The sequence below is a fragment of the Misgurnus anguillicaudatus genome, chromosome 6 (genome assembly GCF_027580225.2).
Source record: "Misgurnus anguillicaudatus chromosome 6, ASM2758022v2, whole genome shotgun sequence".
Classification (NCBI taxonomy): Eukaryota; Metazoa; Chordata; class Actinopteri; order Cypriniformes; family Cobitidae; genus Misgurnus; species Misgurnus anguillicaudatus.
In genome coordinates this window covers 1629942-1774120 of record NC_073342.2, presented here as the reverse complement: position 1 = coordinate 1774120, position 144179 = coordinate 1629942, and the positions used below count along the sequence as shown (strand labels likewise).

General features: G+C 36.3%; 23 non-coding genes and 6 pseudogenes across 23 annotated transcripts; all 29 read right to left on the bottom strand.

Moving 5' to 3' along the window:
• Positions 1–5066: 5066 nt before the first annotated feature.
• Positions 5067–5231, bottom strand: LOC129435118 (U1 spliceosomal RNA). Its single transcript, XR_012370299.1, has one exon. It is a non-coding gene; the product is annotated as a U1 spliceosomal RNA (small nuclear RNA).
• A 1074-nt stretch (positions 5232–6305) lies between these two features.
• Positions 6306–6486, bottom strand: LOC141364457 (U2 spliceosomal RNA; annotated as a pseudogene).
• An 11661-nt stretch (positions 6487–18147) lies between these two features.
• LOC129434637 (U1 spliceosomal RNA) lies at positions 18148–18312 on the bottom strand. The gene has a single exon (XR_008640908.1). It is a non-coding gene; the product is annotated as a U1 spliceosomal RNA (small nuclear RNA).
• Positions 18313–19385: 1073 nt separating this feature from the next.
• LOC141364456 (U2 spliceosomal RNA) lies at positions 19386–19566 on the bottom strand (annotated as a pseudogene).
• Positions 19567–30669: 11103 nt separating this feature from the next.
• LOC129435509 (U1 spliceosomal RNA) lies at positions 30670–30834 on the bottom strand. The gene has a single exon (XR_008641319.1). It is a non-coding gene; the product is annotated as a U1 spliceosomal RNA (small nuclear RNA).
• Positions 30835–31908: 1074 nt separating this feature from the next.
• Positions 31909–32085, bottom strand: LOC129435529 (U2 spliceosomal RNA; annotated as a pseudogene).
• A 9812-nt stretch (positions 32086–41897) lies between these two features.
• LOC129435366 (U1 spliceosomal RNA) lies at positions 41898–42062 on the bottom strand. The gene has a single exon (XR_008641264.1). It is a non-coding gene; the product is annotated as a U1 spliceosomal RNA (small nuclear RNA).
• Positions 42063–43135: 1073 nt separating this feature from the next.
• Positions 43136–43326, bottom strand: LOC141364444 (U2 spliceosomal RNA). The gene has a single exon (XR_012370164.1). It is a non-coding gene; the product is annotated as a U2 spliceosomal RNA (small nuclear RNA).
• Positions 43327–52081: 8755 nt separating this feature from the next.
• LOC141364486 (U1 spliceosomal RNA) lies at positions 52082–52246 on the bottom strand. The gene has a single exon (XR_012370196.1). It is a non-coding gene; the product is annotated as a U1 spliceosomal RNA (small nuclear RNA).
• A 1074-nt stretch (positions 52247–53320) lies between these two features.
• Positions 53321–53511, bottom strand: LOC129434848 (U2 spliceosomal RNA). The gene has a single exon (XR_008640999.1). It is a non-coding gene; the product is annotated as a U2 spliceosomal RNA (small nuclear RNA).
• Positions 53512–60735: 7224 nt separating this feature from the next.
• On the bottom strand, positions 60736–60900 carry LOC129435536 (U1 spliceosomal RNA). The gene has a single exon (XR_008641335.2). It is a non-coding gene; the product is annotated as a U1 spliceosomal RNA (small nuclear RNA).
• Positions 60901–63037: 2137 nt separating this feature from the next.
• Positions 63038–63228, bottom strand: LOC141364443 (U2 spliceosomal RNA). The gene has a single exon (XR_012370163.1). It is a non-coding gene; the product is annotated as a U2 spliceosomal RNA (small nuclear RNA).
• A 5016-nt stretch (positions 63229–68244) lies between these two features.
• Positions 68245–68409, bottom strand: LOC141364587 (U1 spliceosomal RNA). The gene has a single exon (XR_012370298.1). It is a non-coding gene; the product is annotated as a U1 spliceosomal RNA (small nuclear RNA).
• A 1068-nt stretch (positions 68410–69477) lies between these two features.
• Positions 69478–69668, bottom strand: LOC141364442 (U2 spliceosomal RNA). The gene has a single exon (XR_012370162.1). It is a non-coding gene; the product is annotated as a U2 spliceosomal RNA (small nuclear RNA).
• A 7984-nt stretch (positions 69669–77652) lies between these two features.
• LOC141364591 (U1 spliceosomal RNA) lies at positions 77653–77817 on the bottom strand. Its single transcript, XR_012370303.1, has one exon. It is a non-coding gene; the product is annotated as a U1 spliceosomal RNA (small nuclear RNA).
• A 1073-nt stretch (positions 77818–78890) lies between these two features.
• On the bottom strand, positions 78891–79081 carry LOC141364441 (U2 spliceosomal RNA). Its single transcript, XR_012370161.1, has one exon. It is a non-coding gene; the product is annotated as a U2 spliceosomal RNA (small nuclear RNA).
• A 4049-nt stretch (positions 79082–83130) lies between these two features.
• On the bottom strand, positions 83131–83283 carry LOC141364459 (U2 spliceosomal RNA; annotated as a pseudogene).
• A 3783-nt stretch (positions 83284–87066) lies between these two features.
• On the bottom strand, positions 87067–87231 carry LOC141364586 (U1 spliceosomal RNA). The gene has a single exon (XR_012370297.1). It is a non-coding gene; the product is annotated as a U1 spliceosomal RNA (small nuclear RNA).
• A 1073-nt stretch (positions 87232–88304) lies between these two features.
• Positions 88305–88495, bottom strand: LOC141364440 (U2 spliceosomal RNA). The gene has a single exon (XR_012370160.1). It is a non-coding gene; the product is annotated as a U2 spliceosomal RNA (small nuclear RNA).
• Positions 88496–96470: 7975 nt separating this feature from the next.
• LOC141364585 (U1 spliceosomal RNA) lies at positions 96471–96635 on the bottom strand. Its single transcript, XR_012370296.1, has one exon. It is a non-coding gene; the product is annotated as a U1 spliceosomal RNA (small nuclear RNA).
• Positions 96636–97708: 1073 nt separating this feature from the next.
• On the bottom strand, positions 97709–97899 carry LOC141364439 (U2 spliceosomal RNA). Its single transcript, XR_012370159.1, has one exon. It is a non-coding gene; the product is annotated as a U2 spliceosomal RNA (small nuclear RNA).
• Positions 97900–106266: 8367 nt separating this feature from the next.
• LOC141364584 (U1 spliceosomal RNA) lies at positions 106267–106431 on the bottom strand. Its single transcript, XR_012370295.1, has one exon. It is a non-coding gene; the product is annotated as a U1 spliceosomal RNA (small nuclear RNA).
• Positions 106432–107504: 1073 nt separating this feature from the next.
• LOC141364438 (U2 spliceosomal RNA) lies at positions 107505–107695 on the bottom strand. Its single transcript, XR_012370158.1, has one exon. It is a non-coding gene; the product is annotated as a U2 spliceosomal RNA (small nuclear RNA).
• Positions 107696–114501: 6806 nt separating this feature from the next.
• On the bottom strand, positions 114502–114666 carry LOC129435341 (U1 spliceosomal RNA). The gene has a single exon (XR_008641240.1). It is a non-coding gene; the product is annotated as a U1 spliceosomal RNA (small nuclear RNA).
• A 1071-nt stretch (positions 114667–115737) lies between these two features.
• LOC129435344 (U2 spliceosomal RNA) lies at positions 115738–115928 on the bottom strand. The gene has a single exon (XR_008641243.1). It is a non-coding gene; the product is annotated as a U2 spliceosomal RNA (small nuclear RNA).
• Positions 115929–123146: 7218 nt separating this feature from the next.
• Positions 123147–123311, bottom strand: LOC141364583 (U1 spliceosomal RNA). The gene has a single exon (XR_012370294.1). It is a non-coding gene; the product is annotated as a U1 spliceosomal RNA (small nuclear RNA).
• Positions 123312–124385: 1074 nt separating this feature from the next.
• Positions 124386–124590, bottom strand: LOC129434914 (U2 spliceosomal RNA; annotated as a pseudogene).
• Positions 124591–138401: 13811 nt separating this feature from the next.
• Positions 138402–138566, bottom strand: LOC129435535 (U1 spliceosomal RNA). Its single transcript, XR_008641334.1, has one exon. It is a non-coding gene; the product is annotated as a U1 spliceosomal RNA (small nuclear RNA).
• A 1073-nt stretch (positions 138567–139639) lies between these two features.
• Positions 139640–139803, bottom strand: LOC141364458 (U2 spliceosomal RNA; annotated as a pseudogene).
• Between the last annotated feature and the right edge of the window lie 4376 nt (positions 139804–144179).

The window sequence follows — 144179 nt, the reverse complement described above, 5'->3', positions numbered from 1 at the left end:
ATCTATTTTCCTGTGTGAATAAATAACCCAGGTGACCTAGTCGGTTCCTTTTCATACCTTTAACCAAAGGTTACACATGCAAGCAAACGAGGAATAACACATACGATTAGATCATCACGTCACATACTTTGGAATTAATAAGAAACAATTATTCAGTCTAAAGAAATGAGAAGTAAAACGTGTATGTACTTCTTCAAATGGGCACACTTTGGACAACGACCCCCGTCATTACAGTAAAATGTTTTCCCTACTTCCGGTCAAAGCCGCCATTTTGTGAAATGGGCATATAGGCGACGCTGGAGCATGCCGCCATTGTCTCTGTTCAACAAAACAATTGTGTTTATATATAGATCTATTCGATTTTTTTTCGATTTCAATCACCGAATACAAGGTACAACACGATGCCATCTGGCCCTTCTCTCTGGTTTATGTTTGTAAGGAAAATAGAGGGCGAAATTCCATTTCAGTCAAACATTCCTTCGTGCCACGCTGCTTTTTTTCTTTGAACGAAAAAAAAAACCCGTGTGCTCCGCCTATACAATTCGTTTTCCTGTTTATGATTATTTTATGCTTAAAACAAGCAAATAAATCTGCCTAAAGGGTAAGAAAAAAAGTCGTGAACTTTTCCCATAAATACTATTTCAAGAAAAACTGTCCTACCCCACTGGCCGATTTTTTGCTTGTTTAAATTCACTTCGATTGCATATATAAAAATATTGTCTACAAACTAGATCACCGGGCAGATGTTTATCTTTTTAGTATCCACCGAAGACACATGCGAACCTGCATATGGGCCAAACTTTTCCACAATACACATTCGTTGTGTGCACGCGCCATTGTCTTTGTTCAACGCGACAGCGTGCTCCGCCTAAATAATTTGACCCATTTTAACATGGGTTTGTTTCTCGTTGTTGTTTTTTCTTTGAAAACAATCTATATAGCGCTCTCCACAATCGTTTTGGTGTTAGCTTTACGTGGAATAGAAACACACAAAAGTACTGAGCGAACGAGAAACATATTATAGAACGCGCAACATCATATAGATCACGGATTGGAAACCAAACTGGCAACCACGCACAAAAGAAGCAAACTCTGGTTTTAAACTCACCTTATTTGTGCCCGGAAAGCGCCCGAGTCGATGAACGGAGTGGACGGAGCAAGCCTCGCTTCCATTTCCGAAGGTCAAAAATCCATTTAAACTTGTAGTCCCCGGTGTCCACTTGTTCTTGTCCAAAAAGCCGAGAAGCGATACCGCAATGGGAGCCGGAGAAGGCGCTGGCTGTCGGGATGGAGGTTAACGGGTCAGAGGTCTGGCACTGAAGGTCTGGGTCCATTCCTCACCGTGTGCATTTCACTCTATACGTGTAAAAAACATACAAATACATAAAATACATACAGAAACAGTTATCACTTACACAAAAAGAACATGAAGGTAAAGCTTCAGTTAATTTGCTTGCTGATTGCTTTTTGCATGCACATAAAAAACTGAACAAAACTGATATACTAAACAAAATAGGCCCTAAAATTGAGGAACACCAGTTGTATAGCTATTTTTTAAATATGAAATAAGACAATAAATTACAAATAACATTTGAATGCCTGCAGCTTGTTCATGTCCACTCCACAAAAAAAAAACAGTGTGACCCTTCTATTTGGTTTCAAGTTTGAAAGTTTCGAACCTATGCAACACTCTTAAGACAAATGCTCCTAAAAAGTACCAAATAAGGGTTCCTCAGCATGTAACCACAGCAGAACCCGTTTTTTGGTACTATATGGAAACTTTTTATAAGGTTCTATAAAGAATCTTGCCTTGAAAAGTGCTCGCCTCAATGGTGCTATAAAAAAACATTAATTTATCAGCTGTCAGGAGTGACATTTTTGTTACTTATCCACTTTTTAATGTATAACACTTGATAAAGATTATTTATTGTCAATTCTTCACATGTTTCAAGCATACAAAGCAATCGAAATACAAGGTGCATCAGCATTCAGTTAATATGCCACCTGGAGCTGGAATCAGCTTTCAGAAGAGATCAGATGTGTTTCAACAGTAGACACTTTTAAATCTAGATGAAAAACACGACGGTTTAACTTTGCATTTACTGAATGATTTAAAACAGTACGAATGAAACAGTATAAAAGAATACAACAGTATGAACCTGTAGCTGGAATCAGCTTTCGGATGAGATCAGATGTGTTTCAACAGTAGGCACTTTTAAACCTAGATTAAAAACACATCAGTTTAACTTTGCATTTACTGAATGATTTAAAACAGTACGAATGAAACAGTATAAAAGAATACAACAGTATGAACCTGTAGCTGGAATCAGCTTTCAAATGAGATCAGATGTGTTTCAACAGTGGGCACTTTTAAACCTAGATTAAAGACACATCGATTTAACTTTGCATTTACTGAAGAATATAAAACAGTACGAATAAAACAGTATAAAAGAATACAACAGTATGATCGGTTTAACTTTGCATTTACTGAATGATTTAAAACAGTACGAATAAAACAGTATAAAAGAATACAACAGTATGAACCTGTAGCTGGAATCAGCTTTCAGATGAGATCAGATGTGTTTCAACAGTAGGCACTTTTAAATCTAGATTTAAAGACACATCGGTTTAACTTTGCATTTACTGAAGAATTTGAAACAGTACGAATGAAACAGTATAAAAGAATACAACAGTATAAACCTGTAGCTGGAATCAGCTTTCAGATGAGATCAGATGTGTTTCAACAGTAGGCACTTTTAAATCTAGATTAAAGACACAACGGTTTAACTTTGCATTTACTGAATAAACAGTACGAATAAAACATTATAAAAGAATACAACAGTATGATCGGTTTAACTTTGCATTTACTGAATGATTTAAAACAGTACGAATGAAACAGTATAAAAGAATACAACAAACGAATAAAACAGTATAAAAGAATACAACAGTATGAACCTGTAGCTGGAATCAGCTTTCAAATGAGATCAGATGTGTTTCAACAGAAGACACTTTTAAATCTAGATTAAAAACACATCGGTTTAACTTTGCATTTACTGAATGATTTAAAACAGTACGAATAAAACAGTATAAAAGAATACAACAGTATGATCGGTTTAACTTTGCATTTACTGAATGATTTAAAACAGTACGAATAAAACAGTTTAAAAGAATACAACAGTATGATCGGTTTAACTTTAGATTTACTGAATGATTTAAAACAGTACGAATAAAACAGTATAAAAGAATACAACAGTATGAACCTGTATAGCTGGAATCAGCTTCAGATGAGATCAGATGTGTTTCAACAGTAGGCACTTTTAAATCTAGATTAAAAACACCATCGGTTTAACTTTGCATTTACTGAATGATTTAAAATAAAACAGTATAAAAGAATAAAACAGTATGAACCTTACCTGTTATAAAGGGAATGAAGCTTACGGTATGGTGCTTACCTGCAGAAATAAAGTACAAAAAGAACACACAGAACTTCAATTTTCAACCTGTTTGTGATTACCACACAATCCCGTCACCTGGCTGTGGTCTTCATTTGGTGAACGGTTCTTCACTCATAATTGACCTATACAAGAAATAGAGAAGAATATTAAGCAATTCTGCTCTTACATTTAGATGTGCCCCAAGAACACAGACACACCGGCTCCAAAATGTTGAAACAGTACATTTCTGTTATTTTAATGTGGCAAATGTGTCAGCTTTAAAAGAATCATACCTTACCTTTTAAACAGGATGCGCACTGCATTAAATACCTTTACTCCCAGCATAAGCAAGCAATTTTCAAAATGCTTTAAAAGTAAATGGTGATTATTTTACTTGTTTGCCTGTTTTTGACTACCATAGAATCCTGTCGCCTGGATTCCAACCTATCATTTTCAGGCTTGTAAAGCAAATAATGAAATACATTATCATTGACTTCCATAGTAGGAAAAAAAATATTTTGGAAGTATCGTGATAAATGATGAAGAAAATATTTTGAAAAATGATGGTTAGCACACAGTCGATGGTACCTATTAAATTTCATCATATTTTTTTATTCCTACTATGGAAGTCAATGGTCACTATCTGCTGTGGGTTTACCATCATTCCTCAAAATATCTTCTTTTGTGTTAATCAGAAAAAACGAACGCATACTGGTTTAAAACAACACGAGGATGAGTAAATGATGACAGAATTATCATTATTATAAATTGAAATATTTTCTTACTGCAAGTCATTTAGGTAATCAAGAAAATACTTTACCCGTTGTCTTTGCAAGTTAAACAAATACAGCTTTGCTTCCAGGTCTGTCGACGTTGCTGTGGTTTTTCGACAGCTGTAGTATGAAGGGTAGCGAATGAATGAATACATTGCACAAAAAATCCTTTTTAACTATGCAAATATCTAAAAAGTCTTAAAATAAGATGCATTATTTTGATGAGCAAAAGGACATAAGAAAATAAGCCTAGCCTTTCGGGAGAAAAAACATAAAATTTAAGTGAATTTGGGCTTAAAACAAGCAAATAAATCTGCCAAAGGGGTTAGAAACAAATCTAGATTTAAACACCTAATTCAAGAAAAATTGTCTTAGCCCATTGGCAGATTTGTTGGCTTGTTTTAATGTACATTCATGTACAATATTTCGTTTTGTCTTGTATTTCTAAGCATTTTGTACTGCCCAACGTTGTCTAGGTTGTTTAACGGTTGTCATTTTCTTTTAAAAGCTTTATAATTTATTAGTTTGGATGATTGCCATTCCTGAGAACCGCTTACATTGTAAGTAAAAGAATCATCTAAGCATTATTTTGTTGAATGTCTCTTAGACATGTAGCTGTTTGATTGTGGTTCTATTTAATGGCCAGTCTATACTTGGGGAACGGTCAAACGTCTATTAGATTTTCACTGACAGCCCAAATTAAGCCTTGTTTTAGCCTAGACACATATTCGCGGTCTATTAGAAGTTATGTAGTCGTTTAATAGCCGCTTTTTGATGACCAATGCGTTCTTGTGCCGTGGTTAGGCGTCTCTTGGATTTTCCGTAAAAAGACAAACGAATCTATTTTTAACACAAAGGCCAGGGGAGAGCGCGAACGCAGTCCCCCACTATCAGAAATTTTGCAGTCGAGATTCCCACATTTGGGGAATTCGCAAAGGGTCAGCACAACCGGAGTGCAATGGCTGAGCCTCGCCCTGGGTGAACCACCTTCATGATCATGGTATCTCCCCTGCCAGGTAAGTATGAGCAACAGCCTTTGAGGCCAGACGGCCGCATCTTCCTGTGACCGATCACATCGACGGCGCCCCCGAAGGCCGTCCGACTACCATTTCATTACTGTGTGTGACCAGGTGGAAAGGCGCACGAAGCCAGGTCTGAAACCAAATATTCTTCGAGATCTACCCATTTTCCGTTTCCAGCCCGGTTAAACCGTGCAGAGAGAAAAACGTGAAACAATTTAAATCAAATGGATTTAAATAGCGCATTTCAATATATCGTTTCGTTATTACAAAGTAACTTTACGTGGAATAGAAACAAAGAAATGTACAGAGCAATCGAGAAACAACGAAAGCATAGCAATTTTAGAACGTGGATAAATAAAAACACAAGGGCTCAATGACTTACCCGTTGTCGTTGTGAGTTAAACAAATACAGCTATGCTTCCAGATCTGCCGACGTTGCTGTGGTTCTTCGACAGCTGTAGTACAGTGAAAAAAAAGTTTTCAGGTGTTTTGAACATCCCAATCTGTCTCGTTCGCTTTTTCAGCTGTGTCGATGATGTTTAAGTCGTCATCGTGTCACCTCCAAAATACGAATGCATACAGGTTGAAAACAACACGAGGATGAATAAATGATGACAGAGTTATCATTATAAATTAAAATATTTTCTTACTGCAAGTCATTTAGGTAATCAAGAAAATACTTTACCCGTTGTCTTAAACAAATACAGCTATGCTTCCAGGCGTGTCGACGTTGCTGTGGTTTTTCGACCGCTGTAGTATGAAGGGTAGTGGAAAAAAAAGTTTTCAGGTGTTTTTAACATCCCAAACTGTCTCGTACGATTTTCTTGCGCCTTCAGCTGTGTCGAGGCTGTTTAATTCGTCCTGGTATCACCTCCGCAAACTGTAAGGAAAATAATTAAATACATTACAAAAACATTTCGTTATCAGCGTGTTCATTTCCATGCAAGCTTTTCGTTAAACCAATAATGCCAACGAATACACAGCACTTTTAAAACACACGAATTAAAAAACACTCTGTCATTCACGCACAAAAGAAACAAATTCTGTTTTTTACCTAACTTATTTGTCCCCGAGAAGGGGAGCGCACCGTTCATGGAAACACTGCAATACCACGTCGATGCATGGAGTGGAAGGAGCAAGCTCCGCTTCCATTTCCGAAGGTCAAAAATCCATTTAACGTATAGTCCCCGGGTAGGAGACGTATCAGACATTAAACTGATAAGAACAGATACTTTTATTGTCCAGGGCCGGGGTGAGCCCTTACCAACGTGGCCATCACCCCACTCTACAGAACAAACTTTTTTTATTTTTATTTTTTCCCTGGTGCCCAGCGGAGATCCCCACCCTCCGGCCCGCTGGCCCGCTGTTCCCGTAGCCGGTGGTGGTCTGGGTGCATCTACGGGCAGCCCGGCACGGTGGCAAGCGGGGACCTCCCTGTGTGACCCCGGCCCCTTCGTCCGAATGATTATGTCCGGTGCCCCTGCAACACCGTTCTGACCATCCGCTCGCGTGCGTGGAGGGGCACCGTAACACGTTTCCCCACCAGCAGGTTCCTGGTGGTCCAGATGGTGTCCTTAATGGCATTTAGGGTGAGCCAGAGCGAGGTGAACTCTTGTGCTGACAACACCCTCAGGCCCCGACCCACCCCCAGGACTGCGAGCTTGTAGTCCATCTGGACCCCACCTGCTGGCAGGCACGGGAAAAACAGGGGACCGGTTCTGGCCCACAGGTCCCTCGCATTACCGCACTCCCAGAGCAGATGTCGAACAGTCTCTGGTAGATTACACCCAGTCTGTGGACAGACTGGGTTCTTGGCCATACCCCGGGAGTGCATTACCGCCCTGACTGGGAGGATCTCATGGGCCACCAACCACGCCAAATCTTTGTGTCTGTTCTGAAGAGCGGGGTGGGCAGCGTTCCTCCATACTTGTTTGGCCTCCTCTAAAGTGAGGCCTGGAACTGGGCTCACTGACTCCCGGTCCTGTACAAGAGAGACAAGAGATTTGTGATTTGTTAAAATATTTACATCTTGAGTCTCTAAAATATATTTCTTTAAAAATGTCTTGATAAAACTGTACTGTTGGGGCAAATTAAAAGATACTGGAGTTTTTAAATCAACTGGTAAAACTTTTAAAAATCTCAGGTAGGACCCCATCCAATATCTGACCATAGCTGTCGTCTTGTTCTCGTTGGATGGGGTCACTGCATAACTAATGTGCAGTGCAGTAAATCGGCTTGTTAAAAACAGTTGTGGGTCTGGGAGGCCTATCCCACCATTTTCTGGTCTTTTCTTTACGACCTCTCTCTTTAGACGTTCCCATTTGGACCCCCACAGGAAATAAAACACGGCCCTCTCCACGTCTGTAAAAAATTGTTTAGGAGGACTAAAAACAGAACATACAAGTAAAAGCAATGGTAAAATTACAGCTTTAAAAATCAACACTTTTCCATGTAATGTCAACTGTCTTTGTCCCCAAAACCCCAGTCTTTTCCTAACTTTCCCTAACAAGTCAGTCCAGTTTCCCCGTCCACCACCCTCCTTGTCAAATTTAACTCCTAAAATTTTTAGGTCTGTTTCTTTAAAATCCACATCCAGTCCTCCTGTGTCAATGTTTCCCCACGGCCCAAAGAGCAGGGCCTCGGACTTACTCCTGTTAAGTTTAGCGCCCGAGGCCCGACCGTACCAGTCAGTCAAGTCCATTGCTCTTTGTAAAGATGTAATGTCAGTGGCTAAAATGGTCACGTCGTCCATATATAAAACGCAGGTCGCTGTCAGTCCACCAGTCCCAGGCACGTCTAGTCCTTTAATCCATTTATCCCTTCTCAAGATCTGTGCCAGTGGCTCAATGCATGCCACATACAGGAGGGGAGATAAAGGGCACCCCTGACGGACACCACTGCGTATATTTACCGCTTTGGAAAGATGCCCGTTAACTAGAATTCTGCTGACTAAGCCGTTGTACAGCAATCCCACCCAAGCTATGAATCTCCCTGGGAAACCCATTTTTTCCAGTACCTGAAACAGGTACTTGTGCGAGACCCGGTCGAATGCTTTTTCAAAATCTAAATTTAGGACTGCTAGCCGAATGTTTCTGTCTCTCGCAAAACAGATGGCATCTCTAATCAGCACCAGACTGTCCGTGATCTTCCTCCCGGGCACAGCACATGCTTGATCCGGGTGGATTACGTCCTCTAAAACAGTAGACATTCGTGTTGCTAAAATTTTACTAAAAAGTTTAATGTCAAAATTTAAAAGTGTGATTGGTCGCCACGTCTTAAGGTCAGTCTTGTCTCCTTTCTTATGTAAAAGTGAAACTATCCCTATTCTGAAGCTGTCAGGAAGTTTGTCTAGAGTCTCAAATTCCTTAAAAACCGTCAATAAATCATGTGCTAAAATATCCCAAAACGTCACATAAAACTCCAGGGGGAGTCCATCCATTCCTGGGGACTTCCCTCGTTTAAAACCTTTAAGAGCAGTATGTAATTCTAAAATGGTTAAATCTTGAGATAAAAACACATTTTCACAACTTACCTTTTTTTCTACAAACTCTAAAACTTCCTTTATTGTCTCGTTTTCTACTTCTTTATTGCAATATAAACTTTCATAGAATTCCGTCACTCCATTTAAAATTTCTTTTGTTGTATGCACTTCCCTCCCACCTGTTTTTAGTGATGTTATTGCTTTAGCCTTTGTAACAATCTTCTTAAAAAAATATCTGGTGCATTTTTCCCCTTCCTCAATATCTCTTTCTCTACTTCTTAAAATTACTCCTTTGCTTTGAGTTTCACTTAAAGCTGACATTTCCTCTTTAACTTCTTTGATTTCTTGACTAAAATCCAATCCTTCATTTAAAAGATTAAAATACCTCTGCAGTCTTTTTTGCAGCCCCATCATGCGTCTTTTCTCCCTGTCTTTTTTCATCTTTCCTATTTTTCTAAAAAATTGCCTTGTCCTGTCTTTTACCATCTCCCACCATTGTGTACGTGAATCATAAAAGTCTTGGAGGGTCTGCCATTGGCTAAACTGCTCCCTATATTCTCTAACTACCTCCTCATCCTCGAGAAGGGAACAGTTCAGCTTCCACAGCCCTCCCCCTACCGTCACACCAGTGGGCAGTGAAAGGGTGCAAGACAGCATCATGTGATCAGAAAAGAACAGGGGGGTCAATGTAGCATCGGTTGGCGGGCAGTCTCTTGTAAAAACATAGTCGATTCGAGAGGCTTTAGTGCCATCACCACTGAACCAGGTGAAGCCCTCCTCTCTCTGATGCATTAGTTTAAAACAGTCGACTAACTTAAAATCTCTCACTAAACCCTGCAATAAAACCGATGTTTTATCTACCTTAAAATCTTCCCCTACCCTCTTCCTATCCTTTTGGCTTAAAACACAATTAAAATCCCCTGCCACCACCAGGGGAGCCCTACCTAGCATGTGAGGCTGCAAAACCTCTAAAAGTTCATGCCTTTCATTTTTATCTGTAAAACCATACACGTTGAGAATCTTAAAATCCCTGTCGAAAAAAGTCAGATTTGCTAAAATGGCCCGTCCGTCCCTCACCACCGTGCTGCCCTTCACCAAGATGTTAGGATTATTTATTAAAATTGCAACACCATCTGATTTATTAAAATTTGATCCACTCCACAGTGAGGGTCCTGGGGTCCATAGTTCCTCCCACCTTCTATAATTAGTTAAAAAGGGCAGAGAACACTCTTGCAATAAAAACACATCTGACTTAAAAGACTTTAAAAGGGATAAAACACTCTGTGCTCGGATGTTAGTCCTCACACTTCTCACATTGATTGTAGAGACAGTGAGGGCCATGACACTTGATCTTAGCCAAAAGGCCGAGAAGCGATACCGCAATAGACGCAGCCAAAGGGGAGCCGGCGAAGGCGCTGGCTTTCGGGGTGGAGGCTAGCGGGCATTTAACTCTAATATGAAGTAGTATGTAATATGAAGGGTAGAGTGAAAAAAAAGTGTTAAAGTGTTTTAAACATCCAAATCTGTTCGTTTACTTTGTATTTTTTTCCTGTTTTCGAGTAAAAAAGAATTCTTAAATCGAGATGCATTTTCTTAAGCAAAGTGGCTTAGATTTTAAGTCTTGTTTACTGAAATAAATTCTAAAATGTAATAGGTTAAGGCCTAAATCAAGTAAAAATATATGCCAGTGGTTTAAGGGAAATAAACCTAAATTGAGTTTATTATTGCATTAAGTTGGAACAGAAATTAAGTTTATTTTTCTTACCCCACCGGCAGATATTTTTACTTGTTTTAAATATAAACCTGTTGCTTTTTAGAATTTATTTCAATTATTACAACACATAATATCTTAAGCCACTTTGCTTAACAAGTAAATGCATCTCGATTTAAGAATGGTCAGATATTTACTAGAAAACAAGACAAAAACTTCCAAACATGAATTTACAGACGGCTGGAAATTTTAAACAAAATAACTAGACATACCTATTCGGGTCTGCTCCCGTTTGCTGTGATGAAGGGGGTCTTAGTCCAAAGCACATTTTGAGGAATACTTACACATTTTACTTCTTATTTCTTTAGAATGAATTATTATTTATTTTCAATTACAAAGTATGCGATCTGATTTTCTATTTATTTATTTATTTAGCTTGTTGCACATTTGATTTGTTGCCGCATCATTCCGTGTTAATGTATTTCAATGTATTTGTTTATAAGCAAAAAGTGCGTTATTATAATTCATTATATAGCTGCGAAATATATAAAAGTATTCCCAGCAAACACAAAACGTTTTTATAACGTTTTTGTATTTGCTGGGTTGGCATCACTTTCTTTAGCTCACACAAAATTCTACCAAAAAACAGCATATCATTTTCTACTAAATAACTGCATACACTGTGGATTAAAAATGTCCGGAATGCGAACCTGGTAAAACCCAGGTAAAAAAAGCAAATAAAAAATAAACCATTTTGATTTAGCAAAAGTTTACAAATAAATGCACTCCCTGTACACAACAAGCACGTCTCGTTACCATTCATATTTTGCGTGATTTAAGTTTCGTCGCATACATTTTGGAATAAAATAAGGCTTTTAATGTATGCAGACTTCATTCTCCATTAAGGGCTTATCAATCATAATGAACGCTGTTAACTATTCTCATTGAATGGTCTAAATCCAATGCTGGTAAAGAAATCAAATGTCCATTTAAACGCAACAAGCAAACAGCTATGCTTCCAGGTCTGTCGACGTTGCTGTGGTTTTTCGACAGCTGTAATATGAAGGGTAGAGTGAAAAAAGTGTTTAAGTGTTTTAAACATCCAAATCTGTTCGTTTACTTGCTACTTTTTTCCTGTTTTCGAGTAAAAAAATAATTCTTAAATCGAGATGCATTTTCTTGTTAAGCAAAGTGGCTTAGATTTTAAGTCTTGTTTACTGAAATAAATTCTAAAATGTAATAGGTTAAGGCCTAAATCAAGTAAAAATATATGCCAGTGGGTTAAGGGAAATAAACCTAAATTGAGTTTATTATTGAATTAAGTTGAAACTGAAATTAAGTTTATTTTTCTTACCCCGCCGGCAGATATTTTTACTTGTTTTAAATATAAACCTGTTGATTTTTGTAATTTATTTCAATTATTACAATACATAACATCTTAAGCCACTTTGCGTAACAAGTAAATGCATCTCGATTTAAGAATTGTCAGATATTTACTAGAAAACAAGACAATAACAGCAAGACAGACCTTAATTTACTTTTTTCTTCCAAACATGAATTTACAGACGGCTGGAAATTTTAAATAAAACAACTAGACATACCTATTCGGGTCTGCTCCCGTTTGCTGTGATGAACGGGGTCTTGGTCCAAAGCACATTTTGAGGAATACTTACACATTTTACTTCTTATTTCTTTAGAATTAATTATTATTTATTTTCAATTACAAAGTATGCGATCTGATTTTCTAATCGCGGTGTGTTTTATTCCTCGTTTGCTTGCATGGATTTGCTTTATTTATTTTGCTTGTTGCATTTAAATGCACATTTGATTTGTTGCCGCATTATCCTGTGTTAATGTATTTCAACGTGCTTATAAACAAAAAGTGCGTTATTATAACCAATTATATAGCTGTGAAATATATAAAAGTATTCCCAAAAACCCAGGTAAAAAAGTAAAATAAAAAATAAACCATTTTGATTTAGCAAAAGTTTACAAATAAATGCACTCCCTGTACACAACAAGCACGTCTGGTTACCATTCATGTTTTGCATGATTTAAGTCTCGTCGCATACATGTTTGCGTAAGGATTTGATATTTATTTTTTGTGGAAGTTTATTAAACTAAAAGGCTTTGTATTTTTGCTCCGTGAGCCGCTTGGACGCTGTTTAAATAGTCATCGGGAGTTAACTGTATTTTGCTGTCCTGCAGTTTTTTTCTTTCTTTACGTGTGTATATAAGTGTATGTACCATTTATATAACTATTTCCACATGTAATATCTGAGCGGTGGTTTTTGAGACTTAAACAGAAGGCGAGAGTATGTTTGTGTGTTTTGGTTTATTTTTGGTTCGTCACTGCTTTTAAGAACTATGCACTGATTTGCTGTGTGGTTTGTCCCTTCTGTTAAAAAGTGGATTTAATCTAGTCTCTCCAATTGTGGGTAAATAACCGGTGGGCCGTAAATTTTATCTTTTAAATATTTTTAAGCACTTTCTGTAAAAAATAAATTTGTACTATTTTTGGAGAGTCACGTCTCTGTCTTTAATCCCATCCGAACCAGCAGGGTCCTTTTCATATTTTTGTAACTTTTTTGTTTGTTTATTTTTTCTCTTGGGTTCAATCTATTTTCCTGTGTGAATAAATAACCCAGGTGACCTAGTCGGTTCCTTTTCATACCTTTAACCAAAGGTTACACATGCAAGCAAACGAGGAATAACACATACGATTAGATCATCACGTCACATACTTTGGAATTAATAAGAAACAATTATTCAGTCTAAAGAAATGAGAAGTAAAACGTGTATGTACTTCTTCAAATGGGCACACTTTGGACAACGACCCCCGTCATTACAGTAAAATGTTTTCCCTACTTCCGGTCAAAGCCGCCATTTTGTGAAATGGGCATATAGGCGACGCTGGAGCATGCCGCCATTGTCTCTGTTCAACAAAACAATTGTGTTTATATATAGATCTATTCGATTTTTTTTCGATTTCAATCACCGAATACAAGGTACAACACGATGCCATCTGGCCCTTCTCTCTGGTTTATGTTTGTAAGGAAAATAGAGGGCGAAATTCCATTTCAGTCAAACATTCCTTCGTGCCACGCTGCTTTTTTTCTTTGAACGAAAAAAAAACCCCGTGTGCTCCGCCTATACAATTCGTTTTCCTGTTTATGATTATTTTATGCTTAAAACAAGCAAATAAATCTGCCTAAAGGGTAAGAAAAAAAGTCGTGAACTTTTCCCATAAATACTATTTCAAGAAAAACTGTCCTACCCCACTGGCCGATTTTTTGCTTGTTTAAATTCACTTCGATTGCATATATAAAAATATTGTCTACAAACTAGATCACCGGGCAGATGTTTATCTTTTTAGTATCCACCGAAGACACATGCGAACCTGCATATGGGCCAAACTTTTCCACAATACACATTCGTTGTGTGCACGCGCCATTGTCTTTGTTCAACGCGACAGCGTGCTCCGCCTAAATAATTTGACCCATTTTAACATGGGTTTGTTTCTCGTTGTTGTTTTTTCTTTGAAAACAATCTATATAGCGCTCTCCACAATCGTTTTGGTGTTAGCTTTACGTGGAATAGAAACACACAAAAGTACTGAGCGAACGAGAAACATATTATAGAACGCGCAACATCATATAGATCACGGATTGGAAACCAAACTGGCAACCACGCACAAAAGAAGCAAACTCTGGTTTTAAACTCACCTTATTTGTGCCCGGAAAGCGCCCGAGTCGATGAACGGAGTGGACGGAGCAAGCCTCGCTTCCATTTCCGAAGGTCAAAAATCCATTTAAACTTGTAGTCCCCGGTGTCCACTTGTTCTTGTCCAAAAAGCCGAGAAGCGATACCGCAATGGGAGCCGGAGAAGGCGCTGGCTGTCGGGATGGAGGTTAACGGGTCAGAGGTCTGGCACTGAAGGTCTGGGTCCATTCCTCACCGTGTGCATTTCACTCTATACGTGTAAAAAACATACAAATACATAAAATACATACAGAAACAGTTATCACTTACACAAAAAGAACATGAAGGTAAAGCTTCAGTTAATTTGCCTGCTGATTGCTTTTTGCATGCACATAAAAAACTGAACAAAACTGATATACTAAACAAAATAGGCCCTAAAATTGAGGAACACCAGTTGTATAGCTATTTTTTAAATATGAAATAAGACAATAAATTACAAATAACATTTGAATGCCTGCAGCTTGTTCATGTCCACTCCACAAAAAAAAACAGTGTGACCCTTCTATTTGGTTTCAAGTTTGAAAGTTTCGAACCTATGCAACACTCTTAAGACAAATGCTCCTAAAAAGTACCAAATAAGGGTTCCTCAGCATGTAACCACAGCAGAACCCGTTTTTTGGTACTATATGGAAACTTTTTATAAGGTTCTATAAAGAATCTTGCCTTGAAAAGTGCTCGCCTCAATGGTGCTATAAAAAAACATTAATTTATCAGCTGTCAGGAGTGACATTTTTGTTACTTATCCACTTTTTAATGTATAACACTTGATAAAGATTATTTATTGTCAATTCTTCACATGTTTCAAGCATACAAAGCAATCGAAATACAAGGTGCATCAGCATTCAGTTAATATGCCACCTGGAGCTGGAATCAGCTTTCAGAAGAGATCAGATGTGTTTCAACGGTAGACACTTTTAAATCTAGATGAAAAACACGACGGTTTAACTTTGCATTTACTGAATGATTTAAAACAGTACGAATGAAACAGTATAAAAGAATACAACAGTATGAACCTGTAGCTGGAATCAGCTTTCGGATGAGATCAGATGTGTTTCAACAGTAGGCACTTTTAAACCTAGATTAAAAACACATCAGTTTAACTTTGCATTTACTGAATGATTTAAAACAGTACGAATGAAACAGTATAAAAGAATACAACAGTATGAACCTGTAGCTGGAATCAGCTTTCAAATGAGATCAGATGTGTTTCAACAGTGGGCACTTTTAAACCTAGATTAAAGACACATCGATTTAACTTTGCATTTACTGAAGAATATAAAACAGTACGAATAAAACAGTATAAAAGAATACAACAGTATGATCGTTTTAACTTTGCATTTACTGAATGATTTAAAACAGTACGAATAAAACAGTATAAAAGAATACAACAGTATGAACCTGTAGCTGGAATCAGCTTTCAAATGAGATCAGATGTGTTTCAACAGTAGGCACTTTTAAATCTAGATTTAAAGACACATCGGTTTAACTTTGCATTTACTGAAGAATTTGAAACAGTACGAATGAAACAGTATAAAAGAATACAACAGTATAAACCTGTAGCTGGAATCAGCTTTCAGATGAGATCAGATGTGTTTCAACAGTAGGCACTTTTAAATCTAGATTAAAGACACAACGGTTTAACTTTGCATTTACTGAATAAACAGTACGAATAAAACATTATAAAAGAATACAACAGTATGATCGGTTTAACTTTGCATTTACTGAATGATTTAAAACAGTACGAATGAAACAGTATAAAAGAATACAACAGTATGATCGGTTTAACTTTGCATTTACTGAATGATTTAAAACAGAACGAATAAAACAGTATAAAAGAATACAACAGTATGAACCTGTAGCTGGAATCAGCTTTCAAATGAGATCAGATGTGTTTCAACAGAAGACACTTTTAAATCTAGATTAAAAACACATCGGTTTAACTTTGCATTTACTGAATGATTTAAAACAGTACGAATAAAACAGTATAAAAGAATACAACAGTATGATCGGTTTAACTTTGCATTTACTGAATGATTTAAAACAGTACGAATAAAACAGTTTAAAAGAATACAACAGTATGATCGGTTTAACTTTAGATTTACTGAATGATTTAAAACAGTACGAATAAAACAGTATAAAAGAATACAACAGTATGAACCTGTATAGCTGGAATCAGCTTCAGATGAGATCAGATGTGTTTCAACAGTAGGCACTTTTAAATCTAGATTAAAAACACCATCGGTTTAACTTTGCATTTACTGAATGATTTAAAATAAAACAGTATAAAAGAATAAAACAGTATGAACCTTACCTGTTATAAAGGGAATGAAGCTTACGGTATGGTGCTTACCTGCAGAAATAAAGTACAAAAAGAACACACAGAACTTCAATTTTCAACCTGTTTGTGATTACCACACAATCCCGTCACCTGGCTGTGGTCTTCATTTGGTGAACGGTTCTTCACTCATAATTGACCTATACAAGAAATAGAGAAGAATATTAAGCAATTCTGCTCTTACATTTAGATGTGCCCCAAGAACACAGACACACCGGCTCCAAAATGTTGAAACAGTACATTTCTGTTATTTTAATGTGGCAAATGTGTCAGCTTTAAAAGAATCATACCTTACCTTTTAAACAGGATGCGCACTGCATTAAATACCTTTACTCCCAGCATAAGCAAGCAATTTTCAAAATGCTTTAAAAGTAAATGGTGATTATTTTACTTGTTTGCCTGTTTTTGACTACCATAGAATCCTGTCGCCTGGATTCCAACCTATCATTTTCAGGCTTGTAAAGCAAATAATGAAATACATTATCATTGACTTCCATAGTAGGAAAAAAAATATTTTGGAAGTATCGTGATAAATGATGAAGAAAATATTTTGAAAAATGATGGTTAGCACACAGTCGATGGTACCTATTAAATTTCATCATATTTTTTTATTCCTACTATGGAAGTCAATGGTCACTATCTGCTGTGGGTTTACCATCATTCCTCAAAATATCTTCTTTTGTGTTAATCAGAAAAAACGAACGCATACAGGTTTAAAACAACACGAGGATGAGTAAATGATGACAGAATTATCATTATTATAAATTGAAATATTTTCTTACTGCAAGTCATTTAGGTAATCAAGAAAATACTTTACCCGTTGTCTTTGCAAGTTAAACAAATACAGCTTTGCTTCCAGGTCTGTCGACGTTGCTGTGGTTTTTCGACAGCTGTAGTATGAAGGGTAGCGAATGAATGAATACATTGCACAAAAAATCCTTTTTAACTATGCAAATATCTAAAAAGTCTTAAAATAAGATGCATTATTTTGATGAGCAAAAGGACATAAGAAAATAAGCCTAGCCTTTCGGGAGAAAAAACATAAAATTTAAGTGAATTTGGGCTTAAAACAAGCAAATAAATCTGCCAAAGGGGTTAGAAACAAATCTAGATTTAAACACCTAATTCAAGAAAAATTGTCTTAGCCCATTGGCAGATTTGTTGGCTTGTTTTAATGTACATTCATGTACAATATTTCGTTTTGTCTTGTATTTCTAAGCATTTTGTACTGCCCAACGTTGTCTAGGTTGTTTAACGGTTGTCATTTTCTTTTAAAAGCTTTATAATTTATTAGTTTGGATGATTGCCATTCCTGAGAACCGCTTACATTGTAAGTAAAAGAATCATCTAAGCATTATTTTGTTGAATGTCTCTTAGACATGTAGCTGTTTGATTGTGGTTCTATTTAATGGCCAGTCTATACTTGGGGAACGGTCAAACGTCTATTAGATTTTCACTGACAGCCCAAATTAAGCCTTGTTTTAGCCTAGACACATATTCGCGGTCTATTAGAAGTTATGTAGTCGTTTAATAGCCGCTTTTTGATGACCAATGCGTTCTTGTGCCGTGGTTAGGCGTCTCTTGGATTTTCCGTAAAAAGACAAACGAATCTATTTTTAACACAAAGGCCAGGGGAGAGCGCGAACGCAGTCCCCCACTATCAGAAATTTTGCAGTCGAGATTCCCACATTTGGGGAATTCGCAAAGGGTCAGCACAACCGGAGTGCAATGGCTGAGCCTCGCCCTGGGTGAACCACCTTCATGATCATGGTATCTCCCCTGCCAGGTAAGTATGAGCAACAGCCTTTGAGGCCAGACGGCCGCATCTTCCTGTGACCGATCACATCGACGGCGCCCCCGAAGGCCGTCCGACTACCATTTCATTACTGTGTGTGACCAGGTGGAAAGGCGCACGAAGCCAGGTCTGAAACCAAATATTCTTCGAGATCTACCCATTTTCCGTTTCCAGCCCGGTTAAACCGTGCAGAGAGAAAAACGTGAAACAATTTAAATCAAATGGATTTAAATAGCGCATTTCAATATATCGTTTCGTTATTACAAAGTAACTTTACGTGGAATAGAAACAAAGAAATGTACAGAGCAATCGAGAAACAACGAAAGCATAGCAATTTTAGAACGTGGATAAATAAAAACACAAGGGCTCAATGACTTACCCGTTGTCGTTGTGAGTTAAACAAATACAGCTATGCTTCCAGATCTGCCGACGTTGCTGTGGTTCTTCGACAGCTGTAGTACAGTGAAAAAAAAGTTTTCAGGTGTTTTGAACATCCCAATCTGTCTCGTTCGCTTTTTCAGCTGTGTCGATGATGTTTAAGTCGTCATCGTGTCACCTCCAAAATACGAATGCATACAGGTTGAAAACAACACGAGGATGAATAAATGATGACAGAGTTATCATTATAAATTAAAATATTTTCTTACTGCAAGTCATTTAGGTAATCAAGAAAATACTTTACCCGTTGTCTTAAACAAATACAGCTATGCTTCCAGGCGTGTCGACGTTGCTGTGGTTTTTCGACCGCTGTAGTATGAAGGGTAGTGGAAAAAAAGTTTTCAGGTGTTTTTAACATCCCAAACTGTCTCGTACGATTTTCTTGCGCCTTCAGCTGTGTCGAGGCTGTTTAATTCGTCCTGGTATCACCTCCGCAAACTGTAAGGAAAATAATTAAATACATTACAAAAACATTTCGTTATCAGCGTGTTCATTTCCATGCAAGCTTTTCGTTAAACCAATAATGCCAACGAATACACAGCACTTTTAAAACACACGAATTAAAAAACACTCTGTCATTCACGCACAAAAGAAACAAATTCTGTTTTTTACCTAACTTATTTGTCCCCGAGAAGGGGAGCGCACCGTTCATGGAAACACTGCAATACCACGTCGATGCATGGAGTGGAAGGAGCAAGCTCCGCTTCCATTTCCGAAGGTCAAAAATCCATTTAACGTATAGTCCCCGGGTAGGAGACGTATCAGACATTAAACTGATAAGAACAGATACTTTTATTGTCCAGGGCCGGGGTGAGCCCTTACCAACGTGGCCATCACCCCACTCTACAGAACAAACTTTTTTTATTTTTATTTTTTCCCTGGTGCCCAGCGGAGATCCCCACCCTCCGGCCCGCTGGCCCGCTGTTCCCGTAGCCGGTGGTGGTCTGGGTGCATCTACGGGCAGCCCGGCACGGTGGCAAGCGGGGACCTCCCTGTGTGACCCCGGCCCCTTCGTCCGAATGATTATGTCCGGTGCCCCTGCAACACCGTTCTGACCATCCGCTCGCGTGCGTGGAGGGGCACCGTAACACGTTTCCCCACCAGCAGGTTCCTGGTGGTCCAGATGGTGTCCTTAATGGCATTTAGGGTGAGCCAGAGCGAGGTGAACTCTTGTGCTGACAACACCCTCAGGCCCCGACCCACCCCCAGGACTGCGAGCTTGTAGTCCATCTGGACCCCACCTGCTGGCAGGCACGGGAAAAACAGGGGACCGGTTCTGGCCCACAGGTCCCTCGCATTACCGCACTCCCAGAGCAGATGTCGAACAGTCTCTGGTAGATTACACCCAGTCTGTGGACAGACTGGGTTCTTGGCCATACCCCGGGAGTGCATTACCGCCCTGACTGGGAGGATCTCATGGGCCACCAACCACGCCAAATCTTTGTGTCTGTTCTGAAGAGCGGGGTGGGCAGCGTTCCTCCATACTTGTTTGGCCTCCTCTAAAGTGAGGCCTGGAACTGGGCTCACTGACTCCCGGTCCTGTACAAGAGAGACAAGAGATTTGTGATTTGTTAAAATATTTACATCTTGAGTCTCTAAAATATATTTCTTTAAAAATGTCTTGATAAAACTGTACTGTTGGGGCAAATTAAAAGATACTGGAGTTTTTAAATCAACTGGTAAAACTTTTAAAAATCTCAGGTAGGACCCCATCCAATATCTGACCATAGCTGTCGTCTTGTTCTCGTTGGATGGGGTCACTGCATAACTAATGTGCAGTGCAGTAAATCGGCTTGTTAAAAACAGTTGTGGGTCTGGGAGGCCTATCCCACCATTTTCTGGTCTTTTCTTTACGACCTCTCTCTTTAGACGTTCCCATTTGGACCCCCACAGGAAATAAAACACGGCCCTCTCCACGTCTGTAAAAAATTGTTTAGGAGGACTAAAAACAGAACATACAAGTAAAAGCAATGGTAAAATTACAGCTTTAAAAATCAACACTTTTCCATGTAATGTCAACTGTCTTTGTCCCCAAAACCCCAGTCTTTTCCTAACTTTCCCTAACAGGTCAGTCCAGTTTCCCCGGCCACCACCCTCTTTGTCAAATTTTACTCCTAAAATTTTTAAGTCAGTCGTTTTAAAATCCACATCCAATTGTCCTGTGTCTATGTTTCCCCACGGCCCGAAGAGCAGGGCCTCGGACTTACTTCTGTTGAGTTTAGCGCCCGAGGCCCGACCGTACCAGTCAGTCAAGTCCATTGCTCTTCGTAAAGATGTAATGTCAGTGTCTAAAATGGTCACGTCGTCCATATATAAAACGCAGGTCGCTGTCAGTCCACCAGTCCCAGGAACGTCCAGTCCTTTAATCCATTTATCCCTTCTCAAGATCTGTGCCAGTGGTTCCATACATGCCACATACAGGAGGGGAGATAAAGGACACCCCTGACGGACGCCGCTGCAAATATTTACAGCTTTGGAAAGATGCCCGTTAACTAGAATTCTGCTGACTAAGCCGTTGTACAGCAATCCCACCCAAGCTATGAATCTCCCTGGGAAACCCATTTTTTCCAGTACCTGAAACAGGTACTTGTGCGAGACCCGGTCGAATGCTTTTTCAAAATCTAAATTTAGGACTGCTAGCCGAATGTTTCTGTCTCTCGCAAAACAGATGGCATCTCTAATCAGCACCAGACTGTCCGTGATCTTCCTCCCGGGCACAGCACATGCTTGATCCGGGTGGATTACGTCCTCTAAAACAGTAGACATTCGTGTTGCTAAAATTTTACTAAAAAGTTTAATGTCAAAATTTAAAAGTGTGATTGGTCGCCACGTCTTAAGGTCAGTCTTGTCTCCTTTCTTATGTAAAAGTGAAACTATCCCTATTCTGAAGCTGTCAGGAAGTTTGTCTAGAGTCTCAAATTCCTTAAAAACCGTCAATAAATCATGTGCTAAAATATCCCAAAACGTCACATAAAACTCCAGGGGGAGTCCATCCATTCCTGGGGACTTCCCTCGTTTAAAACCTTTAAGAGCAGTATGTAATTCTAAAATGGTTAAATCTTGAGATAAAAACACATTTTCACAACTTACCTTTTTTTCTACAAACTCTAAAACTTCCTTTATTGTCTCGTTTTCTACTTCTTTATTGCAATATAAACTTTCATAGAATTCCGTCACTCCATTTAAAATTTCTTTTGTTGTATGCACTTCCCTCCCACCTGTTTTTAGTGATGTTATTGCTTTAGCCTTTGTAACAATCTTCTTAAAAAAATATCTGGTGCATTTTTCCCCTTCCTCAATATCTCTTTCTCTACTTCTTAAAATTACTCCTTTGCTTTGAGTTTCACTTAAAGCTGACATTTCCTCTTTAACTTCTTTGATTTCTTGACTAAAATCCAATCCTTCATTTAAAAGATTAAAATACCTCTGCAGTCTTTTTTGCAGCCCCATCATGCGTCTTTTCTCCCTGTCTTTTTTCATCTTTCCTATTTTTCTAAAAAATTGCCTTGTCCTGTCTTTTACCATCTCCCACCATTGTGTACGTGACACTTGATCTTAGCCAAAAGGCCGAGAAGCGATACCGCAATAGACGCAGCCAAAGGGGAGCCGGCGAAGGCGCTGGCTTTCGGGGTGGAGGCTAGCGGGCATTTAACTCTAATATGAAGTAGTATGTAATATGAAGGGTAGAGTGAAAAAAAAGTGTTAAAGTGTTTTAAACATCCAAATCTGTTCGTTTACTTTGTATTTTTTTCCTGTTTTCGAGTAAAAAAGAATTCTTAAATCGAGATGCATTTTCTTAAGCAAAGTGGCTTAGATTTTAAGTCTTGTTTACTGAAATAAATTCTAAAATGTAATAGGTTAAGGCCTAAATCAAGTAAAAATATATGCCAGTGGTTTAAGGGAAATAAACCTAAATTGAGTTTATTATTGCATTAAGTTGGAACAGAAATTAAGTTTATTTTTCTTACCCCACCGGCAGATATTTTTACTTGTTTTAAATATAAACCTGTTGCTTTTTAGAATTTATTTCAATTATTACAACACATAATATCTTAAGCCACTTTGCTTAACAAGTAAATGCATCTCGATTTAAGAATGGTCAGATATTTACTAGAAAACAAGACAAAAACTTCCAAACATGAATTTACAGACGGCTGGAAATTTTAAACAAAATAACTAGACATACCTATTCGGGTCTGCTCCCGTTTGCTGTGATGAAGGGGGTCTTAGTCCAAAGCACATTTTGAGGAATACTTACACATTTTACTTCTTATTTCTTTAGAATGAATTATTATTTATTTTCAATTACAAAGTATGCGATCTGATTTTCTATTTATTTATTTATTTAGCTTGTTGCACATTTGATTTGTTGCCGCATCATTCCGTGTTAATGTATTTCAATGTATTTGTTTATAAGCAAAAAGTGCGTTATTATAATTCATTATATAGCTGCGAAATATATAAAAGTATTCCCAGCAAACACAAAACGTTTTTATAACGTTTTTGTATTTGCTGGGTTGGCATCACTTTCTTTAGCTCACACAAAATTCTACCAAAAAACAGCATATCATTTTCTACTAAATAACTGCATACACTGTGGATTAAAAATGTCCGGAATGCGAACCTGGTAAAACCCAGGTAAAAAAAGCAAATAAAAAATAAACCATTTTGATTTAGCAAAAGTTTACAAATAAATGCACTCCCTGTACACAACAAGCACGTCTCGTTACCATTCATATTTTGCGTGATTTAAGTTTCGTCGCATACATTTTGGAATAAAATAAGGCTTTTAATGTATGCAGACTTCATTCTCCATTAAGGGCTTATCAATCATAATGAACGCTGTTAACTATTCTCATTGAATGGTCTAAATCCAATGCTGGTAAAGAAATCAAATGTCCATTTAAACGCAACAAGCAAACAGCTATGCTTCCAGGTCTGTCGACGTTGCTGTGGTTTTTCGACAGCTGTAATATGAAGGGTAGAGTGAAAAAAGTGTTTAAGTGTTTTAAACATCCAAATCTGTTCGTTTACTTGCTACTTTTTTCCTGTTTTCGAGTAAAAAAATAATTCTTAAATCGAGATGCATTTTCTTGTTAAGCAAAGTGGCTTAGATTTTAAGTCTTGTTTACTGAAATAAATTCTAAAATGTAATAGGTTAAGGCCTAAATCAAGTAAAAATATATGCCAGTGGGTTAAGGGAAATAAACCTAAATTGAGTTTATTATTGAATTAAGTTGAAACTGAAATTAAGTTTATTTTTCTTACCCCGCCGGCAGATATTTTTACTTGTTTTAAATATAAACCTGTTGATTTTTGTAATTTATTTCAATTATTACAATACATAACATCTTAAGCCACTTTGCGTAACAAGTAAATGCATCTCGATTTAAGAATTGTCAGATATTTACTAGAAAACAAGACAATAACAGCAAGACAGACCTTAATTTACTTTTTTCTTCCAAACATGAATTTACAGACGGCTGGAAATTTTAAATAAAACAACTAGACATACCTATTCGGGTCTGCTCCCGTTTGCTGTGATGAACGGGGTCTTGGTCCAAAGCACATTTTGAGGAATACTTACACATTTTACTTCTTATTTCTTTAGAATTAATTATTATTTATTTTCAATTACAAAGTATGCGATCTGATTTTCTAATCGCGGTGTGTTTTATTCCTCGTTTGCTTGCATGGATTTGCTTTATTTATTTTGCTTGTTGCATTTAAATGCACATTTGATTTGTTGCCGCATTATCCTGTGTTAATGTATTTCAACGTGCTTATAAACAAAAAGTGCGTTATTATAACCAATTATATAGCTGTGAAATATATAAAAGTATTCCCAAAAACCCAGGTAAAAAAGTAAAATAAAAAATAAACCATTTTGATTTAGCAAAAGTTTACAAATAAATGCACTCCCTGTACACAACAAGCACGTCTGGTTACCATTCATGTTTTGCATGATTTAAGTCTCGTCGCATACATGTTTGCGTAAGGATTTGATATTTATTTTTTGTGGAAGTTTATTAAACTAAAAGGCTTTGTATTTTTGCTCCGTGAGCCGCTTGGACGCTGTTTAAATAGTCATCGGGAGTTAACTGTATTTTGCTGTCCTGCAGTTTTTTTCTTTCTTTACGTGTGTATATAAGTGTATGTACCATTTATATAACTATTTCCACATGTAATATCTGAGCGGTGGTTTTTGAGACTTAAACAGAAGGCGAGAGTATGTTTGTGTGTTTTGGTTTATTTTTGGTTCGTCACTGCTTTTAAGAACTATGCACTGATTTGCTGTGTGGTTTGTCCCTTCTGTTAAAAAGTGGATTTAATCTAGTCTCTCCAATTGTGGGTAAATAACCGGTGGGCCGTAAATTTTATCTTTTAAATATTTTTAAGCACTTTCTGTAAAAAATAAATTTGTACTATTTTTGGAGAGTCACGTCTCTGTCTTTAATCCCATCCGAACCAGCAGGGTCCTTTTCATATTTTTGTAACTTTTTTGTTTGTTTATTTTTTCTCTTGGGTTCAATCTATTTTCCTGTGTGAATAAATAACCCAGGTGACCTAGTCGGTTCCTTTTCATACCTTTAACCAAAGGTTACACATGCAAGCAAACGAGGAATAACACATACGATTAGATCATCACGTCACATACTTTGGAATTAATAAGAAACAATTATTCAGTCTAAAGAAATGAGAAGTAAAACGTGTATGTACTTCTTCAAATGGGCACACTTTGGACAACGACCCCCGTCATTACAGTAAAATGTTTTCCCTACTTCCGGTCAAAGCCGCCATTTTGTGAAATGGGCATATAGGCGACGCTGGAGCATGCCGCCATTGTCTCTGTTCAACAAAACAATTGTGTTTATATATAGATCTATTCGATTTTTTTTCGATTTCAATCACCGAATACAAGGTACAACACGATGCCATCTGGCCCTTCTCTCTGGTTTATGTTTGTAAGGAAAATAGAGGGCGAAATTCCATTTCAGTCAAACATTCCTTCGTGCCACGCTGCTTTTTTTCTTTGAACGAAAAAAAACCCCGTGTGCTCCGCCTATACAATTCGTTTTCCTGTTTATGATTATTTTATGCTTAAAACAAGCAAATAAATCTGCCTAAAGGGTAAGAAAAAAAGTCGTGAACTTTTCCCATAAATACTATTTCAAGAAAAACTGTCCTACCCCACTGGCCGATTTTTTGCTTGTTTAAATTCACTTCGATTGCATATATAAAAATATTGTCTACAAACTAGATCACCGGGCAGATGTTTATCTTTTTAGTATCCACCGAAGACACATGCGAACCTGCATATGGGCCAAACTTTTCCACAATACACATTCGTTGTGTGCACGCGCCATTGTCTTTGTTCAACGCGACAGCGTGCTCCGCCTAAATAATTTGACCCATTTTAACATGGGTTTGTTTCTCGTTGTTGTTTTTTCTTTGAAAACAATCTATATAGCGCTCTCCACAATCGTTTTGGTGTTAGCTTTACGTGGAATAGAAACACACAAAAGTACTGAGCGAACGAGAAACATATTATAGAACGCGCAACATCATATAGATCACGGATTGGAAACCAAACTGGCAACCACGCACAAAAGAAGCAAACTCTGGTTTTAAACTCACCTTATTTGTGCCCGGAAAGCGCCCGAGTCGATGAACGGAGTGGACGGAGCAAGCCTCGCTTCCATTTCCGAAGGTCAAAAATCCATTTAAACTTGTAGTCCCCGGTGTCCACTTGTTCTTGTCCAAAAAGCCGAGAAGCGATACCGCAATGGGAGGCGGAGAAGGCGCTGGCTGTCGGGATGGAGGTTAACGGGTCAGAGGTCTGGCACTGAAGGTCTGGGTCCATTCCTCACCGTGTGCATTTCACTCTATACGTGTAAAAAACATACAAATACATAAAATACATACAGAAACAGTTATCACTTACACAAAAAGAACATGAAGGTAAAGCTTCAGTTAATTTGCTTGCTGATTGCTTTTTGCATGCACATAAAAAACTGAACAAAACTGATATACTAAACAAAATAGGCCCTAAAATTGAGGAACACCAGTTGTATAGCTATTTTTTAAATATGAAATAAGACAATAAATTACAAATAACATTTGAATGCCTGCAGCTTGTTCATGTCCACTCCACAAAAAAAAACAGTGTGACCCTTCTATTTGGTTTCAAGTTTGAAAGTTTCGAACCTATGCAACACTCTTAAGACAAATGCTCCTAAAAAGTACCAAATAAGGGTTCCTCAGCATGTAACCACAGCAGAACCCGTTTTTTGGTACTATATGGAAACTTTTTATAAGGTTCTATAAAGAATCTTGCCTTGAAAAGTGCTCGCCTCAATGGTGCTATAAAAAAACATTAATTTATCAGCTGTCAGGAGTGACATTTTTGTTACTTATCCACTTTTTAATGTATAACACTTGATAAAGATTATTTATTGTCAATTCTTCACATGTTTCAAGCATACAAAGCAATCGAAATACAAGGTGCATCAGCATTCAGTTAATATGCCACCTGGAGCTGGAATCAGCTTTCAGAAGAGATCAGATGTGTTTCAACGGTAGACACTTTTAAATCTAGATGAAAAACACGACGGTTTAACTTTGCATTTACTGAATGATTTAAAACAGTACGAATGAAACAGTATAAAAGAATACAACAGTATGAACCTGTAGCTGGAATCAGCTTTCGGATGAGATCAGATGTGTTTCAACAGTAGGCACTTTTAAACCTAGATTAAAAACACATCAGTTTAACTTTGCATTTACTGAATGATTTAAAACAGTACGAATGAAACAGTATAAAAGAATACAACAGTATGAACCTGTAGCTGGAATCAGCTTTCAAATGAGATCAGATGTGTTTCAACAGTGGGCACTTTTAAACCTAGATTAAAGACACATCGATTTAACTTTGCATTTACTGAAGAATATAAAACAGTACGAATAAAACAGTATAAAAGAATACAACAGTATGATCGGTTTAACTTTGCATTTACTGAATGATTTAAAACAGTACGATAAAAGAATACAAACAGTATAAAAGAAGATGAGATCAGATGTGTTTCAACAGTATGACACCTGTATTATAAAACTGATCGGTTTAACTTTGCATTTACTGAATGATTTAAAACAGTACGAATGAAATCAGTATGAAATGATCAGATGTGTTTCAACAGTAGGCACATCGGTTTAACTTTGCATTTACTGAGATTAAAACAGTACGAATAAAACAGTATAAAAGAATACAACAGTATGATCGGTTTAACTTTGCATTTACTGAATGATTTAAAACAGTACGAATGAAACAGTATAAAAGAATACAACAGTATGAACCTGTAGCTGGAATCAGCTTTCAAATGAGATCAGATGTGTTTCAACAGTAGGCACTTTTAAATCTAGTATTAAAGAAACAACGGTTTTAACTTTGCATTTACTGAATAAACAGTACGAATAAAACATTATAAAAGAATACAACAGTATGATCGGTTTAACTTTGATTTACTGAATGATTTAAAACAGTACGAATGAAACAGTATAAAAGAATACAACAGTATGAACCTGTAGCTGGAATCAGCTTTCAAATGAGATCAGATGTGTTTCAACAGTGGGCACTTTTAAACCTAGATTAAAGACACATCGGTTTAACTTTGCATTTACTGAAGAATATAAAACAGTACGAATAAAAGAGTATAAAAGAATACAACAGTATGATCGGTTTAACTTTGCATTTACTGAATGATTTAAAACAGAACGAATAAAACAGTATAAAAGAATACAACAGTATGAACCTGTAGCTGGAATCAGCTTTCAAATGAGATCAGATGTGTTTCAACAGAAGACACTTTTAAATCTAGATTAAAAACACATCGGTTTAACTTTGCATTTACTGAATGATTTAAAACAGTACGAATAAAACAGTATAAAAGAATACAACAGTATGATCGGTTTAACTTTGCATTTACTGAATGATTTAAAACAGTACGAATAAAACAGTTTAAAAGAATACAACAGTATGATCGGTTTAACTTTAGATTTACTGAATGATTTAAAACAGTACGAATAAAACAGTATAAAAGAATACAACAGTATGAACCTGTATAGCTGGAATCAGCTTCAGATGAGATCAGATGTGTTTCAACAGTAGGCACTTTTAAATCTAGATTAAAAACACCATCGGTTTAACTTTGCATTTACTGAATGATTTAAAATAAAACAGTATAAAAGAATAAAACAGTATGAACCTTACCTGTTATAAAGGGAATGAAGCTTACGGTATGGTGCTTACCTGCAGAAATAAAGTACAAAAAGAACACACAGAACTTCAATTTTCAACCTGTTTGTGATTACCACACAATCCCGTCACCTGGCTGTGGTCTTCATTTGGTGAACGGTTCTTCACTCATAATTGACCTATACAAGAAATAGAGAAGAATATTAAGCAATTCTGCTCTTACATTTAGATGTGCCCCAAGAACACAGACACACCGGCTCCAAAATGTTGAAACAGTACATTTCTGTTATTTTAATGTGGCAAATGTGTCAGCTTTAAAAGAATCATACCTTACCTTTTAAACAGGATGCGCACTGCATTAAATACCTTTACTCCCAGCATAAGCAAGCAATTTTCAAAATGCTTTAAAAGTAAATGGTGATTATTACTTGTTTGCCTGTTTTTGACTACCATAGAATCCTGTCGCCTGGATTCCAACCTATCATTTTCAGGCTTGTAAAGCAAATAATGAAATACATTATCATTGACTTCCATAGTAGGAAAAAAAATATTTTGGAAGTATCGTGATAAATGATGAAGAAAATATTTTGAAAAATGATGGTTAGCACACAGTCGATGGTACCTATTAAATTTCATCATATTTTTTTATTCCTACTATGGAAGTCAATGGTCACTATCTGCTGTGGGTTTACCATCATTCCTCAAAATATCTTCTTTTGTGTTAATCAGAAAAAACGAACGCATACAGGTTTAAAACAACACGAGGATGAGTAAATGATGACAGAATTATCATTATTATAAATTGAAATATTTTCTTACTGCAAGTCATTTAGGTAATCAAGAAAATACTTTACCCGTTGTCTTTGCATGTTAAACAAATACAGCTTTGCTTCCAGGTCTGTCGACGTTGCTGTGGTTTTTCGACAGCTGTAGTATGAAGGGTAGCGAATGAATGAATACATTGCACAAAAAATCCTTTTTAACTATGCAAATATCTAAAAAGTCTTAAAATAAGATGCATTATTTTGATGAGCAAAAGGACATAAGAAAATAAGCCTAGCCTTTCGGGAGAAAAAACATAAAATTTAAGTGAATTTGGGCTTAAAACAAGCAAATAAATCTGCCAAAGGGGTTAGAAACAAATCTAGATTTAAACACCTAATTCAAGAAAAATTGTCTTAGCCCATTGGCAGATTTGTTGGCTTGTTTTAATGTACATTCATGTACAATATTTCGTTTTGTCTTGTATTTCTAAGCATTTTGTACTGCCCAACGTTGTCTAGGTTGTTTAACGGTTGTCATTTTCTTTTAAAAGCTTTATAATTTATTAGTTTGGATGATTGCCATTCCTGAGAACCGCTTACATTGTAAGTAAAAGAATCATCTAAGCATTATTTTGTTGAATGTCTCTTAGACATGTAGCTGTTTGATTGTGGTTCTATTTAATGGCCAGTCTATACTTGGGGAACGGTCAAACGTCTATTAGATTTTCACTGACAGCCCAAATTAAGCCTTGTTTTAGCCTAGACACATATTCGCGGTCTATTAGAAGTTATGTAGTCGTTTAATAGCCGCTTTTTGATGACCAATGCGTTCTTGTGCCGTGGTTAGGCGTCTCTTGGATTTTCCGTAAAAAGACAAACGAATCTATTTTTAACACAAAGGCCAGGGGAGAGCGCGAACGCAGTCCCCCACTATCAGAAATTTTGCAGTCGAGATTCCCACATTTGGGGAATTCGCAAAGGGTCAGCACAACCGGAGTGCAATGGCTGAGCCTCGCCCTGGGTGAACCACCTTCATGATCATGGTATCTCCCCTGCCAGGTAAGTATGAGCAACAGCCTTTGAGGCCAGACGGCCGCATCTTCCTGTGACCGATCACATCGACGGCGCCCCCGAAGGCCGTCCGACTACCATTTCATTACTGTGTGTGACCAGGTGGAAAGGCGCACGAAGCCAGGTCTGAAACCAAATATTCTTCGAGATCTACCCATTTTCCGTTTCCAGCCCGGTTAAACCGTGCAGAGAGAAAAACGTGAAACAATTTAAATCAAATGGATTTAAATAGCGCATTTCAATATATCGTTTCGTTATTACAAAGTAACTTTACGTGGAATAGAAACAAAGAAATGTACAGAGCAATCGAGAAACAACGAAAGCATAGCAATTTTAGAACGTGGATAAATAAAAACACAAGGGCTCAATGACTTACCCGTTGTCGTTGTGAGTTAAACAAATACAGCTATGCTTCCAGATCTGCCGACGTTGCTGTGGTTCTTCGACAGCTGTAGTACAGTGAAAAAAAAGTTTTCAGGTGTTTTGAACATCCCAATCTGTCTCGTTCGCTTTTTCAGCTGTGTCGATGATGTTTAAGTCGTCATCGTGTCACCTCCAAAATACGAATGCATACAGGTTGAAAACAACACGAGGATGAATAAATGATGACAGAGTTATCATTATAAATTAAAATATTTTCTTACTGCAAGTCATTTAGGTAATCAAGAAAATACTTTACCCGTTGTCTTAAACAAATACAGCTATGCTTCCAGGCGTGTCGACGTTGCTGTGGTTTTTCGACCGCTGTAGTATGAAGGGTAGTGGAAAAAAAAGTTTTCAGGTGTTTTTAACATCCCAAACTGTCTCGTACGATTTTCTTGCGCCTTCAGCTGTGTCGAGGCTGTTTAATTCGTCCTGGTATCACCTCCGCAAACTGTAAGGAAAATAATTAAATACATTACAAAAACATTTCGTTATCAGCGTGTTCATTTCCATGCAAGCTTTTCGTTAAACCAATAATGCCAACGAATACACAGCACTTTTAAAACACACGAATTAAAAAACACTCTGTCATTCACGCACAAAAGAAACAAATTCTGTTTTTTACCTAACTTATTTGTCCCCGAGAAGGGGAGCGCACCGTTCATGGAAACACTGCAATACCACGTCGATGCATGGAGTGGAAGGAGCAAGCTCCGCTTCCATTTCCGAAGGTCAAAAATCCATTTAACGTATAGTCCCCGGGTAGGAGACGTATCAGACATTAAACTGATAAGAACAGATTTTTTTTTCTTTCGAAAATTTTTTTATTGTCATCACATCTTTTTTTCAAAAACAAACATGGCTTTAAAGAAACACTCACATTCACAGTCACAGTCATTAATTTCAATAAAATATCTTTAAAACGTCAGACAATAAATAACATTTAAGACTTTTTTAAAGAGATAGGACTATTAAAATCTTTTCTGGGTGTTAAAAGGGTAAAAAGCCAATGAGTTTAAGAATAAAACAATGCATGAAGTTTTTAACAATTGTAAAACAACAACCTAAATCAATTTAAAAAGTCCTTTATTTGTACAGGGCCGGGGTGAGCCCTTACCAACGTGGCCATCACCCCACTCTACAGAACAAACTTTTTTTATTTTTATTTTTTCCCTGGTGCCCAGCGGAGATCCCCACCCTCCGGCCCGCTGGCCCGCTGTTCCCGTAGCCGGTGGTGGTCTGGGTGCATCTACGGGCAGCCCGGCACGGTGGCAAGCTGGGACCTCCCTGTGGTACCCCGACCCCTTCATCCGAATGATTATGTCCGGTGCCCCTGCAGCATAGATTTCACCCTCTGCTCGCGTGCGTGGAGGGGCACCGTAACACGTTTCCCCACCAGCAGGTTCCTGGTGGTCCAGATGGTGTCCTTAATGGCATTTAGGGTGAGCCAGAGCGAGGTGAACTCTTGTGCTGACAACACCCTCAGGCCCCGACCCACCCCCAGGACTGCGAGCTTGTAGTCCATCTGGACCCCACCTGCTGGCAGGCACGGGCAATACAGAGGGCCGGTTCTGGCCCACAGGTCCCTCGCATTACCGCACTCCCAGAGCAGATGTCGTACGGTCTCCGGAAGGTTGCACCCAGTCTGTGGACAGACTGGGTTCTTGGCCATACCCCGGGAGTGCATTACCGCCCTGACTGGGAGGATCTCATGGGCCACCAACCATGCCAAATCTTTAAGTCTGTTCTGAAGAGCGGGGTGGGCAGCGTTCCTCCATACTTGTTTGGCCTCCTCTAAAGTGAGGCCTGGGATTGGACTCACTGACTCCCGGTCCTGTACAAGAGAGACACTTGATCTTAGCCAAAAGGCCGAGAAGCGATACCGCAATAGACGCAGCCAAAGGGGAGCCGGCGAAGGCGCTGGCTTTCGGGGTGGAGGCTAGCGGGCATTTAACTCTAATATGAAGTAGTATGTAATATGAAGGGTAGAGTGAAAAAAAAGTGTTAAAGTGTTTTAAACATCCAAATCTGTTCGTTTACTTTGTATTTTTTTCCTGTTTTCGAGTAAAAAAGAATTCTTAAATCGAGATGCATTTTCTTAAGCAAAGTGGCTTAGATTTTAAGTCTTGTTTACTGAAATAAATTCTAAAATGTAATAGGTTAAGGCCTAAATCAAGTAAAAATATATGCCAGTGGTTTAAGGGAAATAAACCTAAATTGAGTTTATTATTGCATTAAGTTGGAACAGAAATTAAGTTTATTTTTCTTACCCCACCGGCAGATATTTTTACTTGTTTTAAATATAAACCTGTTGCTTTTTAGAATTTATTTCAATTATTACAACACATAATATCTTAAGCCACTTTGCTTAACAAGTAAATGCATCTCGATTTAAGAATGGTCAGATATTTACTAGAAAACAAGACAAAAACTTCCAAACATGAATTTACAGACGGCTGGAAATTTTAAACAAAATAACTAGACATACCTATTCGGGTCTGCTCCCGTTTGCTGTGATGAAGGGGGTCTTAGTCCAAAGCACATTTTGAGGAATACTTACACATTTTACTTCTTATTTCTTTAGAATGAATTATTATTTATTTTCAATTACAAAGTATGCGATCTGATTTTCTATTTATTTATTTATTTAGCTTGTTGCACATTTGATTTGTTGCCGCATCATTCCGTGTTAATGTATTTCAATGTATTTGTTTATAAGCAAAAAGTGCGTTATTATAATTCATTATATAGCTGCGAAATATATAAAAGTATTCCCAGCAAACACAAAACGTTTTTATAACGTTTTTGTATTTGCTGGGTTGGCATCACTTTCTTTAGCTCACACAAAATTCTACCAAAAAACAGCATATCATTTTCTACTAAATAACTGCATACACTGTGGATTAAAAATGTCCGGAATGCGAACCTGGTAAAACCCAGGTAAAAAAAGCAAATAAAAAATAAACCATTTTGATTTAGCAAAAGTTTACAAATAAATGCACTCCCTGTACACAACAAGCACGTCTCGTTACCATTCATATTTTGCGTGATTTAAGTTTCGTCGCATACATTTTGGAATAAAATAAGGCTTTTAATGTATGCAGACTTCATTCTCCATTAAGGGCTTATCAATCATAATGAACGCTGTTAACTATTCTCATTGAATGGTCTAAATCCAATGCTGGTAAAGAAATCAAATGTCCATTTAAACGCAACAAGCAAACAGCTATGCTTCCAGGTCTGTCGACGTTGCTGTGGTTTTTCGACAGCTGTAATATGAAGGGTAGAGTGAAAAAAAGTGTTTAAGTGTTTTAAACATCCAAATCTGTTCGTTTACTTGCTACTTTTTTCCTGTTTTCGAGTAAAAAAATAATTCTTAAATCGAGATGCATTTTCTTGTTAAGCAAAGTGGCTTAGATTTTAAGTCTTGTTTACTGAAATAAATTCTAAAATGTAATAGGTTAAGGCCTAAATCAAGTAAAAATATATGCCAGTGGGTTAAGGGAAATAAACCTAAATTGAGTTTATTATTGAATTAAGTTGAAACTGAAATTAAGTTTATTTTTCTTACCCCGCCGGCAGATATTTTTACTTGTTTTAAATATAAACCTGTTGATTTTTGTAATTTATTTCAATTATTACAATACATAACATCTTAAGCCACTTTGCGTAACAAGTAAATGCATGTCGATTTAAGAATTGTCAGATATTTACTAGAAAACAAGACAATAACAGCAAGACAGACCTTAATTTACTTTTTTCTTCCAAACATGAATTTACAGACGGCTGGAAATTTTAAATAAAACAACTAGACATACCTATTCGGGTCTGCTCCCGTTTGCTGTGATGAACGGGGTCTTGGTCCAAAGCACATTTTGAGGAATACTTACACATTTTACTTCTTATTTCTTTAGAATTAATTATTATTTATTTTCAATTACAAAGTATGCGATCTGATTTTCTAATCGCGGTGTGTTTTATTCCTCGTTTGCTTGCATGGATTTGCTTTATTTATTTTGCTTGTTGCATTTAAATGCACATTTGATTTGTTGCCGCATTATCCTGTGTTAATGTATTTCAACGTGCTTATAAACAAAAAGTGCGTTATTATAACCAATTATATAGCTGTGAAATATATAAAAGTATTCCCAAAAACCCAGGTAAAAAAGTAAAATAAAAAATAAACCATTTTGATTTAGCAAAAGTTTACAAATAAATGCACTCCCTGTACACAACAAGCACGTCTGGTTACCATTCATGTTTTGCATGATTTAAGTCTCGTCGCATACATGTTTGCGTAAGGATTTGATATTTATTTTTTGTGGAAGTTTATTAAACTAAAAGGCTTTGTATTTTTGCTCCGTGAGCCGCTTGGACGCTGTTTAAATAGTCATCGGGAGTTAACTGTATTTTGCTGTCCTGCAGTTTTTTTCTTTCTTTACGTGTGTATATAAGTGTATGTACCATTTATATAACTATTTCCACATGTAATATCTGAGCGGTGGTTTTTGAGACTTAAACAGAAGGCGAGAGTATGTTTGTGTGTTTTGGTTTATTTTTGGTTCGTCACTGCTTTTAAGAACTATGCACTGATTTGCTGTGTGGTTTGTCCCTTCTGTTAAAAAGTGGATTTAATCTAGTCTCTCCAATTGTGGGTAAATAACCGGTGGGCCGTAAATTTTATCTTTTAAATATTTTTAAGCACTTTCTGTAAAAAATAAATTTGTACTATTTTTGGAGAGTCACGTCTCTGTCTTTAATCCCATCCGAACCAGCAGGGTCCTTTTCATATTTTTGTAACTTTTTTGTTTGTTTATTTTTTCTCTTGGGTTCAATCTATTTTCCTGTGTGAATAAATAACCCAGGTGACCTAGTCGGTTCCTTTTCATACCTTTAACCAAAGGTTACACATGCAAGCAAACGAGGAATAACACATACGATTAGATCATCACGTCACATACTTTGGAATTAATAAGAAACAATTATTCAGTCTAAAGAAATGAGAAGTAAAACGTGTATGTACTTCTTCAAATGGGCACACTTTGGACAACGACCCCCGTCATTACAGTAAAATGTTTTCCCTACTTCCGGTCAAAGCCGCCATTTTGTGAAATGGGCATATAGGCGACGCTGGAGCATGCCGCCATTGTCTCTGTTCGACAAAACAATTGTGTTTATATATAGATCTATTCGATTTTTTTTCGATTTCAATCACCGAATACAAGGTACAACACGATGCCATCAGGCCCTTCTCTCTGGTTTATGTTTGTAAGGAAAATAGAGGGCGAAATTCCATTTCAGTCAAACATTCCTTCCGTGCCACGCTGCTTTTTTTCTTTGAACGAAAAAAAAAACCCGTGTGCTCCGCCTATACAATTCGTTTTCCTGTTTATGATTATTTTATGCTTAAAACAAGCAAATAAATCTGCCTAAAGGGTAAGAAAAAAAGTCGTGAACTTTTCCCATAAATACTATTTCAAGAAAAACTGTCCTACCCCACTGGCCGATTTTTTGCTTGTTTAAATTCACTTCGATTGCATATATAAAAATATTGTCTACAAACTAGATCACCGGGCAGATGTTTATCTTTTTAGTATCCACCGAAGACACATGCGAACCTGCATATGGGCCAAACTTTTCCACAATACACATTCGTTGTGTGCACGCGCCATTGTCTTTGTTCAACGCGACAGCGTGCTCCGCCTAAATAATTTGACCCATTTTAACATGGGTTTGTTTCTCGTTGTTGTTTTTTCTTTGAAAACAATCTATATAGCGCTCTCCACAATCGTTTTGGTGTTAGCTTTACGTGGAATAGAAACACACAAAAGTACTGAGCGAACGAGAAACATATTATAGAACGCGCAACATCATATAGATCACGGATTGGAAACCAAACTGGCAACCACGCACAAAAGAAGCAAACTCTGGTTTTAAACTCACCTTATTTGTGCCCGGAAAGCGCCCGAGTCGATGAACGGAGTGGACGGAGCAAGCCTCGCTTCCATTTCCGAAGGTCAAAAATCCATTTAAACTTGTAGTCCCCGGTGTCCACTTGTTCTTGTCCAAAAAGCCGAGAAGCGATACCGCAATGGGAGCCGGAGAAGGCGCTGGCTGTCGGGATGGAGGTTAACGGGTCAGAGGTCTGGCACTGAAGGTCTGGGTCCATTCCTCACCGTGTGCATTTCACTCTATACGTGTAAAAAACATACAAATACATAAAATACATACAGAAACAGTTATCACTTACACAAAAAGAACATGAAGGTAAAGCTTCAGTTAATTTGCTTGCTGATTGCTTTTTGCATGCACATAAAAAACTGAACAAAACTGATATACTAAACAAAATAGGCCCTAAAATTGAGGAACACCAGTTGTATAGCTATTTTTTAAATATGAAATAAGACAATAAATTACAAATAACATTTGAATGCCTGCAGCTTGTTCATGTCCACTCCACAAAAAAAAAAAACAGTGTGACCCTTCTATTTGGTTTCAAGTTTGAAAGTTTCGAACCTATGCAACACTCTTAAGACAAATGCTCCTAAAAAGTACCAAATAAGGGTTCCTCAGCATGTAACCACAGCAGAACCCGTTTTTTGGTACTATATGGAAACTTTTTATAAGGTTCTATAAAGAATCTTGCCTTGAAAAGTGCTCGCCTCAATGGTGCTATAAAAAAACATTAATTTATCAGCTGTCAGGAGTGACATTTTTGTTACTTATCCACTTTTTAATGTATAACACTTGATAAAGATTATTTATTGTCAATTCTTCACATGTTTCAAGCATACAAAGCAATCGAAATACAAGGTGCATCAGCATTCAGTTAATATGCCACCTGGAGCTGGAATCAGCTTTCAGAAGAGATCAGATGTGTTTCAACGGTAGACACTTTTAAATCTAGATGAAAAACACGACGGTTTAACTTTGCATTTACTGAATGATTTAAAACAGTACGAATGAAACAGTATAAAAGAATACAACAGTATGAACCTGTAGCTGGAATCAGCTTTCGGATGAGATCAGATGTGTTTCAACAGTAGGCACTTTTAAACCTAGATTAAAAACACATCAGTTTAACTTTGCATTTACTGAATGATTTAAAACAGTACGAATGAAACAGTATAAAAGAATACAACAGTATGAACCTGTAGCTGGAAAAAGCTTTCAAATGAGATCAGATGTGTTTCAACAGTGGGCACTTTTAAACCTAGATTAAAGACACATCGATTTAACTTTGCATTTACGGAAGAATATAAAACAGTACGAATAAAACAGTATAAAAGAATACAACAGTATGATCGGTTTAACTTTGCATTTACTGAATGATTTAAAACAGTATGAATAAAACAGTATAAAAGAATACAACAGTATGAACCTGTAGCTGGAATCAGCTTTCAGATGAGATCAGATGTGTTTCAACAGTAGGCACTTTTAAATCTAGATTTAAAGACACATCGGTTTAACTTTGCATTTACTGAAGAATTTGAAACAGTACGAATGAAACAGTATAAAAGAATACAACAGTATAAACCTGTAGCTGGAATCAGCTTTCAGATGAGATCAGATGTGTTTCAACAGTAGGCACTTTTAAATCTAGATTAAAGACACAACGGTTTAACTTTGCATTTACTGAATAAACAGTACGAATAAAACATTATAAAAGAATACAACAGTATGATCGGTTTAACTTTGCATTTACTGAATGATTTAAAACAGTACGAATGAAACAGTATAAAAGAATACAACAGTATGAACCTGTAGCTGGAATCAGCTTTCAAATGAGATCAGATGTGTTTCAACAGTGGGCACTTTTAAACCTAGATTAAAGACACATCGGTTTAACTTTGCATTTACTGAAGAATATAAAACAGTACGAATAAAAGAGTATAAAAGAATACAACAGTATGATCGGTTTAACTTTGCATTTACTGAATGATTTAAAACAGAACGAATAAAACAGTATAAAAGAATACAACAGTATGAACCTGTAGCTGGAATCAGCTTTCAAATGAGATCAGATGTGTTTCAACAGAAGACACTTTTAAATCTAGATTAAAAACACATCGGTTTAACTTTGCATTTACTGAATGATTTAAAACAGTACGAATAAAACAGTATAAAAGAATACAACAGTATGATCGGTTTAACTTTGCATTTACTGAATGATTTAAAACAGTACGAATAAAACAGTTTAAAAGAATACAACAGTATGATCGGTTTAACTTTAGATTTATGAATGATTTAAAACGTACGAATAAAACAGTATAAAAGAATACAACAGTATGAACCTGTAGCTGGAATCAGCTTTCAAATGAGATCAGATGGGTTTCAACAGTGGGCACTTTTAAACCTAGATTAAAGACACATCGGTTTAACTTTGCATTTACTGAAGAATATAAAACAGTACGAATAAAAGAGTATAAAAGAATACAACAGTATGATCGGTTTAACTTTGCATTTACTGAATGATTTAAAACAGAACGAATAAAACAGTATAAAAGAATACAACAGTATGAACCTGTAGCTGGAATCAGCTTTCAAATGAGATCAGATGTGTTTCAACAGAAGACACTTTTAAATCTAGATTAAAAACACATCGGTTTAACTTTGCATTTACTGAATGATTTAAAACAGTACGAATAAAACAGTATAAAAGAATACAACAGTATGATCGGTTTAACTTTGCATTTACTGAATGATTTAAAACAGTACGAATAAAACAGTTTAAAAGAATACAACAGTATGATCGGTTTAACTTTAGATTTACTGAATGATTTAAAACAGTACGAATAAAACAGTATAAAAGAATACAACAGTATGAACCTGTATAGCTGGAATCAGCTTCAGATGAGATCAGATGTGTTTCAACAGTAGGCACTTTTAAATCTAGATTAAAAACACCATCGGTTTAACTTTGCATTTACTGAATGATTTAAAATAAAACAGTATAAAAGAATAAAACAGTATGAACCTTACCCGCCATAAAGGGAATGAAGCTTACGGTATGGTGCTTACCTGCAGAAATAAAGTACAAAAAGAACACACAGAACTTCAATTTTCAACCTGTTTGTGATTACCACACAATCCCGTCACCTGGCTGTGGTCTTCATTTGGTGAACGGTTCTTCACTCATAATTGACCTATACAAGAAATAGAAAAGAATATTAAGCAATTCTGCTATTACATTTAGATGTGCCCCAAGAACACAGACACACCGGCTCCAAAATGTTGAAACAGTACATTTCTGTTATTTTAATGTGGCAAATGTGTCAGCTTTAAAAGAACCATACCTTACCTTTTAAACAGGATGCGCACTGCATTAAATACCTTTACTCCCAGCATAAGCAAGCAATTTTCAAAATGCTTTAAAAGTAAATGGTGATTATTTTACTTGTTTGCCTGTTTTTGACTACCATAGAATCCTGTCGCCTGGATTCCAACCTATCATTTTCAGGCTTGTAAAGCAAATAATGAAATACATTATCATTGACTTCCATAGTAGGAAAAAAAAATATTTTGGAAGTATCGTGATAAATGATGAAGAAAATATTTTGAAAAATGATGGCTAGCACACAGTCGATGGTACCTATTAAATTTCATCATATTTTTTTATTCCTACTATGGAAGTCAATGGTCACTATCTGCTGTGGGTTTACCATCATTCCTCAAAATATCTTCTTTTGTGTTAATCAGAAAAAACGAACGCATACAGGTTTAAAACAACACGAGGATGAGTAAATGATGACAGAATTATCATTATTATAAATTGAAATATTTTCTTACTGCAAGTCATTTAGGTAATCAAGAAAATACTTTACCCGTTGTCTTTGCAAGTTAAACAAATACAGCTTTGCTTCCAGGTCTGTCGACGTTGCTGCGGTTTTTCGACAGCTGTAGTATGAAGGGTAGCGAATGAATGAATACATTGCACAAAAAATCCTTTTTAACTATGCAAATATCTAAAAAGTCTTAAAATAAGATGCATTATTTTGATGAGCAAAAGGACATAAGAAAATAAGCCTAGCCTTTCGGGAGAAAAAACATAAAATTTAAGTGAATTTGGGCTTAAAACAAGCAAATAAATCTGCCAAAGGGGTTAGAAACAAATCTAGATTTAAACACCTAATTCAAGAAAAATTGTCTTAGCCCATTGGCAGATTTGTTGGCTTGTTTTAATGTACATTCATGTACAATATTTCGTTTTGTCTTGTATTTCTAAGCATTTTGTACTGCCCAACGTTGTCTAGGTTGTTTAACGGTTGTCATTTTCTTTTAAAAGCTTTATAATTTATTAGTTTGGATGATTGCCATTCCTGAGAACCGCTTACATTGTAAGTAAAAGAATCATCTAAGCATTATTTCGTTGAATGTCTCTTAGACATGTAGCTGTTTGATTGTGGTTCTATTTAATGGCCAGTCTATACTTGGGGAACGGTCAAACGTCTATTAGATTTTCACTGACAGCCCAAATTAAGCCTTGTTTTAGCCTAGACACATATTCGCGGTCTATTAGAAGTTATGTAGTCGTTTAATAGCCGCTTTTTGATGACCAATGCGTTCTTGTGCCGTGGTTAGGCGTCTCTTGGATTTTCCGTAAAAAGACAAACGAATCTATTTTTAACACAAAGGCCAGGGGAGAGCGCGAACGCAGTCCCCCACTATCAGAAATTTTGCAGTCGAGATTCCCACATTTGGGGAATTCGCAAAGGGTCAGCACAACCGGAGTGCAATGGCTGAGCCTCGCCCTGGGTGAACCACCTTCATGATCATGGTATCTCCCCTGCCAGGTAAGTATGAGCAACAGCCTTTGAGGCCAGACGGCCGCATCTTCCTGTGACCGATCACATCGACGGCGCCCCCGAAGGCCGTCCGACTACCATTTCATTACTGTGTGTGACCAGGTGGAAAGGCGCACGAAGCCAGGTCTGAAACCAAATATTCTTCGAGATCTACCCATTTTCCGTTTCCAGCCCGGTTAAACCGTGCAGAGAGAAAAACGTGAAACAATTTAAATCAAATGGATTTAAATAGCGCATTTCAATATATCGTTTCGTTATTACAAAGTAACTTTACGTGGAATAGAAACAAAGAAATGTACAGAGCAATCGAGAAACAACGAAAGCATAGCAATTTTAGAACGTGGATAAATAAAAACACAAGGGCTCAATGACTTACCCGTTGTCGTTGTGAGTTAAACAAATACAGCTATGCTTCCAGATCTGCCGACGTTGCTGTGGTTCTTCGACAGCTGTAGTACAGTGAAAAAAAAGTTTTCAGGTGTTTTGAACATCCCAATCTGTCTCGTTCGCTTTTTCAGCTGTGTCGATGATGTTTAAGTCGTCATCGTGTCACCTCCAAAATACGAATGCATACAGGTTGAAAACAACACGAGGATGAATAAATGATGACAGAGTTATCATTATAAATTAAAATATTTTCTTACTGCAAGTCATTTAGGTAATCAAGAAAATACTTTACCCGTTGTCTTAAACAAATACAGCTATGCTTCCAGGCGTGTCGACGTTGCTGTGGTTTTTCGACCGCTGTAGTATGAAGGGTAGTGGAAAAAAAGTTTTCTGGTGTTTTTAACATCCCAAACTGTCTCGTACGATTTTCTTGCGCCTTCAGCTGTGTCGAGGCTGTTTAATTCGTCCTGGTATCACCTCCGCAAACTGTAAGGAAAATAATTAAATACATTACAAAAACATTTCGTTATCAGCGTGTTCATTTCCATGCAAGCTTTTCGTTAAACCAATAATGCCAACGAATACACAGCACTTTTAAAACACACGAATTAAAAAACACTCTGTCATTCACGCACAAAAGAAACAAATTCTGTTTTTTACCTAACTTATTTGTCCCCGAGAAGGGGAGCGCACCGTTCATGGAAACACTGCAATACCACGTCGATGCATGGAGTGGAAGGAGCAAGCTCCGCTTCCATTTCCGAAGGTCAAAAATCCATTTAACGTATAGTCCCCGGGTAGGAGACGTATCAGACATTAAACTGATAAGAACAGATACTACACTTGATCTTAGCCAAAAGGCCGAGAAGCGATACCGCAATAGACGCAGCCAAAGGGGAGCCGGCGAAGGCGCTGGCTTTCGGGGTGGAGGCTAGCGGGCATTTAACTCTAATATGAAGTAGTATGTAATATGAATATGTAGAGTGAAAAAAAAGTGTTAAAGTGTTTTAAACATCCAAATCTGTTCGTTTACTTTGTATTTTTTTCCTGTTTTCGAGTAAAAAAGAATTCTTAAATCGAGATGCATTTTCTTAAGCAAAGTGGCTTAGATTTTAAGTCTTGTTTACTGAAATAAATTCTAAAATGTAATAGGTTAAGGCCTAAATCAAGTAAAAATATATGCCAGTGGTTTAAGGGAAATAAACCTAAATTGAGTTTATTATTGCATTAAGTTGGAACAGAAATTAAGTTTATTTTTCTTACCCCACCGGCAGATATTTTTACTTGTTTTAAATATAAACCTGTTGCTTTTTAGAATTTATTTCAATTATTACAACACATAATATCTTAAGCCACTTTGCTTAACAAGTAAATGCATCTCGATTTAAGAATGGTCAGATATTTACTAGAAAACAAGACAAAAACTTCCAAACATGAATTTACAGACGGCTGGAAATTTTAAACAAAATAACTAGACATACCTATTCGGGTCTGCTCCCGTTTGCTGTGATGAAGGGGGTCTTAGTCCAAAGCACATTTTGAGGAATACTTACACATTTTACTTCTTATTTCTTTAGAATGAATTATTATTTATTTTCAATTACAAAGTATGCGATCTGATTTTCTATTTATTTATTTATTTAGCTTGTTGCACATTTGATTTGTTGCCGCATCATTCCGTGTTAATGTATTTCAATGTATTTGTTTATAAGCAAAAAGTGCGTTATTATAATTCATTATATAGCTGCGAAATATATAAAAGTATTCCCAGCAAACACAAAACGTTTTTATAACGTTTTTGTATTTGCTGGGTTGGCATCACTTTCTTTAGCTCACACAAAATTCTACCAAAAAACAGCATATCATTTTCTACTAAATAACTGCATACACTGTGGATTAAAAATGTCCGGAATGCGAACCTGGTAAAACCCAGGTAAAAAAAGCAAATAAAAAATAAACCATTTTGATTTAGCAAAAGTTTACAAATAAATGCACTCCCTGTACACAACAAGCACGTCTCGTTACCATTCATATTTTGCGTGATTTAAGTTTCGTCGCATACATTTTGGAATAAAATAAGGCTTTTAATGTATGCAGACTTCATTCTCCATTAAGGGCTTATCAATCATAATGAACGCTGTTAACTATTCTCATTGAATGGTCTAAATCCAATGCTGGTAAAGAAATCAAATGTCCATTTAAACGCAACAAGCAAACAGCTATGCTTCCAGGTCTGTCGACGTTGCTGTGGTTTTTCGACAGCTGTAATATGAAGGGTAGAGTGAAAAAAGTGTTTAAGTGTTTTAAACATCCAAATCTGTTCGTTTACTTGCTACTTTTTTCCTGTTTTCGAGTAAAAAAATAATTCTTAAATCGAGATGCATTTTCTTGTTAAGCAAAGTGGCTTAGATTTTAAGTCTTGTTTACTGAAATAAATTCTAAAATGTAATAGGTTAAGGCCTAAATCAAGTAAAAATATATGCCAGTGGGTTAAGGGAAATAAACCTAAATTGAGTTTATTATTGAATTAAGTTGAAACTGAAATTAAGTTTATTTTTCTTACCCCGCCGGCAGATATTTTTACTTGTTTTAAATATAAACCTGTTGATTTTTGTAATTTATTTCAATTATTACAATACATAACATCTTAAGCCACTTTGCGTAACAAGTAAATGCATCTCGATTTAAGAATTGTCAGATATTTACTAGAAAACAAGACAATAACAGCAAGACAGACCTTAATTTACTTTTTTCTTCCAAACATGAATTTACAGACGGCTGGAAATTTTAAATAAAACAACTAGACATACCTATTCGGGTCTGCTCCCGTTTGCTGTGATGAACGGGGTCTTGGTCCAAAGCACATTTTGAGGAATACTTACACATTTTACTTCTTATTTCTTTAGAATTAATTATTATTTATTTTCAATTACAAAGTATGCGATCTGATTTTCTAATCGCGGTGTGTTTTATTCCTCGTTTGCTTGCATGGATTTGCTTTATTTATTTTGCTTGTTGCATTTAAATGCACATTTGATTTGTTGCCGCATTATCCTGTGTTAATGTATTTCAACGTGCTTATAAACAAAAAGTGCGTTATTATAACCAATTATATAGCTGTGAAATATATAAAAGTATTCCCAAAAACCCAGGTAAAAAAGTAAAATAAAAAATAAACCATTTTGATTTAGCAAAAGTTTACAAATAAATGCACTCCCTGTACACAACAAGCACGTCTGGTTACCATTCATGTTTTGCATGATTTAAGTCTCGTCGCATACATGTTTGCGTAAGGATTTGATATTTATTTTTTGTGGAAGTTTATTAAACTAAAAGGCTTTGTATTTTTGCTCCGTGAGCCGCTTGGACGCTGTTTAAATAGTCATCGGGAGTTAACTGTATTTTGCTGTCCTGCAGTTTTTTTCTTTCTTTACGTGTGTATATAAGTGTATGTACCATTTATATAACTATTTCCACATGTAATATCTGAGCGGTGGTTTTTGAGACTTAAACAGAAGGCGAGAGTATGTTTGTGTGTTTTGGTTTATTTTTGGTTCGTCACTGCTTTTAAGAACTATGCACTGATTTGCTGTGTGGTTTGTCCCTTCTGTTAAAAAGTGGATTTAATCTAGTCTCTCCAATTGTGGGTAAATAACCGGTGGGCCGTAAATTTTATCTTTTAAATATTTTTAAGCACTTTCTGTAAAAAATAAATTTGTACTATTTTTGGAGAGTCACGTCTCTGTCTTTAATCCCATCCGAACCAGCAGGGTCCTTTTCATATTTTTGTAACTTTTTTGTTTGTTTATTTTTTCTCTTGGGTTCAATCTATTTTCCTGTGTGAATAAATAACCCAGGTGACCTAGTCGGTTCCTTTTCATACCTTTAACCAAAGGTTACACATGCAAGCAAACGAGGAATAACACATACGATTAGATCATCACGTCACATACTTTGGAATTAATAAGAAACAATTATTCAGTCTAAAGAAATGAGAAGTAAAACGTGTATGTACTTCTTCAAATGGGCACACTTTGGACAACGACCCCCGTCATTACAGTAAAATGTTTTCCCTACTTCCGGTCAAAGCCGCCATTTTGTGAAATGGGCATATAGGCGACGCTGGAGCATGCCGCCATTGTCTCTGTTCAACAAAACAATTGTGTTTATATATAGATCTATTCGATTTTTTTTCGATTTCAATCACCGAATACAAGGTACAACACGATGCCATCTGGCCCTTCTCTCTGGTTTATGTTTGTAAGGAAAATAGAGGGCGAAATTCCATTTCAGTCAAACATTCCTTCGTGCCACGCTGCTTTTTTTCTTTGAACGAAAAAAAAAACCCGTGTGCTCCGCCTATACAATTCGTTTTCCTGTTTATGATTATTTTATGCTTAAAACAAGCAAATAAATCTGCCTAAAGGGTAAGAAAAAAAGTCGTGAACTTTTCCCATAAATACTATTTCAAGAAAAACTGTCCTACCCCACTGGCCGATTTTTTGCTTGTTTAAATTCACTTCGATTGCATATATAAAAATATTGTCTACAAACTAGATCACCGGGCAGATGTTTATCTTTTTAGTATCCACCGAAGACACATGCGAACCTGCATATGGGCCAAACTTTTCCACAATACACATTCGTTGTGTGCACGCGCCATTGTCTTTGTTCAACGCGACAGCGTGCTCCGCCTAAATAATTTGACCCATTTTAACATGGGTTTGTTTCTCGTTGTTGTTTTTTCTTTGAAAACAATCTATATAGCGCTCTCCACAATCGTTTTGGTGTTAGCTTTACGTGGAATAGAAACACACAAAAGTACTGAGCGAACGAGAAACATATTATAGAACGCGCAACATCATATAGATCACGGATTGGAAACCAAACTGGCAACCACGCACAAAAGAAGCAAACTCTGGTTTTAAACTCACCTTATTTGTGCCCGGAAAGCGCCCGAGTCGATGAACGGAGTGGACGGAGCAAGCCTCGCTTCCATTTCCGAAGGTCAAAAATCCATTTAAACTTGTAGTCCCCGGTGTCCACTTGTTCTTGTCCAAAAAGCCGAGAAGCGATACCGCAATGGGAGCCGGAGAAGGCGCTGGCTGTCGGGATGGAGGTTAACGGGTCAGAGGTCTGGCACTGAAGGTCTGGGTCCATTCCTCACCGTGTGCATTTCACTCTATACGTGTAAAAAACATACAAATACATAAAATACATACAGAAACAGTTATCACTTACACAAAAAGAACATGAAGGTAAAGCTTCAGTTAATTTGCTTGCTGATTGCTTTTTGCATGCACATAAAAAACTGAACAAAACTGATATACTAAACAAAATAGGCCCTAAAATTGAGGAACACCAGTTGTATAGCTATTTTTTAAATATGAAATAAGACAATAAATTACAAATAACATTTGAATGCCTGCAGCTTGTTCATGTCCACTCCACAAAAAAAAAAAACAGTGTGACCCTTCTATTTGGTTTCAAGTTTGAAAGTTTCGAACCTATGCAACACTCTTAAGACAAATGCTCCTAAAAAGTACCAAATAAGGGTTCCTCAGCATGTAACCACAGCAGAACCCGTTTTTTGGTACTATATGGAAACTTTTTATAAGGTTCTATAAAGAATCTTGCCTTGAAAAGTGCTCGCCTCAATGGTGCTATAAAAAAACATTAATTTATCAGCTGTCAGGAGTGACATTTTTGTTACTTATCCACTTTTTAATGTATAACACTTGATAAAGATTATTTATTGTCAATTCTTCACATGTTTCAAGCATACAAAGCAATCGAAATACAAGGTGCATCAGCATTCAGTTAATATGCCACCTGGAGCTGGAATCAGCTTTCAGAAGAGATCAGATGTGTTTCAACGGTAGACACTTTTAAATCTAGATGAAAAACACGACGGTTTAACTTTGCATTTACTGAATGATTTAAAACAGTACGAATGAAACAGTATAAAAGAATACAACAGTATGAACCTGTAGCTGGAATCAGCTTTCGGATGAGATCAGATGTGTTTCAACAGTAGGCACTTTTAAACCTAGATTAAAAACACATCAGTTTAACTTTGCATTTACTGAATGATTTAAAACAGTACGAATGAAACAGTATAAAAGAATACAACAGTATGAACCTGTAGCTGGAAAAAGCTTTCAAATGAGATCAGATGTGTTTCAACAGTGGGCACTTTTAAACCTAGATTAAAGACACATCGATTTAACTTTGCATTTACGGAAGAATATAAAACAGTACGAATAAAACAGTATAAAAGAATACAACAGTATGATCGGTTTAACTTTGCATTTACTGAATGATTTAAAACAGTATGAATAAAACAGTATAAAAGAATACAACAGTATGAACCTGTAGCTGGAATCAGCTTTCAGATGAGATCAGATGTGTTTCAACAGTAGGCACTTTTAAATCTAGATTTAAAGACACATCGGTTTAACTTTGCATTTACTGAAGAATTTGAAACAGTACGAATGAAACAGTATAAAAGAATACAACAGTATAAACCTGTAGCTGGAATCAGCTTTCAGATGAGATCAGATGTGTTTCAACAGTAGGCACTTTTAAATCTAGATTAAAGACACAACGGTTTAACTTTGCATTTACTGAATAAACAGTACGAATAAAACATTATAAAAGAATACAACAGTATGATCGGTTTAACTTTGCATTTACTGAATGATTTAAAACAGTACGAATGAAACAGTATAAAAGAATACAACAGTATGAACCTGTAGCTGGAATCAGCTTTCAAATGAGATCAGATGTGTTTCAACAGTGGGCACTTTTAAACCTAGATTAAAGACACATCGGTTTAACTTTGCATTTACTGAAGAATATAAAACAGTACGAATAAAAGAGTATAAAAGAATACAACAGTATGATCGGTTTAACTTTGCATTTACTGAATGATTTAAAACAGAACGAATAAAACAGTATAAAAGAATACAACAGTATGAACCTGTAGCTGGAATCAGCTTTCAAATGAGATCAGATGTGTTTCAACAGAAGACACTTTTAAATCTAGATTAAAAACACATCGGTTTAACTTTGCATTTACTGAATGATTTAAAACAGTACGAATAAAACAGTATAAAAGAATACAACAGTATGATCGGTTTAACTTTGCATTTACTGAATGATTTAAAACAGTACGAATAAAACAGTTTAAAAGAATACAACAGTATGATCGGTTTAACTTTAGATTTACTGAATGATTTAAAACAGTACGAATAAAACAGTATAAAAGAATACAACAGTATGAACCTGTAGCTGGAATCAGCTTTCAAATGAGATCAGATGGGTTTCAACAGTGGGCACTTTTAAACCTAGATTAAAGACACATCGGTTTAACTTTGCATTTACTGAAGAATATAAAACAGTACGAATAAAAGAGTATAAAAGAATACAACAGTATGATCGGTTTAACTTTGCATTTACTGAATGATTTAAAACAGAACGAATAAAACAGTATAAAAGAATACAACAGTATGAACCTGTAGCTGGAATCAGCTTTCAAATGAGATCAGATGTGTTTCAACAGAAGACACTTTTAAATCTAGATTAAAAACACATCGGTTTAACTTTGCATTTACTGAATGATTTAAAACAGTACGAATAAAACAGTATAAAAGAATACAACAGTATGATCGGTTTAACTTTGCATTTACTGAATGATTTAAAACAGTACGAATAAAACAGTTTAAAAGAATACAACAGTATGATCGGTTTAACTTTAGATTTACTGAATGATTTAAAACAGTACGAATAAAACAGTATAAAAGAATACAACAGTATGAACCTGTATAGCTGGAATCAGCTTCAGATGAGATCAGATGTGTTTCAACAGTAGGCACTTTTAAATCTAGATTAAAAACACCATCGGTTTAACTTTGCATTTACTGAATGATTTAAAATAAAACAGTATAAAAGAATAAAACAGTATGAACCTTACCCGCCATAAAGGGAATGAAGCTTACGGTATGGTGCTTACCTGCAGAAATAAAGTACAAAAAGAACACACAGAACTTCAATTTTCAACCTGTTTGTGATTACCACACAATCCCGTCACCTGGCTGTGGTCTTCATTTGGTGAACGGTTCTTCACTCATAATTGACCTATACAAGAAATAGAAAAGAATATTAAGCAATTCTGCTATTACATTTAGATGTGCCCCAAGAACACAGACACACCGGCTCCAAAATGTTGAAACAGTACATTTCTGTTATTTTAATGTGGCAAATGTGTCAGCTTTAAAAGAACCATACCTTACCTTTTAAACAGGATGCGCACTGCATTAAATACCTTTACTCCCAGCATAAGCAAGCAATTTTCAAAATGCTTTAAAAGTAAATGGTGATTATTTTACTTGTTTGCCTGTTTTTGACTACCATAGAATCCTGTCGCCTGGATTCCAACCTATCATTTTCAGGCTTGTAAAGCAAATAATGAAATACATTATCATTGACTTCCATAGTAGGAAAAAAAATATTTTGGAAGTATCGTGATAAATGATGAAGAAAATATTTTGAAAAATGATGGTTAGCACACAGTCGATGGTACCTATTAAATTTCATCATATTTTTTTATTCCTACTATGGAAGTCAATGGTCACTATCTGCTGTGGGTTTACCATCATTCCTCAAAATATCTTCTTTTGTGTTAATCAGAAAAAACGAACGCATACAGGTTTAAAACAACACGAGGATGAGTAAATGATGACAGAATTATCATTATTATAAATTGAAATATTTTCTTACTGCAAGTCATTTAGGTAATCAAGAAAATACTTTACCCGTTGTCTTTGCAAGTTAAACAAATACAGCTTTGCTTCCAGGTCTGTCGACGTTGCTGCGGTTTTTCGACAGCTGTAGTATGAAGGGTAGCGAATGAATGAATACATTGCACAAAAAATCCTTTTTAACTATGCAAATATCTAAAAAGTCTTAAAATAAGATGCATTATTTTGATGAGCAAAAGGACATAAGAAAATAAGCCTAGCCTTTCGGGAGAAAAAACATAAAATTTAAGTGAATTTGGGCTTAAAACAAGCAAATAAATCTGCCAAAGGGGTTAGAAACAAATCTAGATTTAAACACCTAATTCAAGAAAAATTGTCTTAGCCCATTGGCAGATTTGTTGGCTTGTTTTAATGTACATTCATGTACAATATTTCGTTTTGTCTTGTATTTCTAAGCATTTTGTACTGCCCAACGTTGTCTAGGTTGTTTAACGGTTGTCATTTTCTTTTAAAAGCTTTATAATTTATTAGTTTGGATGATTGCCATTCCTGAGAACCGCTTACATTGTAAGTAAAAGAATCATCTAAGCATTATTTTGTTGAATGTCTCTTAGACATGTAGCTGTTTGATTGTGGTTCTATTTAATGGCCAGTCTATACTTGGGGAACGGTCAAACGTCTATTAGATTTTCACTGACAGCCCAAATTAAGCCTTGTTTTAGCCTAGACACATATTCGCGGTCTATTAGAAGTTATGTAGTCGTTTAATAGCCGCTTTTTGATGACCAATGCGTTCTTGTGCCGTGGTTAGGCGTCTCTTGGATTTTCCGTAAAAAGACAAACGAATCTATTTTTAACACAAAGGCCGGGGGAGAGCGCGAACGCAGTCCCCCACTATCAGAAATTTTGCAGTCGAGATTCCCACATTTGGGGAATTCGCAAAGGGTCAGCACAACCGGAGTGCAATGGCTGAGCCTCGCCCTGGGTGAACCACCTTCATGATCATGGTATCTCCCCTGCCAGGTAAGTATGAGCAACAGCCTTTGAGGCCAGACGGCCGCATCTTCCTGTGACCGATCACATCGACGGCGCCCCCGAAGGCCGTCCGACTACCATTTCATTACTGTGTGTGACCAGGTGGAAAGGCGCACGAAGCCAGGTCTGAAACCAAATATTCTTCGAGATCTACCCATTTTCCGTTTCCAGCCCGGTTAAACCGTGCAGAGAGAAAAACGTGAAACAATTTAAATCAAATGGATTTAAATAGCGCATTTCAATATATCGTTTCGTTATTACAAAGTAACTTTACGTGGAATAGAAACAAAGAAATGTACAGAGCAATCGAGAAACAACGAAAGCATAGCAATTTTAGAACGTGGATAAATAAAAACACAAGGGCTCAATGACTTACCCGTTGTCGTTGTGAGTTAAACAAATACAGCTATGCTTCCAGATCTGCCGACGTTGCTGTGGTTCTTCGACAGCTGTAGTACAGTGAAAAAAAAGTTTTCAGGTGTTTTGAACATCCCAATCTGTCTCGTTCGCTTTTTCAGCTGTGTCGATGATGTTTAAGTCGTCATCGTGTCACCTCCAAAATACGAATGCATACAGGTTGAAAACAACACGAGGATGAATAAATGATGACAGAGTTATCATTATAAATTAAAATATGTTCTTACTGCAAGTCATTTAGGTAATCAAGAAAATACTTTACCCGTTGTCTTAAACAAATACAGCTATGCTTCCAGGCGTGTCGACGTTGCTGTGGTTTTTCGACCGCTGTAGTATGAAGGGTAGTGGAAAAAAAAGTTTTCAGGTGTTTTTAACATCCCAAACTGTCTCGTACGATTTTCTTGCGCCTTCAGCTGTGTCGAGGCTGTTTAATTCGTCCTGGTATCACCTCCGCAAACTGTAAGGAAAATAATTAAATACATTACAAAAACATTTCGTTATCAGCGTGTTCATTTCCATGCAAGCTTTTCGTTAAACCAATAATGCCAACGAATACACAGCACTTTTAAAACACACGAATTAAAAAACACTCTGTCATTCACGCACAAAAGAAACAAATTCTGATTTTTACCTAACTTATTTGTCCCCGAGAAGGGGAGCGCACCGTTCATGGAAACACTGCAATACCACGTCGATGCATGGAGTGGAAGGAGCAAGCTCCGCTTCCATTTCCGAAGGTCAAAAATCCATTTAACGTATAGTCCCCGGGTAGGAGACGTATCAGACATTAAACTGATAAGAACAGATACTACACTTGATCTTAGCCAAAAGGCCGAGAAGCGATACCGCAATAGACGCAGCCAAAGGGCAGCCGGCGAAGGCGCTGGCTTTCGGGGTGGAGGCTAGCGGGCATTTAACTCTAATATGAAGTAGTATGTAATATGAATATGTAGAGTGAAAAAAAAGTGTTAAAGTGTTTTAAACATCCAAATCTGTTCGTTTACTTTGTATTTTTTTCCTGTTTTCGAGTAAAAAAGAATTCTTAAATCGAGATGCATTTTCTTAAGCAAAGTGGCTTAGATTTTAAGTCTTGTTTACTGAAATAAATTCTAAAATGTAATAGGTTAAGGCCTAAATCAAGTAAAAATATATGCCAGTGGTTTAAGGGAAATAAACCTAAATTGAGTTTATTATTGCATTAAGTTGGAACAGAAATTAAGTTTATTTTTCTTACCCCACCGGCAGATATTTTTACTTGTTTTAAATATAAACCTGTTGCTTTTTAGAATTTATTTCAATTATTACAACACATAATATCTTAAGCCACTTTGCTTAACAAGTAAATGCATCTCGATTTAAGAATGGTCAGATATTTACTAGAAAACAAGACAAAAACTTCCAAACATGAATTTACAGACGGCTGGAAATTTTAAACAAAATAACTAGACATACCTATTCGGGTCTGCTCCCGTTTGCTGTGATGAAGGGGGTCTTAGTCCAAAGCACATTTTGAGGAATACTTACACATTTTACTTCTTATTTCTTTAGAATGAATTATTATTTATTTTCAATTACAAAGTATGCGATCTGATTTTCTATTTATTTATTTATTTAGCTTGTTGCACATTTGATTTGTTGCCGCATCATTCCGTGTTAATGTATTTCAATGTATTTGTTTATAAGCAAAAAGTGCGTTATTATAATTCATTATATAGCTGCGAAATATATAAAAGTATTCCCAGCAAACACAAAACGTTTTTATAACGTTTTTGTATTTGCTGGGTTGGCATCACTTTCTTTAGCTCACACAAAATTCTACCAAAAAACAGCATATCATTTTCTACTAAATAACTGCATACACTGTGGATTAAAAATGTCCGGAATGCGAACCTGGTAAAACCCAGGTAAAAAAAGCAAATAAAAAATAAACCATTTTGATTTAGCAAAAGTTTACAAATAAATGCACTCCCTGTACACAACAAGCACGTCTCGTTACCATTCATATTTTGCGTGATTTAAGTTTCGTCGCATACATTTTGGAATAAAATAAGGCTTTTAATGTATGCAGACTTCATTCTCCATTAAGGGCTTATCAATCATAATGAACGCTGTTAACTATTCTCATTGAATGGTCTAAATCCAATGCTGGTAAAGAAATCAAATGTCCATTTAAACGCAACAAGCAAACAGCTATGCTTCCAGGTCTGTCGACGTTGCTGTGGTTTTTCGACAGCTGTAATATGAAGGGTAGAGTGAAAAAAGTGTTTAAGTGTTTTAAACATCCAAATCTGTTCGTTTACTTGCTACTTTTTTCCTGTTTTCGAGTAAAAAAATAATTCTTAAATCGAGATGCATTTTCTTGTTAAGCAAAGTGGCTTAGATTTTAAGTCTTGTTTACTGAAATAAATTCTAAAATGTAATAGGTTAAGGCCTAAATCAAGTAAAAATATATGCCAGTGGGTTAAGGGAAATAAACCTAAATTGAGTTTATTATTGAATTAAGTTGAAACTGAAATTAAGTTTATTTTTCTTACCCCGCCGGCAGATATTTTTACTTGTTTTAAATATAAACCTGTTGATTTTTGTAATTTATTTCAATTATTACAATACATAACATCTTAAGCCACTTTGCGTAACAAGTAAATGCATGTCGATTTAAGAATTGTCAGATATTTACTAGAAAACAAGACAATAACAGCAAGACAGACCATAATTTACTTTTTTCTTCCAAACATGAATTTACAGACGGCTGGAAATTTTAAATAAAACAACTAGACATACCTATTCGGGTCTGCTCCCGTTTGCTGTGATGAACGGGGTCTTGGTCCAAAGCACATTTTGAGGAATACTTACACATTTTACTTCTTATTTCTTTAGAATTAATTATTATTTATTTTCAATTACAAAGTATGCGATCTGATTTTCTAATCGCGGTGTGTTTTATTCCTCGTTTGCTTGCATGGATTTGCTTTATTTATTTTGCTTGTTGCATTTAAATGCACATTTGATTTGTTGCCGCATTATCCTGTGTTAATGTATTTCAACGTGCTTATAAACAAAAAGTGCGTTATTATAACCAATTATATAGCTGTGAAATATATAAAAGTATTCCCAAAAACCCAGGTAAAAAAGTAAAATAAAAAATAAACCATTTTGATTTAGCAAAAGTTTACAAATAAATGCACTCCCTGTACACAACAAGCACGTCTGGTTACCATTCATGTTTTGCATGATTTAAGTCTCGTCGCATACATGTTTGCGTAAGGATTTGATATTTATTTTTTGTGGAAGTTTATTAAACTAAAAGGCTTTGTATTTTTGCTCCGTGAGCCGCTTGGACGCTGTTTAAATAGTCATCGGGAGTTAACTGTATTTTGCTGTCCTGCAGTTTTTTTCTTTCTTTACGTGTGTATATAAGTGTATGTACCATTTATATAACTATTTCCACATGTAATATCTGAGCGGTGTTTTTTGAGACTTAAACAGAAGGCGAGAGTATGTTTGTGTGTTTTGGTTTATTTTTGGTTCGTCACTGCTTTTAAGAACTATGCACTGATTTGCTGTGTGGTTTGTCCCTTCTGTTAAAAAGTGGATTTAATCTAGTCTCTCCAATTGTGGGTAAATAACCGGTGGGCCGTAAATTTTATCTTTTAAATATTTTTAAGCACTTTCTGTAAAAAATAAATTTGTACTATTTTTGGAGAGTCACGTCTCTGTCTTTAATCCCATCCGAACCAGCAGGGTCCTTTTCATATTTTTGTAACTTTTTTGTTTGTTTATTTTTTCTCTTGGGTTCAATCTATTTTCCTGTGTGAATAAATAACCCAGGTGACCTAGTCGGTTCCTTTTCATACCTTTAACCAAAGGTTACACATGCAAGCAAACGAGGAATAACACATACGATTAGATCATCACGTCACATACTTTGGAATTAATAAGAAACAATTATTCAGTCTAAAGAAATGAGAAGTAAAACGTGTATGTACTTCTTCAAATGGGCACACTTTGGACAACGACCCCCGTCATTACAGTAAAATGTTTTCCCTACTTCCGGTCAAAGCCGCCATTTTGTGAAATGGGCATATAGGCGACGCTGGAGCATGCCGCCATTGTCTCTGTTCGACAAAACAATTGTGTTTATATATAGATCTATTCGATTTTTTTTCGATTTCAATCACCGAATACAAGGTACAACACGATGCCATCAGGCCCTTCTCTCTGGTTTATGTTTGTAAGGAAAATAGAGGGCGAAATTCCATTTCAGTCAAACATTCCTTCCGTGCCACGCTGCTTTTTTTCTTTGAACAAAAAAAACCCGTGTGCTCCGCCTATACAATTCGTTTTCCTGTTTATGATTATTTTATGCTTAAAACAAGCAAATAAATCTGCCTAAAGGGTAAGAAAAAAAGTTGTGAACTTTTCCCATAAATACTATTTCAAGAAAAACTGTCCTACCCCACTGGCCGATTTTTTGCTTGTTTAAATTCACTTCGATTGCATATATAAAAATATTGTCTACAAACTAGATCACCGGGCAGATGTTTATCTTTTTAGTATCCACCGAAGACACATGCGAGCCTGCATATGGGCCAAACTTTTCCACAATACACATTCGTTGTGTGCACGCGCCATTGTCTTTGTTCAACGCGACAGCGTGCTCCGCCTAAATAATTTGACCCATTTTAACATGGGTTTGTTTCTCGTTGTTGTTTTTTCTTTGAAAACAATCTATATAGCGCTCTCCACAATCGTTTTGGTGTTAGCTTTACGTGGAATAGAAACACACAAAAGTACTGAGCGAACGAGAAACATATTATAGAACGCGCAACATCATATAGATCACGGATTGGAAACCAAACTGGCAACCACGCACAAAAGAAGCAAACTCTGGTTTTAAACTCACCTTATTTGTGCCCGGAAAGCGCCCGAGTCGATGAACGGAGTGGACGGAGCAAGCCTCGCTTCCATTTCCGAAGGTCAAAAATCCATTTAAACTTGTAGTCCCCGGTGTCCACTTGTTCTTGTCCAAAAAGCCGAGAAGCGATACCGCAATGGGAGCCGGAGAAGGCGCTGGCTGTCGGGATGGAGGTTAACGGGTCAGAGGTCTGGCACTGAAGGTCTGGGTCCATTCCTCACCGTGTGCATTTCACTCTATACGTGTAAAAAACATACAAATACATAAAATACATACAGAAACAGTTATCACTTACACAAAAAGAACATGAAGGTAAAGCTTCAGTTAATTTGCTTGCTGATTGCTTTTTGCATGCACATAAAAAACTGAACAAAACTGATATACTAAACAAAATAGGCCCTAAAATTGAGGAACACCAGTTGTATAGCTATTTTTTAAATATGAAATAAGACAATAAATTACAAATAACATTTGAATGCCTGCAGCTTGTTCATGTCCACTCCACAAAAAAAAAAAAACAGTGTGACCCTTCTATTTGGTTTCAAGTTTGAAAGTTTCGAACCTATGCAACACTCTTAAGACAAATGCTCCTAAAAAGTACCAAATAAGGGTTCCTCAGCATGTAACCACAGCAGAACCCGTTTTTTGGTACTATATGGAAACTTTTTATAAGGTTCTATAAAGAATCTTGCCTTGAAAAGTGCTCGCCTCAATGGTGCTATAAAAAAACATTAATTTATCAGCTGTCAGGAGTGACATTTTTGTTACTTATCCACTTTTTAATGTATAACACTTGATAAAGATTATTTATTGTCAATTCTTCACATGTTTCAAGCATACAAAGCAATCGAAATACAAGGTGCATCAGCATTCAGTTAATATGCCACCTGGAGCTGGAATCAGCTTTCAGAAGAGATCAGATGTGTTTCAACGGTAGACACTTTTAAATCTAGATGAAAAACACGACGGTTTAACTTTGCATTTACTGAATGATTTAAAACAGTACGAATGAAACAGTATAAAAGAATACAACAGTATGAACCTGTAGCTGGAATCAGCTTTCGGATGAGATCAGATGTGTTTCAACAGTAGGCACTTTTAAACCTAGATTAAAAACACATCAGTTTAACTTTGCATTTACTGAATGATTTAAAACAGTACGAATAAAACAGTATAAAAGAATACAACAGTATGATCGGTTTAACTTTGCATTTACTGAATGATTTAAAACAGTACGAATAAAACAGTTTAAAAGAATACAACAGTATGATCGGTTTAACTTTAGATTTACTGAATGATTTAAAACAGTACGAATAAAACAGTATAAAAGAATACAACAGTATGAACCTGTATAGCTGGAATCAGCTTCAGATGAGATCAGATGTGTTTCAACAGTAGGCACTTTTAAATCTAGATTAAAAACACCATCGGTTTAACTTTGCATTTACTGAATGATTTAAAATAAAACAGTATAAAAGAATAAAACAGTATGAACCTTACCCGCCATAAAGGGAATGAAGCTTACGGTATGGTGCTTACCTGCAGAAATAAAGTACAAAAAGAACACACAGAACTTCAATTTTCAACCTGTTTGTGATTACCACACAATCCCGTCACCTGGCTGTGGTCTTCATTTGGTGAACGGTTCTTCACTCATAATTGACCTATACAAGAAATAGAAAAGAATATTAAGCAATTCTGCTATTACATTTAGATGTGCCCCAAGAACACAGACACACCGGCTCCAAAATGTTGAAACAGTACATTTCTGTTATTTTAATGTGGCAAATGTGTCAGCTTTAAAAGAACCATACCTTACCTTTTAAACAGGATGCGCACTGCATTAAATACCTTTACTCCCAGCATAAGCAAGCAATTTTCAAAATGCTTTAAAAGTAAATGGTGATTATTTTACTTGTTTGCCTGTTTTTGACTACCATAGAATCCTGTCGCCTGGATTCCAACCTATCATTTTCAGGCTTGTAAAGCAAATAATGAAATACATTATCATTGACTTCCATAGTAGGAAAAAAAATATTTTGGAAGTATCGTGATAAATGATGAAGAAAATATTTTGAAAAATGATGGTTAGCACACAGTCGATGGTACCTATTAAATTTCATCATATTTTTTTATTCCTACTATGGAAGTCAATGGTCACTATCTGCTGTGGGTTTACCATCATTCCTCAAAATATCTTCTTTTGTGTTAATCAGAAAAAACGAACGCATACAGGTTTAAAACAACACGAGGATGAGTAAATGATGACAGAATTATCATTATTATAAATTGAAATATTTTCTTACTGCAAGTCATTTAGGTAATCAAGAAAATACTTTACCCGTTGTCTTTGCAAGTTAAACAAATACAGCTTTGCTTCCAGGTCTGTCGACGTTGCTGTGGTTTTTCGACAGCTGTAGTATGAAGGGTAGCGAATGAATGAATACATTGCACAAAAAATCCTTTTTAACTATGCAAATATCTAAAAAGTCTTAAAATAAGATGCATTATTTTGATGAGCAAAAGGACATAAGAAAATAAGCCTAGCCTTTCGGGAGAAAAAACATAAAATTTAAGTGAATTTGGGCTTAAAACAAGCAAATAAATCTGCCAAAGGGGTTAGAAACAAATCTAGATTTAAACACCTAATTCAAGAAAAATTGTCTTAGCCCATTGGCAGATTTGTTGGCTTGTTTTAATGTACATTCATGTACAATATTTCGTTTTGTCTTGTATTTCTAAGCATTTTGTACTGCCCAACGTTGTCTAGGTTGTTTAACGGTTGTCATTTTCTTTTAAAAGCTTTATAATTTATTAGTTTGGATGATTGCCATTCCTGAGAACCGCTTACATTGTAAGTAAAAGAATCATCTAAGCATTATTTTGTTGAATGTCTCTTAGACATGTAGCTGTTTGATTGTGGTTCTATTTAATGGCCAGTCTATACTTGGGGAACGGTCAAACGTCTATTAGATTTTCACTGACAGCCCAAATTAAGCCTTGTTTTAGCCTAGACACATATTCGCGGTCTATTAGAAGTTATGTAGTCGTTTAATAGCCGCTTTTTGATGACCAATGCGTTCTTGTGCCGTGGTTAGGCGTCTCTTGGATTTTCCGTAAAAAGACAAACGAATCTATTTTTAACACAAAGGCCGGGGGAGAGCGCGAACGCAGTCCCCCACTATCAGAAATTTTGCAGTCGAGATTCCCACATTTGGGGAATTCGCAAAGGGTCAGCACAACCGGAGTGCAATGGCTGAGCCTCGCCCTGGGTGAACCACCTTCATGATCATGGTATCTCCCCTGCCAGGTAAGTATGAGCAACAGCCTTTGAGGCCAGACGGCCGCATCTTCCTGTGACCGATCACATCGACGGCGCCCCCGAAGGCCGTCCGACTACCATTTCATTACTGTGTGTGACCAGGTGGAAAGGCGCACGAAGCCAGGTCTGAAACCAAATATTCTTCGAGATCTACCCATTTTCCGTTTCCAGCCCGGTTAAACCGTGCAGAGAGAAAAACGTGAAACAATTTAAATCAAATGGATTTAAATAGCGCATTTCAATATATCGTTTCGTTATTACAAAGTAACTTTACGTGGAATAGAAACAAAGAAATGTACAGAGCAATCGAGAAACAACGAAAGCATAGCAATTTTAGAACGTGGATAAATAAAAACACAAGGGCTCAATGACTTACCCGTTGTCGTTGTGAGTTAAACAAATACAGCTATGCTTCCAGATCTGCCGACGTTGCTGTGGTTCTTCGACAGCTGTAGTACAGTGAAAAAAAAGTTTTCAGGTGTTTTGAACATCCCAATCTGTCTCGTTCGCTTTTTCAGCTGTGTCGATGATGTTTAAGTCGTCATCGTGTCACCTCCAAAATACGAATGCATACAGGTTGAAAACAACACGAGGATGAATAAATGATGACAGAGTTATCATTATAAATTAAAATATGTTCTTACTGCAAGTCATTTAGGTAATCAAGAAAATACTTTACCCGTTGTCTTAAACAAATACAGCTATGCTTCCAGGCGTGTCGACGTTGCTGTGGTTTTTCGACCGCTGTAGTATGAAGGGTAGTGGAAAAAAAAGTTTTCAGGGGCCTCATTTATCAAACGTGCGTACGCACAGAAGTGTGCGTAAAGTGTGCGTAGGAACAGTTTTACGCAAAGTGTGGAATTTATCAAATTGCACTTATACGTAGAAATGTGTGTAAATATACGCACACCTCTGAGTATGCGTACGCAGAGCATCTAGTGGTAGAATAGCGATACTACACACAGGACCCTGTTCCAGTGAGTAAAGAAGTGTCTATTTTTTATCCACAAGCAGGTGTTAAAATGATTAATGTCAGTATGGTAACAGAAAATAATTATAATTATTTATTTGTGATCTGTATCTGTATCTGTGAAAGCTCTACATGTGATTTGTATAAATGAAGTCTCCGACAAATGCTTGACACAGTGCAATGGCTTATCTTGCGTTATTGGAAGACTTGGCAAATAATCCATTCCGCCGGTAGCGCGTTTTCAAAGATCGCGCCAATGATGCTGGTTATATATGCTGCTGTCCAAGGTGGAAAGTTGTCTGTCCTCCTCCAGTTGCACTCGTTTCACGTCGGTGTGCTGTGACGCGTTTTTTTGCTGATAATTTAATGTCAACCCACTTTTTTATTTCTGGAAGTGTTCTCTCCTCATATTCAACGGAATTACACTCAATGGTAACATGTTCCCATGTAGATTTGTTTTCTTTTGTTAGTCATTCCTCCCGCACTAAGTAAACCAAACAGGATGTGTTATTAGGATTTAACCTCATCCACCAGTAACTCAATTTCTGTGTCTGTAAAATTCCTCTTTTACGCTCTCTTTGTCATTATTGCGATGAGGGAAAAAGCACAACCACGTGACATATAACGGGAGGTGTTGTCACCATATATGGTTCATTGGAGGCGTTTCGGAATGCAAATGACTATGAACGTGCACGAGCATGGTGCTTAAGAACAAGTGGGATTTATCATCAAGGATTACTTACTGATGTGCGTACGAACCACGTGCGCACGTTTGATAAATCCCGATTTTTTTGTACTTAGGCACATTCTAAATTTCATTCGTAGGTACAAATGTAGAACATTTTCTACGCAATGTTGATAAATGAGGCCCCAGGTGTTTTTAACATCCCAAACTGTCTCGTACGATTTTCTTGCGCCTTCAGCTGTGTCGAGGCTGTTTAATTCGTCCTGGTATCACCTCCGCAAACTGTAAGGAAAATAATTAAATACATTACAAAAACATTTCGTTATCAGCGTGTTCATTTCCATGCAAGCTTTTCGTTAAACCAATAATGCCAACGAATACACAGCACTTTTAAAACACACGAATTAAAAAACACTCTGTCATTCACGCACAAAAGAAACAAATTCTGATTTTTACCTAACTTATTTGTCCCCGAGAAGGGGAGCGCACCGTTCATGGAAACACTGCAATACCACGTCGATGCATGGAGTGGAAGGAGCAAGCTCCGCTTCCATTTCCGAAGGTCAAAAATCCATTTAACGTATAGTCCCCGGGTAGGAGACGTATCAGACATTAAACTGATAAGAACAGATACTACACTTGATCTTAGCCAAAAGGCCGAGAAGCGATACCGCAATAGACGCAGCCAAAGGGCAGCCGGCGAAGGCGCTGGCTTTCGGGGTGGAGGCTAGCGGGCATTTAACTCTAATATGAAGTAGTATGTAATATGAATATGTAGAGTGAAAAAAAAGTGTTAAAGTGTTTTAAACATCCAAATCTGTTCGTTTACTTTGTATTTTTTTCCTGTTTTCGAGTAAAAAAGAATTCTTAAATCGAGATGCATTTTCTTAAGCAAAGTGGCTTAGATTTTAAGTCTTGTTTACTGAAATAAATTCTAAAATGTAATAGGTTAAGGCCTAAATCAAGTAAAAATATATGCCAGTGGTTTAAGGGAAATAAACCTAAATTGAGTTTATTATTGCATTAAGTTGGAACAGAAATTAAGTTTATTTTTCTTACCCCACCGGCAGATATTTTTACTTGTTTTAAATATAAACCTGTTGCTTTTTAGAATTTATTTCAATTATTACAACACATAATATCTTAAGCCACTTTGCTTAACAAGTAAATGCATCTCGATTTAAGAATGGTCAGATATTTACTAGAAAACAAGACAAAAACTTCCAAACATGAATTTACAGACGGCTGGAAATTTTAAACAAAATAACTAGACATACCTATTCGGGTCTGCTCCCGTTTGCTGTGATGAAGGGGGTCTTAGTCCAAAGCACATTTTGAGGAATACTTACACATTTTACTTCTTATTTCTTTAGAATGAATTATTATTTATTTTCAATTACAAAGTATGCGATCTGATTTTCTATTTATTTATTTATTTAGCTTGTTGCACATTTGATTTGTTGCCGCATCATTCCGTGTTAATGTATTTCAATGTATTTGTTTATAAGCAAAAAGTGCGTTATTATAATTCATTATATAGCTGCGAAATATATAAAAGTATTCCCAGCAAACACAAAACGTTTTTATAACGTTTTTGTATTTGCTGGGTTGGCATCACTTTCTTTAGCTCACACAAAATTCTACCAAAAAACAGCATATCATTTTCTACTAAATAACTGCATACACTGTGGATTAAAAATGTCCGGAATGCGAACCTGGTAAAACCCAGGTAAAAAAAGCAAATAAAAAATAAACCATTTTGATTTAGCAAAAGTTTACAAATAAATGCACTCCCTGTACACAACAAGCACGTCTCGTTACCATTCATATTTTGCGTGATTTAAGTTTCGTCGCATACATTTTGGAATAAAATAAGGCTTTTAATGTATGCAGACTTCATTCTCCATTAAGGGCTTATCAATCATAATGAACGCTGTTAACTATTCTCATTGAATGGTCTAAATCCAATGCTGGTAAAGAAATCAAATGTCCATTTAAACGCAACAAGCAAACAGCTATGCTTCCAGGTCTGTCGACGTTGCTGTGGTTTTTCGACAGCTGTAATATGAAGGGTAGAGTGAAAAAAGTGTTTAAGTGTTTTAAACATCCAAATCTGTTCGTTTACTTGCTACTTTTTTCCTGTTTTCGAGTAAAAAAATAATTCTTAAATCGAGATGCATTTTCTTGTTAAGCAAAGTGGCTTAGATTTTAAGTCTTGTTTACTGAAATAAATTCTAAAATGTAATAGGTTAAGGCCTAAATCAAGTAAAAATATATGCCAGTGGGTTAAGGGAAATAAACCTAAATTGAGTTTATTATTGAATTAAGTTGAAACTGAAATTAAGTTTATTTTTCTTACCCCGCCGGCAGATATTTTTACTTGTTTTAAATATAAACCTGTTGATTTTTGTAATTTATTTCAATTATTACAATACATAACATCTTAAGCCACTTTGCGTAACAAGTAAATGCATGTCGATTTAAGAATTGTCAGATATTTACTAGAAAACAAGACAATAACAGCAAGACAGACCATAATTTACTTTTTTCTTCCAAACATGAATTTACAGACGGCTGGAAATTTTAAATAAAACAACTAGACATACCTATTCGGGTCTGCTCCCGTTTGCTGTGATGAACGGGGTCTTGGTCCAAAGCACATTTTGAGGAATACTTACACATTTTACTTCTTATTTCTTTAGAATTAATTATTATTTATTTTCAATTACAAAGTATGCGATCTGATTTTCTAATCGCGGTGTGTTTTATTCCTCGTTTGCTTGCATGGATTTGCTTTATTTATTTTGCTTGTTGCATTTAAATGCACATTTGATTTGTTGCCGCATTATCCTGTGTTAATGTATTTCAACGTGCTTATAAACAAAAAGTGCGTTATTATAACCAATTATATAGCTGTGAAATATATAAAAGTATTCCCAAAAACCCAGGTAAAAAAGTAAAATAAAAAATAAACCATTTTGATTTAGCAAAAGTTTACAAATAAATGCACTCCCTGTACACAACAAGCACGTCTGGTTACCATTCATGTTTTGCATGATTTAAGTCTCGTCGCATACATGTTTGCGTAAGGATTTGATATTTATTTTTTGTGGAAGTTTATTAAACTAAAAGGCTTTGTATTTTTGCTCCGTGAGCCGCTTGGACGCTGTTTAAATAGTCATCGGGAGTTAACTGTATTTTGCTGTCCTGCAGTTTTTTTCTTTCTTTACGTGTGTATATAAGTGTATGTACCATTTATATAACTATTTCCACATGTAATATCTGAGCGGTGGTTTTTGAGACTTAAACAGAAGGCGAGAGTATGTTTGTGTGTTTTGGTTTATTTTTGGTTCGTCACTGCTTTTAAGAACTATGCACTGATTTGCTGTGTGGTTTGTCCCTTCTGTTAAAAAGTGGATTTAATCTAGTCTCTCCAATTGTGGGTAAATAACCGGTGGGCCGTAAATTTTATCTTTTAAATATTTTTAAGCACTTTCTGTAAAAAATAAATTTGTACTATTTTTGGAGAGTCACGTCTCTGTCTTTAATCCCATCCGAACCAGCAGGGTCCTTTTCATATTTTTGTAACTTTTTTGTTTGTTTATTTTTTCTCTTGGGTTCAATCTATTTTCCTGTGTGAATAAATAACCCAGGTGACCTAGTCGGTTCCTTTTCATACCTTTAACCAAAGGTTACACATGCAAGCAAACGAGGAATAACACATACGATTAGATCATCACGTCACATACTTTGGAATTAATAAGAAACAATTATTCAGTCTAAAGAAATGAGAAGTAAAACGTGTATGTACTTCTTCAAATGGGCACACTTTGGACAACGACCCCCGTCATTACAGTAAAATGTTTTCCCTACTTCCGGTCAAAGCCGCCATTTTGTGAAATGGGCATATAGGCGACGCTGGAGCATGCCGCCATTGTCTCTGTTCAACAAAACAATTGTGTTTATATATAGATCTATTCGATTTTTTTTCGATTTCAATCACCGAATACAAGGTACAACACGATGCCATCTGGCCCTTCTCTCTGGTTTATGTTTGTAAGGAAAATAGAGGGCGAAATTCCATTTCAGTCAAACATTCCTTCGTGCCACGCTGCTTTTTTTCTTTGAACAAAAAAAACCCGTGTGCTCCGCCTAGTGGTCTTCATTTGGTGAACGGTTCTTCACTCATAATTGACCTATACAAGAAATAGAGAAGAATATTAAGCAATTCTGCTCTTACATTTAGATGTGCCCCAAGAACACAGACACACCGGCTCCAAAATGTTGAAACAGTACATTTCTGTTATTTTAATGTGGCAAATGTGTCAGCTTTAAAAGAATCATACCTTACCTTTTAAACAGGATGCGCACTGCATTAAATACCTTTACTCCCAGCATAAGCAAGCAATTTTCAAAATGCTTTAAAAGTAAATGGTGATTATTTTACTTGTTTGCCTGTTTTTGACTACCATAGAATCCTGTCGCCTGGATTCCAACCTATCATTTTCAGGCTTGTAAAGCAAATAATGAAATACATTATCATTGACTTCCATAGTAGGAAAAAAAATATTTTGGAAGTATCGTGATAAATGATGAAGAAAATATTTTGAAAAATGATGGTTAGCACACAGTCGATGGTACCTATTAAATTTCATCATATTTTTTTATTCCTACTATGGAAGTCAATGGTCACTATCTGCTGTGGGTTTACCATCATTCCTCAAAATATCTTCTTTTGTGTTAATCAGAAAAAACGAACGCATACAGGTTTAAAACAACACGAGGATGAGTAAATGATGACAGAATTATCATTATTATAAATTGAAATATTTTCTTACTGCAAGTCATTTAGGTAATCAAGAAAATACTTTACCCGTTGTCTTTGCAAGTTAAACAAATACAGCTTTGCTTCCAGGTCTGTCGACGTTGCTGCGGTTTTTCGACAGCTGTAGTATGAAGGGTAGCGAATGAATGAATACATTGCACAAAAAATCCTTTTTAACTATGCAAATATCTAAAAAGTCTTAAAATAAGATGCATTATTTTGATGAGCAAAAGGACATAAGAAAATAAGCCTAGCCTTTCGGGAGAAAAAACATAAAATTTAAGTGAATTTGGGCTTAAAACAAGCAAATAAATCTGCCAAAGGGGTTAGAAACAAATCTAGATTTAAACACCTAATTCAAGAAAAATTGTCTTAGCCCATTGGCAGATTTGTTGGCTTGTTTTAATGTACATTCATGTACAATATTTCGTTTTGTCTTGTATTTCTAAGCATTTTGTACTGCCCAACGTTGTCTAGGTTGTTTAACGGTTGTCATTTTCTTTTAAAAGCTTTATAATTTATTAGTTTGGATGATTGCCATTCCTGAGAACCGCTTACATTGTAAGTAAAAGAATCATCTAAGCATTATTTCGTTGAATGTCTCTTAGACATGTAGCTGTTTGATTGTGGTTCTATTTAATGGCCAGTCTATACTTGGGGAACGGTCAAACGTCTATTAGATTTTCACTGACAGCCCAAATTAAGCCTTGTTTTAGCCTAGACACATATTCGCGGTCTATTAGAAGTTATGTAGTCGTTTAATAGCCGCTTTTTGATGACCAATGCGTTCTTGTGCCGTGGTTAGGCGTCTCTTGGATTTTCCGTAAAAAGACAAACGAATCTATTTTTAACACAAAGGCCAGGGGAGAGCGCGAACGCAGTCCCCCACTATCAGAAATTTTGCAGTCGAGATTCCCACATTTGGGGAATTCGCAAAGGGTCAGCACAACCGGAGTGCAATGGCTGAGCCTCGCCCTGGGTGAACCACCTTCATGATCATGGTATCTCCCCTGCCAGGTAAGTATGAGCAACAGCCTTTGAGGCCAGACGGCCGCATCTTCCTGTGACCGATCACATCGACGGCGCCCCCGAAGGCCGTCCGACTACCATTTCATTACTGTGTGTGACCAGGTGGAAAGGCGCACGAAGCCAGGTCTGAAACCAAATATTCTTCGAGATCTACCCATTTTCCGTTTCCAGCCCGGTTAAACCGTGCAGAGAGAAAAACGTGAAACAATTTAAATCAAATGGATTTAAATAGCGCATTTCAATATATCGTTTCGTTATTACAAAGTAACTTTACGTGGAATAGAAACAAAGAAATGTACAGAGCAATCGAGAAACAACGAAAGCATAGCAATTTTAGAACGTGGATAAATAAAAACACAAGGGCTCAATGACTTACCCGTTGTCGTTGTGAGTTAAACAAATACAGCTATGCTTCCAGATCTGCCGACGTTGCTGTGGTTCTTCGACAGCTGTAGTACAGTGAAAAAAAAGTTTTCAGGTGTTTTGAACATCCCAATCTGTCTCGTTCGCTTTTTCAGCTGTGTCGATGATGTTTAAGTCGTCATCGTGTCACCTCCAAAATACGAATGCATACAGGTTGAAAACAACACGAGGATGAATAAATGATGACAGAGTTATCATTATAAATTAAAATATTTTCTTACTGCAAGTCATTTAGGTAATCAAGAAAATACTTTACCCGTTGTCTTAAACAAATACAGCTATGCTTCCAGGCGTGTCGACGTTGCTGTGGTTTTTCGACCGCTGTAGTATGAAGGGTAGTGGAAAAAAAAGTTTTCAGGTGTTTTTAACATCCCAAACTGTCTCGTACGATTTTCTTGCGCCTTCAGCTGTGTCGAGGCTGTTTAATTCGTCCTGGTATCACCTCCGCAAAGGAAAATAATTAAATACATTACAAAAACATTTCGTTATCAGCGTGTTCATTTCCATGCAAGCTTTTCGTTAAACCAATAATGCCAACGAATACACAGCACTTTTAAAACACACGAATTAAAAAACACTCTGTCATTCACGCACAAAAGAAACAAATTCTGTTTTTTACCTAACTTATTTGTCCCCGAGAAGGGGAGCGCACCGTTCATGGAAACACTGCAATACCACGTCGATGCATGGAGTGGAAGGAGCAAGCTCCGCTTCCATTTCCGAAGGTCAAAAATCCATTTAACGTATAGTCCCCGGGTAGGAGACGTATCAGACATTAAACTGATAAGAACAGATACTACACTTGATCTTAGCCAAAAGGCCGAGAAGCGATACCGCAATAGACGCAGCCAAAGGGGAGCCGGCGAAGGCGCTGGCTTTCGGGGTGGAGGCTAGCGGGCATTTAACTCTAATATGAAGTAGTATGTAATATGAAGGGTAGAGTGAAAAAAAAGTGTTAAAGTGTTTTAAACATCCAAATCTGTTCGTTTACTTTGTATTTTTTTCCTGTTTTCGAGTAAAAAAGAATTCTTAAATCGAGATGCATTTTCTTAAGCAAAGTGGCTTAGATTTTAAGTCTTGTTTACTGAAATAAATTCTAAAATGTAATAGGTTAAGGCCTAAATCAAGTAAAAATATATGCCAGTGGTTTAAGGGAAATAAACCTAAATTGAGTTTATTATTGCATTAAGTTGGAACAGAAATTAAGTTTATTTTTCTTACCCCACCGGCAGATATTTTTACTTGTTTTAAATATAAACCTGTTGCTTTTTAGAATTTATTTCAATTATTACAACACATAATATCTTAAGCCACTTTGCTTAACAAGTAAATGCATCTCGATTTAAGAATGGTCAGATATTTACTAGAAAACAAGACAAAAACTTCCAAACATGAATTTACAGACGGCTGGAAATTTTAAACAAAATAACTAGACATACCTATTCGGGTCTGCTCCCGTTTGCTGTGATGAAGGGGGTCTTAGTCCAAAGCACATTTTGAGGAATACTTACACATTTTACTTCTTATTTCTTTAGAATGAATTATTATTTATTTTCAATTACAAAGTATGCGATCTGATTTTCTATTTATTTATTTATTTAGCTTGTTGCACATTTGATTTGTTGCCGCATCATTCCGTGTTAATGTATTTCAATGTATTTGTTTATAAGCAAAAAGTGCGTTATTATAATTCATTATATAGCTGCGAAATATATAAAAGTATTCCCAGCAAACACAAAACGTTTTTATAACGTTTTTGTATTTGCTGGGTTGGCATCACTTTCTTTAGCTCACACAAAATTCTACCAAAAAACAGCATATCATTTTCTACTAAATAACTGCATACACTGTGGATTAAAAATGTCCGGAATGCGAACCTGGTAAAACCCAGGTAAAAAAAGCAAATAAAAAATAAACCATTTTGATTTAGCAAAAGTTTACAAATAAATGCACTCCCTGTACACAACAAGCACGTCTCGTTACCATTCATATTTTGCGTGATTTAAGTTTCGTCGCATACATTTTGGAATAAAATAAGGCTTTTAATGTATGCAGACTTCATTCTCCATTAAGGGCTTATCAATCATAATGAACGCTGTTAACTATTCTCATTGAATGGTCTAAATCCAATGCTGGTAAAGAAATCAAATGTCCATTTAAACGCAACAAGCAAACAGCTATGCTTCCAGGTCTGTCGACGTTGCTGTGGTTTTTCGACAGCTGTAATATGAAGGGTAGAGTGAAAAAAGTGTTTAAGTGTTTTAAACATCCAAATCTGTTCGTTTACTTGCTACTTTTTTCCTGTTTTCGAGTAAAAAAATAATTCTTAAATCGAGATGCATTTTCTTGTTAAGCAAAGTGGCTTAGATTTTAAGTCTTGTTTACTGAAATAAATTCTAAAATGTAATAGGTTAAGGCCTAAATCAAGTAAAAATATATGCCAGTGGGTTAAGGGAAATAAACCTAAATTGAGTTTATTATTGAATTAAGTTGAAACTGAAATTAAGTTTATTTTTCTTACCCCGCCGGCAGATATTTTTACTTGTTTTAAATATAAACCTGTTGATTTTTGTAATTTATTTCAATTATTACAATACATAACATCTTAAGCCACTTTGCGTAACAAGTAAATGCATCTCGATTTAAGAATTGTCAGATATTTACTAGAAAACAAGACAATAACAGCAAGACAGACCTTAATTTACTTTTTTCTTCCAAACATGAATTTACAGACGGCTGGAAATTTTAAATAAAACAACTAGACATACCTATTCGGGTCTGCTCCCGTTTGCTGTGATGAACGGGGTCTTGGTCCAAAGCACATTTTGAGGAATACTTACACATTTTACTTCTTATTTCTTTAGAATTAATTATTATTTATTTTCAATTACAAAGTATGCGATCTGATTTTCTAATCGCGGTGTGTTTTATTCCTCGTTTGCTTGCATGGATTTGCTTTATTTATTTTGCTTGTTGCATTTAAATGCACATTTGATTTGTTGCCGCATTATCCTGTGTTAATGTATTTCAACGTGCTTATAAACAAAAAGTGCGTTATTATAACCAATTATATAGCTGTGAAATATATAAAAGTATTCCCAAAAACCCAGGTAAAAAAGTAAAATAAAAAATAAACCATTTTGATTTAGCAAAAGTTTACAAATAAATGCACTCCCTGTACACAACAAGCACGTCTGGTTACCATTCATGTTTTGCATGATTTAAGTCTCGTCGCATACATGTTTGCGTAAGGATTTGATATTTATTTTTTGTGGAAGTTTATTAAACTAAAAGGCTTTGTATTTTTGCTCCGTGAGCCGCTTGGACGCTGTTTAAATAGTCATCGGGAGTTAACTGTATTTTGCTGTCCTGCAGTTTTTTTCTTTCTTTACGTGTGTATATAAGTGTATGTACCATTTATATAACTATTTCCACATGTAATATCTGAGCGGTGGTTTTTGAGACTTAAACAGAAGGCGAGAGTATGTTTGTGTGTTTTGGTTTATTTTTGGTTCGTCACTGCTTTTAAGAACTATGCACTGATTTGCTGTGTGGTTTGTCCCTTCTGTTAAAAAGTGGATTTAATCTAGTCTCTCCAATTGTGGGTAAATAACCGGTGGGCCGTAAATTTTATCTTTTAAATATTTTTAAGCACTTTCTGTAAAAAATAAATTTGTACTATTTTTGGAGAGTCACGTCTCTGTCTTTAATCCCATCCGAACCAGCAGGGTCCTTTTCATATTTTTGTAACTTTTTTGTTTGTTTATTTTTTCTCTTGGGTTCAATCTATTTTCCTGTGTGAATAAATAACCCAGGTGACCTAGTCGGTTCCTTTTCATACCTTTAACCAAAGGTTACACATGCAAGCAAACGAGGAATAACACATACGATTAGATCATCACGTCACATACTTTGGAATTAATAAGAAACAATTATTCAGTCTAAAGAAATGAGAAGTAAAACGTGTATGTACTTCTTCAAATGGGCACACTTTGGACAACGACCCCCGTCATTACAGTAAAATGTTTTCCCTACTTCCGGTCAAAGCCGCCATTTTGTGAAATGGGCATATAGGCGACGCTGGAGCATGCCGCCATTGTCTCTGTTCAACAAAACAATTGTGTTTATATATAGATCTATTCGATTTTTTTTCGATTTCAATCACCGAATACAAGGTACAACACGATGCCATCTGGCCCTTCTCTCTGGTTTATGTTTGTAAGGAAAATAGAGGGCGAAATTCCATTTCAGTCAAACATTCCTTCGTGCCACGCTGCTTTTTTTCTTTGAACGAAAAAAAAACCCGTGTGCTCCGCCTATACAATTCGTTTTCCTGTTTATGATTATTTTATGCTTAAAACAAGCAAATAAATCTGCCTAAAGGGTAAGAAAAAAAGTCGTGAACTTTTCCCATAAATACTATTTCAAGAAAAACTGTCCTACCCCACTGGCCGATTTTTTGCTTGTTTAAATTCACTTCGATTGCATATATAAAAATATTGTCTACAAACTAGATCACCGGGCAGATGTTTATCTTTTTAGTATCCACCGAAGACACATGCGAACCTGCATATGGGCCAAACTTTTCCACAATACACATTCGTTGTGTGCACGCGCCATTGTCTTTGTTCAACGCGACAGCGTGCTCCGCCTAAATAATTTGACCCATTTTAACATGGGTTTGTTTCTCGTTGTTGTTTTTTCTTTGAAAACAATCTATATAGCGCTCTCCACAATCGTTTTGGTGTTAGCTTTACGTGGAATAGAAACACACAAAAGTACTGAGCGAACGAGAAACATATTATAGAACGCGCAACATCATATAGATCACGGATTGGAAACCAAACTGGCAACCACGCACAAAAGAAGCAAACTCTGGTTTTAAACTCACCTTATTTGTGCCCGGAAAGCGCCCGAGTCGATGAACGGAGTGGACGGAGCAAGCCTCGCTTCCATTTCCGAAGGTCAAAAATCCATTTAAACTTGTAGTCCCCGGTGTCCACTTGTTCTTGTCCAAAAAGCCGAGAAGCGATACCGCAATGGGAGCCGGAGAAGGCGCTGGCTGTCGGGATGGAGGTTAACGGGTCAGAGGTCTGGCACTGAAGGTCTGGGTCCATTCCTCACCGTGTGCATTTCACTCTATACGTGTAAAAAACATACAAATACATAAAATACATACAGAAACAGTTATCACTTACACAAAAAGAACATGAAGGTAAAGCTTCAGTTAATTTGCTTGCTGATTGCTTTTTGCATGCACATAAAAAACTGAACAAAACTGATATACTAAACAAAATAGGCCCTAAAATTGAGGAACACCAGTTGTATAGCTATTTTTTAAATATGAAATAAGACAATAAATTACAAATAACATTTGAATGCCTGCAGCTTGTTCATGTCCACTCCACAAAAAAAAACAGTGTGACCCTTCTATTTGGTTTCAAGTTTGAAAGTTTCGAACCTATGCAACACTCTTAAGACAAATGCTCCTAAAAAGTACCAAATAAGGGTTCCTCAGCATGTAACCACAGCAGAACCCGTTTTTTGGTACTATATGGAAACTTTTTATAAGGTTCTATAAAGAATCTTGCCTTGAAAAGTGCTCGCCTCAATGGTGCTATAAAAAAACATTAATTTATCAGCTGTCAGGAGTGACATTTTTGTTACTTATCCACTTTTTAATGTATAACACTTGATAAAGATTATTTATTGTCAATTCTTCACATGTTTCAAGCATACAAAGCAATCGAAATACAAGGTGCATCAGCATTCAGTTAATATGCCACCTGGAGCTGGAATCAGCTTTCAGAAGAGATCAGATGTGTTTCAACGGTAGACACTTTTAAATCTAGATGAAAAACACGACGGTTTAACTTTGCATTTACTGAATGATTTAAAACAGTACGAATGAAACAGTATAAAAGAATACAACAGTATGAACCTGTAGCTGGAATCAGCTTTCGGATGAGATCAGATGTGTTTCAACAGTAGGCACTTTTAAACCTAGATTAAAAACACATCAGTTTAACTTTGCATTTACTGAATGATTTAAAACAGTACGAATGAAACAGTATAAAAGAATACAACAGTATGAACCTGTAGCTGGAATCAGCTTTCAAATGAGATCAGATGTGTTTCAACAGTGGGCACTTTTAAACCTAGATTAAAGACACATCGATTTAACTTTGCATTTACTGAAGAATATAAAACAGTACGAATAAAACAGTATAAAAGAATACAACAGTATGATCGGTTTAACTTTGCATTTACTGAATGATTTAAAACAGTACGAATAAAACAGTATAAAAGAATACAACAGTATGAACCTGTAGCTGGAATCAGCTTTCAGATGAGATCAGATGTGTTTCAACAGTAGGCACTTTTAAATCTAGATTTAAAGACACATCGGTTTAACTTTGCATTTACTGAAGAATTTGAAACAGTACGAATGAAACAGTATAAAAGAATACAACAGTATAAACCTGTAGCTGGAATCAGCTTTCAGATGAGATCAGATGTGTTTCAACAGTAGGCACTTTTAAATCTAGATTAAAGACACAACGGTTTAACTTTGCATTTACTGAATAAACAGTACGAATAAAACATTATAAAAGAATACAACAGTATGATCGGTTTAACTTTGCATTTACTGAATGATTTAAAACAGAACGAATAAAACAGTATAAAAGAATACAACAGTATGAACCTGTAGCTGGAATCAGCTTTCAAATGAGATCAGATGTGTTTCAACAGAAGACACTTTTGAATCTAGATTAAAAACACATCGGTTTAACTTTGCATTTACTGAATGATTTAAAACAGTACGAATAAAACAGTATAAAAGAATACAACAGTATGATCGGTTTAACTTTGCATTTACTGAATGATTTAAAACAGTACGAATAAAACAGTATAAAAGAATACAACAGTATGATCGGTTTAACTTTGCATTTACTGAATGATTTAAAACAGTACGAATAAAACAGTATAAAAGAATACAACAGTATGAACCTGTATAGCTGGAATCAGCTTCAGATGAGATCAGATGTGTTTCAACAGTAGGCACTTTTAAATCTAGATTAAAAACACCATCGGTTTAACTTTGCATTTACTGAATGATTTAAAATAAAACAGTATAAAAGAATAAAACAGTATGAACCTTGCCTGTTATAAAGGGAATGAAGCTTACGGTATGGTGCTTACCTGCAGAAATAAAGTACAAAAAGAACACACAGAACTTCAATTTTCAACCTGTTTGTGATTACCACACAATCCCGTCACCTGGCTGTGGTCTTCATTTGGTGAACGGTTCTTCACTCATAATTGACCTATACAAGAAATAGAGAAGAATATTAAGCAATTCTGCTCTTACATTTAGATGTGCCCCAAGAACACAGACACACCGGCTCCAAAATGTTGAAACAGTACATTTCTGTTATTTTAATGTGGCAAATGTGTCAGCTTTAAAAGAATCATACCTTACCTTTTAAACAGGATGCGCACTGCATTAAATACCTTTACTCCCAGCATAAGCAAGCAATTTTCAAAATGCTTTAAAAGTAAATGGTGATTATTTTACTTGTTTGCCTGTTTTTGACTACCATAGAATCCTGTCGCCTGGATTCCAACCTATCATTTTCAGGCTTGTAAAGCAAATAATGAAATACATTATCATTGACTTCCATAGTAGGAAAAAAATATTTTGGAAGTATCGTGATAAATGATGAAGAAAATATTTTGAAAAATGATGGTTAGCACACAGTCGATGGTACCTATTAAATTTCATCATATTTTTTTATTCCTACTATGGAAGTCAATGGTCACTATCTGCTGTGGGTTTACCATCATTCCTCAAAATATCTTCTTTTGTGTTAATCAGAAAAAACGAACGCATACAGGTTTAAAACAACAGGAGGATGAGTAAATGATGACAGAATTATCATTATTATAAATTGAAATATTTTCTTACTGCAAGTCATTTAGGTAATCAAGAAAATACTTTACCCGTTGTCTTTGCAAGTTAAACAAATACAGCTTTGCTTCCAGGTCTGTCGACGTTGCTGTGGTTTTTCGACAGCTGTAGTATGAAGGGTAGCGAATGAATGAATACATTGCACAAAAAATCCTTTTTAACTATGCAAATATCTAAAAAGTCTTAAAATAAGATGCATTATTTTGATGAGCAAAAGGACATAAGAAAATAAGCCTAGCCTTTCGGGAGAAAAAACATAAAATTTAAGTGAATTTGGGCTTAAAACAAGCAAATAAATCTGCCAAAGGGGTTAGAAACAAATCTAGATTTAAACACCTAATTCAAGAAAAATTGTCTTAGCCCATTGGCAGATTTGTTGGCTTGTTTTAATGTACATTCATGTACAATATTTCGTTTTGTCTTGTATTTCTAAGCATTTTGTACTGCCCAACGTTGTCTAGGTTGTTTAACGGTTGTCATTTTCTTTTAAAAGCTTTATAATTTATTAGTTTGGATGATTGCCATTCCTGAGAACCGCTTACATTGTAAGTAAAAGAATCATCTAAGCATTATTTTGTTGAATGTCTCTTAGACATGTAGCTGTTTGATTGTGGTTCTATTTAATGGCCAGTCTATACTTGGGGAACGGTCAAACGTCTATTAGATTTTCACTGACAGCCCAAATTAAGCCTTGTTTTAGCCTAGACACATATTCGCGGTCTATTAGAAGTTATGTAGTCGTTTAATAGCCGCTTTTTGATGACCAATGCGTTCTTGTGCCGTGGTTAGGCGTCTCTTGGATTTTCCGTAAAAAGACAAACGAATCTATTTTTAACACAAAGGCCAGGGGAGAGCGCGAACGCAGTCCCCCACTATCAGAAATTTTGCAGTCGAGATTCCCACATTTGGGGAATTCGCAAAGGGTCAGCACAACCGGAGTGCAATGGCTGAGCCTCGCCCTGGGTGAACCACCTTCATGATCAGGGTATCTCCCCTGCCAGGTAAGTATGAGCAACAGCCTTTGAGGCCAGACGGCCGCATCTTCCTGTGACCGATCGCATCGACGGCGCCCCCGAAGGCCGTCCGACTACCATTTCATTACTGTGTGTGACCAGGTGGAAAGGCGCACGAAGCCAGGTCTGAAACCAAATATTCTTCGAGATCTACCCATTTTCCGTTTCCAGCCCGGTTAAACCGTGCAGAGAGAAAAACGTGAAACAATTTAAATCAAATGGATTTAAATAGCGCATTTCAATATATCGTTTCGTTATTACAAAGTAACTTTACGTGGAATAGAAACAAAGAAATGTACAGAGCAATCGAGAAACAACGAAAGCATAGCAATTTTAGAACGTGGATAAATAAAAACACAAGGGCTCAATGACTTACCCGTTGTCGTTGTGAGTTAAACAAATACAGCTATGCTTCCAGATCTGCCGACGTTGCTGTGGTTCTTCGACAGCTGTAGTACAGTGAAAAAAAAGTTTTCAGGTGTTTTGAACATCCCAATCTGTCTCGTTCGCTTTTTCAGCTGTGTCGATGATGTTTAAGTCGTCATCGTGTCACCTCCAAAATACGAATGCATACAGGTTGAAAACAACACGAGGATGAATAAATGATGACAGAGTTATCATTATAAATTAAAATATTTTCTTACTGCAAGTCATTTAGGTAATCAAGAAAATACTTTACCCGTTGTCTTAAACAAATACAGCTATGCTTCCAGGCGTGTCGACGTTGCTGTGGTTTTTCGACCGCTGTAGTATGAAGGGTAGTGGAAAAAAAGTTTTCAGGTGTTTTTAACATCCCAAACTGTCTCGTACGATTTTCTTGCGCCTTCAGCTGTGTCGAGGCTGTTTAATTCGTCCTGGTATCACCTCCGCAAACTGTAAGGAAAATAATTAAATACATTACAAAAACATTTCGTTATCAGCGTGTTCATTTCCATGCAAGCTTTTCGTTAAACCAATAATGCCAACGAATACACAGCACTTTTAAAACACACGAATTAAAAAACACTCTGTCATTCACGCACAAAAGAAACAAATTCTGTTTTTTACCTAACTTATTTGTCCCCGAGAAGGGGAGCGCACCGTTCATGGAAACACTGCAATACCACGTCGATGCATGGAGTGGAAGGAGCAAGCTCCGCTTCCATTTCCGAAGGTCAAAAATCCATTTAACGTATAGTCCCCGGGTAGGAGACGTATCAGACATTAAACTGATAAGAACAGATACTACACTTGATCTTAGCCAAAAGGCCGAGAAGCGATACCGCAATAGACGCAGCCAAAGGGGAGCCGGCGAAGGCGCTGGCTTTCGGGGTGGAGGCTAGCGGGCATTTAACTCTAATATGAAGTAGTATGTAATATGAAGGGTAGAGTGAAAAAAAAGTGTTAAAGTGTTTTAAACATCCAAATCTGTTCGTTTACTTTGTATTTTTTTCCTGTTTTCGAGTAAAAAAGAATTCTTAAATCGAGATGCATTTTCTTAAGCAAAGTGGCTTAGATTTTAAGTCTTGTTTACTGAAATAAATTCTAAAATGTAATAGGTTAAGGCCTAAATCAAGTAAAAATATATGCCAGTGGTTTAAGGGAAATAAACCTAAATTGAGTTTATTATTGCATTAAGTTGGAACAGAAATTAAGTTTATTTTTCTTACCCCACCGGCAGATATTTTTACTTGTTTTAAATATAAACCTGTTGCTTTTTAGAATTTATTTCAATTATTACAACACATAATATCTTAAGCCACTTTGCTTAACAAGTAAATGCATCTCGATTTAAGAATGGTCAGATATTTACTAGAAAACAAGACAAAAACTTCCAAACATGAATTTACAGACGGCTGGAAATTTTAAACAAAATAACTAGACATACCTATTCGGGTCTGCTCCCGTTTGCTGTGATGAAGGGGGCCTTGGTCCAAAGCACATTTTGAGGAATACTTACACATTTTACTTCTTATTTCTTTAGAATGAATTATTATTTATTTTCAATTACAAAGTATGCGATCTGATTTTCTATTTATTTATTTATTTAGCTTGTTGCACATTTGATTTGTTGCCGCATCATTCCGTGTTAATGTATTTCAATGTATTTGTTTATAAGCAAAAAGTGCGTTATTATAATTCATTATATAGCTGCGAAATATATAAAAGTATTCCCAGCAAACACAAAACGTTTTTATAACGTTTTTGTATTTGCTGGGTTGGCATCACTTTCTTTAGCTCACACAAAATTCTACCAAAAAACAGCATATCATTTTCTACTAAATAACTGCATACACTGTGGATTAAAAATGTCCGGAATGCGAACCTGGTAAAACCCAGGTAAAAAAAGCAAATAAAAAATAAACCATTTTGATTTAGCAAAAGTTTACAAATAAATGCACTCCCTGTACACAACAAGCACGTCTCGTTACCATTCATATTTTGCGTGATTTAAGTTTCGTCGCATACATTTTGGAATAAAATAAGGCTTTTAATGTATGCAGACTTCATTCTCCATTAAGGGCTTATCAATCATAATGAACGCTGTTAACTATTCTCATTGAATGGTCTAAATCCAATGCTGGTAAAGAAATCAAATGTCCATTTAAACGCAACAAGCAAACAGCTATGCTTCCAGGTCTGTCGACGTTGCTGTGGTTTTTCGACAGCTGTAATATGAAGGGTAGAGTGAAAAAAGTGTTTAAGTGTTTTAAACATCCAAATCTGTTCGTTTACTTGCTACTTTTTTCCTGTTTTCGAGTAAAAAAATAATTCTTAAATCGAGATGCATTTTCTTGTTAAGCAAAGTGGCTTAGATTTTAAGTCTTGTTTACTGAAATAAATTCTAAAATGTAATAGGTTAAGGCCTAAATCAAGTAAAAATATATGCCAGTGGGTTAAGGGAAATAAACCTAAATTGAGTTTATTATTGAATTAAGTTGAAACTGAAATTAAGTTTATTTTTCTTACCCCGCCGGCAGATATTTTTACTTGTTTTAAATATAAACCTGTTGATTTTTGTAATTTATTTCAATTATTACAATACATAACATCTTAAGCCACTTTGCGTAACAAGTAAATGCATCTCGATTTAAGAATTGTCAGATATTTACTAGAAAACAAGACAATAACAGCAAGACAGACCTTAATTTACTTTTTTCTTCCAAACATGAATTTACAGACGGCTGGAAATTTTAAATAAAACAACTAGACATACCTATTCGGGTCTGCTCCCGTTTGCTGTGATGAACGGGGTCTTGGTCCAAAGCACATTTTGAGGAATACTTACACATTTTACTTCTTATTTCTTTAGAATTAATTATTATTTATTTTCAATTACAAAGTATGCGATCTGATTTTCTAATCGCGGTGTGTTTTATTCCTCGTTTGCTTGCATGGATTTGCTTTATTTATTTTGCTTGTTGCATTTAAATGCACATTTGATTTGTTGCCGCATTATCCTGTGTTAATGTATTTCAACGTGCTTATAAACAAAAAGTGCGTTATTATAACCAATTATATAGCTGTGAAATATATAAAAGTATTCCCAAAAACCCAGGTAAAAAAGTAAAATAAAAAATAAACCATTTTGATTTAGCAAAAGTTTACAAATAAATGCACTCCCTGTACACAACAAGCACGTCTGGTTACCATTCATGTTTTGCATGATTTAAGTCTCGTCGCATACATGTTTGCGTAAGGATTTGATATTTATTTTTTGTGGAAGTTTATTAAACTAAAAGGCTTTGTATTTTTGCTCCGTGAGCCGCTTGGACGCTGTTTAAATAGTCATCGGGAGTTAACTGTATTTTGCTGTCCTGCAGTTTTTTTCTTTCTTTACGTGTGTATATAAGTGTATGTACCATTTATATAACTATTTCCACATGTAATATCTGAGCGGTGGTTTTTGAGACTTAAACAGAAGGCGAGAGTATGTTTGTGTGTTTTGGTTTATTTTTGGTTCGTCACTGCTTTTAAGAACTATGCACTGATTTGCTGTGTGGTTTGTCCCTTCTGTTAAAAAGTGGATTTAATCTAGTCTCTCCAATTGTGGGTAAATAACCGGTGGGCCGTAAATTTTATCTTTTAAATATTTTTAAGCACTTTCTGTAAAAAATAAATTTGTACTATTTTTGGAGAGTCACGTCTCTGTCTTTAATCCCATCCGAACCAGCAGGGTCCTTTTCATATTTTTGTAACTTTTTTGTTTGTTTATTTTTTCTCTTGGGTTCAATCTATTTTCCTGTGTGAATAAATAACCCAGGTGACCTAGTCGGTTCCTTTTCATACCTTTAACCAAAGGTTACACATGCAAGCAAACGAGGAATAACACATACGATTAGATCATCACGTCACATACTTTGGAATTAATAAGAAACAATTATTCAGTCTAAAGAAATGAGAAGTAAAACGTGTATGTACTTCTTCAAATGGGCACACTTTGGACAACGACCCCCGTCATTACAGTAAAATGTTTTCCCTACTTCCGGTCAAAGCCGCCATTTTGTGAAATGGGCATATAGGCGACGCTGGAGCATGCCGCCATTGTCTCTGTTCAACAAAACAATTGTGTTTATATATAGATCTATTCGATTTTTTTTTCGATTTCAATCACCGAATACAAGGTACAACACGATGCCATCTGGCCCTTCTCTCTGGTTTATGTTTGTAAGGAAAATAGAGGGCGAAATTCCATTTCAGTCAAACATTCCTTCGTGCCACGCTGCTTTTTTTCTTTGAACGAAAAAAAAACCCGTGTGCTCCGCCTATACAATTCGTTTTCCTGTTTATGATTATTTTATGCTTAAAACAAGCAAATAAATCTGCCTAAAGGGTAAGAAAAAAAGTCGTGAACTTTTCCCATAAATACTATTTCAAGAAAAACTGTCCTACCCCACTGGCCGATTTTTTGCTTGTTTAAATTCACTTCGATTGCATATATAAAAATATTGTCTACAAACTAGATCACCGGGCAGATGTTTATCTTTTTAGTATCCACCGAAGACACATGCGAACCTGCATATGGGCCAAACTTTTCCACAATACACATTCGTTGTGTGCACGCGCCATTGTCTTTGTTCAACGCGACAGCGTGCTCCGCCTAAATAATTTGACCCATTTTAACATGGGTTTGTTTCTCGTTGTTGTTTTTTCTTTGAAAACAATCTATATAGCGCTCTCCACAATCGTTTTGGTGTTAGCTTTACGTGGAATAGAAACACACAAAAGTACTGAGCGAACGAGAAACATATTATAGAACGCGCAACATCATATAGATCACGGATTGGAAACCAAACTGGCAACCACGCACAAAAGAAGCAAACTCTGGTTTTAAACTCACCTTATTTGTGCCCGGAAAGCACCCGAGTCGATGAACGGAGTGGACGGAGCAAGCCTCGCTTCCATTTCCGAAGGTCAAAAATCCATTTAAACTTGTAGTCCCCGGTGTCCACTTGATCTTGTCCAAAAAGCCGAGAAGCGATACCGCAATGGGAGGCGGAGAAGGCGCTGGCTGTCGGGATGGAGGTTAACGGGTCAGAGGTCTGGCACTGAAGGTCTGGGTCCATTCCTCACCGTGTGCATTTCACTCTATACGTGTAAAAAACATACAAATACATAAAATACATACAGAAACAGTTATCACTTACACAAAAAGAACATGAAGGTAAAGCTTCAGTTAATTTGCTTGCTGATTGCTTTTTGCATGCACATAAAAAACTGAACAAAACTGATATACTAAACAAAATAGGCCCTAAAATTGAGGAACACCAGTTGTATAGCTATTTTTTAAATATGAAATAAGACAATAAATTACAAATAACATTTGAATGCCTGCAGCTTGTTCATGTCCACTCCACAAAAAAAAACAGTGTGACCCTTCTATTTGGTTTCAAGTTTGAAAGTTTCGAACCTATGCAACACTCTTAAGACAAATGCTCCTAAAAAGTACCAAATAAGGGTTCCTCAGCATGTAACCACAGCAGAACCCGTTTTTTGGTACTATATGGAAACTTTTTATAAGGTTCTATAAAGAATCTTGCCTTGAAAAGTGCTCGCCTCAATGGTGCTATAAAAAAACATTAATTTATCAGCTGTCAGGAGTGACATTTTTGTTACTTATCCACTTTTTAATGTATAACACTTGATAAAGATTATTTATTGTCAATTCTTCACATGTTTCAAGCATACAAAGCAATCGAAATACAAGGTGCATCAGCATTCAGTTAATATGCCACCTGGAGCTGGAATCAGCTTTCAGAAGAGATCAGATGTGTTTCAACGGTAGACACTTTTAAATCTAGATGAAAAACACGACGGTTTAACTTTGCATTTACTGAATGATTTAAAACAGTACGAATGAAACAGTATAAAAGAATACAACAGTATGAACCTGTAGCTGGAATCAGCTTTCGGATGAGATCAGATGTGTTTCAACAGTAGGCACTTTTAAACCTAGATTAAAAACACATCAGTTTAACTTTGCATTTACTGAATGATTTAAAACAGTACGAATGAAACAGTATAAAAGAATACAACAGTATGAACCTGTAGCTGGAATCAGCTTTCAAATGAGATCAGATGTGTTTCAACAGTGGGCACTTTTAAACCTAGATTAAAGACACATCGATTTAACTTTGCATTTACTGAAGAATATAAAACAGTACGAATAAAACAGTATAAAAGAATACAACAGTATGATCGGTTTAACTTTGCATTTACTGAATGATTTAAAACAGTACGAATAAAACAGTATAAAAGAATACAACAGTATGAACCTGTAGCTGGAATCAGCTTTCAGATGAGATCAGATGTGTTTCAACAGTAGGCACTTTTAAATCTAGATTTAAAGACACATCGGTTTAACTTTGCATTTACTGAAGAATTTGAAACAGTACGAATGAAACAGTATAAAAGAATACAACAGTATAAACCTGTAGCTGGAATCAGCTTTCAGATGAGATCAGATGTGTTTCAACAGTAGGCACTTTTAAATCTAGATTAAAGACACAACGGTTTAACTTTGCATTTACTGAATAAACAGTACGAATAAAACATTATAAAAGAATACAACAGTATGATCGGTTTAACTTTGCATTTACTGAATGATTTAAAACAGAACGAATAAAACAGTATAAAAGAATACAACAGTATGAACCTGTAGCTGGAATCAGCTTTCAAATGAGATCAGATGTGTTTCAACAGAAGACACTTTTGAATCTAGATTAAAAACACATCGGTTTAACTTTGCATTTACTGAATGATTTAAAACAGTACGAATAAAACAGTATAAAAGAATACAACAGTATGATCGGTTTAACTTTGCATTTACTGAATGATTTAAAACAGTACGAATAAAACAGTATAAAAGAATACAACAGTATGATCGGTTTAACTTTGCATTTACTGAATGATTTAAAACAGTACGAATAAAACAGTATAAAAGAATACAACAGTATGAACCTGTATAGCTGGAATCAGCTTCAGATGAGATCAGATGTGTTTCAACAGTAGGCACTTTTAAATCTAGATTAAAAACACCATCGGTTTAACTTTGCATTTACTGAATGATTTAAAATAAAACAGTATAAAAGAATAAAACAGTATGAACCTTGCCTGTTATAAAGGGAATGAAGCTTACGGTATGGTGCTTACCTGCAGAAATAAAGTACAAAAAGAACACACAGAACTTCAATTTTCAACCTGTTTGTGATTACCACACAATCCCGTCACCTGGCTGTGGTCTTCATTTGGTGAACGGTTCTTCACTCATAATTGACCTATACAAGAAATAGAGAAGAATATTAAGCAATTCTGCTCTTACATTTAGATGTGCCCCAAGAACACAGACACACCGGCTCCAAAATGTTGAAACAGTACATTTCTGTTATTTTAATGTGGCAAATGTGTCAGCTTTAAAAGAATCATACCTTACCTTTTAAACAGGATGCGCACTGCATTAAATACCTTTACTCCCAGCATAAGCAAGCAATTTTCAAAATGCTTTAAAAGTAAATGGTGATTATTTTACTTGTTTGCCTGTTTTTGACTACCATAGAATCCTGTCGCCTGGATTCCAACCTATCATTTTCAGGCTTGTAAAGCAAATAATGAAATACATTATCATTGACTTCCATAGTAGGAAAAAAATATTTTGGAAGTATCGTGATAAATGATGAAGAAAATATTTTGAAAAATGATGGTTAGCACACAGTCGATGGTACCTATTAAATTTCATCATATTTTTTTATTCCTACTATGGAAGTCAATGGTCACTATCTGCTGTGGGTTTACCATCATTCCTCAAAATATCTTCTTTTGTGTTAATCAGAAAAAACGAACGCATACAGGTTTAAAACAACACGAGGATGAGTAAATGATGACAGAATTATCATTATTATAAATTGAAATATTTTCTTACTGCAAGTCATTTAGGTAATCAAGAAAATACTTTACCCGTTGTCTTTGCAAGTTAAACAAATACAGCTTTGCTTCCAGGTCTGTCGACGTTGCTGTGGTTTTTCGACAGCTGTAGTATGAAGGGTAGCGAATGAATGAATACATTGCACAAAAAATCCTTTTTAACTATGCAAATATCTAAAAAGTTTTAAAATAAGATGCATTATTTTGATGAGCAAAAGGACATAAGAAAATAAGCCTAGCCTTTCGGGAGAAAAAACATAAAATTTAAGTGAATTTGGGCTTAAAACAAGCAAATAAATCTGCCAAAGGGGTTAGAAACAAATCTAGATTTAAACACCTAATTCAAGAAAAATTGTCTTAGCCCATTGGCAGATTTGTTGGCTTGTTTTAATGTACATTCATGTACAATATTTCGTTTTGTCTTGTATTTCTAAGCATTTTGTACTGCCCAACGTTGTCTAGGTTGTTTAACGGTTGTCATTTTCTTTTAAAAGCTTTATAATTTATTAGTTTGGATGATTGCCATTCCTGAGAACCGCTTACATTGTAAGTAAAAGAATCATCTAAGCATTATTTTGTTGAATGTCTCTTAGACATGTAGCTGTTTGATTGTGGTTCTATTTAATGGCCAGTCTATACTTGGGGAACGGTCAAACGTCTATTAGATTTTCACTGACAGCCCAAATTAAGCCTTGTTTTAGCCTAGACACATATTCGCGGTCTATTAGAAGTTATGTAGTCGTTTAATAGCCGCTTTTTGATGACCAATGCGTTCTTGTGCCGTGGTTAGGCGTCTCTTGGATTTTCCGTAAAAAGACAAACGAATCTATTTTTAACACAAAGGCCAGGGGAGAGCGCGAACGCAGTCCCCCACTATCAGAAATTTTGCAGTCGAGATTCCCACATTTGGGGAATTCGCAAAGGGTCAGCACAACCGGAGTGCAATGGCTGAGCCTCGCCCTGGGTGAACCACCTTCATGATCATGGTATCTCCCCTGCCAGGTAAGTATGAGCAACAGCCTTTGAGGCCAGACGGCCGCATCTTCCTGTGACCGATCGCATCGACGGCGCCCCCGAAGGCCGTCCGACTACCATTTCATTACTGTGTGTGACCAGGTGGAAAGGCGCACGAAGCCAGGTCTGAAACCAAATATTCTTCGAGATCTACCCATTTTCCGTTTCCAGCCCGGTTAAACCGTGCAGAGAGAAAAACGTGAAACAATTTAAATCAAATGGATTTAAATAGCGCATTTCAATATATCGTTTCGTTATTACAAAGTAACTTTACGTGGAATAGAAACAAAGAAATGTACAGAGCAATCGAGAAACAACGAAAGCATAGCAATTTTAGAACGTGGATAAATAAAAACACAAGGGCTCAATGACTTACCCGTTGTCGTTGTGAGTTAAACAAATACAGCTATGCTTCCAGATCTGCCGACGTTGCTGTGGTTCTTCGACAGCTGTAGTACAGTGAAAAAAAAGTTTTCAGGTGTTTTGAACATCCCAATCTGTCTCGTTCGCTTTTTCAGCTGTGTCGATGATGTTTAAGTCGTCATCGTGTCACCTCCAAAATACGAATGCATACAGGTTGAAAACAACACGAGGATGAATAAATGATGACAGAGTTATCATTATAAATTAAAATATTTTCTTACTGCAAGTCATTTAGGTAATCAAGAAAATACTTTACCCGTTGTCTTAAACAAATACAGCTATGCTTCCAGGCGTGTCGACGTTGCTGTGGTTTTTCGACCGCTGTAGTATGAAGGGTAGTGGAAAAAAAGTTTTCAGGTGTTTTTAACATCCCAAACTGTCTCGTACGATTTTCTTGCGCCTTCAGCTGTGTCGAGGCTGTTTAATTCGTCCTGGTATCACCTCCGCAAACTGTAAGGAAAATAATTAAATACATTACAAAAACATTTCGTTATCAGCGTGTTCATTTCCATGCAAGCTTTTCGTTAAACCAATAATGCCAACGAATACACAGCACTTTTAAAACACACGAATTAAAAAACACTCTGTCATTCACGCACAAAAGAAACAAATTCTGTTTTTTACCTAACTTATTTGTCCCCGAGAAGGGGAGCGCACCGTTCATGGAAACACTGCAATACCACGTCGATGCATGGAGTGGAAGGAGCAAGCTCCGCTTCCATTTCCGAAGGTCAAAAATCCATTTAACGTATAGTCCCCGGGTAGGAGACGTATCAGACATTAAACTGATAAGAACAGATACTACACTTGATCTTAGCCAAAAGGCCGAGAAGCGATACCGCAATAGACGCAGCCAAAGGGGAGCCGGCGAAGGCGCTGGCTTTCGGGGTGGAGGCTAGCGGGCATTTAACTCTAATATGAAGTAGTATGTAATATGAAGGGTAGAGTGAAAAAAAAGTGTTAAAGTGTTTTAAACATCCAAATCTGTTCGTTTACTTTGTATTTTTTTCCTGTTTTCGAGTAAAAAAGAATTCTTAAATCGAGATGCATTTTCTTAAGCAAAGTGGCTTAGATTTTAAGTCTTGTTTACTGAAATAAATTCTAAAATGTAATAGGTTAAGGCCTAAATCAAGTAAAAATATATGCCAGTGGTTTAAGGGAAATAAACCTAAATTGAGTTTATTATTGCATTAAGTTGGAACAGAAATTAAGTTTATTTTTCTTACCCCACCGGCAGATATTTTTACTTGTTTTAAATATAAACCTGTTGCTTTTTAGAATTTATTTCAATTATTACAACACATAATATCTTAAGCCACTTTGCTTAACAAGTAAATGCATCTCGATTTAAGAATGGTCAGATATTTACTAGAAAACAAGACAAAAACTTCCAAACATGAATTTACAGACGGCTGGAAATTTTAAACAAAATAACTAGACATACCTATTCGGGTCTGCTCCCGTTTGCTGTGATGAAGGGGGTCTTAGTCCAAAGCACATTTTGAGGAATACTTACACATTTTACTTCTTATTTCTTTAGAATGAATTATTATTTATTTTCAATTACAAAGTATGCGATCTGATTTTCTATTTATTTATTTATTTAGCTTGTTGCACATTTGATTTGTTGCCGCATCATTCCGTGTTAATGTATTTCAATGTATTTGTTTATAAGCAAAAAGTGCGTTATTATAATTCATTATATAGCTGCGAAATATATAAAAGTATTCCCAGCAAACACAAAACGTTTTTATAACGTTTTTGTATTTGCTGGGTTGGCATCACTTTCTTTAGCTCACACAAAATTCTACCAAAAAACAGCATATCATTTTCTACTAAATAACTGCATACACTGTGGATTAAAAATGTCCGGAATGCGAACCTGGTAAAACCCAGGTAAAAAAAGCAAATAAAAAATAAACCATTTTGATTTAGCAAAAGTTTACAAATAAATGCACTCCCTGTACACAACAAGCACGTCTCGTTACCATTCATATTTTGCGTGATTTAAGTTTCGTCGCATACATTTTGGAATAAAATAAGGCTTTTAATGTATGCAGACTTCATTCTCCATTAAGGGCTTATCAATCATAATGAACGCTGTTAACTATTCTCATTGAATGGTCTAAATCCAATGCTGGTAAAGAAATCAAATGTCCATTTAAACGCAACAAGCAAACAGCTATGCTTCCAGGTCTGTCGACGTTGCTGTGGTTTTTCGACAGCTGTAATATGAAGGGTAGAGTGAAAAAAGTGTTTAAGTGTTTTAAACATCCAAATCTGTTCGTTTACTTGCTACTTTTTTCCTGTTTTCGAGTAAAAAAATAATTCTTAAATCGAGATGCATTTTCTTGTTAAGCAAAGTGGCTTAGATTTTAAGTCTTGTTTACTGAAATAAATTCTAAAATGTAATAGGTTAAGGCCTAAATCAAGTAAAAATATATGCCAGTGGGTTAAGGGAAATAAACCTAAATTGAGTTTATTATTGAATTAAGTTGAAACTGAAATTAAGTTTATTTTTCTTACCCCGCCGGCAGATATTTTTACTTGTTTTAAATATAAACCTGTTGATTTTTGTAATTTATTTCAATTATTACAATACATAACATCTTAAGCCACTTTGCGTAACAAGTAAATGCATCTCGATTTAAGAATTGTCAGATATTTACTAGAAAACAAGACAATAACAGCAAGACAGACCTTAATTTACTTTTTTCTTCCAAACATGAATTTACAGACGGCTGGAAATTTTAAATAAAACAACTAGACATACCTATTCGGGTCTGCTCCCGTTTGCTGTGATGAACGGGGTCTTGGTCCAAAGCACATTTTGAGGAATACTTACACATTTTACTTCTTATTTCTTTAGAATTAATTATTATTTATTTTCAATTACAAAGTATGCGATCTGATTTTCTAATCGCGGTGTGTTTTATTCCTCGTTTGCTTGCATGGATTTGCTTTATTTATTTTGCTTGTTGCATTTAAATGCACATTTGATTTGTTGCCGCATTATCCTGTGTTAATGTATTTCAACGTGCTTATAAACAAAAAGTGCGTTATTATAACCAATTATATAGCTGTGAAATATATAAAAGTATTCCCAAAAACCCAGGTAAAAAAGTAAAATAAAAAATAAACCATTTTGATTTAGCAAAAGTTTACAAATAAATGCACTCCCTGTACACAACAAGCACGTCTGGTTACCATTCATGTTTTGCATGATTTAAGTCTCGTCGCATACATGTTTGCGTAAGGATTTGATATTTATTTTTTGTGGAAGTTTATTAAACTAAAAGGCTTTGTATTTTTGCTCCGTGAGCCGCTTGGACGCTGTTTAAATAGTCATCGGGAGTTAACTGTATTTTGCTGTCCTGCAGTTTTTTTCTTTCTTTACGTGTGTATATAAGTGTATGTACCATTTATATAACTATTTCCACATGTAATATCTGAGCGGTGGTTTTTGAGACTTAAACAGAAGGCGAGAGTATGTTTGTGTGTTTTGGTTTATTTTTGGTTCGTCACTGCTTTTAAGAACTATGCACTGATTTGCTGTGTGGTTTGTCCCTTCTGTTAAAAAGTGGATTTAATCTAGTCTCTCCAATTGTGGGTAAATAACCGGTGGGCCGTAAATTTTATCTTTTAAATATTTTTAAGCACTTTCTGTAAAAAATAAATTTGTACTATTTTTGGAGAGTCACGTCTCTGTCTTTAATCCCATCCGAACCAGCAGGGTCCTTTTCATATTTTTGTAACTTTTTTGTTTGTTTATTTTTTCTCTTGGGTTCAATCTATTTTCCTGTGTGAATAAATAACCCAGGTGACCTAGTCGGTTCCTTTTCATACCTTTAACCAAAGGTTACACATGCAAGCAAACGAGGAATAACACATACGATTAGATCATCACGTCACATACTTTGGAATTAATAAGAAACAATCATTCAGTCTAAAGAAATGAGAAGTAAAACGTGTCCAAATGGGCACACTTTGGACAAAGACCCCCGTCATTACAGTAAAATGTTTTCCCTACTTCCGGTCAAAGCCGCCATTTTGTGAAATGGGCATATAGGCGACGCTGGAGCATGCCGCCATTGTCTCTGTTCAACAAAACAATTGTGTTTATATATAGATCTATTCGATTTTTTTCGATTTCAATCACCGAATACAAGGTACAACACGATGCCATCTGGCCCTTCTCTCTGGTTTATGTTTGTAAGGAAAATAGAGGGCGAAATTCCATTTCAGTCAAACATTCCTTCGTGCCACGCTGCTTTTTTTCTTTGAACGAAAAAAAAACCCGTGTGCTCCGCCTATACAATTCGTTTTCCTGTTTATGATTATTTTATGCTTAAAACAAGCAAATAAATCTGCCTAAAGGGTAAGAAAAAAAGTCGTGAACTTTTCCCATAAATACTATTTCAAGAAAAACTGTCCTACCCCACTGGCCGATTTTTTGCTTGTTTAAATTCACTTCGATTGCATATATAAAAATATTGTCTACAAACTAGATCACCGGGCAGATGTTTATCTTTTTAGTATCCACCGAAGACACATGCGAACCTGCATATGGGCCAAACTTTTCCACAATACACATTCGTTGTGTGCACGCGCCATTGTCTTTGTTCAACGCGACAGCGTGCTCCGCCTAAATAATTTGACCCATTTTAACATGGGTTTGTTTCTCGTTGTTGTTTTTTCTTTGAAAACAATCTATATAGCGCTCTCCACAATCGTTTTGGTGTTAGCTTTACGTGGAATAGAAACACACAAAAGTACTGAGCGAACGAGAAACATATTATAGAACGCGCAACATCATATAGATCACGGATTGGAAACCAAACTGGCAACCACGCACAAAAGAAGCAAACTCTGGTTTTAAACTCACCTTATTTGTGCCCGGAAAGCGCCCGAGTCGATGAACGGAGTGGACGGAGCAAGCCTCGCTTCCATTTCCGAAGGTCAAAAATCCATTTAAACTTGTAGTCCCCGGTGTCCACTTGTTCTTGTCCAAAAAGCCGAGAAGCGATACCGCAATGGGAGCCGGAGAAGGCGCTGGCTGTCGGGATGGAGGTTAACGGGTCAGAGGTCTGGCACTGAAGGTCTGGGTCCATTCCTCACCGTGTGCATTTCACTCTATACGTGTAAAAAACATACAAATACATAAAATACATACAGAAACAGTTATCACTTACACAAAAAGAACATGAAGGTAAAGCTTCAGTTAATTTGCTTGCTGATTGCTTTTTGCATGCACATAAAAAACTGAACAAAACTGATATACTAAACAAAATAGGCCCTAAAATTGAGGAACACCAGTTGTATAGCTATTTTTTAAATATGAAATAAGACAATAAATTACAAATAACATTTGAATGCCTGCAGCTTGTTCATGTCCACTCCACAAAAAAAAACAGTGTGACCCTTCTATTTGGTTTCAAGTTTGAAAGTTTCGAACCTATGCAACACTCTTAAGACAAATGCTCCTAAAAAGTACCAAATAAGGGTTCCTCAGCATGTAACCACAGCAGAACCCGTTTTTTGGTACTATATGGAAACTTTTTATAAGGTTCTATAAAGAATCTTGCCTTGAAAAGTGCTCGCCTCAATGGTGCTATAAAAAAACATTAATTTATCAGCTGTCAGGAGTGACATTTTTGTTACTTATCCACTTTTTAATGTATAACACTTGATAAAGATTATTTATTGTCAATTCTTCACATGTTTCAAGCATACAAAGCAATCGAAATACAAGGTGCATCAGCATTCAGTTAATATGCCACCTGGAGCTGGAATCAGCTTTCAGAAGAGATCAGATGTGTTTCAACGGTAGACACTTTTAAATCTAGATGAAAAACACGACGGTTTAACTTTGCATTTACTGAATGATTTAAAACAGTACGAATGAAACAGTATAAAAGAATACAACAGTATGAACCTGTAGCTGGAATCAGCTTTCGGATGAGATCAGATGTGTTTCAACAGTAGGCACTTTTAAACCTAGATTAAAAACACATCAGTTTAACTTTGCATTTACTGAATGATTTAAAACAGTACGAATGAAACAGTATAAAAGAATACAACAGTATGAACCTGTAGCTGGAATCAGCTTTCAAATGAGATCAGATGTGTTTCAACAGTGGGCACTTTTAAACCTAGATTAAAGACACATCGATTTAACTTTGCATTTACTGAAGAATATAAAACAGTACGAATAAAACAGTATAAAAGAATACAACAGTATGATCGGTTTAACTTTGCATTTACTGAATGATTTAAAACAGTACGAATAAAACAGTATAAAAGAATACAACAGTATGAACCTGTAGCTGGAATCAGCTTTCAGATGAGATCAGATGTGTTTCAACAGTAGGCACTTTTAAATCTAGATTTAAAGACACATCGGTTTAACTTTGCATTTACTGAAGAATTTGAAACAGTACGAATGAAACAGTATAAAAGAATACAACAGTATAAACCTGTAGCTGGAATCAGCTTTCAGATGAGATCAGATGTGTTTCAACAGTAGGCACTTTTAAATCTAGATTAAAGACACAACGGTTTAACTTTGCATTTACTGAATAAACAGTACGAATAAAACATTATAAAAGAATACAACAGTATGATCGGTTTAACTTTGCATTTACTGAATGATTTAAAACAGAACGAATAAAACAGTATAAAAGAATACAACAGTATGAACCTGTAGCTGGAATCAGCTTTCAAATGAGATCAGATGTGTTTCAACAGAAGACACTTTTAAATCTAGATTAAAAACACATCGGTTTAACTTTGCATTTACTGAATGATTTAAAACAGTACGAATAAAACAGTATAAAAGAATACAACAGTATGATCGGTTTAACTTTGCATTTACTGAATGATTTAAAACAGTACGAATAAAACAGTATAAAAGAATACAACAGTATGATCGGTTTAACTTTAGATTTACTGAATGATTTAAAACAGTACGAATAAAACAGTATAAAAGAATACAACAGTATGAACCTGTATAGCTGGAATCAGCTTCAGATGAGATCAGATGTGTTTCAACAGTAGGCACTTTTAAATCTAGATTAAAAACACCATCGGTTTAACTTTGCATTTACTGAATGATTTAAAATAAAACAGTATAAAAGAATAAAACAGTATGAACCTTACCTGTTATAAAGGGAATGAAGCTTACGGTATGGTGCTTACCTGCAGAAATAAAGTACAAAAAGAACACACAGAACTTCAATTTTCAACCTGTTTGTGATTACCACACAATCCCGTCACCTGGCTGTGGTCTTCATTTGGTGAACGGTTCTTCACTCATAATTGACCTATACAAGAAATAGAGAAGAATATTAAGCAATTCTGCTCTTACATTTAGATGTGCCCCAAGAACACAGACACACCGGCTCCAAAATGTTGAAACAGTACATTTCTGTTATTTTAATGTGGCAAATGTGTCAGCTTTAAAAGAATCATACCTTACCTTTTAAACAGGATGCGCACTGCATTAAATACCTTTACTCCCAGCATAAGCAAGCAATTTTCAAAATGCTTTAAAAGTAAATGGTGATTATTTTACTTGTTTGCCTGTTTTTGACTACCATAGAATCCTGTCGCCTGGATTCCAACCTATCATTTTCAGGCTTGTAAAGCAAATAATGAAATACATTATCATTGACTTCCATAGTAGGAAAAAAAAATATTTTGGAAGTATCGTGATAAATGATGAAGAAAATATTTTGAAAAATGATGGCTAGCACACAGTCGATGGTACCTATTAAATTTCATCATATTTTTTTATTCCTACTATGGAAGTCAATGGTCACTATCTGCTGTGGGTTTACCATCATTCCTCAAAATATCTTCTTTTGTGTTAATCAGAAAAAACGAACGCATACAGGTTTAAAACAACACGAGGATGAGTAAATGATGACAGAATTATCATTATTATAAATTGAAATATTTTCTTACTGCAAGTCATTTAGGTAATCAAGAAAATACTTTACCCGTTGTCTTTGCAAGTTAAACAAATACAGCTTTGCTTCCAGGTCTGTCGACGTTGCTGCGGTTTTTCGACAGCTGTAGTATGAAGGGTAGCGAATGAATGAATACATTGCACAAAAAATCCTTTTTAACTATGCAAATATCTAAAAAGTCTTAAAATAAGATGCATTATTTTGATGAGCAAAAGGACATAAGAAAATAAGCCTAGCCTTTCGGGAGAAAAAACATAAAATTTAAGTGAATTTGGGCTTAAAACAAGCAAATAAATCTGCCAAAGGGGTTAGAAACAAATCTAGATTTAAACACCTAATTCAAGAAAAATTGTCTTAGCCCATTGGCAGATTTGTTGGCTTGTTTTAATGTACATTCATGTACAATATTTCGTTTTGTCTTGTATTTCTAAGCATTTTGTACTGCCCAACGTTGTCTAGGTTGTTTAACGGTTGTCATTTTCTTTTAAAAGCTTTATAATTTATTAGTTTGGATGATTGCCATTCCTGAGAACCGCTTACATTGTAAGTAAAAGAATCATCTAAGCATTATTTTGTTGAATGTCTCTTAGACATGTAGCTGTTTGATTGTGGTTCTATTTAATGGCCAGTCTATACTTGGGGAACGGTCAAACGTCTATTAGATTTTCACTGACAGCCCAAATTAAGCCTTGTTTTAGCCTAGACACATATTCTCGGTCTATTAGAAGTTATGTAGTCGTTTAATAGCCGCTTTTTGATGACCAATGCGTTCTTGTGCCGTGGTTAGACGTCTCTTGGATTTTCCGTAAAAAGACAAACGAATCTATTTTTAACACAAAGGCCAGGGGAGAGCGCGAACGCAGTCCCCCACTATCAGAAATTTTGCAGTCGAGATTCCCACATTTGGGGAATTCGCAAAGGGTCAGCACAACCGGAGTGCAATGGCTGAGCCTCGCCCTGGGTGAACCACCTTCATGATCATGGTATCTCCCCTGCCAGGTAAGTATGAGCAACAGCCTTTGAGGCCAGACGGCCGCATCTTCCTGTGACCGATCGCATCGACGGCGCCCCCGAAGGCCGTCCGACTACCATTTCATTACTGTGTGTGACCAGGTGGAAAGGCGCACGAAGCCAGGTCTGAAACCAAATATTCTTCGAGATCTACCCATTTTCCGTTTCCAGCCCGGTTAAACCGTGCAGAGAGAAAAACGTGAAACAATTTAAATCAAATGGATTTAAATAGCGCATTTCAATATATCGTTTCGTTATTACAAAGTAACTTTACGTGGAATAGAAACAAAGAAATGTACAGAGCAATCGAGAAACAACGAAAGCATAGCAATTTTAGAACGTGGATAAATAAAAACACAAGGGCTCAATGACTTACCCGTTGTCGTTGTGAGTTAAACAAATACAGCTATGCTTCCAGATCTGCCGACGTTGCTGTGGTTCTTCGACAGCTGTAGTACAGTGAAAAAAAAGTTTTCAGGTGTTTTGAACATCCCAATCTGTCTCGTTCGCTTTTTCAGCTGTGTCGATGATGTTTAAGTCGTCATCGTGTCACCTCCAAAATACGAATGCATACAGGTTGAAAACAACACGAGGATGAATAAATGATGACAGAGTTATCATTATAAATTAAAATATTTTCTTACTGCAAGTCATTTAGGTAATCAAGAAAATACTTTACCCGTTGTCTTAAACAAATACAGCTATGCTTCCAGGCGTGTCGACGTTGCTGTGGTTTTTCGACCGCTGTAGTATGAAGGGTAGTGGAAAAAAAGTTTTCAGGTGTTTTTAACATCCCAAACTGTCTCGTACGATTTTCTTGCGCCTTCAGCTGTGTCGAGGCTGTTTAATTCGTCCTGGTATCACCTCCGCAAACTGTAAGGAAAATAATTAAATACATTACAAAAACATTTCGTTATCAGCGTGTTCATTTCCATGCAAGCTTTTCGTTAAACCAATAATGCCAACGAATACACAGCACTTTTAAAACACACGAATTAAAAAACACTCTGTCATTCACGCACAAAAGAAACAAATTCTGTTTTTTACCTAACTTATTTGTCCCCGAGAAGGGGAGCGCACCGTTCATGGAAACACTGCAATACCACGTCGATGCATGGAGTGGAAGGAGCAAGCTCCGCTTCCATTTCCGAAGGTCAAAAATCCATTTAACGTATAGTCCCCGGGTAGGAGACGTATCAGACATTAAACTGATAAGAACAGATACTACACTTGATCTTAGCCAAAAGGCCGAGAAGCGATACCGCAATAGACGCAGCCAAAGGGGAGCCGGCGAAGGCGCTGGCTTTCGGGGTGGAGGCTAGCGGGCATTTAACTCTAATATGAAGTAGTATGTAATATGAAGGGTAGAGTGAAAAAAAAGTGTTAAAGTGTTTTAAACATCCAAATCTGTTCGTTTACTTTGTATTTTTTTCCTGTTTTCGAGTAAAAAAGAATTCTTAAATCGAGATGCATTTTCTTAAGCAAAGTGGCTTAGATTTTAAGTCTTGTTTACTGAAATAAATTCTAAAATGTAATAGGTTAAGGCCTAAATCAAGTAAAAATATATGCCAGTGGTTTAAGGGAAATAAACCTAAATTGAGTTTATTATTGCATTAAGTTGGAACAGAAATTAAGTTTATTTTTCTTACCCCACCGGCAGATATTTTTACTTGTTTTAAATATAAACCTGTTGCTTTTTAGAATTTATTTCAATTATTACAACACATAATATCTTAAGCCACTTTGCTTAACAAGTAAATGCATCTCGATTTAAGAATGGTCAGATATTTACTAGAAAACAAGACAAAAACTTCCAAACATGAATTTACAGACGGCTGGAAATTTTAAACAAAATAACTAGACATACCTATTCGGGTCTGCTCCCGTTTGCTGTGATGAAGGGGGTCTTAGTCCAAAGCACATTTTGAGGAATACTTACACATTTTACTTCTTATTTCTTTAGAATGAATTATTATTTATTTTCAATTACAAAGTATGCGATCTGATTTTCTATTTATTTATTTATTTAGCTTGTTGCACATTTGATTTGTTGCCGCATCATTCCGTGTTAATGTATTTCAATGTATTTGTTTATAAGCAAAAAGTGCGTTATTATAATTCATTATATAGCTGCGAAATATATAAAAGTATTCCCAGCAAACACAAAACGTTTTTATAACGTTTTTGTATTTGCTGGGTTGGCATCACTTTCTTTAGCTCACACAAAATTCTACCAAAAAACAGCATATCATTTTCTACTAAATAACTGCATACACTGTGGATTAAAAATGTCCGGAATGCGAACCTGGTAAAACCCAGGTAAAAAAAGCAAATAAAAAATAAACCATTTTGATTTAGCAAAAGTTTACAAATAAATGCACTCCCTGTACACAACAAGCACGTCTCGTTACCATTCATATTTTGCGTGATTTAAGTTTCGTCGCATACATTTTGGAATAAAATAAGGCTTTTAATGTATGCAGACTTCATTCTCCATTAAGGGCTTATCAATCATAATGAACGCTGTTAACTATTCTCATTGAATGGTCTAAATCCAATGCTGGTAAAGAAATCAAATGTCCATTTAAACGCAACAAGCAAACAGCTATGCTTCCAGGTCTGTCGACGTTGCTGTGGTTTTTCGACAGCTGTAATATGAAGGGTAGAGTGAAAAAAGTGTTTAAGTGTTTTAAACATCCAAATCTGTTCGTTTACTTGCTACTTTTTTCCTGTTTTCGAGTAAAAAAATAATTCTTAAATCGAGATGCATTTTCTTGTTAAGCAAAGTGGCTTAGATTTTAAGTCTTGTTTACTGAAATCAATTCTAAAATGTAATAGGTTAAGGCCTAAATCAAGTAAAAATATATGCCAGTGGGTTAAGGGAAATAAACCTAAATTGAGTTTATTATTGAATTAAGTTGAAACTGAAATTAAGTTTATTTTTCTTACCCCGCCGGCAGATATTTTTACTTGTTTTAAATATAAACCTGTTGATTTTTGTAATTTATTTCAATTATTACAATACATAACATCTTAAGCCACTTTGCGTAACAAGTAAATGCATCTCGATTTAAGAATTGTCAGATATTTACTAGAAAACAAGACAATAACAGCAAGACAGACCTTAATTTACTTTTTTCTTCCAAACATGAATTTACAGACGGCTGGAAATTTTAAATAAAACAACTAGACATACCTATTCGGGTCTGCTCCCGTTTGCTGTGATGAACGGGGTCTTGGTCCAAAGCACATTTTGAGGAATACTTACACATTTTACTTCTTATTTCTTTAGAATTAATTATTATTTATTTTCAATTACAAAGTATGCGATCTGATTTTCTAATCGCGGTGTGTTTTATTCCTCGTTTGCTTGCATGGATTTGCTTTATTTATTTTGCTTGTTGCATTTAAATGCACATTTGATTTGTTGCCGCATTATCCTGTGTTAATGTATTTCAACGTGCTCATAAACAAAAAGTGCGTTATTATAACCAATTATATAGCTGTGAAATATATAAAAGTATTCCCAAAAACCCAGGTAAAAAAGTAAAATAAAAAATAAACCATTTTGATTTAGCAAAAGTTTACAAATAAATGCACTCCCTGTACACAACAAGCACGTCTGGTTACCATTCATGTTTTGCATGATTTAAGTCTCGTCGCATACATGTTTGCGTAAGGATTTGATATTTATTTTTTGTGGAAGTTTATTAAACTAAAAGGCTTTGTATTTTTGCTCCGTGAGCCGCTTGGACGCTGTTTAAATAGTCATCGGGAGTTAACTGTATTTTGCTGTCCTGCAGTTTTTTTCTTTCTTTACGTGTGTATATAAGTGTATGTACCATTTATATAACTATTTCCACATGTAATATCTGAGCGGTGGTTTTTGAGACTTAAACAGAAGGCGAGAGTATGTTTGTGTGTTTTGGTTTATTTTTGGTTCGTCACTGCTTTTAAGAACTATGCACTGATTTGCTGTGTGGTTTGTCCCTTCTGTTAAAAAGTGGATTTAATCTAGTCTCTCCAATTGTGGGTAAATAACCGGTGGGCCGTAAATTTTATCTTTTAAATATTTTTAAGCACTTTCTGTAAAAAATAAATTTGTACTATTTTTGGAGAGTCACGTCTCTGTCTTTAATCCCATCCGAACCAGCAGGGTCCTTTTCATATTTTTGTAACTTTTTTGTTTGTTTATTTTTTCTCTTGGGTTCAATCTATTTTCCTGTGTGAATAAATAACCCAGGTGACCTAGTCGGTTCCTTTTCATACCTTTAACCAAAGGTTACACATGCAAGCAAACGAGGAATAACACATACGATTAGATCATCACGTCACATACTTTGGAATTAATAAGAAACAATTATTCAGTCTAAAGAAATGAGAAGTAAAACGTGTATGTACTTCTTCAAATGGGCACACTTTGGACAACGACCCCCGTCATTACAGTAAAATGTTTTCCCTACTTCCGGTCAAAGCCGCCATTTTGTGAAATGGGCATATAGGCGACGCTGGAGCATGCCGCCATTGTCTCTGTTCAACAAAACAATTGTGTTTATATATAGATCTATTCGATTTTTTTTTCGATTTCAATCACCGAATACAAGGTACAACACGATGCCATCTGGCCCTTCTCTCTGGTTTATGTTTGTAAGGAAAATAGAGGGCGAAATTCCATTTCAGTCAAACATTCCTTCGTGCCACGCTGCTTTTTTTCTTTGAACGAAAAAAAAACCCGTGTGCTCCGCCTATACAATTCGTTTTCCTGTTTATGATTATTTTATGCTTAAAACAAGCAAATAAATCTGCCTAAAGGGTAAGAAAAAAAGTCGTGAACTTTTCCCATAAATACTATTTCAAGAAAAACTGTCCTACCCCACTGGCCGATTTTTTGCTTGTTTAAATTCACTTCGATTGCATATATAAAAATATTGTCTACAAACTAGATCACCGGGCAGATGTTTATCTTTTTAGTATCCACCGAAGACACATGCGAACCTGCATATGGGCCAAACTTTTCCACAATACACATTCGTTGTGTGCACGCGCCATTGTCTTTGTTCAACGCGACAGCGTGCTCCGCCTAAATAATTTGACCCATTTTAACATGGGTTTGTTTCTCGTTGTTGTTTTTTCTTTGAAAACAATCTATATAGCGCTCTCCACAATCGTTTTGGTGTTAGCTTTACGTGGAATAGAAACACACAAAAGTACTGAGCGAACGAGAAACATATTATAGAACGCGCAACATCATATAGATCACGGATTGGAAACCAAACTGGCAACCACGCACAAAAGAAGCAAACTCTGGTTTTAAACTCACCTTATTTGTGCCCGGAAAGCGCCCGAGTCGATGAACGGAGTGGACGGAGCAAGCCTCGCTTCCATTTCCGAAGGTCAAAAATCCATTTAAACTTGTAGTCCCCGGTGTCCACTTGTTCTTGTCCAAAAAGCCGAGAAGCGATACCGCAATGGGAGCCGGAGAAGGCGCTGGCTGTCGGGATGGAGGTTAACGGGTCAGAGGTCTGGCACTGAAGGTCTGGGTCCATTCCTCACCGTGTGCATTTCACTCTATACGTGTAAAAAACATACAAATACATAAAATACATACAGAAACAGTTATCACTTACACAAAAAGAACATGAAGGTAAAGCTTCAGTTAATTTGCTTGCTGATTGCTTTTTGCATGCACATAAAAAACTGAACAAAACTGATATACTAAACAAAATAGGCCCTAAAATTGAGGAACACCAGTTGTATAGCTATTTTTTAAATATGAAATAAGACAATAAATTACAAATAACATTTGAATGCCTGCAGCTTGTTCATGTCCACTCCACAAAAAAAAAACAGTGTGACCCTTCTATTTGGTTTCAAGTTTGAAAGTTTCGAACCTATGCAACACTCTTAAGACAAATGCTCCTAAAAAGTACCAAATAAGGGTTCCTCAGCATGTAACCACAGCAGAACCCGTTTTTTGGTACTATATGGAAACTTTTTATAAGGTTCTATAAAGAATCTTGCCTTGAAAAGTGCTCGCCTCAATGGTGCTATAAAAAAACATTAATTTATCAGCTGTCAGGAGTGACATTTTTGTTACTTATCCACTTTTTAATGTATAACACTTGATAAAGATTATTTATTGTCAATTCTTCACATGTTTCAAGCATACAAAGCAATCGAAATACAAGGTGCATCAGCATTCAGTTAATATGCCACCTGGAGCTGGAATCAGCTTTCAGAAGAGATCAGATGTGTTTCAACGGTAGACACTTTTAAATCTAGATGAAAAACACGACGGTTTAACTTTGCATTTACTGAATGATTTAAAACAGTACGAATGAAACAGTATAAAAGAATACAACAGTATGAACCTGTAGCTGGAATCAGCTTTCGGATGAGATCAGATGTGTTTCAACAGTAGGCACTTTTAAACCTAGATTAAAAACACATCAGTTTAACTTTGCATTTACTGAATGATTTAAAACAGTACGAATGAAACAGTATAAAAGAATACAACAGTATGAACCTGTAGCTGGAATCAGCTTTCAAATGAGATCAGATGTGTTTCAACAGTGGGCACTTTTAAACCTAGATTAAAGACACATCGATTTAACTTTGCATTTACTGAAGAATATAAAACAGTACGAATAAAACAGTATAAAAGAATACAACAGTATGATCGGTTTAACTTTGCATTTACTGAATGATTTAAAACAGTACGAATAAAACAGTATAAAAGAATACAACAGTATGAACCTGTAGCTGGAATCAGCTTTCAGATGAGATCAGATGTGTTTCAACAGTAGGCACTTTTAAATCTAGATTTAAAGACACATCGGTTTAACTTTGCATTTACTGAAGAATTTGAAACAGTACGAATGAAACAGTATAAAAGAATACAACAGTATAAACCTGTAGCTGGAATCAGCTTTCAGATGAGATCAGATGTGTTTCAACAGTAGGCACTTTTAAATCTAGATTAAAGACACAACGGTTTAACTTTGCATTTACTGAATAAACAGTACGAATAAAACATTATAAAAGAATACAACAGTATGATCGGTTTAACTTTGCATTTACTGAATGATTTAAAACAGTACGAATAAAACAGTATAAAAGAATACAACAGTATGAACCTGTAGCTGGAATCAGCTTTCAGATGAGATCAGATGTGTTTCAACAGTAGGCACTTTTAAATCTAGATTTAAAGACACATCGGTTTAACTTTGCATTTACTGAAGAATTTGAAACAGTACGAATGAAACAGTATAAAAGAATACAACAGTATAAACCTGTAGCTGGAATCAGCTTTCAGATGAGATCAGATGTGTTTCAACAGTAGGCACTTTTAAATCTAGATTAAAGACACAACGGTTTAACTTTGCATTTACTGAATAAACAGTACGAATAAAACATTATAAAAGAATACAACAGTATGATCGGTTTAACTTTGCATTTACTGAATGATTTAAAACAGAACGAATAAAACAGTATAAAAGAATACAACAGTATGAACCTGTAGCTGGAATCAGCTTTCAAATGAGATCAGATGTGTTTCAACAGAAGACACTTTTAAATCTAGATTAAAAACACATCGGTTTAACTTTGCATTTACTGAATGATTTAAAACAGTACGAATAAAACAGTATAAAAGAATACAACAGTATGATCGGTTTAACTTTGCATTTACTGAATGATTTAAAACAGTACGAATAAAACAGTATAAAAGAATACAACAGTATGATCGGTTTAACTTTGCATTTACTGAATGATTTAAAACAGTACGAATAAAACAGTATAAAAGAATACAACAGTATGAACCTGTATAGCTGGAATCAGCTTCAGATGAGATCAGATGTGTTTCAACAGTAGGCACTTTCAAATCTAGATTAAAAACACCATCGGTTTAACTTTGCATTTACTGAATGATTTAAAATAAAACAGTATAAAAGAATAAAACAGTATGAACCTTACCTGTTATAAAGGGAATGAAGCTTACGGTATGGTGCTTACCTGCAGAAATAAAGTACAAAAAGAACACACAGAACTTCAATTTTCAACCTGTTTGTGATTACCACACAATCCCGTCACCTGGCTGTGGTCTTCATTTGGTGAACGGTTCTTCACTCATAATTGACCTATACAAGAAATAGAGAAGAATATTAAGCAATTCTGCTCTTACATTTAGATGTGCCCCAAGAACACAGACACACCGGCTCCAAAATGTTGAAACAGTACATTTCTGTTATTTTAATGTGGCAAATGTGTCAGCTTTAAAAGAATCATACCTTACCTTTTAAACAGGATGCGCACTGCATTAAATACCTTTACTCCCAGCATAAGCAAGCAATTTTCAAAATGCTTTAAAAGTAAATGGTGATTATTTTACTTGTTTGCCTGTTTTTGACTACCATAGAATCCTGTCGCCTGGATTCCAACCTATCATTTTCAGGCTTGTAAAGCAAATAATGAAATACATTATCATTGACTTCCATAGTAGGAAAAAAAATATTTTGGAAGTATCGTGATAAATGATGAAGAAAATATTTTGAAAAATGATGGTTAGCACACAGTCGATGGTACCTATTAAATTTCATCATATTTTTTTATTCCTACTATGGAAGTCAATGGTCACTATCTGCTGTGGGTTTACCATCATTCCTCAAAATATCTTCTTTTGTGTTAATCAGAAAAAACGAACGCATACAGGTTTAAAACAACACGAGGATGAGTAAATGATGACAGAATTATCATTATTATAAATTGAAATATTTTCTTACTGCAAGTCATTTAGGTAATCAAGAAAATACTTTACCCGTTGTCTTTGCAAGTTAAACAAATACAGCTTTGCTTCCAGGTCTGTCGACGTTGCTGTGGTTTTTCGACAGCTGTAGTATGAAGGGTAGCGAATGAATGAATACATTGCACAAAAAATCCTTTTTAACTATGCAAATATCTAAAAAGTCTTAAAATAAGATGCATTATTTTGATGAGCAAAAGGACATAAGAAAATAAGCCTAGCCTTTCGGGAGAAAAAACATAAAATTTAAGTGAATTTGGGCTTAAAACAAGCAAATAAATCTGCCAAAGGGGTTAGAAACAAATCTAGATTTAAACACCTAATTCAAGAAAAATTGTCTTAGCCCATTGGCAGATTTGTTGGCTTGTTTTAATGTACATTCATGTACAATATTTCGTTTTGTCTTGTATTTCTAAGCATTTTGTACTGCCCAACGTTGTCTAGGTTGTTTAACGGTTGTCATTTTCTTTTAAAAGCTTTATAATTTATTAGTTTGGATGATTGCCATTCCTGAGAACCGCTTACATTGTAAGTAAAAGAATCATCTAAGCATTATTTTGTTGAATGTCTCTTAGACATGTAGCTGTTTGATTGTGGTTCTATTTAATGGCCAGTCTATACTTGGGGAACGGTCAAACGTCTATTAGATTTTCACTGACAGCCCAAATTAAGCCTTGTTTTAGCCTAGACACATATTCGCGGTCTATTAGAAGTTATGTAGTCGTTTAATAGCCGCTTTTTGATGACCAATGCGTTCTTGTGCCGTGGTTAGGCGTCTCTTGGATTTTCCGTAAAAAGACAAACGAATCTATTTTTAACACAAAGGCCAGGGGAGAGCGCGAACGCAGTCCCCCACTATCAGAAATTTTGCAGTCGAGATTCCCACATTTGGGGAATTCGCAAAGGGTCAGCACAACCGGAGTGCAATGGCTGAGCCTCGCCCTGGGTGAACCACCTTCATGATCATGGTATCTCCCCTGCCAGGTAAGTATGAGCAACAGCCTTTGAGGCCAGACGGCCGCATCTTCCTGTGACCGATCGCATCGACGGCGCCCCCGAAGGCCGTCCGACTACCATTTCATTACTGTGTGTGACCAGGTGGAAAGGCGCACGAAGCCAGGTCTGAAACCAAATATTCTTCGAGATCTACCCATTTTCCGTTTCCAGCCCGGTTAAACCGTGCAGAGAGAAAAACGTGAAACAATTTAAATCAAATGGATTTAAATAGCGCATTTCAATATATCGTTTCGTTATTACAAAGTAACTTTACGTGGAATAGAAACAAAGAAATGTACAGAGCAATCGAGAAACAACGAAAGCATAGCAATTTTAGAACGTGGATAAATAAAAACACAAGGGCTCAATGACTTACCCGTTGTCGTTGTGAGTTAAACAAATACAGCTATGCTTCCAGATCTGCCGACGTTGCTGTGGTTCTTCGACAGCTGTAGTACAGTGAAAAAAAAGTTTTCAGGTGTTTTGAACATCCCAATCTGTCTCGTTCGCTTTTTCAGCTGTGTCGATGATGTTTAAGTCGTCATCGTGTCACCTCCAAAATACGAATGCATACAGGTTGAAAACAACACGAGGATGAATAAATGATGACAGAGTTATCATTATAAATTAAAATATTTTCTTACTGCAAGTCATTTAGGTAATCAAGAAAATACTTTACCCGTTGTCTTAAACAAATACAGCTATGCTTCCAGGCGTGTCGACGTTGCTGTGGTTTTTCGACCGCTGTAGTATGAAGGGTAGTGGAAAAAAAGTTTTCAGGTGTTTTTAACATCCCAAACTGTCTCGTACGATTTTCTTGCGCCTTCAGCTGTGTCGAGGCTGTTTAATTCGTCCTGGTATCACCTCCGCAAACTGTAAGGAAAATAATTAAATACATTACAAAAACATTTCGTTATCAGCGTGTTCATTTCCATGCAAGCTTTTCGTTAAACCAATAATGCCAACGAATACACAGCACTTTTAAAACACACGAATTAAAAAACACTCTGTCATTCACGCACAAAAGAAACAAATTCTGTTTTTTACCTAACTTATTTGTCCCCGAGAAGGGGAGCGCACCGTTCATGGAAACACTGCAATACCACGTCGATGCATGGAGTGGAAGGAGCAAGCTCCGCTTCCATTTCCGAAGGTCAAAAATCCATTTAACGTATAGTCCCCGGGTAGGAGACGTATCAGACATTAAACTGATAAGAACAGATACTACACTTGATCTTAGCCAAAAGGCCGAGAAGCGATACCGCAATAGACGCAGCCAAAGGGGAGCCGGCGAAGGCGCTGGCTTTCGGGGTGGAGGCTAGCGGGCATTTAACTCTAATATGAAGTAGTATGTAATATGAAGGGTAGAGTGAAAAAAAAGTGTTAAAGTGTTTTAAACATCCAAATCTGTTCGTTTACTTTGTATTTTTTTCCTGTTTTCGAGTAAAAAAGAATTCTTAAATCGAGATGCATTTTCTTAAGCAAAGTGGCTTAGATTTTAAGTCTTGTTTACTGAAATAAATTCTAAAATGTAATAGGTTAAGGCCTAAATCAAGTAAAAATATATGCCAGTGGTTTAAGGGAAATAAACCTAAATTGAGTTTATTATTGCATTAAGTTGGAACAGAAATTAAGTTTATTTTTCTTACCCCACCGGCAGATATTTTTACTTGTTTTAAATATAAACCTGTTGCTTTTTAGAATTTATTTCAATTATTACAACACATAATATCTTAAGCCACTTTGCTTAACAAGTAAATGCATCTCGATTTAAGAATGGTCAGATATTTACTAGAAAACAAGACAAAAACTTCCAAACATGAATTTACAGACGGCTGGAAATTTTAAACAAAATAACTAGACATACCTATTCGGGTCTGCTCCCGTTTGCTGTGATGAAGGGGGTCTTAGTCCAAAGCACATTTTGAGGAATACTTACACATTTTACTTCTTATTTCTTTAGAATGAATTATTATTTATTTTCAATTACAAAGTATGCGATCTGATTTTCTATTTATTTATTTATTTAGCTTGTTGCACATTTGATTTGTTGCCGCATCATTCCGTGTTAATGTATTTCAATGTATTTGTTTATAAGCAAAAAGTGCGTTATTATAATTCATTATATAGCTGCGAAATATATAAAAGTATTCCCAGCAAACACAAAACGTTTTTATAACGTTTTTGTATTTGCTGGGTTGGCATCACTTTCTTTAGCTCACACAAAATTCTACCAAAAAACAGCATATCATTTTCTACTAAATAACTGCATACACTGTGGATTAAAAATGTCCGGAATGCGAACCTGGTAAAACCCAGGTAAAAAAAGCAAATAAAAAATAAACCATTTTGATTTAGCAAAAGTTTACAAATAAATGCACTCCCTGTACACAACAAGCACGTCTCGTTACCATTCATATTTTGCGTGATTTAAGTTTCGTCGCATACATTTTGGAATAAAATAAGGCTTTTAATGTATGCAGACTTCATTCTCCATTAAGGGCTTATCAATCATAATGAACGCTGTTAACTATTCTCATTGAATGGTCTAAATCCAATGCTGGTAAAGAAATCAAATGTCCATTTAAACGCAACAAGCAAACAGCTATGCTTCCAGGTCTGTCGACGTTGCTGTGGTTTTTCGACAGCTGTAATATGAAGGGTAGAGTGAAAAAAGTGTTTAAGTGTTTTAAACATCCAAATCTGTTCGTTTACTTGCTACTTTTTTCCTGTTTTCGAGTAAAAAAATAATTCTTAAATCGAGATGCATTTTCTTGTTAAGCAAAGTGGCTTAGATTTTAAGTCTTGTTTACTGAAATAAATTCTAAAATGTAATAGGTTAAGGCCTAAATCAAGTAAAAATATATGCCAGTGGGTTAAGGGAAATAAACCTAAATTGAGTTTATTATTGAATTAAGTTGAAACTGAAATTAAGTTTATTTTTCTTACCCCGCCGGCAGATATTTTTACTTGTTTTAAATATAAACCTGTTGATTTTTGTAATTTATTTCAATTATTACAATACATAACATCTTAAGCCACTTTGCGTAACAAGTAAATGCATCTCGATTTAAGAATTGTCAGATATTTACTAGAAAACAAGACAATAACAGCAAGACAGACCTTAATTTACTTTTTTCTTCCAAACATGAATTTACAGACGGCTGGAAATTTTAAATAAAACAACTAGACATACCTATTCGGGTCTGCTCCCGTTTGCTGTGATGAACGGGGTCTTGGTCCAAAGCACATTTTGAGGAATACTTACACATTTTACTTCTTATTTCTTTAGAATTAATTATTATTTATTTTCAATTACAAAGTATGCGATCTGATTTTCTAATCGCGGTGTGTTTTATTCCTCGTTTGCTTGCATGGATTTGCTTTATTTATTTTGCTTGTTGCATTTAAATGCACATTTGATTTGTTGCCGCATTATCCTGTGTTAATGTATTTCAACGTGCTTATAAACAAAAAGTGCGTTATTATAACCAATTATATAGCTGTGAAATATATAAAAGTATTCCCAAAAACCCAGGTAAAAAAGTAAAATAAAAAATAAACCATTTTGATTTAGCAAAAGTTTACAAATAAATGCACTCCCTGTACACAACAAGCACGTCTGGTTACCATTCATGTTTTGCATGATTTAAGTCTCGTCGCATACATGTTTGCGTAAGGATTTGATATTTATTTTTTGTGGAAGTTTATTAAACTAAAAGGCTTTGTATTTTTGCTCCGTGAGCCGCTTGGACGCTGTTTAAATAGTCATCGGGAGTTAACTGTATTTTGCTGTCCTGCAGTTTTTTTCTTTCTTTACGTGTGTATATAAGTGTATGTACCATTTATATAACTATTTCCACATGTAATATCTGAGCGGTGGTTTTTGAGACTTAAACAGAAGGCGAGAGTATGTTTGTGTGTTTTGGTTTATTTTTGGTTCGTCACTGCTTTTAAGAACTATGCACTGATTTGCTGTGTGGTTTGTCCCTTCTGTTAAAAAGTGGATTTAATCTAGTCTCTCCAATTGTGGGTAAATAACCGGTGGGCCGTAAATTTTATCTTTTAAATATTTTTAAGCACTTTCTGTAAAAAATAAATTTGTACTATTTTTGGAGAGTCACGTCTCTGTCTTTAATCCCATCCGAACCAGCAGGGTCCTTTTCATATTTTTGTAACTTTTTTGTTTGTTTATTTTTTCTCTTGGGTTCAATCTATTTTCCTGTGTGAATAAATAACCCAGGTGACCTAGTCGGTTCCTTTTCATACCTTTAACCAAAGGTTACACATGCAAGCAAACGAGGAATAACACATACGATTAGATCATCACGTCACATACTTTGGAATTAATAAGAAACAATTATTCAGTCTAAAGAAATGAGAAGTAAAACGTGTATGTACTTCTTCAAATGGGCACACTTTGGACAACGACCCCCGTCATTACAGTAAAATGTTTTCCCTACTTCCGGTCAAAGCCGCCATTTTGTGAAATGGGCATATAGGCGACGCTGGAGCATGCCGCCATTGTCTCTGTTCAACAAAACAATTGTGTTTATATATAGATCTATTCGATTTTTTTTCGATTTCAATCACCGAATACAAGGTACAACACGATGCCATCTGGCCCTTCTCTCTGGTTTATGTTTGTAAGGAAAATAGAGGGCGAAATTCCATTTCAGTCAAACATTCCTTCGTGCCACGCTGCTTTTTTTCTTTGAACGAAAAAAAAACCCGTGTGCTCCGCCTATACAATTCGTTTTCCTGTTTATGATTATTTTATGCTTAAAACAAGCAAATAAATCTGCCTAAAGGGTAAGAAAAAAAGTCGTGAACTTTTCCCATAAATACTATTTCAAGAAAAACTGTCCTACCCCACTGGCCGATTTTTTGCTTGTTTAAATTCACTTCGATTGCATATATAAAAATATTGTCTACAAACTAGATCACCGGGCAGATGTTTATCTTTTTAGTATCCACCGAAGACACATGCGAACCTGCATATGGGCCAAACTTTTCCACAATACACATTCGTTGTGTGCACGCGCCATTGTCTTTGTTCAACGCGACAGCGTGCTCCGCCTAAATAATTTGACCCATTTTAACATGGGTTTGTTTCTCGTTGTTGTTTTTTCTTTGAAAACAATCTATATAGCGCTCTCCACAATCGTTTTGGTGTTAGCTTTACGTGGAATAGAAACACACAAAAGTACTGAGCGAACGAGAAACATATTATAGAACGCGCAACATCATATAGATCACGGATTGGAAACCAAACTGGCAACCACGCACAAAAGAAGCAAACTCTGGTTTTAAACTCACCTTATTTGTGCCCGGAAAGCGCCCGAGTCGATGAACGGAGTGGACGGAGCAAGCCTCGCTTCCATTTCCGAAGGTCAAAAATCCATTTAAACTTGTAGTCCCCGGTGTCCACTTGTTCTTGTCCAAAAAGCCGAGAAGCGATACCGCAATGGGAGCCGGAGAAGGCGCTGGCTGTCGGGATGGAGGTTAACGGGTCAGAGGTCTGGCACTGAAGGTCTGGGTCCATTCCTCACCGTGTGCATTTCACTCTATACGTGTAAAAAACATACAAATACATAAAATACATACAGAAACAGTTATCACTTACACAAAAAGAACATGAAGGTAAAGCTTCAGTTAATTTGCTTGCTGATTGCTTTTTGCATGCACATAAAAAACTGAACAAAACTGATATACTAAACAAAATAGGCCCTAAAATTGAGGAACACCAGTTGTATAGCTATTTTTTAAATATGAAATAAGACAATAAATTACAAATAACATTTGAATGCCTGCAGCTTGTTCATGTCCACTCCACAAAAAAAAAAAAACAGTGTGACCCTTCTATTTGGTTTCAAGTTTGAAAGTTTCGAACCTATGCAACACTCTTAAGACAAATGCTCCTAAAAAGTACCAAATAAGGGTTCCTCAGCATGTAACCACAGCAGAACCCGTTTTTTGGTACTATATGGAAACTTTTTATAAGGTTCTATAAAGAATCTTGCCTTGAAAAGTGCTCGCCTCAATGGTGCTATAAAAAAACATTAATTTATCAGCTGTCAGGAGTGACATTTTTGTTACTTATCCACTTTTTAATGTATAACACTTGATAAAGATTATTTATTGTCAATTCTTCACATGTTTCAAGCATACAAAGCAATCGAAATACAAGGTGCATCAGCATTCAGTTAATATGCCACCTGGAGCTGGAATCAGCTTTCAGAAGAGATCAGATGTGTTTCAACGGTAGACACTTTTAAATCTAGATGAAAAACACGACGGTTTAACTTTGCATTTACTGAATGATTTAAAACAGTACGAATGAAACAGTATAAAAGAATACAACAGTATGAACCTGTAGCTGGAATCAGCTTTCGGATGAGTATGAACCTTACCCGCCATAAAGGGAATGAAGCTTACGGTATGGTGCTTACCTGCAGAAATAAAGTACAAAAAGAACACACAGAACTTCAATTTTCAACCTGTTTGTGATTACCACACAATCCCGTCACCTGGCTGTGGTCTTCATTTGGTGAACGGTTCTTCACTCATAATTGACCTATACAAGAAATAGAGAAGAATATTAAGCAATTCTGCTCTTACATTTAGATGTGCCCCAAGAACACAGACACACCGGCTCCAAAATGTTGAAACAGTACATTTCTGTTATTTTAATGTGGCAAATGTGTCAGCTTTAAAAGAATCATACCTTACCTTTTAAACAGGATGCGCACTGCATTAAATACCTTTACTCCCAGCATAAGCAAGCAATTTTCAAAATGCTTTAAAAGTAAATGGTGATTATTTTACTTGTTTGCCTGTTTTTGACTACCATAGAATCCTGTCGCCTGGATTCCAACCTATCATTTTCAGGCTTGTAAAGCAAATAATGAAATACATTATCATTGACTTCCATAGTAGGAAAAAAAATATTTTGGAAGTATCGTGATAAATGATGAAGAAAATATTTTGAAAAATGATGGTTAGCACACAGTCGATGGTACCTATTAAATTTCATCATATTTTTTTATTCCTACTATGGAAGTCAATGGTCACTATCTGCTGTGGGTTTACCATCATTCCTCAAAATATCTTCTTTTGTGTTAATCAGAAAAAACGAACGCATACAGGTTTAAAACAACACGAGGATGAGTAAATGATGACAGAATTATCATTATTATAAATTGAAATATTTTCTTACTGCAAGTCATTTAGGTAATCAAGAAAATACTTTACCCGTTGTCTTTGCAAGTTAAACAAATACAGCTTTGCTTCCAGGTCTGTCGACGTTGCTGTGGTTTTTCGACAGCTGTAGTATGAAGGGTAGCGAATGAATGAATACATTGCACAAAAAATCCTTTTTAACTATGCAAATATCTAAAAAGTCTTAAAATAAGATGCATTATTTTGATGAGCAAAAGGACATAAGAAAATAAGCCTAGCCTTTCGGGAGAAAAAACATAAAATTTAAGTGAATTTGGGCTTAAAACAAGCAAATAAATCTGCCAAAGGGGTTAGAAACAAATCTAGATTTAAACACCTAATTCAAGAAAAATTGTCTTAGCCCATTGGCAGATTTGTTGGCTTGTTTTAATGTACATTCATGTACAATATTTCGTTTTGTCTTGTATTTCTAAGCATTTTGTACTGCCCAACGTTGTCTAGGTTGTTTAACGGTTGTCATTTTCTTTTAAAAGCTTTATAATTTATTAGTTTGGATGATTGCCATTCCTGAGAACCGCTTACATTGTAAGTAAAAGAATCATCTAAGCATTATTTTGTTGAATGTCTCTTAGACATGTAGCTGTTTGATTGTGGTTCTATTTAATGGCCAGTCTATACTTGGGGAACGGTCAAACGTCTATTAGATTTTCACTGACAGCCCAAATTAAGCCTTGTTTTAGCCTAGACACATATTCGCGGTCTATTAGAAGTTATGTAGTCGTTTAATAGCCGCTTTTTGATGACCAATGCGTTCTTGTGCCGTGGTTAGGCGTCTCTTGGATTTTCCGTAAAAAGACAAACGAATCTATTTTTAACACAAAGGCCAGGGGAGAGCGCGAACGCAGTCCCCCACTATCAGAAATTTTGCAGTCGAGATTCCCACATTTGGGGAATTCGCAAAGGGTCAGCACAACCGGAGTGCAATGGCTGAGCCTCGCCCTGGGTGAACCACCTTCATGATCATGGTATCTCCCCTGCCAGGTAAGTATGAGCAACAGCCTTTGAGGCCAGACGGCCGCATCTTCCTGTGACCGATCACATCGACGGCGCCCCCGAAGGCCGTCCGACTACCATTTCATTACTGTGTGTGACCAGGTGGAAAGGCGCACGAAGCCAGGTCTGAAACCAAATATTCTTCGAGATCTACCCATTTTCCGTTTCCAGCCCGGTTAAACCGTGCAGAGAGAAAAACGTGAAACAATTTAAATCAAATGGATTTAAATAGCGCATTTCAATATATCGTTTCGTTATTACAAAGTAACTTTACGTGGAATAGAAACAAAGAAATGTACAGAGCAATCGAGAAACAACGAAAGCATAGCAATTTTAGAACGTGGATAAATAAAAACACAAGGGCTCAATGACTTACCCGTTGTCGTTGTGAGTTAAACAAATACAGCTATGCTTCCAGATCTGCCGACGTTGCTGTGGTTCTTCGACAGCTGTAGTACAGTGAAAAAAAAGTTTTCAGGTGTTTTGAACATCCCAATCTGTCTCGTTCGCTTTTTCAGCTGTGTCGATGATGTTAGTCGTCATCGTGTCACCTCCAAAATACGAATGCATACAGGTTGAAAACAACACGAGGATGAATAAATGATGACAGAGTTATCATTATAAATTAAAATATTTTCTTACTGCAAGTCATTTAGGTAATCAAGAAAATACTTTACCCGTTGTCTTAAACAAATACAGCTATGCTTCCAGGCGTGTCGACGTTGCTGTGGTTTTTCGACCGCTGTAGTATGAAGGGTAGTGGAAAAAAAGTTTTCAGGTGTTTTTAACATCCCAAACTGTCTCGTACGATTTTCTTGCGCCTTCAGCTGTGTCGAGGCTGTTTAATTCGTCCTGGTATCACCTCCGCAAACTGTAAGGAAAATAATTAAATACATTACAAAAACATTTCGTTATCAGCGTGTTCATTTCCATGCAAGCTTTTCGTTAAACCAATAATGCCAACGAATACACAGCACTTTTAAAACACACGAATTAAAAAACACTCTGTCATTCACGCACAAAAGAAACAAATTCTGTTTTTTACCTAACTTATTTGTCCCCGAGAAGGGGAGCGCACCGTTCATGGAAACACTGCAATACCACGTCGATGCATGGAGTGGAAGGAGCAAGCTCCGCTTCCATTTCCGAAGGTCAAAAATCCATTTAACGTATAGTCCCCGGGTAGGAGACGTATCAGACATTAAACTGATAAGAACAGATACTACACTTGATCTTAGCCAAAAGGCCGAGAAGCGATACCGCAATAGACGCAGCCAAAGGGGAGCCGGCGAAGGCGCTGGCTTTCGGGGTGGAGGCTAGCGGGCATTTAACTCTAATATGAAGTAGTATGTAATATGAAGGGTAGAGTGAAAAAAAAGTGTTAAAGTGTTTTAAACATCCAAATCTGTTCGTTTACTTTGTATTTTTTTCCTGTTTTCGAGTAAAAAAGAATTCTTAAATCGAGATGCATTTTCTTAAGCAAAGTGGCTTAGATTTTAAGTCTTGTTTACTGAAATAAATTCTAAAATGTAATAGGTTAAGGCCTAAATCAAGTAAAAATATATGCCAGTGGTTTAAGGGAAATAAACCTAAATTGAGTTTATTATTGCATTAAGTTGGAACAGAAATTAAGTTTATTTTTCTTACCCCACCGGCAGATATTTTTACTTGTTTTAAATATAAACCTGTTGCTTTTTAGAATTTATTTCAATTATTACAACACATAATATCTTAAGCCACTTTGCTTAACAAGTAAATGCATCTCGATTTAAGAATGGTCAGATATTTACTAGAAAACAAGACAAAAACTTCCAAACATGAATTTACAGACGGCTGGAAATTTTAAACAAAATAACTAGACATACCTATTCGGGTCTGCTCCCGTTTGCTGTGATGAAGGGGGTCTTAGTCCAAAGCACATTTTGAGGAATACTTACACATTTTACTTCTTATTTCTTTAGAATGAATTATTATTTATTTTCAATTACAAAGTATGCGATCTGATTTTCTATTTATTTATTTATTTAGCTTGTTGCACATTTGATTTGTTGCCGCATCATTCCGTGTTAATGTATTTCAATGTATTTGTTTATAAGCAAAAAGTGCGTTATTATAATTCATTATATAGCTGCGAAATATATAAAAGTATTCCCAGCAAACACAAAACGTTTTTATAACGTTTTTGTATTTGCTGGGTTGGCATCACTTTCTTTAGCTCACACAAAATTCTACCAAAAAACAGCATATCATTTTCTACTAAATAACTGCATACACTGTGGATTAAAAATGTCCGGAATGCGAACCTGGTAAAACCCAGGTAAAAAAAGCAAATAAAAAATAAACCATTTTGATATAGCAAAAGTTTACAAATAAATGCACTCCCTGTACACAACAAGCACGTCTCGTTACCATTCATATTTTGCGTGATTTAAGTTTCGTCGCATACATTTTGGAATAAAATAAGGCTTTTAATGTATGCAGACTTCATTCTCCATTAAGGGCTTATCAATCATAATGAACGCTGTTAACTATTCTCATTGAATGGTCTAAATCCAATGCTGGTAAAGAAATCAAATGTCCATTTAAACGCAACAAGCAAACAGCTATGCTTCCAGGTCTGTCGACGTTGCTGTGGTTTTTCGACAGCTGTAATATGAAGGGTAGAGTGAAAAAAGTGTTTAAGTGTTTTAAACATCCAAATCTGTTCGTTTACTTGCTACTTTTTTCCTGTTTTCGAGTAAAAAAATAATTCTTAAATCGAGATGCATTTTCTTGTTAAGCAAAGTGGCTTAGATTTTAAGTCTTGTTTACTGAAATAAATTCTAAAATGTAATAGGTTAAGGCCTAAATCAAGTAAAAATATATGCCAGTGGGTTAAGGGAAATAAACCTAAATTGAGTTTATTATTGAATTAAGTTGAAACTGAAATTAAGTTTATTTTTCTTACCCCGCCGGCAGATATTTTTACTTGTTTTAAATATAAACCTGTTGATTTTTGTAATTTATTTCAATTATTACAATACATAACATCTTAAGCCACTTTGCGTAACAAGTAAATGCATCTCGATTCAAGAATTGTCAGATATCCACTAGAAAACAAGACAATAACAGCAAGACAGACCTTAATTTACTTTTTTCTTCCAAACATGAATTTACAGACGGCTGGAAATTTTAAATAAAATAACTAGACATACCTATTCGGGTCTGCTCCCGTTTGCTGTGATGAACGGGGTCTTGGTCCAAAGCACATTTTGAGGAATACTTACACATTTTACTTCTTATTTCTTTAGAATTAATTATTATTTATTTTCAATTACAAAGTATGCGATCTGATTTTCTAATCGCGGTGTGTTTTATTCCTCGTTTGCTTGCATGGATTTGCTTTATTTATTTTGCTTGTTGCATTTAAATGCACATTTGATTTGTTGCCGCATTATCCTGTGTTAATGTATTTCAACGTGCTTATAAACAAAAAGTGCGTTATTATAACCAATTATATAGCTGTGAAATATATAAAAGTATTCCCAAAAACCCAGGTAAAAAAGTAAAATAAAAAATAAACCATTTTGATTTAGCAAAAGTTTACAAATAAATGCACTCCCTGTACACAACAAGCACGTCTGGTTACCATTCATGTTTTGCATGATTTAAGTCTCGTCGCATACATGTTTGCGTAAGGATTTGATATTTATTTTTTGTGGAAGTTTATTAAACTAAAAGGCTTTGTATTTTTGCTCCGTGAGCCGCTTGGACGCTGTTTAAATAGTCATCGGGAGTTAACTGTATTTTGCTGTCCTGCAGTTTTTTTCTTTCTTTACGTGTGTATATAAGTGTATGTACCATTTATATAACTATTTCCACATGTAATATCTGAGCGGTGGTTTTTGAGACTTAAACAGAAGGCGAGAGTATGTTTGTGTGTTTTGGTTTATTTTTGGTTCGTCACTGCTTTTAAGAACTATGCACTGATTTGCTGTGTGGTTTGTCCCTTCTGTTAAAAAGTGGATTTAATCTAGTCTCTCCAATTGTGGGTAAATAACCGGTGGGCCGTAAATTTTATCTTTTAAATATTTTTAAGCACTTTCTGTAAAAAATAAATTTGTACTATTTTTGGAGAGTCACGTCTCTGTCTTTAATCCCATCCGAACCAGCAGGGTCCTTTTCATATTTTTGTAACTTTTTTGTTTGTTTATTTTTTCTCTTGGGTTCAATCTATTTTCCTGTGTGAATAAATAACCCAGGTGACCTAGTCGGTTCCTTTTCATACCTTTAACCAAAGGTTACACATGCAAGCAAACGAGGAATAACACATACGATTAGATCATCACGTCACATACTTTGGAATTAATAAGAAACAATTATTCAGTCTAAAGAAATGAGAAGTAAAACGTGTATGTACTTCTTCAAATGGGCACACTTTGGACAACGACCCCCGTCATTACAGTAAAATGTTTTCCCTACTTCCGGTCAAAGCCGCCATTTTGTGAAATGGGCATATAGGCGACGCTGGAGCATGCCGCCATTGTCTCTGTTCAACAAAACAATTGTGTTTATATATAGATCTATTCGATTTTTTTTCGATTTCAATCACCGAATACAAGGTACAACACGATGCCATCTGGCCCTTCTCTCTGGTTTATGTTTGTAAGGAAAATAGAGGGCGAAATTCCATTTCAGTCAAACATTCCTTCGTGCCACGCTGCTTTTTTTCTTTGAACGAAAAAAACCCGTGTGCTCCGCCTATACAATTCGTTTTCCTGTTTATGATTATTTTATGCTTAAAACAAGCAAATAAATCTGCCTAAAGGGTAAGAAAAAAAGTCGTGAACTTTTCCCATAAATACTATTTCAAGAAAAACTGTCCTACCCCACTGGCCGATTTTTTGCTTGTTTAAATTCACTTCGATTGCATATATAAAAATATTGTCTACAAACTAGATCACCGGGCAGATGTTTATCTTTTTAGTATCCACCGAAGACACATGCGAACCTGCATATGGGCCAAACTTTTCCACAATACACATTCGTTGTGTGCACGCGCCATTGTCTTTGTTCAACGCGACAGCGTGCTCCGCCTAAATAATTTGACCCATTTTAACATGGGTTTGTTTCTCGTTGTTGTTTTTTCTTTGAAAACAATCTATATAGCGCTCTCCACAATCGTTTTGGTGTTAGCTTTACGTGGAATAGAAACACACAAAAGTACTGAGCGAACGAGAAACATATTATAGAACGCGCAACATCATATAGATCACGGATTGGAAACCAAACTGGCAACCACGCACAAAAGAAGCAAACTCTGGTTTTAAACTCACCTTATTTGTGCCCGGAAAGCGCCCGAGTCGATGAACGGAGTGGACGGAGCAAGCCTCGCTTCCATTTCCGAAGGTCAAAAATCCATTTAAACTTGTAGTCCCCGGTGTCCACTTGTTCTTGTCCAAAAAGCCGAGAAGCGATACCGCAATGGGAGCCGGAGAAGGCGCTGGCTGTCGGGATGGAGGTTAACGGGTCAGAGGTCTGGCACTGAAGGTCTGGGTCCATTCCTCACCGTGTGCATTTCACTCTATACGTGTAAAAAACATACAAATACATAAAATACATACAGAAACAGTTATCACTTACACAAAAAGAACATGAAGGTAAAGCTTCAGTTAATTTGCGTGCTGATTGCTTTTTGCATGCACATAAAAAACTGAACAAAACTTCTATACTAAACAAAATAGGCACTAAAATCGAGGAACACCAGTTGTATAGATATTATTTAAATTTGAAATAAGACAATAAATTACAAATAACATTTGAATGCCTGAATATTGTTCATGTCCACTCCACAAATAAAAACAGTGTGACCCTTCTATTTGGTTTCAAGTTTGAAAGTTTCGAACCTATGCAACACTCTTAAGACAAATGCTCCTAAAAAGTACCAAATAAGGGTTCCTCAGCATGTAACCACAGCAGAACCCGTTTTTTGGTACTATATGGAAACTTTTTATAAGGTTCTATAAAGAATCTTGCCTTGAAAAGTGCTCGCCTCAATGGTGCTATAAAAAAACATTAATTTATCAGCTGTCAGGAGTGACATTTTTGTTACTTATCCACTTTTTAATGTATAACACTTGATAAAGATTATTTATTGTCAATTCTTCACATGTTTCAAGCATACAAAGCAATCGAAATACAAGGTGCATCAGCATTCAGTTAATATGCCACCTGGAGCTGGAATCAGCTTTCAGAAGAGATCAGATGTGTTTCAACGGTAGACACTTTTAAATCTAGATGAAAAACACGACGGTTTAACTTTGCATTTACTGAATGATTTAAAACAGTACGAATGAAACAGTATAAAAGAATACAACAGTATGAACCTGTAGCTGGAATCAGCTTTCGGATGAGATCAGATGTGTTTCAACAGTAGGCACTTTTAAACCTAGATTAAAAACACATCAGTTTAACTTTGCATTTACTGAATGATTTAAAACAGTACGAATAAAACAGTATAAAAGAATACAACAGTATGATCGGTTTAACTTTGCATTTACTGAATGATTTAAAACAGTACGAATAAAACAGTTTAAAAGAATACAACAGTATGATCGGTTTAACTTTAGATTTACTGAATGATTTAAAACAGTACGAATAAAACAGTATAAAAGAATACAACAGTATGAACCTGTATAGCTGGAATCAGCTTCAGATGAGATCAGATGTGTTTCAACAGTAGGCACTTTTAAATCTAGATTAAAAACACCATCGGTTTAACTTTGCATTTACTGAATGATTTAAAATAAAACAGTATAAAAGAATAAAACAGTATGAACCTTACCTGTTATAAAGGGAATGAAGCTTACGGTATGGTGCTTACCTGCAGAAATAAAGTACAAAAAGAACACACAGAACTTCAATTTTCAACCTGTTTGTGATTACCACACAATCCCGTCACCTGGCTGTGGTCTTCATTTGGTGAACGGTTCTTCACTCATAATTGACCTATACAAGAAATAGAGAAGAATATTAAGCAATTCTGCTCTTACATTTAGATGTGCCCCAAGAACACAGACACACCGGCTCCAAAATGTTGAAACAGTACATTTCTGTTATTTTAATGTGGCAAATGTGTCAGCTTTAAAAGAATCATACCTTACCTTTTAAACAGGATGCGCACTGCATTAAATACCTTTACTCCCAGCATAAGCAAGCAATTTTCAAAATGCTTTAAAAGTAAATGGTGATTATTTTACTTGTTTGCCTGTTTTTGACTACCATAGAATCCTGTCGCCTGGATTCCAACCTATCATTTTCAGGCTTGTAAAGCAAATAATGAAATACATTATCATTGACTTCCATAGTAGGAAAAAAAATATTTTGGAAGTATCGTGATAAATGATGAAGAAAATATTTTGAAAAATGATGGTTAGCACACAGTCGATGGTACCTATTAAATTTCATCATATTTTTTTATTCCTACTATGGAAGTCAATGGTCACTATCTGCTGTGGGTTTACCATCATTCCTCAAAATATCTTCTTTTGTGTTAATCAGAAAAAACGAACGCATACAGGTTTAAAACAACACGAGGATGAGTAAATGATGACAGAATTATCATTATTATAAATTGAAATATTTTCTTACTGCAAGTCATTTAGGTAATCAAGAAAATACTTTACCCGTTGTCTTTGCAAGTTAAACAAATACAGCTTTGCTTCCAGGTCTGTCGACGTTGCTGTGGTTTTTCGACAGCTGTAGTATGAAGGGTAGCGAATGAATGAATACATTGCACAAAAAATCCTTTTTAACTATGCAAATATCTAAAAAGTCTTAAAATAAGATGCATTATTTTGATGAGCAAAAGGACATAAGAAAATAAGCCTAGCCTTTCGGGAGAAAAAACATAAAATTTAAGTGAATTTGGGCTTAAAACAAGCAAATAAATCTGCCAAAGGGGTTAGAAACAAATCTAGATTTAAACACCTAATTCAAGAAAAATTGTCTTAGCCCATTGGCAGATTTGTTGGCTTGTTTTAATGTACATTCATGTACAATATTTCGTTTTGTCTTGTATTTCTAAGCATTTTGTACTGCCCAACGTTGTCTAGGTTGTTTAACGGTTGTCATTTTCTTTTAAAAGCTTCATAATTTATTAGTTTGGATGATTGACATTCCTGAGAACCGCTTACATTGTAAGTAAAAGAATCATCTAAGCATTATTTTGTTGAATGTCTCTTAGACATGTAGCTGTTTGATTGTGGTTCTATTTAATGGCCAGTCTATACTTGGGGAACGGTCAAACGTCTATTAGATTTTCACTGACAGCCCAAATTAAGCCTTGTTTTAGCCTAGACACATATTCGCGGTCTATTAGAAGTTATGTAGTCGTTTAATAGCCGCTTTTTGATGACCAATGCGTTCTTGCGCCGTGGTTAGACGTCTCTTGGATTTTCCGTAAAAAGACAAACGAATCTATTTTTAACACAAAGGCCAGGGGAGAGCGCGAACGCAGTCCCCCACTATCAGAAATTTTGCAGTCGAGATTCCCACATTTGGGGAATTCGCAAAGGGTCAGCACAACCGGAGTGCAATGGCTGAGCCTCGCCCTGGGTGAACCACCTTCATGATCATGGTATCTCCCCTGCCAGGTAAGTATGAGCAACAGCCTTTGAGGCCAGACGGCCGCATCTTCCTGTGACCGATCACATCGACGGCGCCCCCGAAGGCCGTCCGACTACCATTTCATTACTGTGTGTGACCAGGTGGAAAGGCGCACGAAGCCAGGTCTGAAACCAAATATTCTTCGAGATCTACCCATTTTCCGTTTCCAGCCCGGTTAAACCGTGCAGAGAGAAAAACGTGAAACAATTTAAATCAAATGGATTTAAATAGCGCATTTCAATATATCGTTTCGTTATTACAAAGTAACTTTACGTGGAATAGAAACAAAGAAATGTACAGAGCAATCGAGAAACAACGAAAGCATAGCAATTTTAGAACGTGGATAAATAAAAACACAAGGGCTCAATGACTTACCCGTTGTCGTTGTGAGTTAAACAAATACAGCTATGCTTCCAGATCTGCCGACGTTGCTGTGGTTCTTCGACAGCTGTAGTACAGTGAAAAAAAAGTTTTCAGGTGTTTTGAACATCCCAATCTGTCTCGTTCGCTTTTTCAGCTGTGTCGATGATGTTTAAGTCGTCATCGTGTCACCTCCAAAATACGAATGCATACAGGTTGAAAACAACACGAGGATGAATAAATGATGACAGAGTTATCATTATAAATTAAAATATTTTCTTACTGCAAGTCATTTAGGTAATCAAGAAAATACTTTACCCGTTGTCTTAAACAAATACAGCTATGCTTCCAGGCGTGTCGACGTTGCTGTGGTTTTTCGACCGCTGTAGTATGAAGGGTAGTGGAAAAAAAAGTTTTCAGGTGTTTTTAACATCCCAAACTGTCTCGTACGATTTTCTTGCGCCTTCAGCTGTGTCGAGGCTGTTTAATTCGTCCTGGTATCACCTCCGCAAACTGTAAGGAAAATAATTAAATACATTACAAAAACATTTCGTTATCAGCGTGTTCATTTCCATGCAAGCTTTTCGTTAAACCAATAATGCCAACGAATACACAGCACTTTTAAAACACACGAATTAAAAAACACTCTGTCATTCACGCACAAAAGAAACAAATTCTGTTTTTTACCTAACTTATTTGTCCCCGAGAAGGGGAGCGCACCGTTCATGGAAACACTGCAATACCACGTCGATGCATGGAGTGGAAGGAGCAAGCTCCGCTTCCATTTCCGAAGGTCAAAAATCCATTTAACGTATAGTCCCCGGGTAGGAGACGTATCAGACATTAAACTGATAAGAACAGATTTTTTTCTTTTTCCAAAGTTTATTGTCACAAGGGCACAATTAAAATGCAATAGTCTGTTTTACATATACATATGAATCAGCAACTTTTTATTCATAAAAGCCAACATCAAAGAGGAACACAATGTCATTTATTTTAAAATCAGATAAAATTAATAAATACAAGTAGTTTGTTAAAAGCTCCCTCTTCTGTTGTGCACAAAAACGTAGTGAGTCCTTATCAAGTTTTGCCATCATGTCAACTCCCCAGAATATAACCATAACCCAACGTTTCAGGGCCCAGAGGAGACCCTCTTAAACCATGGCACCGCTGCCCCCTCCTGTATGTTGTTTTTGCCGGGGGCATCTACGGGCAGCCAGAGCTCGTGCCTGAGGGGACCTCCCTGTGAAAGCTCCGATCCCCACATCCGATTGGCGTCGTATGGTGTACACCTGCAGCCGTTCTTTGGCCAGCTGTATCATGGCCTGCAGGGACACCTCTACGCGCTTCCCCACCAGCAGGTTTCTGGAGGTCCATATGGCATCTTTTATACAATTGATTGTGAGCCAGAGCTTGGTGTGCGTATCTGCTGGCATTGTCCTCTGGCTCACTCCACCCATTACCATCTGGTAGTCTTGGACCCCCCCTGCTGGCAGGCCCGGGAATTGCTGGGGACCGGCCATTGCCCACAGGTCCCTCACAGTGCAGCACTCCCAGAGTGCATGTCTCACGGTCTCGGGCGCGCCACACCCAAGCCGTGGACAGATAGGGTTCCTTGCCATTCCCCGGGAGTGCATAACGGCCCTGACCGGGAGGATCTCATGGGCTGCCATCCACGCCAGGTCTTTATGGTTGTTCCGGAGAGCTGGGTGGGCTGTGTTGCGCCACACTTCCTTGGCCTCACCTAATGTTAGCCAGCGCACTGGACTCACTCTTTCCCGTTTCTGCACAACAGAGAGAATAGAGCGGTGGTTAGATAAAACAGACACATCTTCACCCTCCAGATTAAAACGTTTTAAGAATTTCTTTATAAAATCATATGCAGGAGGTTGGTTAAAAGCTACTGGAATGGTTAAATTTACAGTTAAAACCTTAAGGGATCTTAAATAGGACCCCATCCAAAATCTTGCCATAGCTACTGTTTTATGTTCTTTGGACAGGGTTGTGGCATATTTGATGTGTAGTGCTGTATAGTGTGCTCCTAAAATCAGGTAGGGGTCTGGAATGCCTTTGCCGCCATTTTGGGGTGCCTGTTTCATGGTCTCTCTTTTAAGCCGCTCCCACTTGGACCCCCACAAGAAGTAAAATACTGCACGATCAAGAGCTAAAAAGACAGACCTAGGGGGAATAAAAACAGAGCACAACAATAAAAGTAAGGGTAAGATCATAGCTTTTATAATTAAAACTTTGCCTTCAAGTGTCATCTGTCTTAGACTCCAGTATCCCAGTCTCTGTCTTACTTTTCCCAACACATCATGCCAATTTCCACTCCCACCACCATTCCTATCAAATTTCACTCCTAGAATTTTTAAATCTGCCCTTCTAACTGCAAGGTCAAGTCCGGTCATTTCTTTCGATTGCCATGGGCCGAAAAACTGAACTTCAGTCTTTTCTCTATTAAGTTTGGCCCCCGAAGCCTTCCCGAACCAGTCTGTTAAATCCATTGTCCTTTGGATTGATAAAATATCTGTACATAAAATGTTTATGTCGTCCATGTATAAAACGGTCTTGGCTATCATTCCCCCAGTCCCAGGTATGTCCAGTCCCTTTATCCATTGGTCCCTTCTCAAGACCTGCGCTAATGGTTCAATGCAAGCCACGTACAAGAGAGGAGATAACGGACATCCCTGACGGACACCGCAGCGGATATTTACTGCTTTTGTCAAATTCCCATTTACTAAAATCTTGCTTGTTATGTCCCGGTAAAGCAGTCCCACCCAAGCTAAAAACTGCCCAGGAAAACCCATTTTTTGCAGTACTTGAAACAAGTACTGGTGCGAGACTCGGTCGAAAGCTTTTTCAAAATCTAAATTTAGAATTGCAAGCCGAATATTTCTGTCTCTCGCATAACAGATAGCGTCTCTGATCAGCACGAGGCTGTCGGTGATCTTTCTCCCAGGTACGGCACAGGCTTGGTCCGGGTGGATCAGTTCTGTTAAAACCATAGACATTCGTTGCATTAAAAGTTTACTGAAAAGTTTCATTTCCAAGTTTATAAGGCTTATGGGGCGACAATTTTTTAAATCTAACTTGTCATTCTTTTTATATAAAAGTGTCACAATTCCAGTTCTAAAACTGTCAGGTAGTCGATCAAGTCTGTTGAAGTCGTTAAAAACGGCTAAAATGTCTTCTCCTAAAATATCCCAGAAAGTTTGATAAAATTCTAATGGCAGCCCATCACTTCCAGGGGACTTGCCCTTCTTAAATTTCCCTAATGCTTTAAAAATTTCCACAGAGGTAAAATTATTGGTTAAAAAGCCACTGTCATGTACTGTTTTTGTCACAGAAGTGTATACTTCCTTTGCTATCCCCTCATCAATTGTTTTCTCTTTGTACAACTCTTGATAAAAACTTTCCACTATGTTTAAAATATTTTTTGTTTCGGTCATAACTTCTCCATGTTTGTTTTTTAAATTTACAATTACTTTATCTCTGCTGACAATCTTTCTAAAAAAGTATCTAGTACATTTCTCCCCTTCTTCCAATTCTTTTTCTTTACATCTTAAAATGATACCTCTACTCTGGACCTCCACCAGATTCGACATTTGCTTTTTTACCTCTTGTATTTCTTCCTTAAAATCATACCCCAAATTAAAAAGATTAAAATAACGCTGTAACCTTTTTTGCAATCCCACCATTTGTCGTTTTTCTTTATCCTTCTGTCTTTTCCCCGCCTGCCTAAAAAAAGTCTGGGTCCTTACCTTCACCATTTCCCACCACTGTGCCCGTGATTCGTAGAAGTCCTGAAGGGTTTGCCACTGGCTATACTGCTCCCTGTATTCACTAACTATATCTTTGTTCTCTAATAGGGAGCAGTTTAGCTTCCACAAACCTCTTCCTATGGTCACACCCAAGGGAAGTGCAAGGGTGCAGGAAAGCATAATGTGATCAGAAAAGAAAATGGGCAGTAATGTAGCATCCGTTGGCGGGCAGTTTCTTGTAAAAATATAATCAATACGAGAGGCTCTGGTACCGTCACCACTAAACCAGGTGAAGCCCTCCTCTTTAGGATGCATTATTTTAAAACAGTCTTTTAGATTAAAATCTTTTACTATATTCCGTAGTAAGACTGATGTTTTGTCTTCTCTAAAATCATCTCCTACCCCTTTCCTGTCTTTTTTTGTTAAAACACAATTAAAATCCCCTGCAAAAATTAAGGGTGCTCTTCCTAAAAGGTGGGATTGCAATTCTTCTAAAAGCTCATGCCTTTCATTTTTTCCTGTAAAACCATAAATATTAAGAATGTTAAAATCCCTTTCTAAAAAAGTCAGGTTGGCTAAAAGTGCCCGCCCTTCTCTCACCACTGTGCTGCCCTTCACCAAGATATTAGGGTTATTTACTAAAATTGCAACACCATCATTTTTATTAAAATTGGACCCACTCCATACAGATGGCCCACTAGTCCACAGTTCCTCCCATTTTCTGTACGATTTGCTAAAAGGTAATGAACACTCTTGTAATATAAAAACATCTGACTTGAGGGATTTTAAAAAGGATAAAACATTCTGTGCTCTTATAGTGGCTCTCACACTCCTTACATTGATGGTTGAAATGATGAGAGCCATGAGCAGGAAGGTAAAAAGGCATGATGCTTTAAAAGACATTTTTAAATCTCTAAAAAACTATAAAATGGGGTTACAAAAACAAACCAAAAACAATACTTAGTTTAAATCAATAAAATTCTCAATCTCTTGTGAAACAGATTCTTCCTTTACTCCAATAGGTGAGGACTCAGGGGTTTCAATCTGTTTCTCCCTAGAGCAACTATAAGCTGCTCTAGGGGTAGATGATTTCAGCTCAATTGTTAAGAAGGAAACTTCATTTGGTGAGTTTGTTGGAAAAAGCCTGTTTAGATCTCCCGAGGATGAAGAATCTAAATCAGGTTCAAACCTTTCTCTAATGTCAAGTTCCTCTACAACGGGGGATTGGGTACCCCTTTTCCTTTTCAACTGAGCACTGGGCAACCTATCAGGGGACTGTTCCCCTCCTTGTTCATTTATTTCAATTTGGGTTTCACTTTCACTTTCATTTTCATTTTCCTTTTCATTGTTTAATACATTACCATCTTGCTGTTCCTGGTTGACTTCTGGGCTGGCTGGGCGGAGCCCAACCACCTCACCACCTTCTCCACCAATAGCAGAGTTTGGCGGGAAATTTGAAATTTCTGGCTCCGCCCCCTCATTAACTGTCTCCTTTTCAACCATTTTGTTTGCTTTCAGCTTGTTGGCAAACGACATGGGGCAATCTCTGTAAAGGTGGTTAAAATCCCCACAGAGATTGCACTTTCTGCCATTTGGACACTCTTCAAAAGAGTGCCCAATTTCTCTACATTTTCTGCAAAATGTCTTCTGGCAAGCTTCTACCAGGTGTCCAAGTTCACCACACTTGCGGCAGAGCTTGGGCATACCCTGGTAGTGTATGTAGCCTCTGTTTTCTCCAAGAACTATCATTGATGGCAAATGTTTTAGGCCCTGGTAGCCCTGGGGGTCTTCCCATTGTTTAATGGGGACCCTCCATGAGCAATTCCAGATCCCATCCTCATCCACCACCTTCATAGCTTGGCCCTTAACAGTGCAGTATCTCCCCAACCATACACAAATATCCTCTCCACTAACGGTTTCATTAAACATCCTAACAACAACAACTTTCTGTGTGTTATCAGTCAGTTTATCCACCTTAAAAATGGAGAACTGGGTTTTAACATTTTCAAAACGTTGCCAGAAGACATTCAACAAAGCTGCATTTCTAAAACTAACATCAAAACCTTTGTTAAAAGGCAGGGTCAGAATACAGTTTAGCTCATCAGGACTAAAACCAAGCACTTTCTGAACTAACTTCCGTGAAAAATCCAACCTTGACATTTCCACTGTTTTCCCATTTTGCTCTAAAAAATTAAATCGGACGCTGTGGTGCCTCCGCACGCCAGCACGAGCAGCTGACATGGCAGAGGCACCGACAGCCTAATAAAAACACAATAAAACCAACAAACAATAAAAGAAAGCACTTACCTTAAAACAGTAAAAACCCAGAGACCAGCTCTTCTTAAGCAATCTGGAATTAAAACCTGAAAAATTAATACACAAATAGAATAAAAGTACAAATATACCTCCTAGCAGATACGGGGTTAATGCTATTGAAAAGCACAAACCAAAAACCTGCAAGAGGCGATCGCAGCACCGCCCTGTGGCCAGACACGGGATCTTAGCCAAAAGGCCGAGAAGCGATACCGCAATAGACGCAGCCAAAGGGGAGCCGGCGAAGGCGCTGGCTTTCGGGGTGGAGGCTAGCGGGCATTTAACTCTAATATGAAGTAGTATGTAATATGAAGGGTAGAGTGAAAAAAAAGTGTTAAAGTGTTTTAAACATCCAAATCTGTTCGTTTACTTTGTATTTTTTTCCTGTTTTCGAGTAAAAAAGAATTCTTAAATCGAGATGCATTTTCTTAAGCAAAGTGGCTTAGATTTTAAGTCTTGTTTACTGAAATAAATTCTAAAATGTAATAGGTTAAGGCCTAAATCAAGTAAAAATATATGCCAGTGGTTTAAGGGAAATAAACCTAAATTGAGTTTATTATTGCATTAAGTTGGAACAGAAATTAAGTTTATTTTTCTTACCCCACCGGCAGATATTTTTACTTGTTTTAAATATAAACCTGTTGCTTTTTAGAATTTATTTCAATTATTACAACACATAATATCTTAAGCCACTTTGCTTAACAAGTAAATGCATCTCGATTTAAGAATGGTCAGATATTTACTAGAAAACAAGACAAAAACTTCCAAACATGAATTTACAGACGGCTGGAAATTTTAAACAAAATAACTAGACATACCTATTCGGGTCTGCTCCCGTTTGCTGTGATGAAGGGGGTCTTAGTCCAAAGCACATTTTGAGGAATACTTACACATTTTACTTCTTATTTCTTTAGAATGAATTATTATTTATTTTCAATTACAAAGTATGCGATCTGATTTTCTATTTATTTATTTATTTAGCTTGTTGCACATTTGATTTGTTGCCGCATCATTCCGTGTTAATGTATTTCAATGTATTTGTTTATAAGCAAAAAGTGCGTTATTATAATTCATTATATAGCTGCGAAATATATAAAAGTATTCCCAGCAAACACAAAACGTTTTTATAACGTTTTTGTATTTGCTGGGTTGGCATCACTTTCTTTAGCTCACACAAAATTCTACCAAAAAACAGCATATCATTTTCTACTAAATAACTGCATACACTGTGGATTAAAAATGTCCGGAATGCGAACCTGGTAAAACCCAGGTAAAAAAAGCAAATAAAAAATAAACCATTTTGATTTAGCAAAAGTTTACAAATAAATGCACTCCCTGTACACAACAAGCACGTCTCGTTACCATTCATATTTTGCGTGATTTAAGTTTCGTCGCATACATTTTGGAATAAAATAAGGCTTTTAATGTATGCAGACTTCATTCTCCATTAAGGGCTTATCAATCATAATGAACGCTGTTAACTATTCTCATTGAATGGTCTAAATCCAATGCTGGTAAAGAAATCAAATGTCCATTTAAACGCAACAAGCAAACAGCTATGCTTCCAGGTCTGTCGACGTTGCTGTGGTTTTTCGACAGCTGTAATATGAAGGGTAGAGTGAAAAAAGTGTTTAAGTGTTTTAAACATCCAAATCTGTTCGTTTACTTGCTACTTTTTTCCTGTTTTCGAGTAAAAAAATAATTCTTAAATCGAGATGCATTTTCTTGTTAAGCAAAGTGGCTTAGATTTTAAGTCTTGTTTACTGAAATAAATTCTAAAATGTAATAGGTTAAGGCCTAAATCAAGTAAAAATATATGCCAGTGGGTTAAGGGAAATAAACCTAAATTGAGTTTATTATTGAATTAAGTTGAAACTGAAATTAAGTTTATTTTTCTTACCCCGCCGGCAGATATTTTTACTTGTTTTAAATATAAACCTGTTGATTTTTGTAATTTATTTCAATTATTACAATACATAACATCTTAAGCCACTTTGCGTAACAAGTAAATGCATCTCGATTTAAGAATTGTCAGATATTTACTAGAAAACAAGACAATAACAGCAAGACAGACCTTAATTTACTTTTTTCTTCCAAACATGAATTTACAGACGGCTGGAAATTTTAAATAAAACAACTAGACATACCTATTCGGGTCTGCTCCCGTTTGCTGTGATGAACGGGGTCTTGGTCCAAAGCACATTTTGAGGAATACTTACACATTTTACTTCTTATTTCTTTAGAATTAATTATTATTTATTTTCAATTACAAAGTATGCGATCTGATTTTCTAATCGCGGTGTGTTTTATTCCTCGTTTGCTTGCATGGATTTGCTTTATTTATTTTGCTTGTTGCATTTAAATGCACATTTGATTTGTTGCCGCATTATCCTGTGTTAATGTATTTCAACGTGCTTATAAACAAAAAGTGCGTTATTATAACCAATTATATAGCTGTGAAATATATAAAAGTATTCCCAAAAACCCAGGTAAAAAAGTAAAATAAAAAATAAACCATTTTGATTTAGCAAAAGTTTACAAATAAATGCACTCCCTGTACACAACAAGCACGTCTGGTTACCATTCATGTTTTGCATGATTTAAGTCTCGTCGCATACATGTTTGCGTAAGGATTTGATATTTATTTTTTGTGGAAGTTTATTAAACTAAAAGGCTTTGTATTTTTGCTCCGTGAGCCGCTTGGACGCTGTTTAAATAGTCATCGGGAGTTAACTGTATTTTGCTGTCCTGCAGTTTTTTTCTTTCTTTACGTGTGTATATAAGTGTATGTACCATTTATATAACTATTTCCACATGTAATATCTGAGCGGTGGTTTTTGAGACTTAAACAGAAGGCGAGAGTATGTTTGTGTGTTTTGGTTTATTTTTGGTTCGTCACTGCTTTTAAGAACTATGCACTGATTTGCTGTGTGGTTTGTCCCTTCTGTTAAAAAGTGGATTTAATCTAGTCTCTCCAATTGTGGGTAAATAACCGGTGGGCCGTAAATTTTATCTTTTAAATATTTTTAAGCACTTTCTGTAAAAAATAAATTTGTACTATTTTTGGAGAGTCACGTCTCTGTCTTTAATCCCATCCGAACCAGCAGGGTCCTTTTCATATTTTTGTAACTTTTTTGTTTGTTTATTTTTTCTCTTGGGTTCAATCTATTTTCCTGTGTGAATAAATAACCCAGGTGACCTAGTCGGTTCCTTTTCATACCTTTAACCAAAGGTTACACATGCAAGCAAACGAGGAATAACACATACGATTAGATCATCACGTCACATACTTTGGAATTAATAAGAAACAATTATTCAGTCTAAAGAAATGAGAAGTAAAACGTGTATGTACTTCTTCAAATGGGCACACTTTGGACAACGACCCCCGTCATTACAGTAAAATGTTTTCCCTACTTCCGGTCAAAGCCGCCATTTTGTGAAATGGGCATATAGGCGACGCTGGAGCATGCCGCCATTGTCTCTGTTCAACAAAACAATTGTGTTTATATATAGATCTATTCGATTTTTTTTCGATTTCAATCACCGAATACAAGGTACAACACGATGCCATCTGGCCCTTCTCTCTGGTTTATGTTTGTAAGGAAAATAGAGGGCGAAATTCCATTTCAGTCAAACATTCCTTCGTGCCACGCTGCTTTTTTTCTTTGAACGAAAAAAAAAACCCGTGTGCTCCGCCTATACAATTCGTTTTCCTGTTTATGATTATTTTATGCTTAAAACAAGCAAATAAATCTGCCTAAAGGGTAAGAAAAAAAGTCGTGAACTTTTCCCATAAATACTATTTCAAGAAAAACTGTCCTACCCCACTGGCCGATTTTTTGCTTGTTTAAATTCACTTCGATTGCATATATAAAAATATTGTCTACAAACTAGATCACCGGGCAGATGTTTATCTTTTTAGTATCCACCGAAGACACATGCGAACCTGCATATGGGCCAAACTTTTCCACAATACACATTCGTTGTGTGCACGCGCCATTGTCTTTGTTCAACGCGACAGCGTGCTCCGCCTAAATAATTTGACCCATTTTAACATGGGTTTGTTTCTCGTTGTTGTTTTTTCTTTGAAAACAATCTATATAGCGCTCTCCACAATCGTTTTGGTGTTAGCTTTACGTGGAATAGAAACACACAAAAGTACTGAGCGAACGAGAAACATATTATAGAACGCGCAACATCATATAGATCACGGATTGGAAACCAAACTGGCAACCACGCACAAAAGAAGCAAACTCTGGTTTTAAACTCACCTTATTTGTGCCCGGAAAGCGCCCGAGTCGATGAACGGAGTGGACGGAGCAAGCCTCGCTTCCATTTCCGAAGGTCAAAAATCCATTTAAACTTGTAGTCCCCGGTGTCCACTTGTTCTTGTCCAAAAAGCCGAGAAGCGATACCGCAATGGGAGCCGGAGAAGGCGCTGGCTGTCAGGATGGAGGTTAACGGGTCAGAGGTCTGGCACTGAAGGTCTGGGTCCATTCCTCACCGTGTGCATTTCACTCTATACGTGTAAAAAACATACAAATACATAAAATACATACAGAAACAGTTATCACTTACACAAAAAGAACATGAAGGTAAAGCTTCAGTTAATTTGCTTGCTGATTGCTTTTTGCATGCACATAAAAAACTGAACAAAACTGATATACTAAACAAAATAGGCCCTAAAATTGAGGAACACCAGTTGTATAGCTATTTTTTAAATATGAAATAAGACAATAAATTACAAATAACATTTGAATGCCTGCAGCTTGTTCATGTCCACTCCACAAAAAAAAACAGTGTGACCCTTCTATTTGGTTTCAAGTTTGAAAGTTTCGAACCTATGCAACACTCTTAAGACAAATGCTCCTAAAAAGTACCAAATAAGGGTTCCTCAGCATGTAACCACAGCAGAACCCGTTTTTTGGTACTATATGGAAACTTTTTATAAGGTTCTATAAAGAATCTTGCCTTGAAAAGTGCTCGCCTCAATGGTGCTATAAAAAAACATTAATTTATCAGCTGTCAGGAGTGACATTTTTGTTACTTATCCACTTTTTAATGTATAACACTTGATAAAGATTATTTATTGTCAATTCTTCACATGTTTCAAGCATACAAAGCAATCGAAATACAAGGTGCATCAGCATTCAGTTAATATGCCACCTGGAGCTGGAATCAGCTTTCAGAAGAGATCAGATGTGTTTCAACGGTAGACACTTTTAAATCTAGATGAAAAACACGACGGTTTAACTTTGCATTTACTGAATGATTTAAAACAGTACGAATGAAACAGTATAAAAGAATACAACAGTATGAACCTGTAGCTGGAATCAGCTTTCGGATGAGATCAGATGTGTTTCAACAGTAGGCACTTTTAAACCTAGATTAAAAACACATCAGTTTAACTTTGCATTTACTGAATGATTTAAAACAGTACGAATGAAACAGTATAAAAGAATACAACAGTATGAACCTGTAGCTGGAATCAGCTTTCAAATGAGATCAGATGTGTTTCAACAGTGGGCACTTTTAAACCTAGATTAAAGACACATCGATTTAACTTTGCATTTACTGAAGAATATAAAACAGTACGAATAAAACAGTATAAAAGAATACAACAGTATGATCGGTTTAACTTTGCATTTACTGAATGATTTAAAACAGTACGAATAAAACAGTATAAAAGAATACAACAGTATGAACCTGTAGCTGGAATCAGCTTTCAGATGAGATCAGATGTGTTTCAACAGTAGGCACTTTTAAATCTAGATTTAAAGACACATCGGTTTAACTTTGCATTTACTGAAGAATTTGAAACAGTACGAATGAAACAGTATAAAAGAATACAACAGTATAAACCTGTAGCTGGAATCAGCTTTCAGATGAGATCAGATGTGTTTCAACAGTAGGCACTTTTAAATCTAGATTAAAGACACAACGGTTTAACTTTGCATTTACTGAATAAACAGTACGAATAAAACATTATAAAAGAATACAACAGTATGATCGGTTTAACTTTGCATTTACTGAATGATTTAAAACAGTACGAATGAAACAGTATAAAAGAATACAACAGTATGAACCTGTAGCTGGAATCAGCTTTCAGATGAGATCAGATGTGTTTCAACAGTAGGCACTTTTAAATCTAGATTAAAGAAACAACGGTTTAACTTTGCATTTACTGAATAAACAGTACGAATAAAACATTATAAAAGAATACAACAGTATGATCGGTTTAACTTTGCATTTACTGAATGATTTAAAACAGTACGAATGAAACAGTATAAAAGAATACAACAGTATGAACCTGTAGCTGGAATCAGCTTTCAAATGAGATCAGATGTGTTTCAACAGTGGGCACTTTTAAATCTAGATTAAAGACACATCGGTTTAACTTTGCATTTACTGAAGAATATAAAACAGTACGAATAAAAGAGTATAAAAGAATACAACAGTATGATCGGTTTAACTTTGCATTTACTGAATGATTTAAAACAGAACGAATAAAACAGTATAAAAGAATACAACAGTATGAACCTGTAGCTGGAATCAGCTTTCAAATGAGATCAGATGTGTTTCAACAGAAGACACTTTTAAATCTAGATTAAAAACACATCGGTTTAACTTTGCATTTACTGAATGATTTAAAACAGTACGAATAAAACAGTATAAAAGAATACAACAGTATGATCGGTTTAACTTTGCATTTACTGAATGATTTAAAACAGTACGAATAAAACAGTTTAAAAGAATACAACAGTATGATCGGTTTAACTTTAGATTTACTGAATGATTTAAAACAGTACGAATAAAACAGTATAAAAGAATACAACAGTATGAACCTGTATAGCTGGAATCAGCTTCAGATGAGATCAGATGTGTTTCAACAGTAGGCACTTTTAAATCTAGATTAAAAACACCATCGGTTTAACTTTGCATTTACTGAATGATTTAAAATAAAACAGTATAAAAGAATAAAACAGTATGAACCTTACCTGTTATAAAGGGAATGAAGCTTACGGTATGGTGCTTACCTGCAGAAATAAAGTACAAAAAGAACACACAGAACTTCAATTTTCAACCTGTTTGTGATTACCACACAATCCCGTCACCTGGCTGTGGTCTTCATTTGGTGAACGGTTCTTCACTCATAATTGACCTATACAAGAAATAGAGAAGAATATTAAGCAATTCTGCTCTTACATTTAGATGTGCCCCAAGAACACAGACACACCGGCTCCAAAATGTTGAAACAGTACATTTCTGTTATTTTAATGTGGCAAATGTGTCAGCTTTAAAAGAATCATACCTTACCTTTTAAACAGGATGCGCACTGCATTAAATACCTTTACTCCCAGCATAAGCAAGCAATTTTCAAAATGCTTTAAAAGTAAATGGTGATTATTTTACTTGTTTGCCTGTTTTTGACTACCATAGAATCCTGTCGCCTGGATTCCAACCTATCATTTTCAGGCTTGTAAAGCAAATAATGAAATACATTATCATTGACTTCCATAGTAGGAAAAAAAATATTTTGGAAGTATCGTGATAAATGATGAAGAAAATATTTTGAAAAATGATGGTTAGCACACAGTCGATGGTACCTATTAAATTTCATCATATTTTTTTATTCCTACTATGGAAGTCAATGGTCACTATCTGCTGTGGGTTTACCATCATTCCTCAAAATATCTTCTTTTGTGTTAATCAGAAAAAACGAACGCATACAGGTTTAAAACAACACGAGGATGAGTAAATGATGACAGAATTATCATTATTATAAATTGAAATATTTTCTTACTGCAAGTCATTTAGGTAATCAAGAAAATACTTTACCCGTTGTCTTTGCAAGTTAAACAAATACAGCTTTGCTTCCAGGTCTGTCGACGTTGCTGTGGTTTTTCGACAGCTGTAGTATGAAGGGTAGCGAATGAATGAATACATTGCACAAAAAATCCTTTTTAACTATGCAAATATCTAAAAAGTCTTAAAATAAGATGCATTATTTTGATGAGCAAAAGGACATAAGAAAATAAGCCTAGCCTTTCGGGAGAAAAAACATAAAATTTAAGTGAATTTGGGCTTAAAACAAGCAAATAAATCTGCCAAAGGGGTTAGAAACAAATCTAGATTTAAACACCTAATTCAAGAAAAATTGTCTTAGCCCATTGGCAGATTTGTTGGCCTGTTTTAATGTACATTCATGTACAATATTTCGTTTTGTCTTGTATTTCTAAGCATTTTGTACTGCCCAACGTTGTCTAGGTTGTTTAACGGTTGTCATTTTCTTTTAAAAGCTTTATAATTTATTAGTTTGGATGATTGCCATTCCTGAGAACCGCTTACATTGTAAGTAAAAGAATCATCTAAGCATTATTTTGTTGAATGTCTCTTAGACATGTAGCTGTTTGATTGTGGTTCTATTTAATGGCCAGTCTATACTTGGGGAACGGTCAAACGTCTATTAGATTTTCACTGACAGCCCAAATTAAGCCTTGTTTTAGCCTAGACACATATTCGCGGTCTATTAGAAGTTATGTAGTCGTTTAATAGCCGCTTTTTGATGACCAATGCGTTCTTGTGCCGTGGTTAGGCGTCTCTTGGATTTTCCGTAAAAAGACAAACGAATCTATTTTTAACACAAAGGCCAGGGGAGAGCGCGAACGCAGTCCCCCACTATCAGAAATTTTGCAGTCGAGATTCCCACATTTGGGGAATTCGCAAAGGGTCAGCACAACCGGAGTGCAATGGCTGAGCCTCGCCCTGGGTGAACCACCTTCATGATCATGGTATCTCCCCTGCCAGGTAAGTATGAGCAACAGCCTTTGAGGCCAGACGGCCGCATCTTCCTGTGACCGATCACATCGACGGCGCCCCCGAAGGCCGTCCGACTACCATTTCATTACTGTGTGTGACCAGGTGGAAAGGCGCACGAAGCCAGGTCTGAAACCAAATATTCTTCGAGATCTACCCATTTTCCGTTTCCAGCCCGGTTAAACCGTGCAGAGAGAAAAACGTGAAACAATTTAAATCAAATGGATTTAAATAGCGCATTTCAATATATCGTTTCGTTATTACAAAGTAACTTTACGTGGAATAGAAACAAAGAAATGTACAGAGCAATCGAGAAACAACGAAAGCATAGCAATTTTAGAACGTGGATAAATAAAAACACAAGGGCTCAATGACTTACCCGTTGTCGTTGTGAGTTAAACAAATACAGCTATGCTTCCAGATCTGCCGACGTTGCTGTGGTTCTTCGACAGCTGTAGTACAGTGAAAAAAAAGTTTTCAGGTGTTTTGAACATCCCAATCTGTCTCGTTCGCTTTTTCAGCTGTGTCGATGATGTTTAAGTCGTCATCGTGTCACCTCCAAAATACGAATGCATACAGGTTGAAAACAACACGAGGATGAATAAATGATGACAGAGTTATCATTATAAATTAAAATATTTTCTTACTGCAAGTCATTTAGGTAATCAAGAAAATACTTTACCCGTTGTCTTAAACAAATACAGCTATGCTTCCAGGCGTGTCGACGTTGCTGTGGTTTTTCGACCGCTGTAGTATGAAGGGTAGTGGAAAAAAAGTTTTCAGGTGTTTTTAACATCCCAAACTGTCTCGTACGATTTTCTTGCGCCTTCAGCTGTGTCGAGGCTGTTTAATTCGTCCTGGTATCACCTCCGCAAACTGTAAGGAAAATAATTAAATACATTACAAAAACATTTCGTTATCAGCGTGTTCATTTCCATGCAAGCTTTTCGTTAAACCAATAATGCCAACGAATACACAGCACTTTTAAAACACACGAATTAAAAAACACTCTGTCATTCACGCACAAAAGAAACAAATTCTGTTTTTTACCTAACTTATTTGTCCCCGAGAAGGGGAGCGCACCGTTCATGGAAACACTGCAATACCACGTCGATGCATGGAGTGGAAGGAGCAAGCTCCGCTTCCATTTCCGAAGGTCAAAAATCCATTTAACGTATAGTCCCCGGGTAGGAGACGTATCAGACATTAAACTGATAAGAACAGATCAGAGGAGATCCTCTTAAACCAAGGCTCCGCTGCCCCAGCCTGATTGTTTGTGGGGGGCATCTACGGGCAGTCAGGACTCGTGGCTGAGGGGACCTCCCTGTGAAGCTCCGACCCCCACGTCCGAATGGCGACGTATGGCGTACTCCTGCAGCCTTTCTTTGGCCAGCTGTAACATGGCCTGCAGAGACACCTGTACGCGCTTCCCCACCAGCAGGTTTCTGGAGGTCCATATGGCATCTTTGATGCAATTAATGGTAAGCCAGAGCCTGGTATAAGTGTCCGCTGGCATTTGGCTCTGGCCTGTTCCACCCATGACCATCCTGTAATCTGTGACCCCCCCTGCTGGCAGGTACGGGAATTGCTGGGGGCCGGCCGTTGCCCACAGGTCCCTCACAGCACTGCATTCCCAGAGTGCATGTCTCACGGTCTCAGGCATGCCGCAACTGAGCCGTGGACATATTGGATTTTTTGACATTCCCCGGGAATGCATCACGGCCCTGACCGGGAGGATCTCATGGGCTGCCATCCACGCCAGGTCCTTGTGCCTGTTCTGAAGAGCTGAATGGGACACATCGCGCCACACTTTCTTGGCCTCATCTAACATGAGCCCGCGCACTTGACTCACTTTTTCCCGTTCCTGCACAGCAGAGAGAATAGAGCGGTGATTAGTTAAGACATCTATACTTTCTTTTTCCAGGTTGTATTGTCTTAAAAAGGTTTTAATAAAAGCATAGGCTGGCGGTAAATCAAATGCAATGGGTGTTTTTAAATTAACTGTTAAAAGCTTTAAGGACCGCAAATACGACCCCATCCAGAATCTGGCCATGGCTATTGTTTTGTGGTCTTTAGATGGGGTTGTAGCATATTTTATATGTAGTGCAGTGTAGTGTGCTCCTAAAACCAGGTGGGGGTCCGGCACCCCTTTGCCTCCATGCTTAGGTGCTTGCTTCATGATCTCTCTCTTAAGCCTCTCCCATTTGGACCCCCACAGGAAATAAAAGACAGCTCGATTCAGGGCTAAAAAGAAGGATCTAGGAGGATAAAAGACTGAACACAACAATAAAATTAGTGGCAAAATCACTGCTTTTATTATTAAAACTTTCCCTTCCAATGTAAGTTGGCGAAGTCCCCAAAACCCCAGTCTCTGTGTTACTTTTGCTAAAACCTCTGACCAATTCCCACTACCTCCTCCTTTACTGTCAAACTTAATGCCCAATATTTTCAAGTCTGTCTTTTTTACAGTTAAATCCAGTCCATTTGTGTCTATAGGTTGCCAGGGGCCAAAGAATTGTGCTTGTGTTTTGTCTCTGTTTAGTTTGGCCCCTGAAGCTCTCCCAAACCAGTCAGTCACATCCATTGTCCTCTTAATAGATAGAATGTCTGTGCATAAAATGTTTATGTCGTCCATATACAGTACCGTCTTTGCCATCTGTCCTCCTGTCCCTGGTAAGTCCAGTCCTTTGATCCATTGATCCCCTCGCAATACCTGCGCTAAAGGCTCAATACAGGCCACGTATAGGAGGGGAGATAACGGACATCCCTGACGGACACCGCAGCGAATATTTACTGCTTTGGACAAGTTCCCATTTACTACAATTCTGCTAGTTATGTCCCGATACAGCATTCCCACCCAAGCTATGAATTTCCCCGGAAAACCCATTTTTTCCAGTACTTGAAACAAGTACTGGTGCGAGACTCGGTCGAATGCCTTTTCAAAATCTAAATTTAGGACTACTAAACGAATGTTTCTGTCTCTCGCGTAACAGATGGTGTCTCTAATCAGTACTAGGCTGTCTGTGATCTTTCTCCCAGGGACGGCGCAGGCTTGGTCCGGGTGGATCAGTTCTGTTAAAACCATAGACATTCGTTTCATTAATATTTTGCTAAAAAGTTTCAAATCAAAATTTAAAAGAGTTATTGGGCGCCAGTTCTTTAGGTCTGATTTGTCATTCTTTTTGTGTAGCAGTGTTACTATCCCTGTCCTAAAACTGTCCGGTAGTCTGTCACATTTGTCAAAGTCATTAAAAACAGCTACAAGGTCTTGTGCTAAAATGTCCCAAAAAGTCTGATAAAATTCTAAAGGGAGTCCAACAACTCCTGGAGACTTTTGCCTCTTAAAATTTCTTAAAGCTTTTTCAATTTCAAAATGGGTAAAATGTTTAGTTAAAAAGGAACTGTCTTGCACTGTTTTTGTTATATGGGATAAAACTTCTCTTGCTATGTCTCCATCAATTGTTTTCTCTCCGTACAGGTCTTCATAAAAACTTTCTACTACATTCATTATATCTTTTGTTCCTGTTAAAATTTCTCCATGGTTGTTTTTTAATTTCACTATTGCTTTGTCCCTACTAATAATTTTCTTAAAAAAGTATCTGGTGCATTTCTCACCTTCTTCCAGTTCCTTTTCTTTGCATCTTAACATAATACCTCTACTCTGGGCCTCCATCAGATCAGACATTTCCTTTTTTACTTCTTCTATTTCTTCCTTAAAATCAAACCCCATGTTAAAAAGGTTAAAATAACGCTGTAGCCTTTTTTGCAATCCCACCATACGTCGTCTTTCTTTTTCCTTTTTTCTTTTCCCTGCCTGCCTAAAAAAAGTCTGTGTCTTTCCCTTTACCATTTCCCACCACTGTGCCCGTGATTCATAAAAGTCTTGAAGGGTCTGCCATTGATTATACTGCTCTCTGTATTTACTGACTATGTCTTTTTCTAATAACAGAGAGCAGTTTAGCTTCCACAGACCTCTTCCTAAAGTCACACCAGAGGGAAGTGAGAGGGTGCAGGATAGCATTACGTGGTCAGAAAAAAACAGGGGGGTTAATGTAGCATCTGTGGGCGGACAATCTCTGGTAAAAATGTAATCAATCCGAGAGGCTCTGGTGCCATCACCACTAAACCAGGTGAAGCCCTCCTCTCTAGGATGCATTATTTTAAAACAGTCTTTTAGGTTAAAATCTTTAATTATATTCTGTAATAAAACTGATGTTTTATCTACCCTAAAATCATCCCCTGCCCCTTTCCTGTCTTTTTTACTTAAAACACAATTAAAATCACCTGCAAAAATTAAAGGCACTCTTCCTAAAAGGTGGGATTGCAAGTCTTTTAAAAGCTCATACCTTTCATTCTTTTCTGTAAAACCATAGACATTAAGAATGTTAAAATCCCTCTCTAAAAAAGTCAGGTTTGCTAAAAGGGCCCGCCCTTCTTTCACCACGGTGCTGCCCTTCACCAAGATGTTTGGGTTATTTATCAGAATAGCCACACCGTCATTTTTATTAAAATTGGACCCACTCCATACAGATGGCCCACTAGTCCACATTTCCTCCCATTTTCTGTACGATTTGGTAAAAGGTAATGAACACTCTTGTAATATAAAAACATCTGACTTGAGGGATTTTAAAAAGGATAAAACATTCTGTGCTCTTATAGTGGCTCTCACACTCCTTACATTGATGGTTGAAATGATGAGAGCCATGAGCAGGAAGGTAAAAAGGCATGATGCTTTAAAAGACATTTTTAAATATCTAAAAAACTATAAAGTGGGGTTACAAAAAAAAACCAAAAACAAAACTTAGTTAAAATCAATAAAATTTTCAATCTCTTGTGAAACAGATTCTTCCTTTACTCCAATAGGTGAGGACTCAGGGGTTTCAATCTGTTTCTCCCTAGGGCAACTATAAGCTGCTCTAGGGGTAGATGATTTCAGCTCAATTGTTAAGAAGGAAACTTCATTTGGTGAGTTTGTTGGAAAAAGCCTGTTTAGATCTCCCGAGGATGAAGAATCTAAATCAGGTTCAAACCTTTCTCTGATGTCAAGTTCCTCTACAACGGGGGATTGGGTACCCCTTTTCCTTTTCAACTGAGCACTGGGCAACCTATCAGGGGACTGTTCCCCTCCTTGTTCATTTATTTCAATTTGGGTTTCACTTTCACTTTCATTTTCATGTTCCTTTTCATTGTTTAATACATTACCATCTTGCTGTTCCTGGTTGACTTCTGGGCTGGCTGGGCGGAGCCCTACCACCTCACCACCTTCTCCACCAATAGCAGAGTTTGGCGGGAAATTTGAAATTTCTGGCTCCGCCCCCTCATTAACTGTCTCCTTTTCAACCGTTTTGTTTGCTTTCAGCTTGTTGGCAAACGACATGGGGCAATCTCTGTAAAGGTGGTTAAAATCCCCACAGAGATTGCACTTTCTGCCATTTGGACACTCTTCAAAAGAGTGCCCAATTTCTCTACATTTTCTACAAAATGTCTTCTGGCAAGCTTCTACCAGGTGTCCAAGTTCACCACACTTGCGGCAGAGCTTGGGCATACCCTGGTAGTGTATGTAGCCTCTGTTTTCTCCAAGAACTATCATTGATGGCAAATGTTTTAGGCCC